This window comes from Triturus cristatus, chromosome 10 (genome assembly GCF_964204655.1).
Source record: "Triturus cristatus chromosome 10, aTriCri1.1, whole genome shotgun sequence".
In the NCBI taxonomy this organism is placed as follows: domain Eukaryota; kingdom Metazoa; phylum Chordata; class Amphibia; order Caudata; family Salamandridae; genus Triturus; species Triturus cristatus.
The window spans coordinates 142,145,262-142,289,440 of NC_140593.1; positions in this window are offsets into that span (position 1 = coordinate 142,145,262).

The window sequence follows — 144,179 nt, forward strand, 5'->3', positions numbered from 1 at the left end:
TGTTTGTGCCTTTTCAAAATGGATAGAAGCATATCCCCTAAAAGACAATACTGCCTTATCCACAGCTAAAGCCCTAGTTAAAGAAGTTTTTTCCTAGGTTCGGAATGCCAAGGATGGTATGGAGTGATAACGGGAGTGAATTTGTAAGCCGAGTGATGAAGAATGTGTGTGAGGGACTAGGCATTAAGCAAAAGTTTCACGCTGCAAATCACCCCCAATCAGCTGGATTAGTAGAGTGCTACAATGGCACCTTGAAGCTTAAATTGGCCAAAATTCAGGCGAGCTCCGGCCTTAAATGGTCTGACGCTCTGCCCTTAGCACTCCTGTCAACAAGAATGACTGTACATTCGCGAGTGGGACTTAGTCCATATGAGATAGTGTTTGGCCGTCCGGCCAATGTATGGGGAGTGCCAAGGCCGACAAAGTTCAGTGAAATCGAATATCCAGTACTGCTTGATTACCTGTATGAATTGACGGCTAAATTGCGTGTCTTACACCAACAGGTTCACGATACTCTGCCCCAGGCCTCTGAAGCTCCAGGACACCCTATTAATCCTGGAACGTGGGTGCTAGTTAAAATTTTTCAACGTGCAAAGAATGATGAGCTCCGTTGGATCGGCCCCTACCTAGTACTGCTATCAACAAGATCAGCAGTTCGAGTGAAAGGGAAAAAGAATTGGATACACGGCATACACTGTAAGAGGATCCCTTTGCCCCTACCGTATGATCGGTGGGTCCAGGAGGGGATCGCTAACTCCGAGGCTGAGACTGCGCCTCGTTTTGTGCCATTTAGCGATGCACGTGTAAAGGGGACAAATACAGAGCGAGAAAGTGACGGCATTCTGCAGGAAGCTATATCGCCATCAATTCGATTGGATACCACAAAGCCTGAACTCTTGTTTCAAGACCAGACAGTGCCTGGCAGAAATAGGTATAATTTGAGGCCAAGAACTATGGACAAATAAAAATTCTTTCTTTGATATCTTCAAAGGTGCAGCTCTATCACCTGAAAAACTTTTTGACTTTTTGTTTTTCGAACCACCATCCGGGTTCAGCTGCAGGGTCGTGGTGCCAAGACTTTGGGGTACAAGCCGAAGACGTTAGGTCAACGGTTCTGGTTGGTCTAGGGCGTTCCCTGAACTGACAGGTGTACTCCTTAGCAGAAGATACTCATCCGCCGCGAGCAGCACGATTAGAGGATGGAGTTTTTCAGGATGAAGAAGCCCGCCGAGGAAATTAATTTCAAGAGCAGAATATGTAAAATAATGAATAACAAATGTTTTGTCGTATTATGTCTGTTTGTACTCTCTAGCATAATGATGTTTTCTGTAGGTTGCGTATTATTGTCTTTCCAAGTGTCACTTTCGCCCACTGTACAGCCCACACCTCTTCCTACTGTTTCCCAACACTCTTTCCACCCTCTGCCAGAACACGAACAAGCTAGACGTGCTGAATTTGTAAACAATTTGTTCATTCAACTTCTGCACCAGCACCAACTGGTTATGAATACAACGAACTGCTGGGTGTGTGGTTTGATGCCGCACACCATTAATAAGGGCATCCCATATCTAGTACTGCCATTCAGCTATAATGGTTCATCATGGGCATTCCAGACCATGTTTCTTTTTGCGCTTGAAACCTACTCCTAGCGACCACCGCGTTCCATTAGACCTAACTCGAATAATAAAGCCTTGATGAAAGGAGTTGCAGATATGAGAAGGGATATCGATGCATATACATATATTCCCAAGGATGAGTTGCGAGCCTATGTAGGTTGGAACGCGACTGGGTATAGCATCAGCTTGGGTGAAAAACAGCACAAAAGTTCATCTCCGATTTGGGTCGTACCCCACATAGGTCGGTTCTGCCTACAAGGTAATGGTCAGAATCCAAGAGCTCAACTAGGGAAGAGTAACTGTACTGAGACATACACTTTTCCATCACAGTTTTCCCCTGCGTTTTTGGCTGCCAAGGGTACATACTTTGTCTGCAATGATCGAGCATACACATGGTTGCCCCCTGATTTCTCGGGCACATGCTATGTTGCGAATCTGCTACCGCCAACATTTACTGCCGCCTCTGATTATCACAAGACAAGAGTTGTGAGAGGCGTTGTTAGTAAGGAAGATACTGCCGGTCAGGAAGCGGGAGACTTTTTCCTGGGTTTCCTGCCGTTTTGGGGACCAATGGTCAATAGTCGGAACCTGAGACAACTGACTCGTGTAGTTGAAACCACTGTTAATGTGACGGCTGGTGCCCTTGGTAACTTGACAGCTGAGCTTCAAGCGGATCGCCTTATGACGTTACAGAACCGTATGGTTCTAGACGTCATACTTGCAGACCGTGGTGGGGTATTCAAGGTCATCCAATCAAGCTGTTGTATTTTCATACGAGATAACGCTCCGACAGTCTACCAGGCCATTTCCAAACTGCATAAGATCTCCGAATCCATTCACATAGATAAAGGAGATTGGTCACTGATGGGGTGGTTCTGGGGACTGATATCAGCTTGGGGATGGAAGATTCTAATAATCATTGGAATGATCTTAGCCATTCTTTTCCTGTTCTGTTTATGTATACAGTGTGCTCCTGTAATGTGTAGCCTCTGTGTTACATCATGTGTAAAGAAACCTATATCGAAGGACGAGCTAAGCAATCGGATGATGCTACAGCAACATCTCCATGATTTCATGAATGTAGACCTGGACTCGGATTAGTATAGTTCTTGCCTATGTAAGGGCAAAAGGAGGGTCTGTGGTACTGTAAAAATCGGAACCGTGTAGGTGGCATGGTCCCACTATGCCAAGTTTGGTATCAGCGAACCGCAAATGAGCAACGCGGTATGTATGAGTGTTTTCATCATGTTCCACTGATGAATTCACCGTGTATACGATACTACATATTGTATCCATGGGTTCCATTTTACAGTAGTAGCCATTTTGTGGTTGCCCTCACATAGGCTGCGCACTAAGGCCATTTCTAGGCCTAAAAGGCCGTACACCTTCTTTGACTTCTCTCTGACCTGTGCAAGGCGACTCCGCTGCCCGAGGTCAATCCTGTCCGGCCGGTTCCTTTCTCGCGGCCTAATGTGATTAGCATCAAGGCTCGACCCATCATAAAGCCCCTGTTCGCACACGATCCCTGACTAAGCTGTTTTCACACCTGACTCTGTTTCCTACTTTATGGCTTGTTTTACGAGCAGGACGTGCCCGTTTTATTGGGGTCTGCTGTTATCTGATGAGGGTTCTGAGCCTTGCTGGGTACAATAACTGCATGCTTAATGAACTGAAATGTGGGATTGTCATTATGACTCTGCTGTTCCTTTGAAACTAAAATATGTGAATGACCACTTGTAAAACAGGGGTGGTGTTGCCCCCAAAGCGTAATTTTGTGTATATAAGCAAAGACTGGTTTTTGGTTCGGGAGCAGTCTCCTGAGAACATACATCGTGTTGTACTTCTCGGATATCTGTGATTGGTCTGCAGCCAATAAAGACGTTCTTTGAATTCACCTAGAAGACTCTGTGTTTCTGTGGGTCTGAAACAGGAAGAATCCGAAGTCTTAGGGTGTGTTTCCCTGCACCGCTGGGTTCTAAATACCCGATACTTCACTTGATACATCAATTTGTTAATGTAGAAAAAAGGCAACTATATGATTTTTAGGGATTATCAGTGCACCTTTGATGGGGTGACAGTAGATATCTCAGAGTGAAGCCATCAAGTAGAGGGATTTTAGGGGAACTGCTCCATGCTATCAAGTGCTATTCAAGTGCATGGGTGAGAACAAAACTCGGTCAGAACTAATTCATCTCACAGAAGGTCTACACAAGCCAAAGTAGGGTGCATCTTAGCTGCCCTGTTTTATAATCTATATTCTGCAGACATGTGTTCATTTTATGTCAGTCAGAAGAATCCCCTAAAGATGGAACACAGCAAATGTACAAATCTGCTGCATGCTGATGATATCTCCTTTGGATAATATTCCTACTGGGTTACAAATCACCCTGACAGCCTTCCACAAATAAAACCAATCTACCAGGTGCTGGCTGCTTACCCAACAAAATCTAAAATGGTATGTGTTGGGCGCGAATGAAACAGGGATGCCTAATGGTTTATGAGGGTTACAGAAAACGAAAGGACTGCTTGTTAAAATTGTATGGGGTGGGGGGTGATTCTAAGGAAGATGTAGACATGCCACTAAATGTACCTAAAAACTAAATTTAGCAAATTAAGTTATGGTTTGGTGCACTTCTATGCAATCCATAAATTGTCCCCACGGTTGCTGTTATTAGGGCTCACCTGAAGTTCTCTTTCTTTTACGATTATATGACTTTCCTTGAGAAGTTAACAAAATGATGACATTTGGACCAAAGCGCAACATTTGGAGCAATTATCCAATTACCAAAAACATTGCAGGTGCAGATACACTGGAACCAGGAAACTCAGTCACTGGTCGTCTGTGGCCAGAGTCTATTGTTTTTCAGATAGGCCTGGTCCCACCAGACACGATGAAAGCATTATTTGGGGAGTTTATTGCACCACCCTAGAGAAAGACCTGAACTCATCGTCACACTTCCTTTCTGGGGGCCTGACTGAATGAAACCTCTGTATGCAAAGGAAATGGTCATAGACAGTATCTCACTTCAGACCTGGTAAAGAGACAAGTATATTTATCATCTCAAGTGACAGATAAAAATAACTTTGGTACCAAGAGGACTGACTGCAGAACCACACACCCCATGCTCTTTGAAGCATCCATGCTTAGTGTTCACTCATGTGCCATGGTCCAAATGAACAGCGCTCATGACACCAACTAGAGTTAAAAGATGTGGGTCCAAAGCACCTTCTGACCAGCTTGAGGGTCTAGCACAGCACTGGGAGTGGTGTGAGTCAGTGCACAGGCAAGAATGGTGCAGCATTGGGGAGAAAACCGACCCCGGGAGCAGTGGGTAGCCTCATGTAGACAAGAATAAAAACTTCAGCAAGCAACCTCCAAAGGGGTGCACCATTACAGCCTTTTCCAGAGAGCTGGTGGTGGCTTTGGAATCATATCTACCTGGGAAAATGTTCTAAGGTGTGTAACCCATGGCTGCTATATGAGAAGCGCCTCAGTGATGCACTTAAAAACCTTCACTTAGAAAAGAGCCGGCTCTTGAGAATCCCAGCTCTAGACATGGCATTAAAGTGCATATCCAAGGAGTTTCCTTCTAAGCCGTACCAAGCTAGATGTTCAAGAACTGCTGTTTAATAATGATTATGGCTTGGAAGAGCATTACATATGTTTGTGTGTAAATCAGCTTAGGGCTGCACTGTATTCTAGATAGTTACATGGATTTGCACATCTTGAACAACAACAAGGGTTCTTCTGCATTAATTTACAGAACATAGATATATTATGAACTAGCAACAAAGAATGCTGCAAAGGGTTCTGCTTAGAGAAACCATGATAACAGGCATATACAGTGCTTGATTTGTAAAAGATGAACTGCCGGGCCCGAAGTTTTGCTCTGAAGCCCATGGTTGGCGCTATTGAAGCTATTGGTGCTGAATCCCAAGACGGGATAGACTTAAATCCACTTAATGCCTCTTCAATCCACCACCAGACACTCCCTGCCTCTTTAACATACTCTTGCAGGTTCTTTTTAAATCCATGATTTCTCCTTTTGTTACTGTTTTCCATTGTTTTCTTTCTCTGGCTTGCTCTGGATATAAAAGTCTGTTGAGGAAAGATAAGTGCCAGCCCCCAAACCAGAGTGCTGGTGGGCTGCACCTGCAAACACCCGTTCAAATTAAGCACTGCATATAGATCACACTCGTTGTTACAAGCTGGTTATGCTGCATAGTCTGTGCCTCCCACATGACCGTGTGTGCAGGTAGCTGGAACAGTTCATGATGGCCACTTGCATATGCGCTTCTGACTTTGTGTGCAGTCAGCAGCAATACGCCCTGGTATTGGTGGCACTTGTGGGGCAGCACCTGCAGAACATGCTGGTGCTGCAGCTGTTCACTGCAGGTGCATCACAATGGTGTACAAAGGTCTTCACCTAAATCACAGCAAAATCCCCACAGAAAGTGGGGCACCAGCACATCGTTTTTCTTTCTCTGTATCTCTTCAGACACATTCAGCTATTGCTGCTTGCATTGTTCTGGTAAATAATGTCCTTTTAGACACTAGTTAGTTTTTCCAAAGAGTGTGAATGTTAGCCCATTAGCAAGGAGATGCTTGCATCTGCATTTGAAAAAACATTTCTGCACTCTCGTGCACTAGGCTATTTAACCCTTAATTGCCTACAAAAAAAGCAGAAAGTTGCAAGTCTGCCAAGTGACATATGATACCAGTGGCGGCTGCTGCACATCGAAAGTGGGATGGTGGGGATAGGAGGAGGCTGAGGGGAGGATTGGGGAATTTAGGGTAAGAATAAAATATTTGAAAAACGTACCTCTCGGTGTCCCGGCACCCACCTTTGTGTTTCACTCCCAGCAGTCTCTGGGAAGGCACAGGCTGCCCAGCCAATCCAGACGCTGCTTTCATGCTATGAGAGCAGCGCCATGATTCCATTGAGCAGCCTGGTCTGCCAATCAGACACTGCCTGGGAGCCTGCGGCTTTTCTCCAACCCAGCTGCGGAGTGTTTTTTTCACTTTTGGAGAGAAGAGTGTTTTATTTCTAGCGTTTGGAGGTAGGGGGTATTTTATTTTGAGCCATTGGAGGGAGGGGTAGTTTACTTTAAGGTTTTGGAGAAGGGGGGTTTATTTTGTATTTATGTCGAGCCTGGGCAGTTCATGCGCTGCTCTGCGAGGCATGCTGTATTCAGGTATGGGCTTAAAGCGCCGCCCACTCTCCGCCCATATTTTTCATTGCTTTGTGTCATTGTCCTTTGTAAACTGTGGCATTTTATTGCTCAATAGGCTTAGTAGTTCCTCCTTAGTACCGCCTTGTCTCATCTTGTAACCTCCCATAAAGACTGGCCCTCTTAAATGTCTTGTTACTCGGTAGGCTTTAATTACAGCCGCCACGCACTATTTTGTTAAATGTTTTCACCTACCTGCTGTTGCAGGCAAGACACGCTTGCTCCTAATGCTTTATGTTTCTTTTTTTTATAGCATGACACGCCACAGTGGCGGCCACGTCTTTGGTTTATTTTTTTTAATTTGTTCACTTTTTTTTGTTTACAAGCGCCCCATTCCACGCTTTCACGTTAATGGAGGCCGCACCCCTTTCTCTAAACGAGCCGCGTCTAAAGAAATGTCCGCGGCCGCCATTAAAGTCAAACCACAGTATGGGGAGATTCTACAAAAAAAGCACTTGTCTGTCAACTTGACAAACAAATGCTTTTTTTGTAAAAGCGCCTCATACCGCACTTTCACTTTCTTTAAGCAACGCCCTTTTCTTTAAAAGTGGCTCATCTAAAGAAAGGGGTGCGGATGCCATTAACTTGAAAGTGCGGCATGGGGCGCTTTAAAAAAAAACCAAAAAAACATTTAGGTCTTGCATTTGCGAGACTTTAAGCTATTGTGATTTACAATGCCAACAGCTCAAACTCTTGTAAATGCGCGACCTATTGCATTGCAAATGCTTGTTTTGCTAAATTGTGGGTCAGTTCACACGCCTCACCGCTTTCAAAGGGTACCAGCCGCACCTGACACATAGGCCACTTTTTTTTTTAAGCTATCTTCACTAACTAGTGCCACATATTTTCTGTCCCAGCTCGACCCTGCTAGGTAGCCATTTTAAATACTGCCTAATCTGACGTTCAGAGCCAGCGTCGCCGAGGCATCATCAGTGGCGGGAAAACCCACGTGCGGCGAGTGCTTTCGCCTCGGCCAACCCTGATGCAATGCAACCCCTGCAGCGAATGACTCGCTGCAGAAGCAGCTGCACCCGTCAAGCCCTCACACCGGCGCATCGCTTATTAGGAGAGGGAAAAAGCATATTTGTTCTGGGACGCACAACCCACAGCTCAATTACTGAACAGCGAGCAAGATGCTGCGTCAGTCTGACTGACAGGGATTTCATGACAGCGCAGGGGAATGCGGGGGGAAAGGGTGGGAGGAGCTGATTGGCTGAAACCCAACAACGCACGCTATCAGAGTTCACACAGAGAAATGTCTGCCCCACAGCACCCCCAAATCTCTTATGGAGAGCTATTGATCCATATGGTGCAGGATGTACGTGAACTCGAGCCCCATCAATCCTTCCTCAAAGATTCTGAACAATTCCACTGACTAAGTAGATGATAAAAGAAACTGAGATCCAGGACTGATTTGCTACGGAAAACGACTCTATTTAGGGCTGCTATATTGCTCCATACCAGCACCCCATGTCGTCATTTCCGGGCTTTCGGTTTTTCAAATCAGTTTTATGAAATGTGTTAGTACAATGGGTTAAATTGAAGCAAAGACTGCAAATCCCAAAATGCATCAGTTTGTTAAAGATTCGCCCATAGGGTACGCCTGACTTGGAGCGATAGGGCAACCCTGAGGACCCTGCCTCGCATCACGGTTGAATGTCTTGCGCACAGTGGTTGAAGGCTGCGGTCGTCAGTGTGCGTCATCACGTCTGTCCTCGAGGAGCATCCCTCATTAATGAGCTTACCATTATCTCTGCCAAGTATTTTTTCAGTGATCTTTAAGAAATGAACTGTGTTATTGCACTGCAGAACAAAGTGTGCTTCATCAAGCCTATTAATGTGGCCTCAGCGTCATATTCAGTGATCAATGGTACCTCTGTGGCTGTGGGTTCATGAATGAGATTCACAGGCAGAGCTGAGGCTTTGTAGATATGCAAACTAAACACTGGGGTCATATTTCTGGCTCATGTTTGTCCTTGTGATCAGTTACAATGTATGAGGACAACATGCCTGGTGCATATTGTTGGACTCTGTCGCAGCAACACTGTATCCCTGAAGGGGGGACATAGGAGCAAGCTACAACAAAGCATAGTGCCAATATCGGCAACAGTTATCACAAAGCACATAAGTACATAAGTACATAAATAAAACACACGACACTGTAATGTAAGTGGAGAAATATTGCTGCAGGTTTATTAGCATAACCAATATGCAAACAAGGTGGGTTATCTTACGGGCGATCCCAGGGCAGGCCAGCCCTATGCCGCCTGCCCGTCTGATAAGCCTAGAGTCACCATGGCAACGCCAACTGGTGTATACCAAATATTGGGAGGGTCCACCCCTCCCATCCGTGGACCACCAGTCCACTTGCTTCACACGCCCCCCCGTGATGGGTGGGCGGAGCATACATGGCAGCCCCCGGTTGCTCAGACCCACAACCGCCTGTCGGCTAACGGGGCGCCGTCGTTCTTCCAGGGGACACGCTAAAACATCCCTGGGTATCCTGGCTTAGCACCCCGCGGTGCTGCTGCATGATGTACCCCTTGGTATGTGCAGACCCTGGATCGCCCTGTAACTCCTCCTGCAACACAAAGTAAAATTGTTAGAAAAAACCTGCCCCCCCCCCCTTTGTCCCTCCGGACGCCGGGTAAGCGGAGGGGCGGGCAAGGCGAACGAGCGGACAAGAGGGCGAGGAGGGGGCGGAGACAGTATATGTACCCCTGTCTCCTCCCCGCCCTCGCCGGGAACAGCTATCTGTAGGGGTCTCCCCCGGACTAGCCCAGGGACTCGACCTCCCACCCCTGTGCCTTCCTGTGGCACTAAGGCGGCCGCCCTTCAAGGGGCGGGCCGCTGCGCAACCCCCCCCCCCGGGCAGCCTTACATAACAATGGACACAATAAGGAAGAAGTAAACGTTTCCTGCATCAAGTGATTGAATCAAGAAGGTAATATATCATTTTAGGTTCAAAGAATAAGACTGTCTTCTATCATTTAAAACAAGATATGAAGGGCAGAGCTGAGTGAGTTCCAAGCTGCTGCTCAGTTGACATCTCTTGCAACCTCATTAGTGAGTAACAAATGTTGACTCAGGAAGGGAAAAATACCACTTTTCTGAGGAATTAAAGGTGGCCTAAGTGAAGTTGCACAAGACATGGTGGGTGTGTTTGTAAGTAGGGGTGGGCGTATCTCGCGTTGTTCTGTGTAGTGTAATCACGCGGAATTAACCAAAAATGAGTACAGTAATTCCGCATCAAGCACTATTTTCTTAGCATAAAGCTCCTAAAGTACGCAATGAATGCTGGGACGGCCCGCTTTGCCGCCCAAAACAGTAATGCGCACTTTGCATGTTCTCCATGCAGGCTGCCTTGCAGCCTACGTGGAGAGCATGCCCAGGCCCCCAGTCAGCATCTGAGCGCTGAAAAACGGCACTCAGACCAATCAATTCAATTCATTTATTCTTTATTTCGGTCACACGGACCATAAAAGGGTTACAACATAAAACAACTCATGAAGATAAAATACATTTGTAATTTACAATCAATTGACCAGAATATAAAACAATCATTTGTTTGATGATGACTTAATGCATTGATTACGGCTGTGCCACATTGATGTTAAGAATTTTGCAACTGCAAATACAATTGGGGCCGACAAATCTCTTTTCAGAATCCTATAAGCAGGAAGATAGCGCCTGAAACCCAGATTTTTAAGTATTGGAACGAGCCAGTAGTTTCTTGCTCTTCTGTATGCTGGACAGAAGAATATTATGTGCAAGTCACACTCCCTCGCGTAGGCGCAGGCTGGGCATTGTAGTGAAGTCTCAAAATTTGTCCAGCGAGCAGTGTGCACTTTGAGAGGAAGGGTGCCATACCGCCATTGCATAAAAAGCTTCCTAGTAAGCGGGGGGCCAATGTTATCATATACAAGCTCCTGGAGATATGAGTCTTTTGTCCCCAAGAATTTACCCGTTAGGGACCTCTCCTCAGTGTTATTAATGTGAGTGCACAAATGATATTCATAGTAGGATTTTGATAGGGACTGTCGTGAAGTTCTAGGGCAGGTATTTTCTGGATCAGACCATAGATTCTGTCTGCCTATTGCCTCACATGTTAGTTTAATATGTCTGAGCCAAGGGAACCGTGCAGGATTACATAGTCTCATGATTTCCTGAAGCTCAGATCTGTAATTAGACAATTCTGGTACCGACCATAGTTTCCGCCAATACAATAGGGGTTTAAGGCCCAATTCTTCTGTGATTGGTCTAAGGCCTAAATCCAATCTCAGTGGTAAAAGTGGGGTACTAGGCGGAAGGCCCGTTAGTTGCCTGATAAAATTATTCTCAGTGACCTGCATGGTCTGGGTGGCAGAATGCCCCCAAAGTTCAGCTCCTTAGGTCACTGCCCCTTTTGCCTGCATTCTATAGATTTGTAAACGAGGGGGAAACGGCTGGTAAGACAATCCACGGGACATCCTTGCCAATCCTCCTGTCATTTGAGTTAATTTAAGTCTCGCCCTGGTGCGATGCGAATCCCAGGTCATAGACTCATTTGATGTTATCCCTAAGTACTCAAATGTAAAGACCCTCTCCAGCCTAGAGGGCCCAAGAGTAGGATTTGCGCGTGTTTTCGGAGGGGGGTTGAAGATCATGTACTTGGTTTTAGAAGCATTGATCTCCAACCCCCGAATCGCACAGAAATTTGCGAATCCGTCGAGGATCCGTTGGATGCCCATAGGGGACTTGGAGAGCAACAGGGTATCATCTGCAAAAAGAATAGCAGGTACCCCCGGTGCCAGCACACAACCCTGTCTAACCCCCCTGTCAACGGGGAAACGATCAGTAAGGGTGCCCCCCCTTCCAAACCTCACCCTTGCGAAATTACCCAGGTGCAATCTTCTTAAAATACCTAATATATCATTTGGGACACCACGATCGTCCAGGACGACCCACAATTTATCCCTGGGCACTAAATCAAACGCGGCACGTAAATCAACAAAAATCGTATATAGAGTGCCGCCCTCTATTAAAACGGTCTTCCAGTGAATGCAATTTAAACGAAAAATCTGGTCAATGGTAGAGACTTTTCTTCTAAAACCAGCCTGGTATGTGCTCATAATGTTCGATTCCTCGATCCAGTCTTGTAGGTGATTGAGAATGAGTCTGCCAAATAGCTTTTGGGAGACATCAATAAGACTGATTGGTCTGTAATTGGCTGGGAGCAGAGGCGAACCCTTTTTAAAAATTGGGACAATCTCTGCGCCCAGACCAATCACAATGCTGCTAAGGCAGCGTTGTGATTGGCTAACTGGAAGCCTGGGTGTGCTTCCTGTGGCTGATTCCGAGCTAGGGAAGAATTCGGAGGAGAGACGGGCGAGGAAGCGGCGAAAAGGTACCTTTTTAATTTAAACATTATTTAGTTGTTTCCCCCGGGTCCTCCCCCTCCAGCCTCCTACCTCCCACCTCACCCGTCCTCCTCCGCCCCACCCCCCTATCTCCAATCGGTGTCGGTCGCACCTGATACACAGGCTGTGCCGGATGGAGAGCTCGGACTAACCAGGAGAGTGTAACTAATGATGGGTGTAAGGTCAGAAACCTACCATGTGTTAATGGCCCTTCTGAAAAAAGAAATCTGTCATGAGCCACTGTGATCCACCAGCTTGACAAGTTAAATTATGGCTAGCAGCAAGCAAGCCACCATTAAAACAGGTCTTGATTTTGGGTTTCAGGCTGGCTGCATTTAGTTCTTCACACTGGTCTAGTATGCTCTACCAGGACTACAGCTTGTTGGTAAAGCAAAATGTGAGAGGTCTACATTTTTTGTTTAACATCTGTTTATTGAATTCAAAAAAATAGGAAATACATGTCGCAGAAAATGAAAAGCAAGGATGGGAGGGCAACAAAAGCTGGGCTACATAAAAAGTAAACAGTTCCGGGACCTTTCAAGACAGCAACCCCAACTCCATAGATTGCGAAACACAAAGGCAATGAAGGCACGATGACCTCTCAAATCCCAAGTGACAGCGTCAAGAAAGGAACCCTCGCCAGAACCAAGGGAGAGGCTACGGAAGGGACAAAAAGACAGAAGTCAAACTAGGAGTCCATTGTCCAGTAGAGGGATGACATAACATCACAGCCACATGTTAAGCCCTGTGTGTCGCATACAGTGTAGGCAGAAGGAAATGTGAATCCTCCAGAGAAAGGTTAATCAGGATTTGTCTGGAATGGCCTTAGTAGAACATGGGTAAACATTGAAATAGCAGGGAGCGTGGCCAAGATGGCGGCGAGCTAGGGCGCTGTTTCTTCGCTCCTGCCTGCCGTTGGCCCAGAATCACGATTCCTGCAGTGCAGGCCATGCACAAAGGGCCGAATCCTGTCCCCTCATGAGTCTGCAAAGGTTTGGGTGACTTTGGAGTGGCAGCATCGCCTAAATAAATTGCCTGCTGGGACACGGAGCTCCCCGGGACTCGTGCGGTCGCTGGAGCGGGCGTGGTTGCGGGCCTCTGCAACCTGAGACTCCGCAGCCTGTAAGTGCACCCTGGAGCCGATACCCGGTGTGGCGGTACCGCACGAACAAGCCCATTCGGAGTGAAGCCGAGTAGCGGAGTGGCTGAAAGCGGAGGTAGCAGTTAATGCAGGTGGGGCTGCGAGCCTGCCGGGCCTGCGCTCGGCGGCTTACACTAGCATCGGAGGGCCAGTGCTAGATTTAACAGTGCTGCACTACCGGGTCCACACAGTGCCAGAGAAGCAGGCGGCCGGGACCAGACGAAGCAAACGTGGCTGCGGGCTTATAGGGTCTGGCGGCCTACCCCAGCGGAGGTGGGCAGGAGCCCAACCTGGTAATACCACACAACTGGGCCTCGCACAGAAGGAAGCATGAGGCCCGGTGAGTGTTGGCCCCGGCAGTAACTATGACGCACTGAGAGGCGCCGCGCCGAAGGAATCTGTGGACTACTGCTGCAGGCGTGAATTGAACCCACGGAGCGAGACTGGCAGTCCTACAACCCGGCGAGCAGGTCGGATTGCACCAGGATGGGACCGGCTTGTCCCTGCATTATGAGGTGAGAGGCATAGAGTACACACAGCCGGGGCCTGTGACCCAGAGAACAGTAGTACCACGTGGCAGGGGGGTCTGCAGAGATGAAGGTGCTGATCCCTGATCCCCTCGCAGCAAGATAGAGAAGAGACCTGCCCGGCATAACGCACCAAGGGGATCGCAGAAACAGCTTGCAGTGAGGCCCCCTCTGCCGCATAGATACAGCCTGCGCAGAGCACTAGTATAAACACAAGTGGCCCTTGACAGGGGGACATCAGGCAACCCCAGGAAAGTAAGGCAATAGCCGTCCATTGGATTTATCTCGAGGGCACCAAGCATGACTCCCTGGGCTCTTGGACCCTGGGATGGCACCCTCTGAATGATGGGCCTATCGGAACTTAACCGGCTCAAGCTGTAGCGCATTATTTCCTGGGAGGGAACTGCAAAGAACGGCCCTGACAATATAATCAGTGGAGCCAAAGCGGACCTCGATGGGGGCCTGAAGTGCGACGGGCTTTGGAGGTTGGGCCCGTTGCCCTCGCATCCTAGACTTGGGTGCCCTGTGACCCGTGACGGATTGGCCTGGTCCTGATAAGGAGACCACGAGGAAGTCTTTTCTCGACAATAGCAAGCTGGGGCGTTGAGATAAACGGATACCGGGTTTAACTGGGACATACGACACCTGAGGCCAGAGCTGAACCTACTCGTGTGGGAACAAGACAAGCTGGTCTGGGATGGGACTATGACCTCCATACGAGGGAATAAGGATAAAACATTAAAATATCTGTTTGCACGCTCCCAAGGGGGATATACAATGAAACGCCCAAGCGCAGGAGACCCAACTAAAACGCAGGTGGAAAGTGTCAGGGAGGAACCGGTGACTTGCGCTTTCCTCGAGTCACTGTTCATGACCCTCCGTGAAGACCTACAAACAGTCAAACGTGACCTAACGTCAGAAATCAAAGGCATCAGGCGGAATGTTGATGCAATTGGGAAACGTGTGGCCGAGCTGGAGGATAAAGGAGATAACAGAGAACCTGAACTGGCGGCCCTACAGAAAGAAGAAATCCGCCTCCATGACCAACACATAGATCTGCAGGTTCATCTTGAGGACCTTGAAAATCGCTCATGTAGACATAACATCTGAATCAGAGGGGTGAAACCTAACTCGGAAGGAAGCGACATCTTCACTTTCTCGAGACTTGTTCAACCATATCCTTGGTAACCCCTCTGACACAGATCTCAAACTGGACAGGGCACACAGGGTGGGCCTGCCCCGTCCCGACAAAGCTCTGCTGGCGGACATACTAGTCTGTGTGCAGGACTTCCGAACAAAAGAAGAAATCCTTCGTAAAGCCAGGTCCATGCACCCCATTACCTTCAGAGATCAGACCCTAATGTTGTATCAAGATCTTGCCAAGCTTATCCTCCAAAAGCGAAGAGATTTTCAACCCATTACTGCACACCTGCGTCAGCGGGATATTTCATACTCCTGGGGCCACCCGTTCCGGGTCATCTTTCGACTGGATTTCGAACTCCATCAACTACGATCACTCTTGGAAGCAAGCCGTCTGTTGGGTGTTGAGGTTCCTGACGAGGAGGAAGGGAGGGAAAGCCCTACCTCTGGCGCTGGCGATCCAGCTCCACAATGGCAACGTCAAGGCCGTAGACAACGTCTGAAAAGACCTGTCTCAGCAGAGACCACAAAGGGGCAACATGCCGCGTTGGAGTCCATACTGATGGCCCCGGCGAAGACGCAAGCTTCGTGAGCCCGTGGCTGGATGTCACTCTCCTTTTTCATTGCATGGGACGGGTGGTGGGAGGACGGAGGTGTAGTACTTGGCCACACTATGGACCCCGTAAAGACTTGGCTGAAAGACTATTTCCTGAATTTTTACTGGTTACCTACATACATGTTTACTGCTTCACGTTACAAAAGGACCTTCTAATGAGACTCAGGGTTCCCCTAGAGACCACGACCATGACCAAACACACTGGCTTATCCCTAGGCTCTTAGCTATAAATTCTACCTTCAGACCCTTAGATGCCCCTCACTAAACCTAAGATCCTCACGTTGAACGTGAGAGGTCTCAATAACTCGATTAAACTCAGGGCGGTCTTATCATATTTGGAAAGCACCAAAGCCAACATATGCCTCCTGCAGGAGACACAACTCCTCTCACGCGACTGCCACTGGTCCTGCATGTTCTCAGTTCAATTATTCTCGTCCGGCCCTACTAAAGCTGCAGGGGAGGCTATATTGGTTTCCCGGTCCTTCCAGGCAAGGGTGGTTAAGAAAGTGGCAGAAATTAGAGGGAGGCTGCTGACTTTTCAATTTGCGGTCAGGGGTCAAACGCTAATCATAGGGTCCCTTTATGCACCTAATGAGGGCCAAGAGAGATTCTTTCATGATGCACTGACAGAGGCAACAGTTGAACACAAGATACTGCTGGGGGGGGAGACCTCAACCTGGTGCTTGATAATACCCTTGACAGATCGACGCAGCGCTTCGGTCAGACAGACATGCTCTCAACAGAAGGACTCGATAGGATGAGAGACCTGGGCTTAGTGGACCTGTGGAGATATCCCCAACTTAGAGAATACTCCTTTTTTTCATACGCTCACAAATCCTACACTAGGCTAGATTATTTGATAGGCTCCGGAGCGCTTTGTGATCTTACTTTGGAAGTTGAGATCTTAGTGGCATCCCTATCGGACCATGCCCTGGTCGTGGCCACACTGGTACTTCCACCTACACAACAGCCTGTGTGGCAGTGGTGCTTCTGGGATACGCTCCTACAACGCTCAGACGTGGTTGCACAAATCCAGCACTCCATTGACGACTACCTCCCACACAATGACAACCTGAACACACACATGTCAACATGGTGGGAGGCACTCAAAGAGGTGGTCAGGGGTGAGTAAATTGTAATCTCGGCGGCAGATAATGCTGAGCGCAGAAAGAAAAGGGATGACCTAACCCAGAGAATTAGAGAACTGGAGCAACTGCACCAGAGAACCGGGGCATCAGTTACGTACAGTCTGTGCAGAGCTGGCAGTGGCTGCACCACTCATTCTATGTCGGAGGAGACAGATGTGGGCGATTATTGGCACACATACTATGTGAGACTAGACAGGTGCAGGGAGTTCAGGAGGTGCGCGACTCAGCAGGGAGACTGGTGTCAGATGATGCAGCAATTGCTGAGACCCTCCGGGACTTCTATACCCAGTTATATTCGGGACAGGAGTTACACAGCACAGACGGGGACATCTACTTAGCGGAGGCACATCTCCCCACATTAACCCCAGAACAAGCAGAACACCTAGAGAGGGATAAGCGGGTGGAGGAGGTCATAGCAGCCATCTCACGACTTAAATTGGCTTAATCTCTCAGGCCAGATGGTTACACGGTGGCCTTTTATAAAAAGGTTTTGCCCCATGTTAGCCCCTTTACTGACCAGGGTCTTCAATACTTTTGAGACCCCAAGGGCGATTCCGATTCCAACGCTGGAGGTCACCATAGTGATCATCCCTGAACCAGGGAAGGATAGAGCCAGCTGCGGTGCATACCACCCTATTTCATTCCTAAATATCAATTTGAAACTATATACAGGGATCCTGGCGAACAGATTAGCTACACATATGCCAGGCCTATTCAATCCCGACCAGGCCGGCTTTATCTCCCAACGAAAGACCTGTGACAACACCAAGAGGGTCCTACATCTTATAGAAAAGGCCTCAAGGACCCAGGTAGACTATATGCTTCTTACAATCGATGCTGAGAAGGCCTTCGATTGGGTCTCAGAGAAAAAAAGGGGAAAAAAAGGTCCCAATCCCTAAGTAACCGTATTGTGGAGTTGAAAATAAGTGAGATATTTGCCCATAACAGTGGGAAACCCCCCGTCCCACTGGCGATAAGAGAGTTCCAAAGGGGTGTCGCCGACCGCAAGGACAGACTGCGTGCAGGCATTGTGCCCTACATTCCAACACTAGAAACAAAGGATTTTTGAACAGACAATACAGGACAAATTACGTGTCCCTCGATATTTCAGAACGGATGGCCATGTAAAGGGGCGAAACACGTGTTGGCTGTAACCGGGTGTCGCTCACCCAAGAGAAAGTCACAGCATCTCAAAAATTGTATTAAACATGTTTGCAAAGGATTAAACTGCTCTCTGAATAAAATTATTTTCCGCAAGAAATAACTAACAACTAAGATTTGCCCTGGCACCCCTTTGGAACTTCGATAGGGTCCACCGGCCATTTTTTGAGCAACTATTGTTGTGTGTTGGGTTAGGCGAGAAAATGAGGACGCAAATCTTGAATTGCTACTGCTTCCCTACAGCGTCAGGAAGGGTTAACGGATACAAGTCGACCCCCTTCCCCATAGGCAGAGGCACAATATAGAGGTGCCCTCTCTCACCTCTGCTCTTTGCATTGTATATGGAGCCCTTGGCCCAAAGAGTTAGATCGCACCCATATATCACCGGGATCCAGTTTGGAGGAGATGTGTATACTATCAGCCTGTATGCAGAAGATGTGCTGGTGAGGCTATTGGACCCAGCTACTGCTTTGGGAGCATATTTGTCAGAATTGGACTTAGTTGCGAACGCCTCAGGGTTTAAGGTTAATACAGAGAAGTCAGTCGCGCTCAATCTCTCCCTGTCACCTCAAATCCAGGCCACTTTGCAGAATCAACACCCTATACAGTGGACGAGTGACACAGTCCCATACCTGGGAATTCAGCTGCCGCCCACATTGCAAACAATAGTTTCTGTCAACTATAGCAAGCTACATATCCAAATCCGCACATAATTGTGTCGGTGGAAACATTACCCTATTTCATGGCTAAGGAGAATAGCCGCTATTAAAATGACGGTCTTGCCAAAGATATTATATTTATTTCAAACACTCCCATTGTGACCCCCTCCGACTGGCTACGTCGAATACAGACGGAGATTTCACACTTCATTTGGCAGGGCTGCAAACCATGCATGAAAAAAACCATTAGTGTCTACCACCAAGTGAGGGCAGGGCTGGGGATCCCTGACATCCAGTTCTATTATTACGCTGCGCAACTACGCCACCTATTTGAGTTGAATCGTACTGAATCAGACAGACATTGGTTGTTTCAGGATCGAACGGTGGCAGGCACGTCATTGCAGAAGATCCCCTTTGTTAAAAAAACGCATAGACCCCCCCAATCTATACTCCTCTTACATAACACAAACAACACTAGCTGCGTTGGACCAAACCAGCATTAAACATGATCTGACTACCTTCCTCTCCCCCTTACCCCACTCTTTGATAACCCAGAATTTAGCTCAGGGATGGGAGAGTCGTCTTTTGCGCATTGGCGCTCTTTGGAGTGTTGTGCCTTGGGGCATTTATTTGACGTAGAGGGGGTGCTCTCCATCCTGCAAGTCAAATCTGACTACGGAATCCCTGAATCAGAAAGGTTGCCCTATGTGCAACTTCGACACTGGGTCCTACAGCCGCACTATAGGCCACACGCACAGAGACATCTCACACCCTATGAAAAATGGCTTATAGCGAGGACATCAGACAAGGAACTAATCTCGGATCTCTATAAAATGCTACTCACAAGGCACACACATGCATACAATGCAGGCCGCGTGAGCTGGGAGAGGGACCTGGGAAGGGAACTGAGCAGTAAATTGGAGGGCGTATACCATAGTCCAATGAAACTATGGAACCCATTTAAAATTGTGACAACTGGTGAACAAAAATACAAAAGGGTTTCCAATATAGTTATAAAGTCGACCCTCCAAAAACAATGTATAGTAAGAGCGGTTCGCTTTATTGTCGTAGACGGCATTTCGACCCCTATGTGGATGGGGGGTCTCTTCAGCACCTAGCGATTTAGGGACTTCTACAATAAAAGAGGGAGAGAGTGAGGACCAAGGAACACTCCTTTAGTTTTAATAAAGAGAGGACTAGGGAGGGAATGGTACCTGGTCTAGGTTAGAATCTCTGTCATCATAGGAATAGAGGGACACCCAAAGTGAACAAAGAGAAAAACTCACATGGGACCCGGCCGGGTGCTGCACATGTGGTGGAGATAAAAATTTAGTGAGATATTGTACTTAACCATGGCTAGACTTAATAACATGAATAAGAAGAAATGTAGAACAACTTACCCCATTGAGGGGAGGAAGGATGACAGAGAGGCACTACTGTATTACATTCAGTAGGCAGGTCGATAGTTGAAACATGCGGCAATGCGCGTGTTAATATAACCTGTGTATAGAACAGTCTATTAGTGAAGCATCTATACGTGTTTCAATCAGGGCCGGCTTTAGGGCAGTGCGACTGGTGCGGCCGCACTGGGCGCTGACATGTGGTGGGGGCGCCAAACTCAAGGGGGGGCTCTGTGTTTAGCAATAACTTTGGATAGGAGATATGAGGGGCACTTATGCCCGGTGGTAGTGAGAGAATCCGAGGAGGTGGTCATGGGGTTTGGAGGCGCTAAAAAATGATTCTCGCACCGGGCGCCACCAGCGCTAAAGCCGGCCCTGGTTTCAATGCAAGGCACCAAAAAGCTGTGAATATTTACCCGTATGTAGTTTAGAGTCTGGATACATCTTCTTAGTCTTGTGACAGTAATGGATGCTGAAACCCAAAAGTGAAGCCTTTGTCAGTTTCAAGCAGAACTGCGCTTGTGGCCTCTTTAAAAGCTGCTCGTAACGAGGAGTTTCTTACCTGTCTACATGGAATGCTAAATGAATTAGCAGCGCGTGCCGCTGCTACGCACTTGGGTGACCTGCTACAGGCTGTCTCCCTCGTTGCTGTGTACATGACAGGAGCGCGGGCAGAAGCTAAATGCTTTCTTCCGCGCTGTCTGTATACGTCACGGCAGTCTACCAAGTGGAGCCCAGGCCAGGACTGGCAATGCCGGGCACCGGGCAACCCCCCCGGGAGCCTGCCAGGGGTGGGGGCCGTTTTTTTGGCCGGGGGCCGGTTGTGTTGTTGGGGCCGATTTTTTTGTACACAGTCACTAGTACAGTAGTCACTGACTCGTCACTGCTGTACTCTGCTGCGCGGCGGCGTGCGTCTGCGTGACTCTCACTCTTTCCTCGCTCCGCGCAAAAACTTAATCAATCTCTGCTGCTAATCAAATAATGCATTGGAGTGCGAGTGCCATTTTAGGGGGTGGGTCGTGCGGGCACGTGCAGCACGCAGATGTCTCCGCCCGGCGCCCGCCGCCGCGTCTGTGTGGTCTCTTAGTCTTCTTCAGTTCACCCACCTTAGGGGGGTGGGGGTGGGGCGGGCACGGCTGTTGGTGACATGCGAATTAGGGCTCGCTCAATAAAAAGTGCGCGTGAGTGACCCGCATTCCAGAGAACTAAGCCAGACGACGAGAGAGGCCCTCTCTTGGCACCGTCCCCATAATTTAATTATTTCTAGCCCTGGCCCCTGCCTGTCCCAGTGTCCCTGCTGCCGACTGTCTGCCGCCCGCAGGTGAATGTCATTTGCATTTTTGCACATTGTTTGCATTTGCAATAAGATAATATAATACACAATACCACAGCAGAAGCCAGAAGGTGCAGTAGGAGCGCGGGGTCAACGCGGGTAAATAACCGTAGGATCGAAGTACATGTAGGCAACTGCGGGAGGGGCAGAGCTGAAGTCTTAAGAGGGCCACAGTGGGGCAGGAACGAAACGTGCATTGTTTGTATTAGCTCCATTGTCATTTTTGGGGGGCAGCTTATTGGAGACATCATTTCACATCGTGTGCGTGTCTGCTCGTTTTTATTGTTTGCCTTTGTAACATTAAGTTGACATTTCATCAAGAATGCTGTTCAGGTTATGTGTGGAGTTATTAAACATAGCGCTATTTCTGTTTTCTCTTTTCTATGCGCTTTAATAAGAGTGCCTCTGTGCCCTAGTCTCTGGGGCTGCCCTGCCACTGGCACGTAACCAGCTCACATGAGCATTACCTTTACCTGTCACCAGCAGGCAGATGACAACACATGGACTATAAGGGATCGGCATCTGGAGGGTGTAGAAAAGAGGGGGGGGGGGGGGGGGTGGATAGATTCATCATGGCACTGTGGGCCGGGCCGGGATTAAACAAAAGGTTTTTCCAAGTTTTGCTTTCTGCACCTCATGAGCGAACTGACAAATCTTGCCTTTCTTGGAAATGTTGTACATTAGCTCATGTGTGATTACATTCAGACACAGGTGCACAGCTCTGATCTGGGCCTGCGCAGGCGTTCAAGCGAAGGCCCGCGGGGCTTCATCATGAACAAGGTGCCGTGCACAAGAGGAGAAGAGAACTGTATTATGCCTGTTTTCAGTTAAACTGGAAGAGTTGTATAAATTAGAACATGAGCTGAACGACAGCATAGCTCGGAAGTACGTAGGTATGATTGCTATGGCGGTATTTTTATTTTATTTTTTATTGCAGTTTTATATAGCGCGTACTCGACTCGAAGGTATGAAAGCACTTTACATGGGGAGATTAAGTGATTTACCCAGAATCACAGGATGCTTGAACGTCCAGCCACATTCAAAGCTGGTTCCCCACTGCCACAATTTCTTCCAAACTGTGCTGTGCTACCTGCAACTCATTCACTAATTCAGAGTTTCAGCGAGTTTCTGAGTCTGGTATGCTCCTTAAACAGGGCAAATACTTTCAATAACACGCACAGCGACACAATAAGCGAGGCAGCCCTCTTTATCAGCTGCTGCACTTCATAAATGTAAAAAAAGGTTCATATGTTACTGCAGAGAAACTATTCCGAATAAAAAGAGCCCTTTATGTACTTTGCAAAACAGGTGCACAAAACAATCAAAGAATGACGTTCATCCACTTGGCAGGCCCTCTAAAATGTATCATAACATCAAATTTGTTGGCACGTGTTGTTGACACTATCAGCTTCTAGATGGTATCCTATATCCTTCTGCTTCAGAGGAATTGTTCGAATGAGCAGGAAGTCGGTTACTTGTTATTTTTTTGCAACCCAAATGTATTGGAGCCCTTTACGTGAGCACCAGTCACATTACAAAGAAACACATTCATTTTTAGTAGGCACGGGGAGATGAAGTGATTTGCCCAGAATCACAGGATGTTGAGCTGACGCCGAGGCTCGAACCCGGTTCCCCAGCTCCAAAGTCGGCAACTCTGGTTGTTACGCCATATCCTCTCCTTTGACACAACAATGATAGACATCCACTGGGAAACAGCAGATTTAAAGGCGCTGTCCAGGAAATGATGTCAAGATAGGTCTCAGATCCCCATCAGACGTCAACAAACAAAATAGCATTCTAAAATGGCTACGTACGGTTGGTGCGGGTTAGTGATGCGGACTGGGTCAATAAAACCGTATTTTTTCCTCTTCTTTGGGTGGCCCGTTAAAATAGGCAAAAAAGCAGAATGGGAGTTGACCAAATGAAATGAAAGCAGATGGTGATCTGTTAACAGAGATTCTAGGCGGGAAAGGCATGTTAACACTCAATTAAGGCCCAGTCTGGGCCTTGGCCTACAACTTTTTGTTTATTCCCCAGCCCAGTTTTGTGCCGGCAGCACAGGCGCACAGCACACTAGAGCCCTGGACCCTGAGTGTGGATTTATTTGTGAGCAGGCCTGCCTGCTTTGGTTCCTCCTCCCACGGGCCGCCCGCTGCCCCCAGCAGTGCAGCACTGAATTCAAACCCTGATGAGCTCAGGTCAGATTCTGTAAAAATGGGTTTTCTTTTCGTCAGGGTCAGGTGTTGTCTGTTGTTCGTGTGTGTGTCAGACTCCGAGCAGGGCCAGGCCAGCTTAAATGTTCCGAGCCAGCAGGCAGGATACATGTCGTGTGCTCCCTTTGGTGGCGCTGTGCTGCTTGACTCTCGGGGGCTGTAACTGGAGCAAAGGTTGCGGTCAGCAAGTCTGCTTAAAATATATTTTTCAGCACAAGCCCAAACTTGGGGCTTGTGCTGAAAAATATATTTTAAGCAGACAACAGGGCTTTCTAGTGTTTTTTTTCTTTCTTTTTTACACGAGTGAGTCGTTTTGTTTTGATTTCCACTCGCCACTGGTGTTGCCGCTGGCACTTGCCGCTTAGGCTAATGTGTACATTTCTAGGAGCCCTCGGTGCGTTCCCTTGATGCTGGCTCAGTTGGTTCGTGACTTACATTTTTTTTAAATTGTTCGGATTTCAGTCCGAATTTCACAAGAAAGGAGTTTGCGCTGTTAAAATGCACACTTGTGTGTTCACTGTTCAGTGTTCACTGTTCAGTGGATGGTTCACTTCTACAAGATGCAATCGGGCCACAGTGACGGTAGCTGCAGTTCCCAGTGTGCAATCTGACAGAAGTTTTCGAAAGAGACTTGCTGTTTCATAATTCCCAATGCCTGTGTGTTCTATGATGTTTCTATTTCAATGTCTAAGGAACACAATATCCAGCTGAATAGTATTCGTGTTTTTTGGCCTCAGAAAGCTGAAAAGGCAGGGTCTGCCTTTCATTGATTCCAATCTGTAACAAATTTGCTTCACAGAGTTCTCTACAGAAGGCGCAGTGTTAGGCAAATGACATCACCAATCCTCTGATGACATCACAGAGTTGATCTCTGATCCCAGCCCAAGCCCTTCAACAGCCTCCTACTTGCTCCTAAGGGCCCAGGGGCAGCAAGGGCAAGATCAGATGTGGAAGCTAGAACTGCTACCTCACACGGTGTGAGCATGTGTCACACTATTAGCTCCCTTCACATGGTCGGCAAGAGCTGTTATCATAGTGCTAGACAAGGTGATCTGGAAACCCTTGCACAAAGCAGCCTTCCAGGTTGTGTGTGGAGGCTCTGCATTGCTGACGTCCATAAAGGGGGTTGCAACCTCCCTATGAAATTAGTGGTAGCCTCTGAAGCTTTTGCTAGAGTTTTAGGGGAGAGGCTCCTTGTTTATGCCCCCTCCTCCTCCTCTCTCTTATAGTGAAAAGTTTTTAAAGTCGCCAGGTGTGGTGCACTTCACACACTAATAGGTCCTTTAAAACCCTCCTTAGTTTCTTTTCTGCTCCTGCCTTCTCCATTAGCCCTGATGCAGGGGTAGAAACCAACAAGGGCAGTGCCACCACGAGTACCCAAGGGCACTTTACCACCACTAACCAGTGCTAAAGTGCTTGCGCTCTTTCCTTTCAAACATGGTCAAATTGGCTTACACCGAATTGGCAATTTTAATTTACTTGTAAGTCCCTAGAAATGTGGTTCTACATGTACCCAGGGACTGTACATTAAATGCTGCTAGTGAACCTGCAACACTTATTGTGTCACTCACTTAAGTAGGCTATTTAAAGATGTGTCATGTCAAGGCCAGGGCCTTTGTGTTAATTTTTCATGCTTTCTGGCCAGGGTGCCATGCCATTTGAGACATTGCCATGCCTTCTGTCAGCCTGGGTGGTTATGTGTGACATTTCCATGCTTCCTGGCCTGGGTGCTTATTTATGTGGACTATTTCCTTAGTTTCTGGCCTCAGTGACCTGGAGCTGGAGGCTCATGTGAGACATTTCCATGCGTACTGGCCTGAGTGCTTGCTCGCTACACACCATGTGGGGGGCTGGTCTCACTTTTACTTTTTTCTCTCTGATTCACTTCTTGGGTCTATTTTTGGTGCTCTCTGAAAGAATGTCTATGGGTACATATGACTGGGTGGATAACCTGGTGCTCTTTAAGGTCATCACCTACTATTTACTGTGCTTTGAAAGTTGATACAATTGAATATGTAATGATAAATGTGCTGTAAAATTCACCATTTTGATCTGTCGTTTTCCAAAATTTTCTTGGGGGGAGATAGCGGTCGGGCTCGCGTGCTGCTCGCGCTCGCTACTCGCCGGACGGGGGCTGGTCTGCCAAAATTTGCCAGGGCTGCTTTCAGTTCCTAGTCCGGCCCTGGTGGAGCCGTGCTCGTTTGAAGTGCTCTCGTTTTCGGTGCTCAGAATTAGAAATGAAAGAGGGATTGATTTCTCATTGTGTGTATGGCAAGTCTCTGATGCATAAACTTAGGTATTTGTGCTGATTTAAAAAGGGGCAGTGCACACCGTATAGATTTAAAATGAACAATTAGAGTCAATAACGCACAATACATTTTCAATTCGTACGAGGCCATCATTGAAATTAATATTGCAGTGATACGTAATATACACATCGTAACAAATAATTTACACAGCTATTGACCGATTCATTATAACTCTTATGTTCAAGGTTAATGTTTGTGAAATACGTACTTTTCAAACTGCTGACAATTAATAACACAGAGATAAATATTGATAGCTTATACCCCATACTACTTTCGACTTGGAATAAGCTGTATGGCATGGCAATAACTGTACATAATCCTGTTGTCTCATCCATGTCAATGATAGTAGAATGTCTGCGGTATATATAAACATTTAGCAATATAGTGGCAACCACATAATATTTCTTAAACCACACGATAATTTTGGATATGTGGCATGGCATTAATTGTACACTTGATGTATCACAATTGACATAGCAGTCTCTTCCTAATACCATTCCTTCTGGTATAGGGGTTGTTTACAATTAACGTAAATCACAACTACGTTCGACACGAAGTATATCAATGGGACTGGACAATACATAGGTTATTTATACTGTCATAGCCAAGGATGCCACTTGTCTTTATTTTTGATGTGATAAGATGTGATATACATGGCCCTTGCTGCCATACATCATTATTATTGGCACATAAGCTCTGCTTTAACCACTTACAGTTAGTACTTATACTCTGCCATTAATGTACCATCTCTTTAGTATCTGCATATACCACTCGTGCTTTAATTGGTCAGAGAAGCTACATAGCCTCTCCACTCTTCCGCTGAATTCAGGCCGTGGGTAATTGAGTCTGCCCTTTCAATCCAATAGCATTCAGATCTTTGCAAGATTTGACTAATATCTCCTCCTCTTTCTGGGACTGTGGCTTTTTCAATTATCTGCCACTTCATCTCATCTGGTGTATGGTTGTTTTCTGCAAAATGTGTGATTAGGGCCGGGGGGCATTAGGAACCGAGCAGCTGATGCAGCTACGGTGTTGTGCAATGCGCACCTTAATGGGTTGTTGAGTTTGGCCGATATATGGTAAGCCACAGGGGCACCATATGCAATACACCACATTTCGTGTGTTGCAATTTGAAACAAAGTCCAAGGTATGCTTCACATTGGAATGTTCAAATGTTTTTGTGTCGAAGGTGAATGCACAATTTATTTATTTATTTATTTATTTTGAAGGTTTTATATAGCGCGAACAAGACTCTTGCGAGTATCAGAGCGCTTTACAGGTCATAAGAAGGCACGATATAGTATACAAAGACACAATCAATAAAAAAAATACAATGAGTAGACAGAATTCACATGCATAGTTACGGGAAAGAAGACCTACGTTATTTGAACTTATGTGACAATTATTGAAATTAAATTATATAACATTGCATCTTTGAACATAATCAGTGGTGACAGAATTAAACGTGGTTAGAATGGCTTAGCAAGCGCAGGTGAATGTAACATTTCAACAGCAAGTGCAGAAAGCAAGTCTTAGCGTTATCATAAGACGCAAATGCATTGCAGGCCAAGTGGCCATAAGGCGACATGAAACATAAATCATACAGTATTTCATAATTTGAAACTTTTCACAAAAGCAAGTGTATACATCATTAGCATTTGATGCAGTGCGAGCGTAAGTGTAAAATAGCCATTTATATACCACAGGCTCGTTATCTAGTCATGGGTCAATCAAGGCCCTGTGGCCATGTATACGAGGTCAATTCATTGAGCAATTAAAAACATGGGTCAACATGGCGGCTACCAGGTCCAATGTACAATAAAACAAAAAAATAATAATAATCCACCTATTTACACAATCTAAAAGGACAGAAGGTGCACTTTCCACAGTGCAGACCCACCATAGGCAGTACAGTTAAAAAATATGAAAAATCACAAGGGTTGTGTGGGGAAGAAGGACTCCAGACAAGGTGGTGAGTGAGGTGAAGAGTGCAAATTAATAAAAACAAAAAAAGAGAAAAGGGGGGGGAGGGAGGTTACCAGGTGCTGAGCACATATATGTGTGCAGCATCATCATACACCAACTGACCTATCTAAACTACCATAGTCAGATACACAAGGTCAGAGGTGTAAGTAAGTCCATTGCTGTTGGTAGAATATCAAAACATCCATTGGATAGGGGTAGTACCGGAGCTGGACATGTGTACTATTATAAGAGCAAGCCAACTATACCTCAAGTGAAGTCTTTCCACTGCATATGCTACATCCAGGCTGAGAGACCTCCTCCTGGACGCAGCAAACAAAGGGAAATCAAGGAACACTCAGAAGACAAAATGAATAGACACAGGAGTACTCATCCAATGTGGACAAACAGTTCCTCATCCTCATTCAGCCAGAACGGGCTCTTGGTATCAAGGAGTATGATATACTTGGACTTCAAAATCCTCACTAGTTTCTCACGGTCACCCCCTCTGGGGTTCGCCGCCATCCTGAAAGCATACAGTAACATATGTTTTATGTGGTATGTATAGTTTATCTATGTGTATATGATCTGCATTAACCGTAACAATTCTTTACAGTATTAAATATTACGCTGTTGTAGGTATATAAATAAACAGGTCTCTCTGAGGTAAAGCTACACAATTCCCACACTTGTAATGACCTCTGACCTCTGGTATTCCCTAAGCCGCCACAATCGTGTTTGATTGTTTCTCAGTGGGTTTCTCTGTGGAGGAATGTACTAGGTGATCTTTAATGTTTCTGCTCCGCTTAAAAGCGAACATTGTTGTCTCTATGGTGGAATCAATGTTTTTAATGAAATGCCAATTATTTGTAATGAGATTTTTGACTATGTTGGTGTGTACACCGAATGTTGTGACACATATCAATCTTTGTTCTGGCGTTTTCTCCTTTGTGATAAGCAACTCTTCCCTGGGGCAGAACCAAGCTCTTTTCAGTGATTTTCTTACTATCCTGTTGGGATAACCTCTAGCGAGGAGTTTTTCTTTAAGGATCTGAGCTTCCTCTAGATAATCTTCTTTGCGTGAGCAGTTTCTACGGAGACGTAGAAACTGCCCAAAGTGCAGGCCATCTTTGAGTGCCCTAGGATGCTGACTCTTACATTCCAAGAGTGTGTTGCGCTCAGTTGGCTTCCTGTGGAGGCTTGTGTATAGTGTTCCATCATCATACTTGATCCAGAGGTCGAGGAGAGCTAGGGCTGACTTGTGTATGGTACATGTAAATGTAAGATGTTTTTGGATGTTATTGAGATAATAGACAAAGTCATGGAACTCATTTTCGGTACCTGACCATATCAAAAAGATATCGTCTATGTCTCTCTTCCAACATTTAATGTTAGAATGATGTCTGTTGTGGATGTTTAAGGCTAGTGTTTGCTCAACGCTATCCATATATATGTTTGCTAGATTGGGAGCAAAAATTGCTCCCATGCTAGTACCAGAGCATTGTTGGTAGTAGGTGCCATTTGACACAAAATAATTGTTTTGTAGAGCTACTCTAAGGAGAGAAACAAAGAATTCTGTGGGTACCAGGGTAGGTTTGGATCTGGTCTCTAGTAATTTCTCTATGGCCTGAATGCTCTCTTCTTAAGATATATTTGTGTATAGAGATGAGATGTCCAAAGTGGCCAGCCAATCTGAAGTAATGTCATAGGGCATACCATCTATGAGATTAATCATATAGCTGCTGTCCCTGACATATGTTTCCTGTAATGGCACAAAATCTCTTATAAAGAAATCAATGTAGCATCCTACAGGCTCAAGTATTGAACCGCAGCCGGAGAGGATTGGGCGTCCTGGGGGGTTAGTCACACTTTTGTGGATTTTCGGGATAGTGTATAGAACCGGAGTTCTGGGATTCTCTGCATTCAAGAACTCAAATTCTTTCTTGGTAGCAAAGCCCAATTCTTTGCCTTCAGTGGTTATTATTAGAATTTATTTCTTAATGTCAGGTAACGGATTTCTACTTAGTTTTGTGTAATGCTTCTCCTCACTAATATGTTTAGAAATTTCCATTTCATAGTCATATCTGTCCTGAATGACAATACCGCCCTTATCGGCTGGTTTGAGGATTATTGCGGTATTACTTTTCAACGTTACCAGTGCTTCTCGTTCTTGTTTGGTGATATTATAGGGTATGAAGCACGTTTTGGATTTAAGATTGTCTAAGCCACTGAGCACTATTTTCTCAAAGGTTATAAGCTCTGATGGCATCATGGAGTTCGAAGGAAAAAAGGTTGAAGGTGGTTTTAAACCTGTGACTGATTCTTTCTGCATATATTCTCTATCCTTAACAAATAGATGTAAACGTATTTTTCTAACGAATTGGAACAGTTCAGTTTTTAGATTAAAAAAGTTTGTGCGTTCTGTTATGACATGACAGCCCTTTACTGAGTAAGGAAATTTCTGCCGAGGATAGCAAATGTTCAGATAAATTGAAAATGGGTATGGTGTTACTGTCATGTATACCCTCCTCTAATAAGGCTGGGGCCCCCATTGATAGTATTTCCTCCGTGTTTGTCTCTCTCCTGGATGTTGATACCATGTTTTGGCCTTGGCTTTGCCGCCTCTGTCTAAAAAAGGTTGGCCAGGATGATTGTCAGGGCGACTAGGGTTGGGTTGTGCGTCAGAGTCCTCCGAGCCTCCAGAGGATTCTGAAAAAGTGATTGGTTGGTTTCTCCTGAATCTGCCCCAAGTAAACTGTCTATTCTGTGTCCCTGCTGTGGTGTAGTAATCCTCTCTCAAGTAGGGGTATGCTCTTTCCTTCGTAAAGTTTTTTATATCCTTGGTACCTTTATCAGCTTTCTTTTTCAGCTCAGCGGAGTTGAAATCATCAATAGTTTTGTTGAGTTTATCTAGGAGTATTCTTGCTTCAGCCACTCCGTCTCCTCCCAATGGTTCGTTTTATAATTCTTCTATTTCTTTAAGCTCAGCTTTAGCATGTTCTAGTGCCGTCTCAACACCCAACACCATCCAGTAGCGTGAGCATGTGGTAGAGATGTGGCTAAAGCTCCCTTTGAACTTTGGGTCTTCTCTGAAGATGCCTGGCACATTCCTAACCTGCATGCCTTGCAGAATAATGCCTGCTTTAAGGTATTCTGTTAACATTCGGTATTGAAGCTCCGTCCTCACATGCAGGACAAACGTGTTAGCCGATCTCAGACATCCGGTTGGGATGTAGAAAGAAAAAATATTCTGAAAATTAATAGCACCTTGATTGAAGACTACCCTGTGAATGAGAGCTTTCAGACTAGTCAGCACCGAGCAGTGTTTGGGGATATTGAATAGCAATATCGCATACCTATAGGTTGAGGAAAGGAAACTCAAAAGCAAAACAAAATGGTAAAAACTGCCTTTGGGTTCGCCTGACAGGATTAAAAGACTCCTCAGTCTCTTTTAATCCTATCTGGGGAATCCAAAAATAAAGGATCAAAATTGATGGTGAATTCCTGATGCAGTTTTAACCATATAACAGGAAACATCCATTGCAACGTAGTCATTACAACGCATTATAAGTTGCACTCACTGGAGTGGGAATAGTAATTTTTACCCCTACACTATCCAACACTTAGTAATGTTTACCCCTACACTATCCAACACTTACCCTACTGTTGTCCTAAAAGTATTATGCGTTGTAATGATATGTGTTGTAATGGTATGCGTTTTAATGGTAGTTTTAAAAAAATGCGTTGTAATGGCATGTGTTGTAACGTCATATATTCCCACATATCACTACAAACCTGATTGAGCCAAATATGGTTCAAGCGCCCCAAAAATAATTTGGACCCACCCCTGTTAAGGGCAACACAGGGAGTGTAGAAGCAGCTCGATGGTGAAGCATGCCACAAATAGTGGGCAAGGGCATTTATATCCCATAATAAGGAATTCCTTAGAGGGCAGGTTTTTTTGCTTTTGAGTTTCCTTTCATCAACCTTGAGGTGTGGGATGTTGATACCAGGGAGGATGGTTGATGAGTGAATATCGCTTGCTTCTTTTGTGTTAGCTTAGATGCTGAGTAGCAGCCTTGCTGCTGCATTTTGTATAAGATGGAATCTACAAACAAGATTTTTAGATACCCCTAGATATAAGGGATTTGAATAGTCAATTCTAGAGGTGAGTAAAGCATGAATTACTGCCTTCCTAGCATTAAAAGGCAAGAATGTATAGATGTTAGCATCCAAAGCAGATGGCAGTGACATTTTGAATTTGTTGCTTTGAAGAAAGTTCTGCGCTCCAATTGAACTGGAAGAGGAGAAAAGGCCAAGGTCGCAAAACCACCAATAGGTCGCAAAACCACCAATCACTGTTCCAGACCTGTCGGCTAAGGCCTAAGATAAGCAACTCGGTTTTGTCAGAATTAAGCTTCAGGTGGTTTTGTTTCATCCATGAGGTAACGGATGGTAGGCATTGCCTGAAACTTTGTCTGGTTTGACCATCATCAGCTACCAGTGATACAAATAATTGGGTATCTTCCACGTAGGATGATATCTCAAAGCCAGAGCCCCCAATGAGTTTGGCTAGAGGAGCCACATAGATATGAAACAAATAGGGCTCAGGGACAATGTTCCTTCTAATTTTTTTCCTCTTTGGATTTTAACTTGCATCCTTGTAGGTATTGTGGTTCGTTTGTGGGGAAAGAAGTCTCCTGTCCTGCTTCTGAACAGGTGCATTTCAGTCACTCCAGACAGGGGCAGTCCTTAAATAACATACTGTTGGAATTTAACCTTATCAATTTGCTATCCAGGGAGGCATTATTTTCGGACGGTCTAGTACCTACCTTCAAGGGTAGAGGCCATGGCACCACGATTGATTATATTACTTTGGTACCCTGTCTAATTGGATCCCGTATTGAGTTTAAATCTCTGTGGAGTGCCTGTAGTGATCACAACCCGATATGTGTTGAGTTCAGGACAGAGGAGTCAGTTGTCAAAAAACCCCAACTGCATAAGGAGCCACCTATTCAAACGGAACAGGGATGTAAACTAAGATGGGCCAATATCATCCCTGATAAATTCCTAAACTACATGATAACATTTTGCCGTACACATCTTGACCTGTTTACAGATAGCCCTGATTATGACATTTTAGATTATTGTAAGTGGCAGCTGGAAGAGGTATCATTGGAAAGAGGAGAATCACCCATTTCCAACTGTACCCTTTCCTAGTGGATCCCTACTTGGGGATTGCCGAAGGAAGGTTATCCCCTATCAGGAATCCACCCACTAGACACCGGAGGGGAGCAGCTCCTTGGGCAAGGGCTCTTTCTCCCCTCAGTATATTATGGCATATACAGTACCTCCCCCCCCCTCCCCCCCGGGAGGCAGATGGCACCCAAAAACCAGGAATTGTGGGGGGGGGGGGGGGGATGCTTATGGGTTGGGTCTGCCCTAAATAGGCATTATAATGCCCCCACCCCTCCCAAAAATACCAGCGGGGTACAGAAAGCCCACTAGGCACCAGGTATTATTGTTTGTCTTTTTTACAAAAGAGGATTGGGGGCTGTCCACAATGGGCATGCCAATGCCCCCTGCACCCCAACACAAAGGGGACAGTCGTTCTGCCCCCCAGGAGGGGCAGATGGGGGTTAGAAAACAGGAATGCTTGTTTTTGAATGCGTAAGGGTGGGGGGGTGCCCAATGTGGGCATGCCAATGCCTCCACCCCAAACATAAAAGGGACAGTCTTTCTGCTGCTGAGGGGCAGATGGGGGTTACTACCTCCGATCTGCCCTGAGGAACCATGGATTTTTCTTATAAAAGAGGGGTGGGTGCTGCCCAGAATGGGCATGCCAAAGCCCCTACCCCCCCCCCCCCCACCTCAAAAAAACAATTAGCAGTCTTTCTGCTCCCCTTGGGGCATATGACCCCACTAGGCACTATTTTCTTTTTTTTAGTGTAGGAGTGGGGTCTGCCCTGAATGGGCATGCCAATGCCCCCACCCCTCCACAAACAAGCATTGGCATAGCCATTAGGTCTCGCTTTTGGGACCTTATAAGTGTTTAGCCATGCAACAGTTGATGTTGTTGCACCAAGGATATTGTGCTGCATAACTAAATACTTATAAGGTCCCAGAAGCGAGACCTATTGGCTATGCCAATGCTTGTTTTATTTAGGATTTATAAGGATTTGTAAGGTCTGGGACCAGGTCTTTAAGGGCCGGATCTGTGTTCTGAGTAAGCTCATAGTCCACTATAAATGCTAGATAAACACCATCAGAGGTCAATAGGATCTCCTTGAATTTCGCGATGGATTGAGTATTTTACTAGTTTTCTAAGGCTTAGCTTTGTAAATGTTAATGGTTTTGCTGAGATTGACAGGACTATTAGCTAATAGACTGGGCTCAGGTGGGAAGGTGGACGGAAAACTTCTAAAAAACAAACAACGGAAGCAAACGAAAGAATGAGATCTGAGAACTATAAGGAAGAAGTTTTGGGGCCTTTCTCTGAGACTCTCACACACATGAACCAATATGTGCAAATATGGCACTTGGAAGGGGCTAAGAAAGTTTGCATATGTGAACAGGTCATCTTGGAGAGTGGCACTTTATAGTGCAAAGAAAGTACTGCTTTCATGAAATGGAACATTACACAAAATAACATGCAAATTACATCAATTGTGCCGATCTGAAAATATCGTTTGATTACGTCAACCAAAGATCTGCCAGCTGTGCTGTAACAAATTACTGCGCATTTCAGTGTTTTTTTAGCAAAATTAAAACATATATTCTGCCATTTGAACAGGTTTAAACCCTTATTAAAACAGAGAGCAGAGAAAGGTCGGGAAAACGACGAGTGAGAGAAGGAAGAAAGGCATCGACACAGAGCAAGAAGGCTGCGAGAGGGAGAGAGAAAGGTGGGGGGCAAAGGCTCAGAGTGGATGTGAGGGAGAAACTGTGGGTGTGAGAAAGAGTCTAAGACGGAGTGTGAGAGACTGGCAGGGGCACAAAAGATACTGTGTGTCAGAAAGTGAGAGGGAAAAAGGAGATATGTTTAAGTGTCAGACAATGAAAATGAGTAAGAAAGAGAGTGAAAGAGAAAGATTAAAAGCATGTGAGAGATTGAGTGGAAATGAAGAAAGCATGTGAGAGATACAGGGAGACAAAAATGAGGGTGAAGGGGAGGTGTGTGTGTGTTTGTGTATTCGTAAAATAAAGAGTGCGGCAGTCTAAGAGTGGAAATGAGCAAGGAAGTGTCTGTGTAAGAAAGGAGACGGGCATGTGTGACAGACGAGCATGCGCGCATGCGTGTGAAACAGCTAAACCCACACACTTCCCCTGTTCCCTCACTAAATACAGCTGCAGTACAGCTGAAGCATTGTTTGCCCGCTTCCTCTGGCCAGTGGTGGCATGAAAGCCGCATTCTTGGGCAGTAAATAATCAGTCTGCCTGACCCCCCAAGAACCTGTAAGTCACATTCATTTCCCCCCAGAGGGCAGCCTTCTATTGTACCCCTGCGCGGCCCGGGCCTTGCGCTAACAATGCACAATAATTGCAACTGCCATGGTAGTTGGCAGGAAAAATAAACCTGGGCCTATTTTCACAGCTTACTGCCATACCCGACCCAAAACCTAATAACCGTGCCCCCGCTCCCCCTCCTGCCCCAGAGCACGGAACAGCACAGACCTGAAATGTGTAAAACGCGCCCCTCCGAGGGCAGAAAGCAGCCGCCGGAGCCCCTCGCCTTCTATGGCTGTGAGCGCTATTCATTTCATCTCCACTTCACACATAGATGCTATTTTTGAGCTTAACTTGAGAACAGGAAGGCGATGGGGAAGTGAATGCATTTAGGCAAAGTCTATTGCTGGGGTGTCATCTCGTTCCCCAGCAGCACACGGCACAGCTCTACTAAACCGAGAAGTCACAACCATTGGGGTAATGTTTAGAACCGCCAGTCTATGCAAAGCGCATCGAGGCTGCTTCAAACCAAGTAGCGAATGAAAGCATTCAACAACCACAGAGAATGTTGTAGGCTTCTCGCTTCATCGCCTAGAGAAAGAGTCCCCACAGCCACAGGGCTCGATGAAACCAAATGTGTGACCCTGGCCAGGTACAATCATTAGTTCCACTGTCTCACATTAACACCTGAACATCATCTGAACACCCAAGGGTAAGATATTTGGGACTGAGCGAGACACAGAATACAACAGGCATTAGAAACACCATTAGGTCTGGGAGGAAACCTTTTGGCTCTGTCAATGCATGTATCATTTTTTTTCAAAACTTCATTATTGAGGAAGTTGTGCTGCTCATGTCAATCTAAAAAAGAAATACCTATTGTCTAAAAGCAAAAATAGTTTAATGGTCAAAACATCCGCTTTCCCATAGATGTCCCTGACACAGAAGAGAAGTACTTTGTGCGCATGTGTGTTTTTTCTAAAGAACTGAATGCTGTCACTCACAGCGAAGTTAGCCAATGGCTAAGGGGGTTGAGCCTTTGCCGCATGCTGTATGCAGTAGTGGGTGGAATAAAAATGTAAATGACATAACAGCAGGCCAATGAATGAAGAGGAGTGGCTGAATGCCCCTATAAGTAAGCGTATAATGTATGCACTTTTAGTAAAAACAAAAGGCATTAATAACTTACGACCTTAAAAAAATACAGCGCGAAAAGAAAATGAAAATAGATGTGCGATAGAGGAAGAAAGGGGGGGGAGCGTTCGGTAACATGAGAAAACAAGCATTGGCCGCGCGGCCGTAAAAGTAACGGCCGCGCAGCCGGGAAAGCGAAAGTGATCGCGATCAAAGCGAAAGTGATCGCGAGGACACGCTCTGTGGTAAGCACGTGTGTGGAGCGCGCGCAGCAGTGATCGCGCTGGAAGGGAGGCAGATGGCGGCTGCACGCGTGAACACAAGCGTTAGGCCAGCGAGGTCTGGTAGCACTTTGAAAACCCGTATACAAAATGTCTCGCAGAGCAGCACAGGCGCTGGCTCAGGCGAGACCTAAAAATGAGCACAGTCTTTCTGCATCCCCTGGGGGCGTATTGCGGCAATCGCCCGTGATCTGGCCCACCGGGGGGCACAAAGTTCACAAGGCTCTAGGGACTAATATTTTCCTTGTGTGAGCTGCCCTGAATAGGCATGTTGATGCTCCCACCCCTCTCCCAAAAAAATGGACACAGTCTTTCTGATCCACCTGGGGGCAGATATGGGAAACAGCCCCCGATCTGTACCCCTGACTGGGTGCAGTAAGCCCACTAGACACCAGGGACTATTTATACTTTGTGAAGGGGTGGGGCTGCCTAGAATGGACATGTTGATGCCCTCAACTTCCCCTCAAACAATGGGCACAGTCTTTCTGCCCCCAGTGACAGATGGTGGTTATTACACCCGATCTGCCTCCCTCCAAAATATGGGTGCAGTCTTTCTGCCCCCCCGGGTTTCAGATGGTGATTATTACACCCGATCTGCCCCCCCCCCAGGTGGGTCAGAAAGCCCACTAGGCACCAGGGATATGTTTGTGGGCAAATCAGGGAGCACCCCCATAGTCAGAGTCGCTCCCTTTTTTTTAGGCACATATTTTAGCCATTTCTGCCCCTCTTGAGGGCAGATCAGCAATATGTTTAGGCACATCTGCCTCCAGGGAGGCAGAAAACCACTAGATACCAGGGAATGTTTCTGTGTGTGAGCTGGAGTTCAGCTGACAGTCTGCATATACTGGTGTTTGGCTGGCTGTGTGTGTGAACTTGCGCTTGGCTGGTGGTGTGTGTGGACTAGTGCTTTGTAGAGGTGTGTATGGACTAGCGCTTGCCTGGCAGTGTGTGTGGATTGCCGCTTGGCTGGTGGTGTGCGTTGGATGGTGCTTTGCTGGCAGTAGGAGTGGATGGTACTTGCTGCGGTGTGTGTGGCCTGGCACTTGAATAGCGGTGTGGAAGGACTGTCGCTTGACTCGTGGTGTGAGTTGAGTTGGATACCCAGTGTTTTCTTACCCAGAATCCACTACAAACCTCAAATTTAGCTAAAAAGTCACAGTTTCCTCACATGTCTGTTTGGGAAAGATGAAGGACCACCACACAGGCACAAATTCCTAACCACCCAGCGTTCCTCTCAATCTCCTGATAAAAATAATACCTCACTTGTGTGGATCCTCAAAGCAGTGTCATCCTAAAAACTTATACATAAAACTGCCCTTATGGACATGCTTTGGTTCCCCTTCAGTTTTTCACTTTATAATTTTTTAAGCTGACTCTGCTTTGGGCACCCACACAAGTAAGGTATAATTTTTATCGGAAAACAGAGGGGAACGCTGGGTGGTAGGAAATTTGAGGACAATTTGATTTTTTAGCTACATTTGAAGTTTGCATGTGATTCTGGTTAAGAAAACGTTGGGGATCCACGTAAACCATACCTCCCTGGACTCCCTCGGGTGTCTAGTTTTCAGAAATGTCTGGGTTTGGTAGGTTTACCTCTACGGCCGCCAGGCCCAGGAACAACACCCAGGCGCCTGCCTATCTATCACAAAACAATGTGTTTTTGTAAAGGAGGCTCCTGCGTTTTAGTCCCGGGCTTGGGAGCCATCTAGGCAAACCTACCAAACCCAGACATTTCTGTAAACTAGATACCCAGGAAGTCCAGGGAAGTGTAGCTTGCGGGGATCCCCCAGCGTTTTCTTACCCAGAATCTCCTGCAAACATCAAATTTAACTAAAAACATTAATTTTCATTACAGGTGGTAACATAGGTACAATGGCTCTTTTTTCCAACTCAATTGCAATATTATTTTATTTCAATGGTTACTTTCTATAGGGAAGCCTTGAGGGATCTGCGCAAATGACTTCTTGCTGAATTCAGAATTTTGTCTAATTTTCTGAAATGTATCGCTTTCCAGAATCCATTATTGGTTTCACACCCATTTCTATCACTAACTGGAAGGAGGCTGAAAGCACAAAAAATAGGAAAAATAGGCTATATCCCACTACAATGCCAAAACTGTGCAGAAAATGTTGGTTTTATGACAAAAGTCTGCTTGTTACTGAAAGCTAGGAAGATTGTGATTTTAGCATGGCAATCCTCTTGTTGTTATCATTTGCAGGGAAAAAACAGATGTGTTCTTCTGCAGCACCCTTGTCCCCCCAAAAATACAAATGTACTGTATTTTGGCTATTTTCTCGGTTCCCTCTTGGGGAATCCACAAACCCTGGGTACCTTAAAAATGTCCAGGATGTTGGAAGAAAAGGATGTGAAATTGGTGCGTATGCCTTAAGTAGACAAAAAGTTATGGGCGCCAAAGCGCAAACTACGTTAAATAACTAAAATAAGGTTTAGCAAAGGGGGAAAGGGCCTAGAAGCAAAGGGGTTGAGTTTATTTGCCTGTATTTTTTAGCACACAATTATATGCAAGTCAGACACGCATTATTGTATCTTCAAATGTTAGACTTACCAACTGTCTGTTTTTATGTCTCTTGGGGGCTCGTTACAATCTTGGTCGGTTCGACACCGACGGCTCATCGGTGTAAGACCCACCAACATCTGCCCCTGCGGTCCGCCTGCCACATTACGATGCGGCGGGTGAAAGTATTAGATGAAGAGACCATCCGTCACACATCTGAAGGGCTCAAGGAGTCCGTCGGTGCATTGGAGGGTCAGTAATCCCAGCAATAAGGGCGGTGCCGGCTCAGGCACCACCACCTTTCCGCCTCCCCTGTCATGGCGTTTCACACGCCATGAAAAGGCAGGCGTAAAGTGACTTTGGGGGCCCTCTAGCAGGGTCCCCTTCTCCCCTGGCCCTCCACTATGGGACCCAGGGGGCTCAAGATCCCTGTACCATGTTTCAGGCACCGCCTGGTGCCTGCCACATGGTTCAGGGATGCTTTCAGAGTGTTTATTTTTTGGGAGGGGCGTGTGCTGCAGCCCTCAGCGCACGCCGCAATAGAAAATATACACATTGCGACTGCTGAGAAGGTGGTGCCATTGTAATCAGGGCATTGGGACCGCTGACTTCTAGTCGGGTGGTCCTGCTTCCGCTACAGTGCCAGTCGGACATCATAATCAGGCCTTTGGTTTTTATCCGGGGTGTTTCATTCGTACGTATGAAATGTTGTGCATTTACTTATTCTGGGGGACAGTTTCCTAATATTACTGCATTTGTATTTTTATGTACTTTTATGATTTGTTTTAGTCAATTCAAATAAAGACTACAGGAAATGTTACATAAGACAAAGTGGCTACAAGGTGTAGGATTCATGTCACCTATATTGATAGGCATTTTTTAAGAGTGCTAGGTCTGGGGAAGCACAAATTCAGGATTCAGAACGTAACACAGTGGTTACGGTTGGCTTTACTAATAAGAATTGATTTTTGCCCAAACAAACCCTTTTTAGCAACATTAGAACAATGAAAGACTGGAAAAAACATTACTTTCCAACCTGGACTATGTAGTTTTCATGCAGCTTTTTGATGACACTTCATAGTTTACTGTGCTAGATTAAGATTGTAATTTATGAACTGCACAATAACAAAAGGGTCTCTTTTACAAAAGCAGTAACCCGCTAAACTATGCACATTTAATACTGTTCTGTGATCTTCATGGTACACGTCCTTTGCAGCAGGCATATTAAGCCCTGTGCTACCTTAGATGAGTCAAAACTGCCCCAAGACAAAACTCTGATCTCTCTTAAGCAGGCATTTAATCACCAGAGTTATCTTGACACTTTTGTTGTTGCCTGAAAATGATGGGATATACAAGGAACTCTGCAGTGGGTGCTTTGAAAACTGCTGCACTGCTACAAAACCATCCCCCAGTAACAAATGATCAGAAATAAAAAAAAAGTGCACAATCATCTTCAAAGGCCCTTTGAAAGAAATGCAGCTAGTGGCCTGTGCAGTAGCCTCTTGCTGCTCAACTTGGGACCCTCTTTAACCCCACAGACTGCCATGCAAGTGGAATGCTTGCTTGCCCGTTGTGTTCTCCTCTTCCACCGTGGTCTCTTCCTCCAATCGAGATCGCTGCCACTGCTCCCAATGACGTTTTATGACCTGTTTATGCACACACAGGCAAACACACATGCAGGTTTACACACATGTTCTCAAATGCAGACAAACGTAAAAATACATGTGCCTACACGCAGACAACCACACACATGTGAGTGGTCAAACGTACGTACTCAAGAATACAAAAACACATGTCACATATGTACAAATGCACATTAAAGTGCAGTCACACAAACACACAACTTATGCACACGTATACAAGTACTTGTATACACATTTTGCATGCTAGCTATTGTCCCTTCTTTCTCTGGTGAATGTTACAACATGGCTTCTAAGTGGGGAAGCAAAACTTCTGCCAGTGTTAGACGTTCAGTATTTCGAAGTGTCTCTTGTGTGGGTAGAACGTTCTCCCGAGGGGGAGCATTCAGAAATCTGCTTTCGGTACAGATAAGCTGATAAAATTCCCAAGTGTTTCAGTAGCCTAGGATGATGCAGTTGCACCATCTGTGCGCAGTTTTCAAGACAACTTCCCCTGCCAATCAGTAGTAATTATAACTATGCTTTATAATCTAAACGTTCTTACGGCAATGCTAAGAGGTTGTATTTCTACCCATCTCAATGGTACTCATTTTATCAACCTTGGGCGGCTGAAAGTCTCAGTGAGCCCGTTAGATTCCAACACGTGATGCTACGTTAGATGAGTCAAAACTGCCACTAAACAAAACTCAGATCTCTCCCCAGCAGGTACATTAATCACCAGAGTTACCTTGACACTTTTATTGTTGCCTGAACACAAGGGGTTATGCAAGGAGCTCTGCAGGGGGTGATTTCAAAACTGCTGCACTGCTACAGAACCGCACCCCTGCAACAAAACTGGCCGCTATCCTTCCAGCCACCAGAGGAAACCCCGATGCCCGGTATGACCAGTCTGAGCTTGGCTGAGAGTTCCATTAAACAGAAAAACACCCTTGAACATTTTAAACATTTGAAATGTTATTTATCTCACAGAGAGCGCCCCAGTCTCGAAGCATGATCGCGCGCTTTCATGATCATGAATTAAAAAAGTTACACAATCTTCTTCGCAAGCCCTGCAGGCGCGCTTCTATTTTTGAAAGGAATGCAGTAAGTGGCAGCAGCCACTTCCTGCTCAACCTGCGACCCTCGTTAACCCCACAGACTGCCATGGAAGAGGAATGAATGCCTGCCTGCTGTTCATGTTTTACTCTTCCAGGGTGGTCACCTCCTCCGACCGAGATCGCTGCCACTGCTCCCAAGGAATACAGCAACAAGCTAATGACTGTTTTTCGTGCCGCTCAAATTTTGTAAAGCAGCGTAGTGAAACAGTCTCTCACAAAATATGCACTAAAAGTGTGTGCTTGCTTCACACAAGACAATGAGCGCTTGGGGTAACTCTGGTGCGCGCGCACTCTACAGGGAACAATGCTCAGGGCAAAGCTTTGAAGCACTTCACAATCCAGCTGGATTTGTTCTGATGAATAAGGTGGAAGCCTCACAGAATAAGACCTGTTGGTGCGAAAGATAGCAAACCATTCGAAGACAGGCCCTTCGACACCAATCTCCTCCAGCCGATGGATGAGAATTTTGTGAACTATGGTGTCAAAGGCCGCTGATAGATCAAGCAGAACGAAAGTGGTGGTACATTTCAATCTAGTATACTTTTCAAGTTTTCTGAAACAGTGAGAAGTAGGGATTCAGTACTATGGGCTGCACGTAAGCTGAATTGAAAGATATCAAGAAAATTGTAATGTTCCAGAATCTTTGTGTATAGAGAATTTATATGTTATTCCAGCATTTTGTACTGGTGCTGATAGAAGAGAAATAGGTTTAAAATTAGCTGAAAGCAACAGATCAGAGCTGGCCTTTTTCAAAATGCATACTACAGCCATTGATTTCAAATATTCAGGTAAGAATGCTGAGATGAAAGGCACATTTAATAAAGTACAGAGCATAGGAGCTCAGGTAGGGGCACCTAATTTAAAGCCAGAGAGGGCATGGATCGTTTGGCAAACCAGAAGAGCAACAATTATTCAGTCGGGTAGACATCTCTGTGTTAGAGAACAGAACATAACTTTAAAAAAAAGTTTACAGTGTTCGTCACACTTGTTTTTGGATTCACTTTACTCGGAAAGACAGTCCCGTCTCTGTGAACACATGACACCCACAAACTAAGAAAAAGAGTGCACACTCCGGAAGTATTGTGTCTAATGGTGGATCGGTGGAGGTTCCACAAACCATTAGCCCTTTCGATGCTTGTGACGGAGCGGTTCCGTCATGCGCGTCGGTCGCGCTGTGCGGATGACGGAACCGCTCCGTCATGGCCCCGCCCGCGCATGGAACCTTCAGCACGGCGTGGTAATCCGCGCCGCGCTGAAGGGGTTAAACATCAAGAAAAGAAAGAAGAGGTATGATTGGTGCTCGACCTGGCATCATTGGTGTGGGTTCCCCCTGTATTTTTAGGTCTCGCCTAGCGTTGCAGCCCCAAAGCGCTGCCATAGCTTTGCAAGGCATGCAGTATATACTGTAATGAGGAAGCTTCGTGGAAGCTGCGCCCACTTTCTGCCCATTGGCTTTTGTCTTAAATGCTGCCTTCCGATTGGTTTGCGGCTTATTAGTCCCTCCTCATTCATCATTTGTATCCTTCAACGGCTATTGGCCCCTTTACTCCTGACACTATTTTCTTTTAGGTCTCGCCTAGCGTTGCAGCGCGAATGCGTTGCCATCGCTTTGCGAGACATGCAGTATATACTGTAGTGTGGAAGCTTTGTGGAAGCTCCGCCCACTCTCTGCCCACTGGCTTTTGTCTTAAATGCTGCCTTCCGATTGATTTGAGGCTTGTTAGTCCCTCCTAATTCATCGTTAGTATCCTTCCACGGCTATTGGCCCCTTTACTCCTTACACCATTTTCTTTTAGGTCTCGCCTAGCGTTGCAGCGCGAATGCCCTGCCATCACTTTGCGAGACATTCAGTATATACTGTAGTGTGGAAGCCTCGTGGAAGCTCCGCCCACTCTCAGCCCATTGGCTTTTGTCTTAAATGCTGCCTTCCGACTGGTTTGAGGCTTGTTAGTCCCACCTCATTCATCATTTGTATCCTTTCACGGCTATTGGCCCCTTTACTCCTAACACTATTTTCTTCCCTGTCCCCCCACCCCACCACCCCCTCCCTCAGTCTGTGACTTCTCACCCTCCCCCTCCCCCCCACTCCCGTTCGTGTTTTCTTGCTAACCGGCACTTCCGTTTTCCTCTTTATTATTGCCACCTTGAAATATGCGAGTTCAAGATGCGTGCTGTACAAAAACTTCTCGTGTTTAATGAACTAGATTTTAATGTTACTCTAAATATAATAAGACTCTAGGCAACATTTGGGGTATGCATGGCAACTGACACCTCTTAGTTCACAAATGGCATTGTTTTAGGGCGGGAGGAGCGGCAGTGCTTTAACTCATGCTTAAAACGAGCACTTTTAATAACTTCCTCTCAATTCAGTGCTATAATCGTGTGTACTGAGGCGACGCGCTAAAGAAATGCACTTTTTTTAATTCTGAAGAGACATTATCGCACATTTACATCATGTTTACTGTATGATTAACATGCCAATCATTTTCACGGCTCGCCCACTGGCTCGTATACACTTGGCTCATCTCCAGCTGGCTCTACCTGTTAATTATTATATAGGCTCACGCACCTCTAACAAAGAGAGATGAATGGATACATGACAGTGAGCCCGGTAGATGGTAGAGAAATAGACTGGTGAAGACAAACAGACAAAGGCAGTCTTCATTGCCTCACGTCAGAATCATCACTTTCAATAACCTGGAAATCTGACGGCAACTCCCGCATGCCCCAACCTCATCCCCCTCACTTATTCTTAGCAGAAGCACCAGATTCTGAGCTGTGCCCTGCTGGTGCAGAGGAGCACGGCAGAGTCTGTAGAAGCGCTGGGATCCCTAGCCTCTCCGGGCGGACACCTAAGCCTTCCAGGTGCCTTCACCCAGGATAAATGAATACATTTTGTTCTGTGCTTTGGTCGCCCCTCTGTGAGCACTGTCTGGTAGATGAAGCTCTGTGTTAATAAACACATTCAGAGAGGTGGTTGTGTACAAACAAACAAGAGCCACAATACCGTACGTTTTGAACGTGTAGTTAAATACCTGCTCATCGAGTACCTCATTGGCTGATCATTCTATGGCACTACCAAAATTACATTTGGACACATTTGCTCAACTATAAAACACTCCCTTCAATGGGTCATTTAACAACTCAGGGCTTTGGGCTTAGGTAACCTACTTTGGATGCAGTGTAAAAGAGTAAATACAAAAACTAATGCAATGCAACTTAGCAACCAGTACTGTCTAAAACACTGTGAAACCTGACACGCATTCTGGCATTTAGTTTAGTTAATGTCGATTTTCTCATAGATGCGAGTAAAGTACTCTTAATATCTTAATGAAATCTGCACACTTTTAACTAATAGCACCGGGTGACCTTTGGCAACTAGGCAATGAATACATTTTCATGTACCCCCGAAGCCCCCCTGTCCCCCGCCTCTTTGGCAAACTTCATTGCCTCCCAGTGTTTGGGGGATAACCAAGACGCAGGAGAGTGAGTCAAATAGTCTAGAAAATGAAAGAGAAGCCAGGATTCAGATTCACATGCTCCAATCCCAATTGCGTTGGTTAGTCTGTAAGCACTACTTTTTTATTAGTGAGTTTCGCATTAGTAAAGCACCACAGTGTGCATGTGTGGTGACACTTCATCCACGAGGTACGTGCCAAGCAATTGTTGACACAATCCACACTTTGCGTCTTTTTCAATATATTTATTACGAAGTGCAGGACCTTTCCAAAGGGATTCTGCACACTACATACATTCACTCCAAAAATAAAACATGTGGGTAAAAAACATTGCCATTTACAATGTCAATTGCTCTAACTCACAAATGCGAGACCAATTTGCAATGCAAATGCTTGTTACCTTTGCCTCCTGTTATTCTGCTCTACGTTGGACTGCATTTTTGCCTGTCTAGATGCTTTGGGCACTTTGCCACTGCTGTTCAGTGCCAAAGTGCAAGTGCTCCCTGTAAATTGTTGTAATGGATTGGTGTTTCCATGATTGGCAAATTTGATTTACTAGTCAGTCCAGAGTACAGTACACTATGTGTGCCCAGGGCCTGTAAATCAAATGCTGCTAGTGGGCCTGCAGCACTGATTGTGCGACCCATATAAGCAGCCTGTAAATGTAACTCAGACCTGCCACTGCAGTGTCTGTACACAGTTTGGTACTGCCATGTCGACTTGGCAAGTCCATCTACTTGCCAGGTCCAAAGCTTCCCTCTTCTTAAATGTGAGTCACCCCTAAGGTAGGCCCAAGGTACCCCTGTGGGCAGGGTGCAGTGTATGTGAAAGGTAGGGCATGCCCTGATGTGTGTAGCATGTCCTGATAGTGAAATACTGCCAATTTCTTTTTTCACGTTTGAAAGGCTATCTGTCCCATACATCTTTAATAAGGGTGATTTTTAGATTCTGGGTTTGAAAATACCACTTTTAGAAAAAAGGTATTTTCTTGCTGAGCCATCCAGTGTGCCTCTGCTAGGTTGTTTATTGACTGTCTGGCTTTGGAGAGACAGGGGTTGGTATGTGCATTCTGTTCAGACAGCCACTTGGGGGGTTCCAAGTTGAGACAGGGGTGGGCTGAATGGACCTGGGCTGCATTCAGAGTATTGGGAGGAGATTTCGTTCACACCTGAATGGGCCTGGACTGCCTTAGACAATGCTGTCTCCACCTTCTGCCAGGAAGCTGCACCAGAGAGGACAAAACTGGTTTTGGCTCGGTAAAGAGCTTCTCTACCACAGAGTACAAAGGATTTTGTATTATAAGAAGAGGGGCCCAGAACCTAGACTTTTAGATCACTTCTGGGAATCAAGAGAAACCGTTGCCAAGGAGAAGAGCTGGAGAAACTGAGGAGGAGTACTGTCCCTTTGCTGTTTGATGTCTGGGGTTGGTCTGCAGTGGCTGTTTCTGCCAAGAAAAGGACAAGGTCTTTGCTGTGTGCTGTGTCCCCTGCTTGAGGAAGACCTCCAAGAGTTTTAAATAGAGCATACATCCTGTTCCGAAGTCTCAAGAACACAAAGACTACACCACCAGATCCCCATAACTTCTTTGCTGGGAGTTCTGACTTGCTAATTTGTTGATGCTGTTTTGGACCTCTGGAGGCTGTTTGCCGCTGAGAGCTGAAAAAGTAACGCAACTTTGAGAAGCATGACGCATTGCCGAAGAAAGTGACGCAGCGCCTGCCCGCGGCTCGAGAAATCGCTGCACCAAGTGCACCGATCTACAAGGGCCGAGATCACTGCACCAATTCCAACACAGGCCATGCCGTGCGGCTGCAAGAATCAACGTATCGTGGGACGGCAGCTGAAGAAACCAACGCAAGCACCTTTGCCGCATCGAGAACCAATGCATCCCCGTTCCTCAAGCATCGCGTCTCGGCGCCAAGCCGGCAAGAATACCGGGGTTGCAGTAAGAAACCAACGCATCACCTCCCCGCACAGTAAGAAACCGACGCATCACCTCCCCTTCAGTGAGGAACCGACACATCACCGCCCCTGCGTGGCAGTAAGGCACCGACGCATCACCGATCCCTGAAGTAAGGAACCAATGCATCGCCTTCCCTGGGTGTAAATAACGGACGCAGTACCTTCCTTGCGACAGTTTTTGTTTGTGTGCGCAACGCATTCAAGGTACTTTGTGTGAAAAGTGTTGCATCTGCAATCTGCTTTGAACAGAACAATTTTGACCTTTTAAAGGTCATTGTACTGTATTGTGGATTTTTATCGTTTTGGTCCTGTTTTGGTTTAGATAAAGATTACTTATTTTTCTAAACTGGTATGGTGTCTATTTGCAGTGTTTTCACTGTTTTACTGTATGTGTTCACAAATGCTTTATTCACTGCCTCTGAGATAAGCCTGTCTGCTCGTGTCAAGCTACCAAGGGGATGAGCAGGGGTTATTTTAGAATTGTACCCCTCTTACCCTGACTAGGAAGCAGGGTCCCCACTTGGACAAGGGTGCAAACCATTGCCAACTAGAGACCCCCATTTCTAACAATTGGTTACAGTCCATTTTATAGCCAAGAGTACAGTGACGGCTCCTCACGTAAGGCGGAGGAACGTCACCCCCTGCTGCAAAGCAGTGAAAGAAAGAACAAATAAAATAATAATAACTCAAGGTTATTATCATTGTACTTGTTCCTGCTGTGCAGCTTTGCGGGCGAGTGGAACTGCTCTGCTCTCAGAGCATGGGAATAGTGGTTTGCCCCCTCCAAGTGCACAATGACTGTTTGACCTCAAACAGTCATGCGCACTTCGCATGTTCTCCAAGCAGGTGGCATTACAGCCTGTGTGGAGAACATGTCAGGATCCCTATTCCCTGGCTGAGCGCCAATCCACAGTGCTCAGACCAACCACAATGCTGCATTGCAGCGTTTGATTGGCTTAGGGGAGGGAGCATCGCTGCTTCCTGTTCCAGCCCGGAGAGACTGAGACGACATGGGAGAGAGATGGAGAGCAGCGAGGAGGTTTTGTTTTTTTACATCCCCCTCCCCTCCAGATCCGTGCCAGCCACTATTGCAAGAGTAGGACATTCAAAACAGTGAAGCTGTACATATTTCAAAATAAACATGTCCAGTAGCAGCAGCAGCAGAGTCAAGACACAACGGCCCTAGAGAAACCCAGGAAGCTCCTGATCAGCAGCATGACAAAAATGTAATCTACCATAACTTCAAAACAGAGTGAGCAGCCTCTGAAGGAACCCATGACCTGGAAACTGTTTACCCATCTAAGACGTAAAAATTAAGTCAATGCCAAAAAGTTACCTACATACTTTATGATCATTTATTACAAAGAGGGCATCCAGCCGTGTACTCCTGTGGAATGACAGGGATGATTAAACATCTCAGAGCAAAGCATCTCAATCAATTCTCCCATGTGGAAGTCCAGAGAAAGTTGCATGAGCAGCAGGATGAAGAGGATTTGGTTCTAACTTACATTTCATGGCGGAACGAGCAAAAATCAGACCCACGCTTTCAGATGCCCCTAACTAACAGCATCTCATGCAAAAAGGTTGTGTGTTTAGGTGAACAAAACCAACAGGTTATCTAGATAGCATCAACACAACTGCTTAAGAAGCACTATGAAGACTTGTGTTCAAGCCTAAAACAAATATGTTACATACAAACAAGTTACCAAAAAAGATGTTTACGTTTAGATGAAAAGAAGGGCTAAAGAAAAAGGTTTGCGTTATAAAACCTACCAAAAGTATACTAACAAATTTTCATTACATAATTTATGAAAGAAGTTCTATACAAGAAGCACATTAAAAAAAATATATATATATATTGATGGTTGCTTGTCTGCAAGGGTGTGCGCTTCGGGAGTTAGCCACAAGGACTAACCAGTAGTCAAGCTCGGTGGTCTACACCTGCTGTGCATGGGGTCTTGTTAGCTGCGGATTGTTGGGCGCAGTACCTATTCGAAGGCTGTTCACTCCTTCTGTGTTTGACAGCTTGAGGCCAGTTTTGTGCAGTGACTAGTGAAAGTGCAGATCCACTGGCCAACACCCACTGCACATGGCCAGCTAAGCACAGCGAGGTTTGGGTACCCATGGAGGGTTGGGCACAGTGATTGCTGAAAGTCCAGGCATTGTGGTAAACCCCCACTATGCATGGCCAAATGCCAATGCACAGCTCGAGTAAGTTGGCCATAGGTCGGGCTGGACATCTGCTGCAGGTTGGGAGCAGGGGCCTGGCCTATAACAACCAACCCTCAATGTGTACACCACAGCAGGGATTGTCCTATTGAGGTGGGTTGGGATAGATATCCATGCATAAAATCCATAAATATAAATAAATACACACTCACAAACCAATTTTGTTGGATTCACCAGCCTTATAGTCATTGGGCAAATTTTGAAATATCCAGGGAGGCAAAATGGGGTTTTGCTTTGAGCTGCAACTCCACATTTGATATGAATAAAAGAGCATTTATAGAGCAAGCAGCTACTCAGAAAGAGTGTCCGGGCGCTGAAAAGTCTCTATCAGGCCTGCCCCTAGGGGCAGGAGACCGGGAGTTAGATATGGAAAGCTAGGTTTTAAGCATTTTCCTAAAAACGGCTATGTCGAACACTTTCCTGAGAGTCCGTGGCAGAAGGTTCCAGGCGTGGGCTCCATGGAACCGGAAGGAACGTCCGCCGGATCGGGCACGGCATATCTTGGGTATGAATACCAGGCTCAACGTGGAGGACCTCAGGGTTCTTGGTGGCATATAGCGTTGACTCTCCTTCTGAGATACTCCACCCCATTTCCATGAAGGGCCTTAAAGAATAGAACAAGAGCCTTAAAACTGAGCCTTTTTTACAGGGAGCCATTGTAAGGCCTTGAGGTGAGGACAGATATGAGTCCTGGGCTTAAGCAAAAGGATCGCTCTGGCGGCTGCATTCTGGACCACCTGTAAGCAGTTGAGCAAGTATTCAGAGAGGCCTAGGTAAAGTACGTTAACGTAGTCGAGTCTGGAAATTATCAATGCCTGGACTACGGTCTTCCTGTGTTCAAGAGGCAAGAGGGGAAGAAATTTTCTAAGCATCCGTAGAAGCCCAAAAGAGGAGCCTGCCACCAACTGGACCTGAGATCTCATCGAAAGGGTGCTGTCAATCATGACACCCAGATTTTTGACAATGGTTTGTGTGGAGGGAGGAGGTGACATATCCGATGGCCACCAGAGTTTCCACTCGTCCGCGGGTGAGGAGCCGAAAAAGATGACCTTGGATTTCTCAGAATTACATTTTAACTGGTTCTTCCTCAACCATGAGAACATCTTCGAGAGGCAGGTGCTGATCTTCTCATCTTCAAAGTCAGCTCCCTTGTCACAGGTTAACAGGAGCTGCTGGAGCAAAGTCTCCCAAGAACAACTACAGACAGACCTCGCGCTCAACCCTCCGATGAACCCCAACAACCCCGATGAAGGTGTACTCACCCTCGAACGCTGGATGAACGACTGCGCCAACACCGTCGCCCTGCTGAAAAACCCCACCAGCAGAAGAGTCAGCTGGTTCACCCCGAAACTCCTCGACTCAAAACGCACCTGCCGGAAACTGGAAAACATATGGCACAGCGACAAGACGCCAGACAGCCGCGCCGCCCACAAAGACGCCATCCGCAACCACCACCACCTCATCAGGACCGCCAAAAGGACCTCCTACTCAGACTGCCTTGACAACAACGCACACAACAGCAAGGAGCTCTTCACCATCGTGAAGGAACTCTCCAACCCCAGCTCCAACGCCAACGACATCCCACCCTCGCAAGCCCTGTGCGACTCCCTCGCCGTCTTCTTCCACCGGAAAATCACCGACATCCATGACAGCTTCAGACCCCGGACGGCCCCTGCCGACCACACCGCCTCGAACCCACCGTACCCCACCGCCCATGACACCCTGACAACCTGGGTCAACGTGAGCATCGAGGACACAATCAAGACCATGGGAACAATCCACTCCGGATCCCCGTCCGACCCTCTCCCGCACCACATCTTCAACAAAGCCAGCAAGTCCGTCGCACCCCACCTGCACAAAATCATCAACCTCTCCTTCGAGACCGCCACCTTCCCTGAGAACTGGAAGCACGCAGAGATCAACGCCCTACTGAAGAAACCCAAGGCGGATCCGAGCGACCTCAAGAACTTCCGGCCCATCTCCCTGCTTCCGTTCCCAGCAAAGGTCATCGAGAGGATAGTAAACACCCAGCTCACCCGTCATCTCGAAGACAACAACATCCTGGACCCGTCCCAATCAGGATTCCGCAGCAACCACAGAACCGAGACCGCCCTCATCGACGCCACAGACGACATCAGGATCCTGCTGGACAACGGCGAGACGGCGGCCCTCATCCTCCTGGACCTCTCCGCCGCCTTCGACACCGTCTGCCACCGCACACTACGCTCGCGCCTCCATGACGTAGGGATCAGAGACAAGGCCCTGGTCTGGACCACCTCCCTCCTCTCCGGTAGAACTCAAAGAGTCCGCCTCCCCCAGTACCGATCAGATGCCTCCAAGATCATCTGCGGCGTCCCTCAGGGATCTTCCCTCAGCCCGACGCTGTTCAACGTCTACATGGCACGCATCGCCCGACAACACGACCTCAACATAATCGCCTACGCCGACGACACTCAGCTGATCCTCCCCAACAACCCCCCTCACCGCCAAATCCAACCTCCACCTGGGAATGAAGGCCGTCGCAGACTGGATGGAGGACAGCTGCCTCAAAGTGAACACAGACAAGACGGAAATCCTCATCCTCGGGTCCAACCCCTCCGCCTGGGACGACTCCTGGTGGCCCACGTAACTAGGGTCCCCCCGGCACCCACCGACTACGCACGCAACCTGGGAGTCATCCTCGACTCGAAACTCTCCATGACCAAACAAGTCAACGCAGTCTACTCCACCTGCTTCAACACCCTCTGCATGCTTCGCAAGATCTACAGATGGATCCCGACACACACGAGGAAGACTGTCACCCAGACCCTAGTCAGCAGCAGACTCGACTACGGAAACGCCCTCTACGCCGGAGCCTCGGCCAAGCTCATCAACAGACTACAGAGAATCCAGAACGTCTCTGCACGCCTGATCCTCGATGTCCCGCGCCACGACCACATCACCCCCGACCTGAGGAACCTACACTGGCTCCCAGTCGACAAAAGAATCTTCATCAAGCTCCTCATCCACGCACACAAAGCTTTCCACAAAACCGGCCTAGCCTATCTCAACAGTCGGCTCTCCTTCTACGTACCCAACAGGAAACTCCACTCCGCTGACCATGCCCTGGCCACGGTACCACGCATCCGGAGAGCCACTTCCGGAGGCAGATCCTTCTCCCATCGAGCCGCTAGAACCTGGAACACCCTCCCCCTCTACCTGCGACAAACCGAAGACTTGCTGACCTTCAGGAGACAACTCAAGACCTGGCTCTTCGACCAATAACAGCAGCATCCCCCCCCCCCAGCGCCTTGAAACCCTCACGGGTATGTAGTGCGCTTTACAAATTATTGATTGATTGATTGATCTGTGTAAGACATAATATTAGTGCTGCACGCTTCTGCAAGTGGTGCCAGGGAGGACATATACAGGCTGAAAAGAGTAGGGCTCAGTTTCGAGCCCTGCGGAACTCCCACTTTCAGGCTGGGGATGGGGGCTGTGAAGGGGGGAGTCCAGACTTCCTGGCTCCTATCCTCTAGGAAGGCGGTAAACCATTTCGCCTATTCCACAGTCTTGTAGCTTGTTCAGGGGTCTAGTGTGCGGCACAGAATCAAAAGCCGCAGAAAGCTCTAAGAAAATCAGAATGACTTTATCCCCCCGATCCAGCTTCTCCTTAATAAGATCAGAGACTTTGAGGAGGGCAGTCTCTGTACTATAGTTGGTTCTGAAGCCCGACTGGCTCTGGTGTAGGAGATTATTTTTTCTAAGCATAGTCAGAGATCACTGAATTGACATATTTCTCTAGGTCCTTGGAGAAAAACTGTAATAGTGAGATAGGTCTGTAATTTGCTGCCACTGAGGAGTCAGCAGAGGGCTTCTTGAGTAACGTGAGAATTTAAGCCTGTTTCCAAATACCAGGCACATGGCTGGCTGTAAGGGAGGAGTTTAGTACCCTATTTACCACAGGGTTTACAGACGTGGCCACCGAGGCAACAGTTTAGCTGTGCAGGGGTCAGCAGTGGACCCTGACTTCAGACTTTTGATGATATCCAAGGATACTTACGGTTGAAGCGGAGGAAACTGTACAGGAGTCGGGCCACCGATAAAGGCGGGTTGCGCAGCCGGAACTGAATGGTCGGCACAGTCATGTCCTCTGGAGACCCCCTAGAGAAGGAGTCCTGAATAGTCACAATTTTGTCGTGAAAGAAAGACGCAAGTTGGTTAGTCCATTCGAGAGAGATGCCCTGGCAACAGATGATGGGGTGGAGAAGGCTTTCACGATTTTAAAGATCTCCTTACCTTTGTTGCAGGACGTTTCTATTTTAGCTTTCAGATAGCTCTTTTTGGCATCCAGTATTTTAAGATAATAGTCTTTCAAGGCTTGTTTGTTCACAAGTTTATCATCAGAATTAAAGTATTTATGCCACTTCCTTTCAAGGCGTTTCCAGGCGCTTTTGCTCAGTATCAGGATCTCATTAAACCAAGGAGCCGGAAATCTGGCTTTCTTGGGGGTATGAGAGGGCATAGGGGCAAGCGCATGAGTGCAGTGCTGCACCAAGTCTCGAGGTGGAGAGCATCTCTCTCAGGTTCACCAGATAGCAGAGGAGTGGAGGTTTCCAGCGCCTCACCCAAAACAGATGGAGTGACACAATGGAAAGGTCTTTGAGTGTTTACCCATTTCTTGGCGGGGTCTGGCAGCCCCTCACAGACCTAGAGACACTGAAACTGATAAGGCAGTATCAAACCACACTAAAGAAAGGGTCGGATCCAACTCGAGCTCAGAATTGGAGAAAATTTGGTCTAGTGTGTGGCCCTTATTGTGCATGGGGTAGGAAACATAAGGGAGCAGGTTGAAAACTGCAAGGGACTCAGTCAGGGAGATGACCTCAGGCTCAGTGGGTGTATCCAGATGGATATTGAGGTCACCAAAAACCAGAAAGTGACTATATCTGAGGACCTGGGGGGAGATTGCCTCGTTAATGGATTTCAGGAAGGCACCAGCGGGACCGGGGTGCCTGTATATCAGGACGCCAGCCAAGGATTGGTGATCAGATAAGGAACAGTGGAAGCCAAGACATTCTGCATCTTCCAGCTCCCCTATGGGAATAGCATTACAGGTGTATTCTTGCTTAAAGATGATAGTTACGCCCCCTCCTTTACCTACTGGGTGATCTTTCCTAAGAATCTTATATGTGGGAGGGATAGCAGTGACGATGGTGGGGTTAGAAAATTGAGTGAGCCAAGTTTCAGTGAGAAACATTAAGTCAGGGAGTGAATCTTGCACCAGGTCAAAAACCTGTAATTCGTGTTTCTGCATGGAGCGAGTGTCGAGTAGTAGTGCTTTAAACTTCCCATCCTGTTTCGCTTTAGCATCGCCTACCACATAATTAACCAACTCCGCAGGGCGGTTTAAGTCACTTCCAGTTAGCTCCCAGTTACAAAGTGCACATTTGGAGATACCGCCCTCGCCCCCAACAGTGATGGTATCACCGCAGAGAATCTCCTTACCGAGGCTAAGCAGCGTGGCTCTGACATACTGAAAGCGCTGCTCGTGATTGTTTGCAAAGCCGACAGCATGTCCGGCGCCAGCCACCTTCGGGATGCTGATGGGCGGAGACGGGCTTGCCTTAGGTGCGCCTTTGGTGCCCAAGCGATGCGTCCGCGGAGTGCCTCAGCTTTTATCTAGAGCGCGACCCTAGCAAAGATGGCAACGCTCAGTGTCCTCCCCCGAGTGGGGACTCAGTGTAAGCCCAGGAGAAAAACGGTTCCTGCCTCCCCACCGAAAACAAATTCAAAACCCCACAGTAGGTAGTTTAGTGCAATGTTTTTAAAAACCAAATATTCGTTAAAAAGCGTAATATTAAAAATACAGGCTTTGAAGTGTGTCCTGCGGTGAGGGGAAAGCAAGAACCAAGCTAGATAGAGGCCAATATTGAGGATATTGTGAAACTCTCCCTGTAAGTGGGGGGCGAAGATGAAAACATGATAAAATGGGGCTTCGCCTGATCTTGTGGAGTATTAGCGAATACAAAAACATCCAAAAAAGATTCTAGATATAAAAAAATACTATCATAAAGGAACGGTGGCTTTGAGAAGATCCTTTATGTTCATGATGTGTTCTCTGATGACTCAGATAAAGCAGAGCACAATACACTCCTTGAGGTTGTTTAGTAACATTCTGTTTCCTTCTGCAGGGAATTTGACTTCATCTTTTTGGAAAAATTCCAGACTTGTTGAAAAGGATTTTATAGTTGTACATAGATCCGATGCCATGGTCTCGAAGGTAAGCGGGAATCACTTTGTTGTCATGTATGCAAAATGTGTCAGTTTGTGTACAAAACTTATGGGACCATTTCCACTTTTGCCTCAGACAAGTCTTTGCACAGACAAAGGTTGGGAGTGGGATGGGGTGCATCAACTTCGCAATTGTTTCTTTAATTGCAAAATATTCAGCAACACCAATAATTGTGCCTTTAAGTCGTTCCCGCCACAATGTACAATCATTACGTGAGGTTGATCACATGTCGAAAAGCTTTCCACCAAAGGTAAAAGTTGATGCCATTCCATTCCATAGATACTAGTTCAAGTGCTAAGCAACTGAGGCAGTCCCGCATCCCTACCAACCCGGCTAGGTCTGGCAAAGCCTCGAGCCCAGTAAACAAAGAAGCGGGAAATCACTGGCACGTGAAGCTGCAGCTAGAGGGCTTGTCGGCCTCAAAGAATGGGCTGAAGAATGGTCTTCAACATGAAGCAGTGACTTCAATACAAAGAATCTGATTGGATACGTTATGTTTGGTGTGATTGGTTGCTTTCTCTCATGAACAACAAATAAGGAAGTTGCAACAAAGTTAGAGTGAGATGTAACCAAGAGATTGCGGCGCTCTACTGTTGGATAAAAACCGCATTAGGTTTTTCACCTTGGACACTATACAGAGCCTGGCATAATCTGTGCAATACTTGGCTCAAGCTGTTAGGTGGTACCAAGAACTAGCAAGTGCAGAGCAGGGGCGTAGCTTCAGGGGGCAAGGGGCTGTTTGTGGTGTTACACCCCCCTAGTAAATGTATTTTCTGGTAAAAAGTTGGGTACAGGTGTTTTCAGTTGAGTACGGTAGGTGTCTGTTGGATTTCACCAGGAATATTTTACATACCCACATAAATAAATGCACAGCCTCTCTCTCCCTCTCTGCTTTGAAAGTCTTAAAAATGTTGGATACTTTACAAAATATTGTGTTTTTTTCTCACTTAGTTCCCGCTAGGAATCCCCATTCCTCTCTCTTTCCACTGCCCCCTCAGCGATACGCCCTGCCCTGCTTGTCGATTAATGTGATTTAACATTATTTGCCAGCGTGACTGTTGGAAAATATGATGCTCCCCATCCCCATACCCCCCCAACCTTACTGAGCAAGCTACGCCCCTGGTGCAGAGATGCTGAAGACCAGGCTATAGAGTGAACTTTTGACCTGAATTGAAACTAGAAATATGCTCTAATCAGGTTACCTTGGAAACGGCAGTACGGTAGAACATTCTCCTGTTGGCACAGACATTATGGTTATGCCAAGTTCACCCAATGTCTGTGTTTATAACAGCAACATTAGAAATCAAATATTTAATTGGAAGTTAGACCATGGCCCAAGAGATTCATCTGAGAGTAGCAGCATTGATTGCATAATCAGGCTGAGTTCATCTCACAGGAAGGAAAGGGAGACATTTTCAGCTGAATGCGCATACCAAGGATTTCAGTACAAAACTTTCAAGACTTTCTTCACAGGGTAAGAGAATTTGCAGTTTTAGTGTCATTAACATTTTGTGAAAATAGTTTGCTCTGTTTTATTACCATATGGGATACATGATGAATTCTCATAGCTGGATGAGGTAAGAAATAAAAGAGAAGAAAGTCAAGGGAAACTGAATGATGTTTTTTCATAGAAAAGTGTGTAGTAAACTCTTGAGAAGGCTACCAGAAAAAAAACCCTGCCCACACATGCCGTTCCCTATTGCCCCAGATGGGTCCTGCACCCTGCTAGCATCCCCTACTCTGTGGAAGAAAGTGGCCTACAGGCACCCCGAGCTCTTGCTTACCTCCCTAGGATCCCACAGTGGGCACTTTCGAACTACAAAGCTGGCATCTCCGGGGATTGGTGTAGACCTACATTTTATCATCAGTATGACGCTAACTCTCTACCAATATTGGGCTTCAGGAAACTGTTAATGTTACTTCAATACTTGTGCATGAAAGTGGGACAGTTAAACACTTTCAGAGAATAAAAAGATCCCAGGGATTTAACCTTTTACTGAGAGTGGTAGGTGTAATTTTACAGCCAGAGCCGATGTTTCTGAGATGTATTCAACCATCAGGTGGGGTAGACAGGGCCACTAGAGGAAACTTCTCTGGCAGTTCCATGAAGAAAGCTCCTATAACGTCCACACATAACATCACGTAGCATGTGGGAAGATAACCACTCATTTTATTCAAATTTCAATTAAAGTACAGTAAGCTGTAGCACATGGAAGAGGTCAACTCTTCAATTGAGTGATGGTGTTTTGAACACTATGATAGGATGCTTTGCATTTGATAGAGATCAGGATACCTAAAATAGACCCACTTCCACGGATAGAGTAATTTCACAGTTACACGCACATACATTCATCATACGCTAGGGCCCATTTCACTAACATACGCTCAAATACTCTACCAGCATAAGACCTGTGGGAAGAAAACCCTGCATCTATATCTAGGACGATAGGACCTGATTATAGTGGTTATCCTTAATCATACTCTATACAATCTATACAATAATAGTCAAAATATACACAATAATTGACAAGAAAGAATATCCAACACCATGTTTAAAATTATATTGCTTTATCTAAAATTAGTCAAAGTAAATCAATTAGAATAAATCATTTCTCATAGTTACCTATTCTAACTAAGTGTCAGAACGGGTCAGGACCAGTCTCTCAGTAAAGTCTCTCAGGACAAAGTCCTCAGCACGGTCCTCCGCAACGCAGCTTCACGCAGCAAAAGTAAAATGGCAAGTGGCAAAAGGGCGGCCAAAATCCCTCCCTAAGCTAACAGTTTTTATAATGAAAAATACAATAGAAACACACATAAGGTTGGCAGGATAAACTGTATCACTGAGCAGAACGAGAAGGAAGAGATGTAACATTGCTACATCTGGAAATCTCCGCTCAGGAAAAGTCACAAGACGTGAACTACGGAACAGGAACCAAGAAACTATCAAAGTATCCAACTTGTACAACTTCCCTCGGCAGCCAGGCCACAGTTCATTGTCTGTCTCTGAAGCTCCTTTGTTTGCCAAGGACGTTCCATTTCTTTTGGAGATCCTCCAAACTGCTGATGTCCTCATGGAAAAATACAATAAGGACCACGGTCAGTTGTCTTCGACCTTATTCCAGCAGAGGTCTCCCTTGCCACATCACAGAATCTGCCACAACCAGGCTTCGAAATACTCTCAGCTCGGTTAAGGCCTTCATAGGCCACAATAGACCATCTTTAATTAAAGAGACAAAATAAACGTTACTACAGCATAATGATTAAACAGTGTTAACCCCACTAATACCCTTATGTGTATGCATTTATCTAGCTTTCGCGACATAAAAAAGCATTAATTCAGACAGCGTTTTGTGCTCAAAATAAACAGCACACAGCAACATTTAAACATGAAAACTTGCACGTTATTTTTTAGAAAACAAAAACAGCACACACATGCTAACCCTCGTGTAACTTTCTCTTGTGTTAGAACAGACGGGTTGATTAGTAAAAACACACTTGCACAAGGACAAATAATTAATTGTTGATTATTAATAAATTAATAAAACGCATAGACATGCCAGAGCTTCAAAAGCCCTAGAATTTTCTAAAAGAAAACTCTGCTCCAGCAATCCCCCCTTTGGTGATTTTATCACCAAATAAACCCCCCAAAAAAATTAGTGAAAATTTAGTCCCATTTTAGGAAAAATCAGAAATGTCTTTTCCCTTTACACAACATTAAACACTAGTCACTCTTTCATCATCTCTCTTTGTCTCTAAGTAAACACTCTCCCTCAATTCTTCTAATTCAATTTCTTGAGGTTCTCTTTTCAACTTCTTATTTTTCTTTTCTTTATTCAATTTCTTTTTCCATCCCCTGTTTTTACAACACACACACACCAATCTTATTATTAATAAAGCCACAATTATAAAAGACAAGGGAAACAATTTTCTACCTATAATAGTACTACCTATTTTTGCAATAAAATCCTTAACAGCTATCATTTTATTAGCTATTTTAGTCCACAAACTCCCAGCTTCAAGTGGTACTAATTCTTCATGCAAATCAGTAATATTTCTGATATAGACCTTCAGGTCTTTACTTTCGTCAGGAATGTAAGTACAACAATGTTGAACTTTCAAAATTCCACAAACTCCACCCTCCTTGGCCAAAAGAATATCAAGGGCAAGTCGATTTTGCATAGACATGGCACGTACTGCACTCAATTCCGTATTCACCAAAAGAAACCCTCCTGCGGTATTTGTCGATAAGCGATCAACCACTGTGGACAGTTTCCGAATTCCATAAGCATTTAAAGAAATTCCCACTGCTGGAATCAAAACCCCAAAAATATCACCCACAATTTCAGACCAAGTTTCTCTCTTAAAACGTGTTAATAGGTTAATATTTTCTACATCTTTTATTTTATCTGTATGAAAAATTTTAGGAAAAACCAGGCCCACATAACACGTGCCATACCAATGGTCAGGCAACTTGTAATAAGCCTTGTTCCCACAAACATAGTACACTCCTGGAAAAATCGTATCTTCTCCACCTCTGAAACCCCAACCTGTCGCAATGAAGTATGTATCATGGCACTCACTAGTTCCCACAAAATATGTATCATACTGGGATTTCCTTCTGGTAATGCAAAGTTTACCCTTCTGCGGTGCATCTAGAGCTAAAGTTGGACTAGCCCCCTTCTTCAACTCTTTTCCCATCTCAATGTCCCAAATTGTCTCACTCACTTCATATTTTCCCCCTTTCTCATGCATGTTCACTCTCCTTTCTTCTACCATATCCAGGAAAGCTCTCTCCTCCTCTTTCAAACTGCAAGTTAAATTATTCTTAAAAATATAATCTAATGTTAGTCCTTTTTCTTCAATAAAAATCTCACCAAAAGTGTTAGCTTCTTTAGCTGGATTCAACTCTTTGTTCATTGGCAAGTGCCCAAAAATACTATCTCTGTTAGACATCTCATAATCTATTTTCCCTAACAAATAAAAAACACTACTCAAAATACTACAAGAAATACCATATGTAGCTGGTAAATGGTGATAGGTAACACCCTCTGAGACGGATGCAGGTAATTGCATACAGACGTAGCAATCCCTTACTTCCATTGTCTTCACATATTCATATAACAGTTTAGAAAAAACATTACTAGAAAAATTATTAATTGACCTATCCTTGTGTATGTAACTACTACTTCTAATTGGAACTACTTTTTGTGAATTCTTCTCTATATTAGTCATATTCTCTATATTCATTCCAAATTCTACTCTAAAAGTAACTAATAAAACTAAAATACCCCATAGAAGCATTAATAATCCAGTACAACAGCAGCACATTCTGCACCACCTCTTAAAGAAGGCACATCTATTTCTATCATCCTCTATGTTAGCCATTTTAGTTTAGCCTCTACTACTCCACTACTGTTTGAACTTCTTCAATTTTTCAACAATTCTTCAACTTTTAGTTTATCCAAATGGTCTCCTCGTTCACTTGATCCAAGAGAATCCTTCTTTCACTCAGTTTGGATATTTGTCATTCTTCACTTCAATTTCTTCAACATCAAATTGTATCAGATCTCCAACGTCGGAATCCTCAGTACTCGACTCTTCTCCAATGTCAGTCAAGAGTACCTTCAGAATTTCACCAGTATCTTCCTCAACCACTTTTCTCAAGACCACTTCCGGATTATCTCGAGTCACTGTTTCTTCTTTTCCTTCTTCAGACAGTGTCACATAAGACCATTCCGGTGATCTGTACTTTTGGTTGGGTCTTTTAACTCTTTTTATTTCTACTGGCTCTTTTGATCTCCTCGATTCTTCTCCTTCAGCCTTTGAAGTTTGACTTGATATTTCATTCACTTGTTCAGCTTTTGATGAATTTGCTCTTATTACTCTGTATCTCACTCTTTTAACTCGGTTGTTAGGCCAACGATCTCCTTTCACAACCTTCTTCGGCCTTGATTCTTTAACACTCTTTTCTCCAATCGAAGTTCTTTTTCTCAGAACTCGACCCTCTGTTTGTTCCTCATCATCTGTTTCAAGAGCCTCTTGTTTCCGTTTCCCAGCAGTTTTTCTTTTCTCCACAGATTTTTTCACCACTGTTTGAGACTTCCCTACTTCTGTCCCTCCTCGGGTCTCCGACACGCAATCTTCTTGCTGTCTACTTGTCCCTTCACCTAGCTCCTCATCAATGTCCCCTACACCTCCTCGGGGGTCTTCCGCAATTTGTCCCTCTCTATCTTCTTCTGACCCTGTTTCTTCAAGAATAATCTCAAGTGGTTCTTCAATTTCCTCCTCTTCTGATTCAGGAGTAATCTCTGTGTGATTTCTCTTTTCTTTTCTTTTTTCCCCACTGCTACTTGAAACTTCAGGCTCTTTATCAGAATCTGATCTTCTCTCTGATACTCGCAGTGATTCTCTTGAAGCTCTCTCTGCTTCTTTTCTCACTGATTCCGTATCTTCAGGATCTTCACCATCACTGGAATCTGACTCTTTAAAATACTCCTCACCAGTTCCTTCTCTCGGACTTGGAACTCTCAGAGTATGACTTGCATGTACCCAGTGCCTCACTCCAGCACACTTTACTGCAGTCGTTGTAGTCAGAATAACTTGTCTCGGCCTTCCCCACCTTGGAATCAAGCAATTTCTTCTCCTGTGAACTTTTATCCTCACCCAGTCTCCTGGACTCAGATCATGGGCTTGCTTCTTCTCAAGTGTGGTAGCTTCTTCTCCAACCTGGTGAAACACAGAATGAACTGCGTCAGCCAGGCCTTTACAGTAATCCAAAATCATGTCATCAGTTATTGTCACCAACTTATTCACAGGCACGAATGCATGGCGCATAGCACGTCCCATGATTATTTCATGCGGGCTCAAACCAGTAGTTCTATCTGGAGTAGATATCATAGTCATCAGAACTAGAGGTAACACATCTGGCCATTTCATGCCAGTGGCTAAACACATCTTTCCAATTCTATTCTTGATTGTGCCATTGATCTGCTCAACCACACCAGAAGCCTCTGGTCGGTATGCACAATGTAGCTTCTGCTGTATTTTCAATGCTTCACAAATTAAACCTATGAGTTCATTTTGAAAGTGTCTACCTCTGTCAGACTCAACTGTAACTGGAAACCCGTACCTAGGAATCAACTCTCTCAACAGTAACTTTGCCACTGTTAATCCATCATTTCTTCTAGTCGGGTAAGCTTCCACCCGGCTTGAAAACAAACAGACTACCACTAGAACATACCTCAGTCTGTTTACTTGGGGCATCTCAATGAAATCAATCTGCATTCTTGTAAAAGGACCTCCTTCTCTACCTATTGTTCCCAGACTCACCACTGTCTTTTTCCCAGTGTTAAATTGCTGACAAATTAAACACCTTTGACAGATGCTCTCTGCAATTGTCCTAAACTTTGCATTGTACCAGGTTTGTTTAAAGGACCTTACCATCGCGTCCCTCCCCAGATGTCCCTGGCCATGATACATCCTTGCCATTGACGACAAAATTGAGTTTGGCATTACTGGTCTGCCATCTCTGTAGACCCAAACATGGTCTGTTTCTCTTGGAGCACATCCTGCCTTAACCCAATCTTGTTTCTCTTCTTCTCCTGCCTCATCTTGTAACTGCTTTACTTCATCCCACGTTTCTAGGACATTAGTAAACATCACAGAAAGAAAAGACATTTCTTCCATCCTATCCCTGTTAATCGATTGATTTGTTTTGGCACAATACTGTGCCACATCGTTGGCGTATCTGTTACCAACAGTGATAAAATCATCCCCTGAACCATGTGCAGCACATTTCACAACTGCTAACTCCTTAGGCAGCTGTATCACCTCAAGCAATTTTCCAATCAACTCAGCATTCTTTATCGGAGTTCCACCCGATGTCAAGAAACCTCTTTGTAGCCAAAGTTGGCCAAAGTCATGCACCACTCCAAATCCATATTGACTATCAGTCAACACAGTTGTTCTCAAATCTTTCCCAATCTCACAAGCTTTTGTCAATGCCACTAACTCAGCAACTTGCGCAGATTTCACTCCTTTCAATGGTGATGCTTCCATGACCTCTGAAACTTTGCACACTGCATATGCTGCACATAACACACCATTATCATTTCTCAGGCATGATCCATCCACAAACAACACATGGTCATTCTCAGGTAAGGGAAGATCCCTTATGTCTGGTCTCGGTTTTGTACAGTACTCAAGCACATCCAAACAATCATGATCATCTTCCATCTTTATACCTACATTTTCAATATCCGGCAAGAGTGTTGCTGGATTCACATTCACACATCTTTCAAGAGTCACATTTGAAGCTCCCAGAATCACTTTTTCATACTTAGTCAGCCGACTATGTGACATATGCTGAGTTCTGCTTCTCGTCAAAAGAATTGCCACATTGTGAGGTACGAATACCCTTACAGGATATCCCATTATGATTCCCTCACTTTGTTCCAGGCTTCTGCATGTTGCAGCCACAGATTTAAGACAACCTGGTAAACCCACAGCTACAGGGTCAAGTGTCGATGAGAAGTATGCAATAGGCCTTCTCAATTGTCCATGTTTCTGGATTAACACTGAAAGTGCACATCCATTTCTCTCACTGCAGTACAGTTCAAACTCTTTTTCGTAGTCAGGCATACCCAAAGCTGGGGCCTCACACATTTTATTTTTTAGCTCTTCAAATGCCGCCAATTGTTCTGCATCCAGATCTAATGGATCTGTCATTTCGCTTTTTGTCAATTTAATCAATGGCTTTGCTATCAGGGAAAAATTAATTATCCACTGACGACAATATCCCACCATACCCAGGAACATTCTCACTTCTCTCTGGGTTTTTGGAGCTTTCATTTCTCTGATTATTTTGATCCTGTCAGTAGTCACTTTTCTCAGACCTTTTTCAATATTGTGTCCAAGATAATGAACCTCTTTCTTGCAAAACTGCAATTTGGCTGGAGATACCTTTAACCCTCCATCTGCCAGATGATTCAGTAAAGCTATGGTATCCACTTCACAAGCCTCACGTGTCTTTGATGCCACAAGTAGGTCATCAATATACTGCACTAACACTGAACTTTCAGGCATGATCAGACTCTCCAACGATTTTTTCAATAACTGATTGAATATCGAAGGACTCTCCGTATACCCCTGTGGGATACGACACCATGCTAAAATACGCTGGCCAAACCTAAATGCAAAAATCGGCTGGCTATCATGATGCAATGGAATTGAAAAGAACGCATGACACAAATCAATCACTGTATACCACTCAGCATCATGTGGAATTTGATACAGAATCACTGATGGATTTGGCACAATAGGACAACATGCCACCACAATTTGATTAACTTTTCTCAGGTCTTGCACGATCCTGAACTTGCCATTGGGCTTTTTCAGTCCCATTATTGGTGAATTACACGGACTACTCAGTAGTTCTCTTAAAACTCCTTGCTGAATCATTTTCTCAATTATAGGAGTTATCCCTTCAATTATTTCTGGTGTCATTTTGTACTGAGGAATGTTAGGATATGTAATTCCCTCTTTCACTGCAATTTTCACTGGATCTACATTATTCATCAATCCCACATCCTCTCCTGTAAAATCCCAAACTGCTCTTTTCACTGTGTCTCTCAACTCTTGAGGCAAATCCTCCGGATTAAACACAGCAAATGCACCAATTAACTCACTTTCTCTATTTTCTAGAGTCATTCGGTAGAAAACATCATCATCTGGTGTCTCAAAAGCTATTCCATCTGGTGTACAAAAAATTGTGCAGTTCATTTTACACAATAAGTCCCTACCTAACAGGTTGACTGGACTCGTGTCACAGACAATAAATCTGTGCATATCTGAAAATTTCCCTATCTGCACTCTTACTGGTTCAGTAAGACGTGTTCTGATTTGTGTATTGGCTACACCAACTACTTGGATTGCTTCATCCGAGAGAGGAAGATTTCTAACATCTGTTGACCTGACAGTTGATCTTGTCGCACCTGTGTCTACCAAAAAAGTAACACTCTCCTCATTTATTTTCCCATCCACAAATGGTCCTGCCTGGTCTATTTCTAGAGTTGCACCAAGTATGCACTCTTCCTCCTCTCTTCGGCACCGTCAATAATCACCCTCAGACTCACTCCCTTCACTCTTTAACAAGTACTGCTGTACTTTGTCAGAACATCTTGGTTTGTTTACCTGCTCATCATTGTAGAATCCCGAGTCCTGATTGTACTTTTGTACCCCTCTATTCTGCGGCAAGGGCGGTTTTGGCTCTTGACTCTGCTGTCTCACAACTTTCTGTTGCTGTTGCTGCTGGTTATTCCCTTCATTCTGCACCTGTTGATTTAAGGATTTACCCTCATTATTCACTAATGGTGGATTAGGACATTCAGATCTCTAATGTCCCAGCTGGCCACAGTTGTGACACGGGAACTTCTTTTTCGCTTCCTCAAGACTTCCCTTTCCTTTTCCTGCAAATCTCGGTCTATTCCCTGTATTATTTCCTGGATTATTTGCCTGTTCCACTAACTGTGCTTCCTGTCTTTCTGCAACTTTCACCTGTGCCCACATTGCTTTCTCTTTCAGCTTTCTTTGTTTTGCTTCAATTTCATCACTGAAGTATTTTGCATGTCTCAGAATCTCATCTACGTTTTTACTCTGCCAATCCACTGTGTGTTCACGAATTCTCTCACCAATTTCAGGTCTTAAACCATATACAAATCTGTATACAAAATGACTCAAATCCTTGTCACCCAGGTGTTCGTCTCCACTGAATTGTTTAAATGCCAGTATCAGCCTTTCGTAAAAAGCATGAACCGATTCTTTTGCTTCCTGTTGTGTTCGGTCTATCTTAACCCAGTCTGTCTCCTTTGGAGGAACTTTACTCTTCAGGTATACCATCACCTGATCATACTTCCTCATCACTTCTGGATCTGGTGCCCCTGTTCTTGGATCTCTTGGATACTCCTCAGTAGGCCAACTCACAACTATTTTACACTCAGTCCACAAGTCTGCTGGAACAATTATATCAAACAGACTATTCAGGTCGACCCACAGCACTTTTGACAATTTCACAAACCTATCTACCTGCCTGTACCACTCGACGGGCTTTTCTCTCAATCGAGGGAAATCATTCGTAAATGATAAAATATCCTGTCTGGTCCATGGAACATGTACATATCCTCCTCCAGGTATTTCTCTCATGGGATAATGCTCCACTGGTTTCTCCTTTTCTCTCACTGGAAATGCTGAATAAGTTGTTCTATCTTCAGATTCCTCTCTTTTCTTATACCACCTATCCTTCCACTTTTCTACATCACCCCATCTTCGCAATAATGCTACCATTTCTTTAATTTGTCCTGTTCTACCAGAAGTATTTAAATTTTCTATGTCCTTCTCTGTAAAATCCATCCTGTAAGTTCTCTGTAAAGCTTTCACTTTATCAATGTCAACTCCTTGTTCATTTGCTATTGCTCTTAGCCTGTCATGTGTATTCCTTGCTCTCCAGGTAACACTTTTGCACATAAACAACAGCTCACCATCATGATGACTCTTCAGGATTTCTGTTGGAACTGTTCCTGTCACAAGCTCTTCTAATTCTATACGTAACCTAGCCACATCAATAACTTGTGAATCCTTATCCTTTTTCTGAAGAACCTTCATCTAATCATTCAAATCATCAACTGTTATTTCAGCAGTTTTTCTCACTGGAACCATTTTTTTCTGCGGTTCTAAAATTGGCATCCCTGAACAACCAGGTTCACTAACATCCAATAGTTCACTACATGTGTCATGTCTTGTTTGTCTCAGGTCACTTCTCCCTGTTCTTTTATCTGAATCCCCTGAAGGACCAATTGAATTTGTCAGATTATTCCCAACATATGGAATCACCAGTCCATTCTCACCTGGTCTCTGTTTGTCAAACACAGGCATAACTGGACCTATAGTTACAGGCACCGTAACAGCTTCCAGATTCTTCGTTAACTCCCTAATTTTCTCAGTCAGTTCTGTTGTTGTTTTTGCTAACTTTCTAGCATTTTCCTCACTACTTCGATTTTCTCTCTCCCTGAAAGAACTATTACTTCTTGATTCAGGTGTCATTTTTTCTTTCTCAACTGTATCTCTTATCGGAGAAACAACTGGTGTACTCTCATCTGGTTCTGGTCTATATGGAGGTGGTCTCTTGTAAATCATGTCATTTAAGACCTCATCTTCATACTCTCCATATCTTCTCATATCTGACTCAGAAACTCTTTCTGTCGAAGGAGCAGAAGCTTCAACTGTTCTCATAGGATATAATCCCTCTGTCATACTAGCATCTCGCCATCTTTTCATTCGATCATGATGTGTTTCACGATCATGTCTCCTCCCAAACATATACCTGTAATACCCTCCAGATCTTTGCTTTTCTCGGTCATGAACTTCCTCTTCCCATTCCACTAAAGCCTCGAACTGTGTAGGTCTCGGCTTCGGGTCCAAGCATAACATCTTTTCCCGTAAATTTCTCAACACGGCCAAATTAAATGAACCATGTTCTGGAAATGCTAGAACACCATCTTCTTTAGTATACCTAACCCAATTCTGCAACCATATGCAGGTATGTAATCCATATTTCGCAGCCATGAAGGATGCAGGTGTTTTCGCTGGAGGTAGCAACTCACCCTCTCTCATTTTAACCTCTTTATCTTTGCTAAACCACTTTTTAACTTTCCCAAAGAATGTTTTCTTCTTTTTCTCCTCTTGATAATACATTTTAGCGCTTACTAAAACTCTCTACTCTTTCCGTATTATAATTATACAATACAAGTCTTCAACCAATAGCAGCGCGACTCACCCTAACGCACCAATCCTGGAGCGCCTACGTCACTAATCAGCTCTTCCAATCCCTGCGCGACTCACACTAACGCACCAATCCTAGCGCGAACCCTATTCTGATTCACTATCCAATCAGTGCGCGGACCTTCTGTGACGTCAGCAGCCGCTGCAGTCTCTGTCTCCTGTCTCTGTCACTCGTCTACCCCTCCTTTACAAAAACTCTCAGTAGACTTTGTGTGTCAAAATTTCTACAAAATCTATTAGTTACAACATGAAAACATCTCCATTGTCTGCTTCGCTAACCACAGGATAGTAAAAGAGAGTCTATTTCTCAAGAATCAACAACTTTCATACATCGCATAACTGTTTCCTCTAGGACTTATCCAAAGAGTCTTACAATCAATAAATGTATATGCATTCACGCACATTCATGCAAGAAAATATAGTACATGCACACAGAATCCTGCTTCCCGAGAACAGCGCACAATCTGTCCCACTACAGAATTATAGCTCACAACAACTAAGCAGCTTACCTCTGCCCAGTTCCTCAAACAAGCTCAGAGAATACCTATTACTCCTCCCGCAATAAGCTTTAACGGCAATCCTTACGGATCCCTGGGACTTAAGACCAGAGTTTCACAGATAACCTTCACTATCATTTACACTCCTTATATACCAGAAATGTTTTCTAATAGTAACATACGACGATGTCACTGATTCCGAACCCAGACAATGTGAACGCGCTACTTCGATTGTCACACGTAATTCCTTACAATTCCGTCTTTCCCAAGAGCAGCATTTACTTCCCTCTGCCCTACTACGGAACTGCTACAACAGCTTCCAAATTCCAGAAGCACTACATATAACTCAACATGACGACTCCAACATATAGTATTAGTACATATACCAATATCATCAAAAATAAATCAATAATCAATAAGCTAATATACAAGCAATCTTATCTTATCAGATCAAGACAACCATCTATAACCATCCTCTGCTACCAGAGAAATTGATAGAGATCAGGATACCTAAAATAGACCCACTTCCACGGATAGAGTAATTTCACAGTTACACGCACATACATTCATCATACGCTAGGGCAATCTATATCTAGGACGATAGGACCTGATTATAGTGGTTATCCTTAATCATACTCTATACAATCTATACAATAATAGTCAAAATATACACAATAATTGACAAGAAAGAATATCCAACACCATGTTTAAAATTATATTGCTTTATCTAAAATTAGTCAAAGTAAATCAATTAGAATAAATCATTTCTCATAGTTACCTATTCTAACTAAGTGTCAGAACGGGTCAGGACCAGTCTCTCAGTAAAGTCTCTCAGGACAAAGTCCTCAGCACGGTCCTCCGCAACGCAGCTTCACGCAGCAAAAGTAAAATGGCAAGTGGCAAAAGGGCGGCCAAAATCCCTCCCTAAGCTAACAGTTTTTATAATGAAAAATACAATAGAAACACACATAAGGTTGGCAGGATAAACTGTATCACTGAGCAGAACGAGAAGGAAGAGATGTAACATTGCTACATCTGGAAATCTCCGCTCAGGAAAAGTCACAAGACGTGAACTACGGAACAGGAACCAAGAAACTATCAAAGTATCCAACTTGTACAACTTCCCTCGGCAGCCAGGCCACAGTTCATTGTCTGTCTCTGAAGCTCCTTTGTTTGCCAAGGACGTTCCATTTCTTTTGGAGATCCTCCAAACTGCTGATGTCCTCATGGAAAAATACAATAAGGACCACGGTCAGTTGTCTTCGACCTTATTCCAGCAGAGGTCTCCCTTGCCACATCACAGAATCTGCCACAACCAGGCTTCGAAATACTCTCAGCTCGGTTAAGGCCTTCATAGGCCACAATAGACCATCTTTAATTAAAGAGACAAAATAAACGTTACTACAGCATAATGATTAAACAGTGTTAACCCCACTAATACCCTTATGTGTATGCATTTATCTAGCTTTCGCGACATAAAAAAAGCATTAATTCAGACAGCGTTTTGTGCTCAAAATAAACAGCACACAGCAACATTTAAACATGAAAACTTGCACGTTATTTTTTAGAAAACAAAAACAGCACACACATGCTAACCCTCGTGTAACTTTCTCTTGTGTTAGAACAGACGGGTTGATTAGTAAAAACACACTTGCACAAGGACAAATAATTAATTGTTGATTATTAATAAATTAATAAAACGCATAGACATGCCAGAGCTTCAAAAGCCCTAGAATTTTCTAAAAGAAAACTCTGCTCCAGCACATTAATTCTACTTGACATTCTATCCCCTTTCTTTCTTAAGTCTCTGTCCGTCTGCCATATTTTCTGTACCCTCACCTGATACGTATGTCTCTATCTCAAATTCACTACCTTTTGTGTCACTCTCTGATTGTCTTTGCCCATCCCTGTATCTGTGACTGCTTATACTTCTCATTATCTTGCCAGTCTTCTGCACCTCAGTCCTCCGTGTTCGTCTCACATGTCTGTATTTCTATTCTCTGCAACTCACCCTTAACTTCCTTAGACTCTTTACCACACCCATCTCTCTCTTTCTGTTACTGAACCTCACTTTGATGTGTGTATCTCCTAAACCTTACTCTCGGGGCCCAATTTGTAAAATAATAAGTGTCATGGCCCTGACCAGAAGGCTACTGCAGCTTGCGCCACCCATTGCCCCGTCATCGCTGCCAATGACGGTACAAAACAACTACTAACCATCTCTGTCACCTGCAAGTGCAACAGTTCAGATTATTCCAAGTGTTGGTGCTCCCTTGCCAGACCTGTCCTCTGCCTGGGGCTCCTGTTGCTCGCCTGCTCGGGGAGCGTCTTCCACAGCCCTTCCCTTACCAAGCTGAACAATCTCCCTGCCGCCCTCCCCTGCTCCGCCTCCAAGTCTCACAACCTTCTGGCTTCTTGCAGGACTCCTGTGTCTAAGCAAAGTCAAGGGCCAGTGCACGGAAGTCCCAGGGGAGCAGTCTTGGGTACCTCAGCAGGCCCCTTTCCAGAACTGTTTCTCAGGGCCAGTGCCAATGGTCCTGAGAGACCCTTCCTAGTCCTGGGTGTAGTCAAAGCTCTTCAGCCCATCGCCTCAGTGGGGTCAGGTGGTTTCTCCTTCCAGGGTGACATTGGGTGGTCTATGACAAGACCTGGCCTGGGATCCTCGGATCCCCCCGCCCCCTAAACTGACACTGCTGCCTGATCCCTGCCCACCAAAACTGGAAACCTCCTGTGTTTGGTTCCAGAGGTATGGCTTCTCTTTCCATGGGTCAAGCATTGTTCATTGCTCTATTGTGTGGGAAGGCCTTTTATCATCATCCTGTGCATCAGAGTAATGAACCTGGCCCAGTAAAGGAAACAAAGGCCTAGAATCATCTGATTATGACAGAGCCAGGGAATTATGTCAATTCTTAAAGAGCCATAAGTAGTACAGTCATCACAAAAGTGAAAGTGGATCTGCACTCGATGTACATGTTTGTCCTAAGATTGATACCTCACTGGACCCTTTAGGCCTAAGTGGAGTGAAACTGTACTTTGTTGCAGATTTCCCCTACAATGTGTAAGTTAAGCACCACCAACTTTCGGTAAGCACTACAGACCTACACTAGAAAAGCGCACTCACATTAGAAGACCTACCCCAGGTCAGTACCAATCCTTGAAGGGTCCCTTCTGCAACAGGCTACCTGTGCGCAGATATATGGGCTGCGCACGACTGTAGTTTCACACGTGCAGCCTACACACATGTCCACTTACTTGTGTACACATGTAACCAGCCCTGAGCCTCCTACCTTAACTGCACAGCTGTGAACCTTATCTTGAAAGGAGGACCCTTATAGTTAGCACTCTCAGTCCATTTCCACAGAATTTACCGTGAGTTAGATTCAGCTGGTGAGACTCGCCCACAGTAAAAGTCCAAAAAACGGGAAGTCAAAAATCCAGGGCATTAAACCCACTTTGCTACAATGCCTCTCTCTATCCCATTGCATATATTTTATATTTCTTCTACTGTCCCACCTGTCTACATCTCTTACTTTACTTCACCACTACTTCATAATTCTACCTGTGCACCTTCCTTTTCTTCCTATCCTTGGTTCTTCTATTTTTCCAATCTCCTTAATTTACTCTTTACCTTTTCACTCTCTCCCTCATTTTCATGCATTCAACGTTTCACTCACTGGCTCCATTTGTTTTACTCAATCTCACTCACTCTACTCACTCTTTTACTCACTCCCTCCCAATCTCTCACTCATCCACCCTCTCATGCACTCCGTCCCCCTAACACCCTTTCTTCACTATCAATCGCTAATTGTTACTCACTCTCATTTTAACACATACTCTCTCACTTCCTCTCACACACACCCTCAATTTCAATTTCACTCACTTATCATTTTGCTTGCCAACTCCTTTACTTTTACTCACTTTCTCGCACTCAATCTTTACCTTACTCAGTCTCTCACTCACTTTCTCACTCATTCATTCTCTCATTGTCTGCCTCCCTCACACTTTTGCTCAGATACTCATTCACATTCAACTGCACTCTTTAGATTTCACACTCATCCCCTTATTCCCACTCATTCACTCCCATATTTTCACTCCTTCAACCTTTTACTCATTGACCATCTTACTTTTATCACCTTTTAATCCGTTTTTCACTCATTTTTTCATCGGTCTCTCTCTCATGAACTTATTTTTGCTCACACCCTCGCTCACCCTTTCTTTCACTTTCATCAGTATCTATGACTCACTATCACTCTTACTTTGACCCAACCCCACTCAGTCCCTCTTGCTCACTTCCCCCCTTTTAGACTCTCTCCCACTCACTGTCTCATGCACCCAAGGTACTCATCTTCTGCACTTTCACTCACTCTATCTCACTAATTGACAAAAGAAACATCATATATTTGCATAATTTTTAAATCATTTAAGTTTTTTCTGAAAATAACTTTTATACTTTTATAAGCAAATGCTTTTTTTGTGATTTCCATGTAAGGGAGGAAAACATAAACATTCTTAAATTTGCCATACTAGTATTTTGAAAAAAGCAAAAGGAATCAATAACTGGGATAACTGAAGAAAGAAATTATATTCTGTATATCTTTAATTTGATTCAGCTGTGCAGCCTGGTTGTGCTCACTTCAGCAGATGACTATCCCACAAATAAAACAAGGCAATCCCACTGTTTAATGACAGAATCCAAAGGCTTCCTGTTCCTTCAGTAGAATTTCTTCAATCTATCACCAGCGGCACGGATGTTGAAGATGTATCACTTCTTCCGTGTTGCTCTTTGTCTTCATTTTTTGACCAATGATATTGCTGCTGTGTCTTAGGATGCTTGTACATCAATATGGTTCAGAAGCTGCATTTTCCTTGGTTGCCCTCCTGAGCTTCTTCTCACACAATATGCAAGGTTCATAGTTAGAAGTTAATACTTTACTTTATCTCCTCTCTTCTGGATTTCTCTCCTGATCTTCTAGTTCAGAAGCCATTCTTCTTCACAGCAGAACTGTGGAGCAGCAAGAGTCCCAGTGAATCATGTCAGATACTAAGGGTGGGCGTAGTTCGCGAAGTAGCACTTCGCGAAGCTACGCAAAGTGAAGTTCGCACTACGCGAGCTACGCGTAGCACTTCGCGAACTGCGTAGTAACATGTTCGCACTGTGCAAGATGTTGTTTTCAATGATTGCACAGTGCGGACAAGCAACCGGCACTGTGCAATCATTGAAAATGACATCTTGCACAGTGCGAGCTGTAGTTTTCTGCTGCTCGAGTAGATTTTTACTCGAGCTTCAGCTTTCTCAACGCGAACTGGTAGTTTCTCATCGCGAGCGGTCGCGAGCATACGCGACCACTCGCAATGAGAAACCTGACCTCCTCGCGTTGGGAATCTCGCCGGGAGGTTTATTTTCCATGCTCGCGATCGCCAACTTGCAGTTGCTGATCGCGAACAAGGAAAAAGTCTCGCCGGGATGTCATTTTGCTTGCTCGCGGTCGCCAACTTGACGTTGAGGACCGCGAGCAAGCAAAAAATGACCGCAGCACTACGCAACACTACGCTACGCGTGTTCGCACTGTGCTACGTGCAGTTCGCGTAGCGCGAAGTAGCGCGAACTTCGCAAACTACGCGAGCGTAGCGTAGTGCTTCGCCCAGGCCTATCAGATACCCCAGAACTATTGAATGCGGATGAATATGTATCCAGGAACCACTGAAATCTCTGCATGGTCTAAGGGGCTTCCCTTACGCTCCACAAACCAGAAGAATAGGTATGGCTGGGACCAGCGTGACGTGTTCCTGGGATAGTGGGACCTAGTAATGCAAAACTTGCAGGGAAGGAAACCTACTGAAATAAAAATGGAGGCATAAGACAGTTGTTTGTATTTTGTATGTATAGCATGTGTACTTGTAAACTAGTTAAAACAATTAGTTTGCCTGTCAAACTTAACTTTTTAAAAAACCTGTAGGGTTCACTGTACTCGTTTGTGGTATCACTTTACTGGGAAAGGAAGTTCCACCTCACTGATCGTGCAGGAGCTGTGAGTCCAAAACCAGTACCGTAAACCCTTATTAGTGTAAAAAGAGCCAAAAAGAAAAACAAAGAGCACATATATCTCTTTTGCTCCTCGTATACTAGGCCTACTTTTAAAATACATCACAGAATGCATTTTTTAATCAAATTCAAAGATTTAAACAATTCACAGTACTTGTTTCTTGTACTGCTCATCCCGCAATGGAAGTCTCGCCTTCTGATATCCATATGAATAGTGAATCCTCCACCAATCCCAAGGCTCCAAAATAAGAGAAAGGGTAGACCTGATTGATTATACACTCCACACTTCCAAATAAAAAAGAGGATGGGGTCACACTGCCTCACATCCCAGCACTCAGGTTGCCCTAGTGCATCATGGTAAATGCAGTGCATGATAACACTTACTTCAGTGAAAGTCTTTAGTTTTCCACCCTTGTTGGTGCAGCCAGTGCTGTGTATCTCTAGACACATGTTTCAGGATAGTTGTATTTCTTCAGTAGAGAGCATCACATTCAAATAATAGGCTCATAGCCTGTAGAAAAAGGAGCCCATTCCTTGGAGGACACCATTTTCACTTCCTACAAAGAGATTCAGACAGGAAAGCTTCTTCTTGGTAGAGGGAAACAAAATATCTGTACAAACATTGAGCAGAGCCACCAACCATCAGTATCCTGTGAACACCAATCATCTTCAGAACAACAAGAAGAAGATAATGAGGTACAAACGCCAACCACTTCAAGTGAATCTCCACTGTGGACATTTTCACCCACCCCAAGGGAGAGAAGAAGGTTGACCTCTGAAAGGTGGCGTGCTCTTTATGTGGCTACGTCTTGTAGCAAGGTCAACTCCTGGGATATACGCATTTGGGACAACCCGAATGATCGAGCCAGGCACCCGACTGAGCACTTCCAAGCAGAAGTGGAGAGGCAGTGACAGTATGAAAGGGACGAGGAAACAGTTCGCCATAAGTTCTCCAAGTTGCAGAATCAGATACAAAGTTGCATATGTTTTCATCATGCTACAAACAATGCAAAAAAATAATTTGTTCAGGGGAAATGAACGAATCAACCCCAGGATTGTAAAAACATCATCAAAGCTTGTTTACAGGTTGAAGAAATAACAATGGTGTTTCCAAAACGTTAAAAACAACTATTCAAAAATTGACTTAAATAAGTTTGTAAAGCTAAAAAACATGAACCAAAAGAACATTTTACTGCATGAACCAAAAGAAAAACAAAACATAAAAAAAACTCAATTGATACTGATGCTGGCTGAGTGCACTGCGTTTGGGCATGACCGGCAGCCAACCCTTACAGCGCATGCAATGAAGTGGGTTGCCCACAGTGAGCAGCATACTGTCCACCTTTCATCTTACCTGTACATTAATGTTTTTTTCATTTTTGAGACGTTAGTAATTTATGGTTGATAATACATGTAGGTCTATTATGAAAATAGTTTCCATTTTTGTAGGTAGGTACCATGGGCTGCATGTACAAAGCATTTTTGCGAATTGGGCCATTTGTGGCCGCAAAAATGCTTTTTGTAATGTACAAACATCAAACTGTGATTCAGTAATTTGTTAAAGAATCGCAGTTTATGTTTGCAAACAAAAACAGCATTGCTATTAGGAAAGGGAGTGTTCAGGCCTAATCTGAATGGTAAGTACTAATGTTTTGCAACCAAAATGTGTCCGCTAAAACATTCCCACGTTACCACCAATTAAAACTTGGTTGTAACTCATTTGTAAATTGGAAGGGGTGCCATTGGGAAAGTTTGAACAAATATTTTTTAAGGGCAGGTGGTGGTCCCACGGACCACTGCCTACTCATTAAAAAATAAAAACAAAATGTTTCATAATTCTTTTGAAACACATCCCATTTTCTTTTCAGGAAAACGAGCTGTGTTTGGAAAAAAATGATTGCTTTATTTAAAAGGAATCGCAGATATGGTGGTCTACACACACCAGCAGGCCACCATTCCTGTGATGAAAACGAATCCTAGTGGGTCACAAATTGCGACCTACTCCATTAATATTCATGAGTTAGGTCTATTTGAAGCCCACTAGGAATCGGCACTTTGGAAATCAGGGCCTGATATCACTTTAGTACATCAGAAAAACCTACTACCAAATACCGATTTGCAAAAACTCACTATTTGATAATTGCTATTACTAATGGTCGTACATCTAGCCCCATATGTTTTAACAGTTCCTAGAATAAAGTGCTGCTCTTGGTTGTCTGTGCAAATGAGCTATTAAAATAATAAATAAAAATACTCGGATTAGTATAGTGCCGCTAATCACCCATGAGAGTTTCTAGGAGGTAAAGTGGTTTGCCTAGAATCACAGAATGTTGAGCTGACCCTGAGACTCGAACCTGGATCCCCAGCTCCAAAGTCGGCAGCTCTGGCTGTTACGCCACACCCTCGCACTTGGAAATAGTTGATATTAGGATCCAAACTGTAGAACATTAATCAGAACTCAATGTTGCTGCTGCACAAAATATATTTATTTTTTATATGTCCATGCCCCTATGAGTATTTTGAGTAAAAGCCCTGCCTGTAAAATGCAGTGGGTTAGAAGAACCATACTGCTAAGCAAACACACAGCAGCTGTCAGCCTTGCACATCAGGCATTTGAAGGGCCTACCTCTTAACCATTGTTCTTGTTTCACTCACAGAAATTCGCTGAGAATCCGCTCAACTCACGAGAAGCCACACAACAACAAAAAAGCCTTGGATTTAAGAGCATCAGTAATGAATATCCAATCCATAAGTTGTGCTTATAAGATACATGCTTTCAGTTCCCCTTTATTAGCGTGCAGTCATGAAGAAAACCGGAATCTGACGGCCCATTTTCGGTATGTCCTGTTCCAATTCCACAAACCTGGCCCTCTGTTTCCGCCATTTTCTTATTCCTTATTTCGACACTGTTTTAACCAGTGCCAGCTTGTACACGTGTTATTATCAAATACATTGTTCACTCTGGACTCGTTTCAATACTATCCTTCCTCAGTACGGAGATGGTAATCCATCCAAATATCAATTCCTAAACAGATTTAAAATGAAACCAACCAAAAAGTACACAATAATTTATTTATACATAATATACTTTGCTCAATATATAAAGTGCGTTAAAAAGTAACAACATATTGCAAAAACGCTGAGTGAGTGATAGGTGTGTTTAGATAAAAAGACACAAGACAATGGACTCCTGAATATTTTGTTGTCAGGGAGTCTATGTACTGCCTATAGTTGACAGGGCTAATCCTAGGTCATCATCAGGACAAGGGGCCAGTGTAGAGCAGCGTGGCCTGGAATAGATTGAAGGGGCAGTAATTTCAAATAAAATAATATATAAAGGTGCGGAGGAGGATAAGTAGGAACTAAATAAGAAAATAATTTGACATTTACTAGGGCTGTAGGGTCCCTGACAAATAAGCTTTGGATGCAGGGTGAATGATGCTACAAGACCTGCAAGGAGTTGAATGACTAAATCAATGCACTCAAGAAATGCGAAAGAAGGGTGGGGTTCAAGGTTGAGAGAAGGGAAAGGGGGGGGGGGGGGGCTTTATGAAAGCAAAGGTTACTCACCCCAGTAAAGGACCATTTAAGTCAGTCTGATCTGATAGCGTTTTGGGGTATGCTCAATGAATAATAGGAAACAAATAGTAGCAGAACTGTGTCACAGGGAAACAAGGGGTCATGATGGTAAGACAAGCACATGTTTACATTTGCATCAGTCAAATAAGGTTTTTAAATCAAGATATATTGGGAGATTAGCAATTATCCATAGGAGTGCGGGAGAGTAGCCAAGATATATTTGAGATGCATGCTACCTTCTTACGGCTTAATCTTGCACCCAGAAGGAAGGTGGGTGAAGAAACCAAAGGACCTAATGGTCCAAATGTCCAAAGGGTAAGGAGTACAGCTAAATTAATTCCAAAAGATGCCACAAATTGATAGCACAGCACTGGCTACGGCATAAGTAAGTGACCAGCATTGGGAGAAAATCCAAAAAGCAGAAAGGGCCAGGACTGAATCTGCGTCTGCTTTACTTTTGCCGCATTGCTGACATGGTGAGGTTGGCTGCATTAGCTGTGTATAACGATGTGAGCAGGGAGCGTGCCAGGAGCACGTCAAGCACATCTGTGTGAAATGCTAGACCACAGGAGGAGCTTCTACCAAGATGGAGCCAACGAAGGGACTGTGAAGCCAATTGATCCCACTCTTACTGTGAGCAGAAAAACCACAAAGAGCACCATCAATTATTCTACACAGATGACAACCATAACAAGCATTGGCATAGCCAATAGGTCTCGCCTTTGGGACCTTTTAAGTGTTTAGCCATGCAACAGTTAATGTTACTGCACCAAGGATATTGTGCTGGATAACTAAACACTTAAACGGTCCCAAAGGCGAGACCTATTGGCTATGCCAATGCATGTTAGCATTTGAGTGTGATTATAGAGGTATGGGCGAAACCGTTTAGGGCCGTTCCGTCCAGAATTTGATGGCCTGTGGTGTTGAAAGCACTGCTAGATAACAAGGGTATAAGAAGTCGGGAATGGGCACAAGTGAAGGGTATGACATGAAATTCCAAATGTCAAAATCATAAAATGTGTGATTTAAGATATGGATGTCGTTTAAGAACAAATGTGTTATTTTCTTGAAAGTTAAAAACAACCAATAACTGCATTGTAAATAGAGACACGAGTTTTCCATTTTTACTATAAATGCTTCCCTCTCTTTATTTTAAAAATCACAAAGAAGTAGAGGTTAAGGGTCTGATTTGCAAAGGGACTTACGTGTAGTAAAGGTACAAGTGTGGAGTCTCTGCACTCTGGGCAGCCTCTCTGTCCAGCGCACTGCAGTGAGTGCAGTGCGGAGATTCTGCCATGAGTGAAGAGACACGTAACTTTATTGCATATTAGTCCCTTTGTGATTTGAGCCCTAAGCCTTCATTTAAGGGTCTCACCATATGTTCAATCATGTCTGCTAGATCAAATGTTATGCATATAATCAGAAGCCCTAGTATTAAAACATGCCATCTTGTAATGTGCCATACATTGTCATTACCTTTTCTGTTTGCGAAAGGCACCAGTTATCTAAAGTAGTAAAATAAACTTTTACTAAACTCACCTTGGTGAAACTGCAACGATTGCTGCTGCTTATTGAGGAGCATAAGGGCTGGTACCCAGCTAATGCCCCGTGCGCTCTTTGAGAAAAGTGTGGGGTGACCAGCAATATCAAAGGAGAGGCAGAAAGATCTAAGAGTATGAGCATAGACAAGAACAGAGGAGAGGATAGGATAGTGGAATGAAGGGTCCCGAACACAGGAGAGGGTTGAGTAGTCGGTTACAGGACAGGCAGTCAGTGCAAAGGGAAATGCAGGGGAAACTGTTGGATGAAAGAGGCAAAGATTTGATGAAGGGAGGACGAAATGGTTACAGGGGGGTGCACAGGGTGGATTAGCTACTTTCATAAGAGGAAACGTTTGTTAGGAGGATGTTGTGTTAAATCGTAATAATGTAACTGCGCCGGGGTTGAGGCGAGTGAGGACTTGAGCACTGTGGACTAATTATAGTGTTAATCTTGGAGCAGATGTAGCAGTGTGAAGTCATGAGCAGGTAAGGATGAACAATAGAATACTGATAATTGAAGATGATGGAGAGAGTAAAGAGCTGAAGGTTTGCACAGAGCGCTTGTGGATGGTGAGGTAATGAGGTCCTGGAAATAGATAGATTTGACACCTCCTAGATCATTATGCAGTGTATGAAGGGCTTGCTTATTAACCAAGAAGTTAGCAGTGAATATGTGCTTTCGCCATTTATGTACTGCTGCCCTCATTTACTGTTATGCGCTCTTATTTCAAGTGTAATTCATGGCTGAGGCCTATCTTTGGTACAAGGTGGATAATGAAGCAGTTGTATGAGCTGTAGTGCAAGACTGAAGTGAGGTCTTTATGAAGATCACGTGGAAAGCAGTGAGAGCAGTGGGGTCCTGTTTTCTACAGCAGATGGGTACATGAGAGAGCGATCTACAAGGAGGCGAACTGATTTGCATGTGAAATGTGTGATGTCAGATGGAGCGATGATGGGTTTAGATTTGGATAAAGTGTTTGAAATTAGCATAAAATTGAGTGGCTTACCTTGCTTGTGGGTGGGATTAAGGAAGGTGTGATTTGAGGAGTGATCAGACAGAAGTGGAGACACTGCCGAAAGCATCAGTAAAATATTTTGGCAAGTTATGGTCACACCAGTGAAAGCAGAATCGTTTGGTGAAGGCAATAAATAGGTGTGTAGCATAATTTCCGCCAGCTGTAACTGAAAGCCATTACTATATAGTTACAGAGACGAATGCGTTTCCAGATGTTTGGAATGAAAGAGGCTTATGGTGCGAGTCCTAATGAGAAAACATCTTGTCATCCATAATAAAACACTGACCAAGGAGAGTAAGATCACATAGGTATGCTTTACTAAGGTAATACCTAAAACAAAACAAATGTTAGATTGGTTTTGAAATAACAGTAAAATCATGAGTCTGAGTCTTAGGACCTGGAAGGCCAGTGCAATCAGGAGTGAAATACGGACAGTATTGGAGCATGCTAGTATAAACTATGTTCAGGATCCTTTGAGACACCTTTAAAAATACATTTCAATACAAGTAAAAGGGATAGCTCCTTTCCGCTCCTAAAGCGTCTTTTTTTTAACGCAGAACAAAATGCTGTATGGTGCTCTGTAAAACACGTTGGCGCCACCTGGTGTATTTCATGCAATACGGCCCCAGAAATGTTCTGCCAAATGCAATGGATCTCCGTCACATAAATAAAGGCAATAAAAATCAAACATCAAAGCGGCGAAAGTGAAAGTAATCGTGCAGAGCATCAAAGGGCTGGGTGATAAGGGAGGGGGGAATGCAAGGGTCAAAGCGGCTAAAGTGAAAGAAAGCTATAGAGAAGGGAGGGGGAGGGGGAGTGGGAGCAGCTGTGCACGTGCATGTGATCGTGCACTCAAGGTTTAGGCCAGCCAAAAGACTGTGGGTAGCACTTTGAAAATTCCACATACAAAATGTCTCTTCGAGCCTTTGGCTCAGCGAGTCCTAAAAATTACAAGGACTTCAAAAATATAAACAGAACAATTGCATACTGTACAAGTAGTCATGGTGGTATTAAAATAAATAACAAAACGATGCAAAAAATGTTCATAATAAAGATTAAAAATAAAAAGAGGTACAGGCAACAACGATTGCCGAGGAGGGACCCTGAGGGGTGTGAACAACCAGGAAGAAAATTGGTTGAAAAGCCAGTCAATGCCAGTCAGAATGTGAGTAAAAAATCATAACGAGCACAATCAACATTCCTACTATGATGACAAACATGAAAGATACAAAAGACTTCATGGATTATACAGAGCACAAAGGCATATTGTGCAAGTAGTTATTGCAACCACTGACAAAACAATAAAAGAGGTCCAGACAAATTGACGATGAAGTAGTAAACTATAACAACAAAATTACAAGTAATGTGTACAGTGCAAAGGAATTAAAGATGAATGATATACATATATTGGTAATTAAACACAGCTAAAAGCGGTAACCATGGAGGTAAAGCCATTCAACCTGGGAGTAGGAACCAAATAGCAATACCCTGAGCGTGTAGCACCAGCTCTGAGTGAAAAATGTCACCTTAGTTAATGATAGCTGGGGCAGGAAATGGCCAGTGCTACAATTAACAAAGAGAATGCCAAATTTAGTGCAAAACCTGCTCTCATAGATATGCTTTTGTAGAATCTAACGGCAAACCAAAATAACATTTTCGAAAGGGTAATACAAAGTAAGGAACCTTTGAGGTTGGTAGGTACTTGTGTGGGTGCTGGGCTGTTGTTAAGTAGAGACTCTATCCCCTGTGTGACAGATTCTTCTGTAATACTGGTGTAAGGTGATTCAATGTCAAGAGTCACCATGGTTTTAGGTTTAAAGTCAAAATAGAAGTCTTCAACCAGGTTCATGAAATGTGTGCTAATATTCACCTAAACGTTGGTGTTGGGTACTGTGTCCTTAATGAAATAGTCAAAATATCTTCCCAGTAGTTCTAAAATAAAGCAACAACCGAGCAATATGGGCCTTCCAGCGGGATGGGATATACTCTTATGTACTTTGGGAAGTGTATAAAATGCTGTTGTTCTGGATTTGTTGTTATTTAGAAACAGAAGCTCACTCAAAAACTCCTCAAGTTTTGCCTGTTTGGTCAAATATTTTATCACAACCTGGATTTTTATAAGATTTATTTATGCTCAGGTTGTAGTATTCTGTACTGCTAGGTTGGCGGAAAGTTTCCTGCTCATATTTGCAGTTGCCTTGGATGAATATACCTACATTTTTGTCAGATAGTTTGATGACAATATTGCCATTGTACTTGAGGTCAAGGTGAGCCTTTCTTTATAAAAGACAAATGTTGTAAGGGATATGTGTATGTCCCTGTCTGAGGGCATAACATTTTTTCAAGACCAGTGTCTCATCTGTAATAACACCTGGAGGCATCAGGTCATTAGATAGATTTAATGTAGATGGAAACCAGTGGTGTTGTGATGTGTATCTGAGTCATGATCTGAAAACAATGCTTATCTTTCTAAAGAATCGGAGGAGTTGAGAATGTATATTGATAAGGCCTGTCAGTGATTATAAAAGAAAGTCCTCTACGCAGTAGAGAAATATCAGTGGAAGATAAGGTGTGCAGAGAGTGATTAAAATGGGGATCACTGATTCGCTAGGGCTTATTAGTTTTGCAGGCCACAATGTACACTGGGGCATTGGGGATTCCTCCACTCATCCATTTGCAACTTCTATTGCAGTTTTTGTGAGTGTCTGTTCAGTTTCACAACGGTAACAAGCACTGGCAATTACAATATGACTACCTTTAAAGTGTTAACATATAGCACCATGCGGTAACAGAGCTTTTTACACAGATATAATATATTAAGCCAAATAATTATGCAGTTTAGGAAGCGTGGCTGGGACAACAGCCTCACAGTGATACACACAGGGTTTTGTGCTGCAATATGAAACACAACCGCAAATAATTTGCCGGACTTACAATAAAGTCTGCAAATTAAAGCTCTGTCTGCAGGGTTTCATATTTGAGCCTTACTAGGACTCAGGGCCTAATTTACAGTTTGGCGGATGGGATGCTCCATCATATATCCCGTCTATCCTCCTACAAGTGTCATAGGCTATAATGCACTTTTAATTGCACTTGTAATACAGCAGACGGAATACCTGCCATTTTATCAGGGTCGGTCTGGCCTATCAGGCAGTGCCCGATGGGATAGTCTGACAGATCAACATGAGGGACAGTTTTATAGCAGATTGTGGGCAGTATTTTACTGTTGATTTTCCTGATATTAGCACAAACATTGCCTGCAGCAAACACATGCAATCTCACATAGCTTCCAAAATACCCACACAGCATGTCTTCACGAGTTCAAAACTGTTCAGATTTGTTAATGTGGGATATTTGATTAGCTGTCTGGTTCCCTAATGGGACCACATTTATTTCAGTGCTTGGGCCTATTTTCTGTTCCAGTCCAACCTGCATTATTTGATGGAGTATTTCATGCACCAACCTTCAAGTAAGGCCCTCATTTCTGAACTATAGCTTGCTACCACTATTTTCCATTTCAGTTAATGTTGCTTATTTTGATGGCAGTCAATGTATCGACTCCTGGAAGGTTACTGCCCAGGTTGGCCATGCCAGGATGTGACACATTGACCTACAGATTACAATGGACATCTAAAACACTGTTCAGTTCACTGGGCTATCTGACTCAAAGGCACAGGGAAAAATTGAAGACCCAAAAGAGACTTTTCAGAGTGATATCTTACCTTCTTTCAGCATTGCCTATAGAAGCAGAGGGAAGATGCTCAGCCCTCCCCTGAAGCGACTGAATGATGCATGGAGGAGTAGAAGAAACTAAGGCTGCAGAAAGGGAATGGGAAGAAGTACCCTCAGAATCAAGTGTGGGTCAGTCTTGCTCAAGAGTAGGTTTAGTGCCTTAACTGCTTCTTGGGTCACTGAATCAGGGATCTATGGTTAGTTCTCGTCCTTGCTGCTTCATGGGAGGGCGGTCTATTGAAATAAAGCATGTATCTACATTCTTAAATAAGATATTGGCATTTACAAGCTTCCAGCCCCAGTGGCTCTTAAAGTCCAATAATTTGGGAACTTTAAGTTCTGAATATTTATTGAGGAAGAACTACAAGCCACAGACTGCAAATTTAAATCGAGGCAGGATAAGTTACTCATGCATGGTCCCTCTCACAGCCAACGTCAAGCACCATTGACTCAATATTGTCTCCTATGCCGACGACACCCAGCTGATCATCTCCCTCACTAACGAACCCACAGCCACCTGTATCAACTTTCACAACAGAATGAAGGCTGTTGCTAACTGGATGAAAGACAGCTGCCTCAAGCTCAACTCGGACAAGATCGAAGTACTCATACTGGAACCCACCCTCTCAGCCTGAGATGACTCTGGTGGCCCGCTGCACTAGGAACCACTCCCACCCCTACGGACCACGCACACAACCTCTGCATCATCCTTGCTCTCAACGAACCTCCAAAGCAAACGCAGTATCCTCATCCTGTTTCCACATGCTCTGCCTGTTTCGAAAGACCTTAGATGGCTCCCCACTGAATCTAGAAAGACAGCCACACATTCATCACCAGCAGACTTGACTACTACAAAGCACTCTATACCGGCCTCACCCAAAAACAGCTCAGGAAACTACAGAACATCCAATACGCCCCAGCCAGACTGGTCCTCGACATCCCCGCCGCAGTCACATGACACTACACTTCTGACAACTCTACTGGCTCCACATCAACAAGAGAATCACCTTCAAGCTCCTCACACATGCATACAAGGATCTCCATGATGTAGGACCAGAATATCTGAACCACCGCCTCGCACTCCACACACCAGGCAGACAACTCCGCTCCGCACAACTCGCCCGGGCCTCTGTCCCACAGATCCACAAGACCAGAAGAGGAGAAAGATCCTTCTCCTACCTCAACACCAAGACCTGGAACACCCTGCCCCTCCACCTCAGGCAATCCGCGTCATTGGCCCAATTTAGGAAGGACCTCAAGACCTGGTGTTTTGTGCTGCTAGGTTGGTGGTATCGTTTAGTCATATTTGCACTTGCATTGGATGACTATACATCCATCTTTGTCAGATGGTCTGATGGCAATATCTCCATCATGCTGGAGATCTAGGTGAGCCTTTCTTTCTGCAAGACTAATGTTATAAGGGATATGTATGTCCCTGGCTGAGGGCATACCATTTTGAAGGCAGCAGACCACTAGATAGATGTAATGGTCTGATGCCAGTGGTGTTGTGATGCGTATTTGTGTCATGATCTGACAAGAATGCTTATCTTTCAAAAGAATTTGAGGAGTTGAATGTGTATATTGAATAGTTAAGGCCTGTCAGTGATTAAAAAAGAAAGTCTTCTACTCAGTAGAGAAATCTCAGAGGTTCTGTGTTTCTTAGTCCTGCCGGAGTCCACAGGTACTCACCACAGTCACCCATGCCCATCACACTAACCACAGTATGGGGTCTCACCAGCAAGCCTAACTGACTCCATCAAATTTACTTTATATTTTACTCTGCCCAGCCTCTCCCTTCTTGTGAAGAAGAGATGAGAACTAAACTAGTTGACGTGCATGAGGCAGAACACAATCTGCATTCACCTCCTATCCTCAGCCTTGTTTAAACCCTCCCTAATTGCTCGAAATAGGGCTTCTCGTGCTCAGGATGGGAAGCCTAGCATCACATCACTTCTGGGACCTGTAAGTACCTTTTCGTCCTACCACTGTATGCCTGACTGGACGATACACTGTAAAGAACCAACATGAAGCCTTGATCAGCATTTCCATCTGGTTTGCAGGCATTTGAGTAGGGTCAGGGTATTATATTGGCCCACCCCTCTTGTATTAGTGACCTTGGCATATTGTGCCCTCTTCACATAATGGTGATATTTCTCAGGTACAGTGCAATTTACTCCCATTGCATTTTGTTGCCTACCATGGGCATATTGATGTTCCTTGGGTATAGGTGCCCTTCTTGACATTATGGTGGCTGATTCCTGTCATAATGGTGGCAATGGGATATGGTAGCCTTCCTTGACATATTTGTGGCCCATCCTTGGCATTATGATGGCTGTTGAATATTGTGGTCTTCATTGAAGGTGTGTGTGGCATATTGTTTGCCTAACTTGGGATTTATGGCTCATGGCAGTCTTGAAATACTGATGACTGCACTAGCATATTGGCAGCCTAGGCATATTGTTGCCCTGCTTAACATAATAACAACCCTGCAATAAGGTGTATATCCTTGGCATAATGGTGGTTATACTTGGCATCCCTTCCGCCAAACTCTAAATTAGGCCCTGAATCTTAGTAAGGCTTAAATATGAAACCCTGTTGACAGAGCTTTAATTTGCAGACTCCAATGTAAGTCCGGCAAGTTATTTGCGGTTGTGTTTCATATTGCAGCACAAAACCCTGTGTGTATCAATGTGAAGCTGTTGTCCCAGCCTGGCTTCCTAAACTGCATAATTATTTGGCTTAATATATTATCTCAGTGTAAAAAGCTCTGTTACTGCATGGTGCTATATGTTAACACTTTAAAGGTAGGCATATTGTAATTGCCAGTGCTTGTTACCTTTGTGAAACTGAACAGACACTGACAAAAACTGCAATAGAAGTTGCAAATGGATGAGTGGAGGAATCCCAAATGCCCCAGTGTACATTGTGGCCTGCAAAACTAATAAGCCCTAGCGAATCAGTGATCCCCATTTTAATCACTCTCTGCACAACTTATCTTACACTGATATTTCTCTACTGTGTAGAGGACTTTCTTTTATAATCACTGACAAGCCTTATCTATTCAGTATACATTCTCAACTCCTCCAGTTATTTGGAAATATAAGCATTCTTTTCAGATCATGTTTATGTTTATGTTTAATGCTTGTATAGCGCTCGAATACTGAAGCATCTTGGCGCTGGGGTTTAAGGGCAAGATACGATTGTAAAGGGAGGCCTATGCGGCTGTAAAAAGCCGGGTTTTCAAACTCTTCCTGAAGAGCTGGAGATTGGGTTGAAGCCTCATGGACAGAGGGAGTTTGTTCCAAAGCTTGGCCGCACAGTGTGTTATTGCTCATCCCCCCCCCCCCCCCCCCCATCTTGCCCTTCTTATCTTCGTGGTTTTAATGAGACTTTGACTGGCCGATTTAAGAACGCGTGAAGAAACATATGATATGAAACGTTTTTGAAGGTCATCGGCAACTGCCCCCATAGATTGCCTTATGCACAAGAGTTAAAGATTTGAATTCTATACGCTGTTTGATGGGCAGCCAGTGAAGCGATCTAATTCCAGCTGAGGTTGGCTGTCCTCTATGTAAACCCAGCAGAAGTCTAGCTGCAGCGTTTTGCAGGGACTGCAGTTTTTGCAATTGGAATTTGTCAATTCCCAAGAAACAATGCATTGGAATAGTCCAATTTTGATAGAAAAAGAGCTACCATCACTGTTTTTTGTAGCTCTTGAGGTATAAAAGGAAAGATTTTTCTCAATATTTTTAAGAGAAAAAAACATGAAGAAATAAGGCTGTTCACCTGGACACCAAAATTTAGTTTGTTATCAAAAATGATCCCTAAATTTCTGACCTTCTCCACTGGGCATGACTCAGATACACATCACAACACCACTGGTTTCCATCTCCCATCTTCATTAAATCTATCTAATGACCTCATGCCTCCAGGTGTTATTACAGATGAGACAATGGTCTTGAAAAAATGTTATACCCTCAGACAGGGACATACATATATCCCTTACAACATTTGTCTTTTAGAAAGAAATCCTCACCTTGACCTCAAGTACAATGGCAATATTGTCATCAAACTATCTGACAAAAATGTAGGTACATTCATCCAAGGCAACTGCAAATATGAGCAGGAAGCTTTCCGCCATCCTAGCAGTACAGAATACTACAACCTGAGCATAAATAAATCTTATAAAAATCCAGGTTGTGATCAAATATTTGACTAAACAGGCAAACCTTAATGAGTTTTTGAGTGAGCTTCTGTTTCTAAATAACAATAAATCCAGAACAACAGCATTTTATACACTTCCCAAAGGACATAAGAGTGTATCCCATCCTGCTGGAAGGCCCGTATCACTGGGTTGTTGCTTTATTTTAGAACCACTGGAAAGATATTTCCAACGTATAGGTGAATATTAGCACACATTTCATCAACCTGGTTGAAGACTTCTATTTTGTCTTTAAACATAAAACCATGGTGACTCTTGACATTGAATCACCTTACACCAGTATTACAGAAGAATCTGTCACACAGGTGATAGAGTCTCTACTTAACAACAGCCCAGCACCCACACAAGTACCTACCAACCTCAAAGGTTCCTTACTTTGTATTACCCTTTCGAGAATGGTTTTTTGGTTTGCCGGTAGATTCTATAAAAGCATATCTATGAGAGCAGGTTTTGCACCAAATTTTGCCATTCTCTTTGTTAATTCTGTTGAAACAGCATATATATTGAATGCTGTGAACCCCTTCTTCATAAGATAAGACTATTAAAAAGATGCACCAATGACATCTTCATGATCTGGCCTGGAGATAAATAACAATGACCTATCCAAATTTATCACATGGCTAAACAACTCAAAAACTGACTTGTGCTTCACACATCACAGCATTAACACAAATATTGACTATCTGGACCTCAATGTCAACATAAATGACAACAATCTGTACACATCTCTAAATAGAATGCCCATAGAAAAAACCTGCTAGAATATCGCAGCTTGCACCCTAGACCCCCTTATGGCAATGCCTCAGTATTCGGGGGAATTGCAAATTGAAGGAAGATTTTTTCAGAGAGGCTGACATGTTGTCACTGAAGCTAGGTGAGGGGGAGTTACTGAGTTAAACTACTTAGGTGATTCATGAAATGGGCTTGATTCTCCCCTAGGCAGAGATTATTTACAACTAAGCAACCACTACCTTCTGCCCCTTATCCAACCAAATTATGAAAAGTGTGAAACAACATTGAATTGTATTGTGCTCACGTGATCTTGCCCTCGTTGTCCCCCTTTTTATACTCAAACAAGGGCTCAATATAAGTAAGTTACATATAGTTTGAGCACACAAGTTCACAGAGTAAGAATACTATTGCCTCTATTTGGGGTTTACTCCCAGTCACCGGCCATCACAAATGTGGGAACTGTGTTGTCTGCAATTCACCTCTAACATCATAGTGGTCTTTTATCAACACATAAAACATGACCTCCATTTCTTTTCCAATTGTAGCTCAACAAATGCTACATGATGCGTTAGGTGACCTTGCGCCCTATTGTACATTGGCCAGACCACTCAAAAAGTTAAGGTGTGCATCAGCCAACATAGGAGCAGGCTTAGATGCAGTAAGCAAAAACACCACACCGGTTGCAAATAGACAAATACAGACTGCAAGCTGGTGATGAATAAACATTTTCCTCTACACAAGTTAGAAAGAAAGAAAGCAGAGCCTTCAAAGGCATGTCTAAACGTCTTTATCACACTTTGCAGCTCTGAATCATCACAAAGCCGAATAAGCATGTATACAAATAAATTTATACCATCAAATTGCATATCTTTCAGGCTATTCTGTACAGGCTCTGAAAACCCAGACTAAGGCAGCCAAGCATCTCTGCGCAGTGCAACTGACTGAGCCATTGCTCTAAACATGGAATCAGTGGTGTCCATACCACATTTTATTGTGAATTTTGCCGTCTCTCGGCCATCACGCGACAACTGTAACTGTTCTCTTCTGGCTTCCTCTGGGAGAGAGGGCAGCAAACTCTCCACTGAGTCCCATAATACATGGGAAAACCTCCTGAGAATACATGTTGTATTCAAAGACTGTAATGCCGCACTAATGGAAGAGAAAATATTCCTTCCACAACTTTCTATCCATCTAGAATCAGTGCTTGATGGAAACGGAGGGAGGACATTTGGGTCCACAGAGACTGTAGCAAGTTACACAACCAGACCTTCTGCAGAAGGACTTTTTAAGAGACAATTAGGGTCCCCAATGCCGAGCCGACGCCTATGGGCTATAGCACAGTCTACAGGCATTCCCATTACCGGCCTTGTCCAAGCCCCTATCAATGTGTTGTGGAGAGACTCATTATAAGGAAGTAAGGGCTCCACTCCAGGCTTACCCTGGTGAAGAACATCCAGCAAAGGGTCTATGGACAATCCCAACAAGGGAAGCTGGCAATTTAAGACAACAGCTGCCCTCCTTAATACCTCAGCACAGGAGGAACTCACTGCTGTTACCAAACCAGGTGGAGAAAGCACGTCTGAAACTGGAGAGGACTGAAGACAACTAGCCTCATGCAGGTTAGTCAGCCAATTTGCCACCAAGGGAGGCTGGGCAGTATTGTCCAAAGGGTATTGACACCCTATAGTCTCCTCTTCGTCTTCCAAACTGTGCATTCCAAAAGGAGGAGAAAAAACAGGCTGTGTAGGAGCAGATGGAGTGAAGTCTAAAGCAGACTGCTCCATTGGCGCCGCTGTGGCGATGTCAGGAAGAGGACTTGGTGCAGAGACGATTGGTGTGGTCGACATCACGGGCTGACCCGACTCCGACGCCGAAGGTGAAGACCCCGAAGCACTGTTCACCGTCTCGAATCTGATAACAGATTCAAAGGGCCCGACGGACACCGAGGGGGAACCTGCTGGTGAGGATCCCGTAGGGGCATCTCCTTGGGCAAGAAAGTGCCCCAGAGGGGAATTGAGGCCCAAATACTTTATGCAGGGAAATGTAATAATCCTGCATTAGGGCTAGAGTGGCCCAAGCTCCAGGATAGTTAGTAAGGTGCGGGGTGGACTCCAAAGAACCCTCTACAACCAAAGGTTGGGAGACAGCATCAGAAACTGACTTATGTTTGGACCGTTGGTGCTTCAGAGCCTCTCTCGACGTCCCCTCACCCAAACAACCCCTCAACCGGACTCTGGACTTCGATGAGGACTGATAATGACGCAGTGCCTCAGACAGTTGCGCTGCCAGAAGTTTAATTCAACGCTCTCTCAGTGCCTTTGACCAAAGATGCCGACAGTAATCACAATCCTCCGAGACATGGTGGTCTCCCAGGCCCCACAAACAGATGGTATGAGGATCTGTGGCCAACATCTGTCTGTCACAAGACCCACAGGATTTAAACCCTGAAAGCATCGCAAAAAGCACACTGGTTCTCCCACAAAACTGTGGAGATAGGCCAAAAAAAGGCCCCTAACTGCTCTGGATCCCAGTGATGTAGCTAGGAATTTTGCTGCCCGTGACAATCCGTCCCTTTGCTGCCCCGCAAGGCTGCGCTGAAGAGCGGGGGGTGCTGGAGATGATATTCCCGATGTTTCCCGCCCGCCCCTCCCTCCCCCTTGCTATGCCACTGCTGGATCCATGTTGAAAGCACTGAAAAGAAGGAACTGTCATCAACGCATTGACGAGGGGGTTATTTGGACTCCGTTGATGTCATATTGCATTGAGACATCGATACGGAGTTGCACAGCGCCCTCTTCTGAAGCACGGAAGTTCTGTGGAAAAAGTTTCTCGATCTAGTCTTGCGCCTGGGGTAGAATTCTAAAGTAAGGCATCTACGGCTCGATGTCTCTATTAGATAGGTAGAATTCTACTGTCTGAGCAAGTGAAATCTTCTTAACTTCAGTTATCTTTGCTGTCTTTCAAATGGAATTGTGAGATCTTTGTACCTTATAAAATACTCACTTTGCTTTCTCTGTCTCAAAAAGTGACTACAAATCTACTTGAAGGAGATTCTATTAAAACATGAATAACAAAAGAAGCTACATACACCTTAAAAATGTCAGGAAGCCATACAATAATTTTAGCAGCTCTTGTTTTTAATTAATGTTTAGGGAAACTGTCCTGAAAAATGCATAATTTTACTATCACGTGAACATTGGCATACATGCAGAGGTTTAGATTTACTTCACACACTATGAGAGAAGTGAAATATTTTAGGAGAGTTCCTTCAGAAGCGCATGTACAATAGTTGTTTTAATCCAATTTAGTTGAAGATTTTGCTGTAAAATAACTTTTTTTACTTTTCCCCATAATGTTCTTGTGTGTAGAACCGATCTAACCCTTCTTTGGGAAATTCAGACTCGATACATTTATTTTTGCCTCTGAAACTCCATTCTGTAAAATAAAAAGTATCATTTGTTTAAAATGTTGCGGTTTGGGGGTATCTGAAGACTTTTTGTGCAACATTTAAACTCAAGAGGTTCCTAAGAGTCACAAGCTAAATTTTGTAGGTATTTCATTTATAGAATAAGGGAAAATTTCAGTTGGAATGAGTACCTAATTTAACAAGTGGATATGTTATGAATTTAAGATGATTTGATGGAGATTAACCAGAGATATTTCCATTGTTTTTCTCCAAATACCCACAGGTAATGTCCCTTTCAGTGGTGTGAGAAAAACAATGACCCTGGTAGTGGAGGCGCAATTGTGGAAAATAGTGCACCATAGTTTTTGATAGGGAGTCAGTGAATCCCCACGATCATCATTTTTAGGTCTGGCTGTAGAAAGCTTTAGATGAATGCCACAGCTCATGTCATCAACACACACAAATACTAAGAGAGTGTGATTTGGGTCTACCCTCCTTAACCATGGACCTGCCTGGGTCAGAATTCTATAGCGTTTGCCTTTTTGAAGTATCTTTCACATCTTGATTCACCCCATAGCAGTAGTTTGAAAGTTTACATTTTGCCTTGTTGTGGTGACTGGTGAAATATAATCTATTTCTTCCATCTCATCTTGAAAAAGAGATGCCCGGCTGAACTTTGAAACGGATGGCCTGTGTGAGTTCACGCCCCAGAGATCGGGGGAGTGGTCAAGAGGCTTACTGCAGGTACCTGTTCCTCTCATTCACATCCTAGTCTTTATCTCTGTCTGCCATTTCTACTTCCCAATCCTGCCTGGTCCATAGATGCACTGTGGAGCAGCAGTGAGATGCTGGATTCGGCCATGCCTTCCCTTGCTGGTCACATAGCTGGGGTAGCAACAAGCTGCTATTATCTGGCGGCAGGGTAGTGGTTGTGCTGAGTTCACACAGGTCAGAGCACCTGTGAATGTGACAAGCGAGTCACATCAGTGCATACATTTTATCAGGAAAAGGAGCACGGGTGGGATTGTAAGAGCAAAACAGAAAGTGATGATTTAAATGAAATATGGATCATAGTGCACCCACCCATGAATTTTAGTGCAATCCCAGATTTACCATTACTAGTAGACTTGCGAATGCTTCAAAATGTTACCCCTCCCCAGGTGAGGCATAACGAGGAGAAATATCTTTATTTCTCATAGAAGGAGGAAAATGCCTGAGAGAATTGTTTTTTGCAGGAAAGTGTCCCTTCCTGCAGAAAAGCAATCCTATCTACCGCGCAGGCACCCTTGCACCACGGCACAAGGGTGCCTGTGTTGGCGCTAGGCAGCACATTGTGCGCCGGTGCAAAGAAAGGACAGGATTGCCCCGTATGATGTTAAATACGGCTTATTTTTGCCCGTTCAAGCTGCGGAGCGCAGCAAGGTGGCTTGCTACGCTGCATGAAATAATGACGAATCTGCCCCTGGATGACTTGTGGTGATTTTCAGGTAAAATAAAAAACAGAGCTAACTATGCTCGAAATCTGGGAGCCTAAGGTGATCAATCAATTGATTTTGACTCAGTTTGGCTACTGGAACCGTACACGGCAATTTTCAGGACCAGCTTTCTGACACATCAGCTAATTGTTTTGTATCACTAGAGAGAGTGAGAGAAGCAAAACAGTTGCAATCTCCCAAATATATATGTTTTCACAAAGATGTTGTTATCTTTTTACACCGGTTGTCAAATCGATTACCGGAATCAATTGTTGAATTAGTCCAGATGCGTCCTATTTAACAGATATTATCCTAAGACATAAGCATTATGGATGTTTAGGGTATCCAAAGATATTGGAGGAGACGCCTGAATAGTGACATGCTTCTTCATAGGCGTCTTTCCACACCCAGGTAAGGTGGTACTACCTGGGCCGACTCAATTAAAAGATGTTATGGGAGTTCTTATATAAAAAAAATTCTGGTTATGCAGGGAACTAGTTTGATAAGAATTTAAAAATACCTACAGGTATACCCCAATATTTAACTTTATTCGTGGGGTACCTGGGGTATCAGATAAAAAACGTATGTTTTAATGGGGTTATTTTGAACTCTTTTGTTTCAAATGTACCCGCTTTTGGTTGCCAACATGTTTCGGCCCTCGCTATGAGCCCTTGCGGGTCCGGGGCCTTCTTCAGGGCTGTACTGTCTGTTCAATGGTTTCCCTGGCTCTAGTTTAATATTGTACTACATATAAACAATGATTGGAATGAGGCCTATTGCACTCACCTATCCATTTGGATTCCAGTAGATTATCTACTGATTGGTGCAACTTTGCAGTTGCACCAATCAGTAGGCGGGCGGTGAACTATTTAGGTGGAAACACGGTGACCGATCTTTGACGAATGTGTGACTACAAGACGGCACCTTAAGTCACGAGACCCGCATGGTGCAAAGTTGCACCAATCAGTACTGGTTCCCTGCATAACCAGAATTTTTTTTATATAAGAACTCCCATAACATCTTTTGGTTGAGTCCGCCCAGGTAGTACCACCTTACCTTGGTGTGGAAAGACGCCAATGATGAAGCATGTCACTATTCAGTGAGTGAGGCGTCTTCTCCAATATCTTTGGATACCCTAAACATCCAGATTGGTTATGTCTTAGGAGAACATCTGTTAAATAGGACGCATCAGGACTAATTCAACAATTGATTCCGGTAATCGATTTGACAACCGGTGTAAATAGATAACAACAGTTGCTCTTTGTGAAAACATCATCAGCTAATTGACCTGTGACCATCCCTGACATATGATTATGTTATTCAATTTGCAAATCCCATTGTAATGACAATACTAAACTTTTGGAATTGGTAACATCAAAACTTACTATAAGGTGCTCTCCGATCTTACCAACAAATAAATATGGAACATGTTCCTCTGCTTCCCAGTAGACCACACAGGTTTTATACGATCTATAAGCAAATTAAGACCTTTATTAACATCTTTACTAGAGCCACATTAGCACACTATTGTTGTCAGCAACAGTTGTCTCATTTGATCTGGTGGCTTAGTGGACTAATATGCCCCCTTTATGGGGGCTGTGTTTGACCTCATGATCAAAGGTTTAAATCTGGCGGGTCCACTCAGCCTTTCATCCCTCTAAGGTCGATAAAATAAATACCACTGAGTTGGGTAACAATTAACATCTGTTCTTCAGTGCCAAGATGCCCATGGGTGAGCGCTTTACAAATATACATTACGTTGCATGTTATTGTCGCTTACAATGTCATCCTCTGCATTCCTTTCCATGGCTTCCAGTCAGAAGAGCCCCATCTGCATTACGTAGATTAACCAGAACCTGCACATCCCATTCCCATTACAAGCTATTCTTAAAATATCATCCAACCACTGCTGGCGGAATGGGGTGCTGTTTTCCCGCCATCGTCCCAGTACATTTTGTTTCACCTGAGTGAACAAAGTTAACATCCATCTACATGCATGTTTCTTAGTTGTCCCAATCTTGGGAGCTCGTGCAGGAGAACCATCCTTCTCCCTCTTATTATTTCTGTTTTTTTCCTCTAGGTTAGAATTTAACAAGCATTGGCAAAGCAAACCGGTCTGGGTTTAATGTGCTGACGAATGCAGCAATAGCGTATTAGAGCAAGAGTGGAAAGAGAGGACTGTACTTGTAAGGAAGTCCCACATGAAGTTCAAGGCGAGTCAGTACTCAAGCAGAGGCAAAAGGGTAATTCCAAACACCTGATAGCAATAGGAGAGAGATGAATGCTCCACTGGGCTGAGCCAAGACGTGATTGACAAAGTCTCAAGTCAATGGTTGAAGAAGGCTGGTTGAAAAAAAACAGTGGCTGAAAGGGCCAAAGCCCCTCTATGTCTATCAGGGGTCTCAAACAGGTCGAACAAGAGATACCAGTAGCTCAGAGGCTGCCTCTGGGTAGCATGCACAGAATTGCCTCTCATTTGGTTTGATATTATACAGCTCTCCATCTGAGAAGGCAATTCTATTAACATTGTGTGTTGAGTTATGTGAGGCGGGAACATGAAAGTTCAGGACCCTGAAGCCTAACCTCTTCTCAAAACTTATTTCTTTATTGTTTGTTCTTTATTTCTTAACTACTTCCTTTCTATTTTCTCTCCTTTCTCTTGATTCCTCTTTCATTTTTTCCTTTTAGCTTTCCTTCTTTTCACTCATTCTTCCTCCCGCTTTCTTGCATTCTCTCTTACTTTCCTTTCTTCTTATTTCTCTTTCTCCACTTCCTTCTGTCTCCTCTTTTGTTTCTTTCTTTGCTTTACTTTCTGTCTCTTCCTTTCTTTTTCATCATAGCTATCTTTTTTCTGTATTTCCCCGTCTTGCTTTCGCCTCTTCTTTCTTTCTTCTTTTCTCTCTCCTACTGACACTTTTTTGTTCCTCTCTCTTTCTGCCCCGTTGTTTTTTTTCCTTTTTCTCTCTTTCTATCTATCTTTCAGTGATGCTTTAAAGGTGGTGGTAGAGTTACTTGACCTTTATGTATCCCTTTTGTTTGCAATATCTTTTTATTACATTTTGGATCACATAAGTATCAGTATAAACAATACCAGTTAACTTTAAACAAATAGCACAGTCCATCAAACTTGCCAAACCCGTGATACATGACCCTAAGAGCCGTATCCCTGTGCTTGTCCATGGATCCACATCTAAATAAATTTCTTGCCCCAGGTCGCTCTGGGGCATGCTTTGTGTATGTTCTATAAAGAAAGGGGCCGCTGAATATTGGATAAATTGCCACAACAGGGAAATATGACTCTTAGAAAAGATTACCTTGGCAGGGTGGATCAAACAAGTCACAGGCACATCTATAACAATTAATTCCTTAAAGTGACCACATACATATCTCAAATACACAACAACCTATTATCTGATACATTGCTTTTATTTTATTTTTTGTTTTTTATTTAATTTGATAACCATAATAACTTTTTTTTAAAACAGTTTCTACGAAAAGATATCTGTTGTCGTACTTTAATCTCTGCCACCGCGTAGGGGACAGGGCCCTACCCCTGTCTATCTTGGTATTAGCAAACCGCAAATGGTAGATGCGGTATGTACGAGTGCTTTATATATCGTTCTAGCTATGAATGCACTGTGTACACATTATTCTGCTTCACTACGCGGGTTCCATTTTGAGAGCGGTGGCCATCTTGTCATTGCCCTCACATAGGCTATAATGGAACAAATACGGGCCTCACAGTACATGTGCTTTTCCTTTGACTTCTCTGTGACCTGGGCAGCTGGCTCTGCTGCCCCGGGTTAAACTGGTCTCACGAGCTCCCCTTCCTCCGTCCACCTGTGATTAGCATCAGGGCTTGACCCATCATAAAACCCTTTCATTCTACACGAACCTCCGGCTAATCTCTTTCACACCTGCTTGTTCCTGCTTTATGACTTGTTTCCCAAAACAGGAGATGCTCATGTTTATTGGGGGGTCTATTGATATCCGATGTGGGATCTGAACCTTACTGTGTAAATCATTGTGGGCTGGCCGAACTGGAATGTGGGATGGTCATCATGACTCTGCCTTTTCTTTGTAATGTACACTTGTATATTGCCGTATCATAAAACCTAGGAATGTATGCTTGAGGCAGGGAAAACTGTATTTAAGATGAAGTCCGTTTCTATGATTTTCAGCAGTCTCCTGAGAACATACATGCTGTTGTACTTCTAGGATACCTGTAATTGGTCTGCAGCCAATAAACGATCTTTGACTTCACCCAGAAGACTCTGTATTTCTGTAGGCCTGGAACAGGGTGAACCCAGAAGTCATAGGGTGTGTGCCCCTGCACCGCTGGGTCTAAAATACCCAGTACTTCAGTTTGGCGCCCAACTCGGGACGATTTCAGCGGTACCAGTCCAAGCCAGAGGTTCGTGAGGAGCTTCGTGTGGAAATTCCGGAGGAAGGCCGCCACTTCATCGACCCCTGCATGTCGACGTGGTCCGAAAGTCTTTTCTGCGAGGTTCTCCGCGTCCCGACGGCTACGAAGGACTGCTGCCCTGATTAATCGACCTGTTTTGGACCCTTGACGAGTTTTGAGAGAGCGAAACAATCGAGAGAGTCTTCTGGTGACGCCATCGATCAGCAATATTCAGTTAAGTATAAGTGGAGCGTCTCCCATTTGTTTTGGTATCCCTCGGGATCGTTTGATTTGGTAATTTGGAGTTTGCAAACGCCAAAGCCAGAGGACTCGTGTATTCACGAGACTATCGTAATTGATAATCCTTTGACGTTTGGATCTAGACTAGTGAGCAAAGATGCCTGGTTCTAGAATATTTGGTAGAATATTTTGTTTGGGTTGTGGAAAAGATTTCCAGCTGGAGGAATCATGCCCGGTCCCTCCGGTTGGAACTCCAACTTATGAGCTCTATTTAAAACATGGCGTAGGCCCTATTGCATATAACGAAGTGTGGATCCACTACACCAGAAAAGACGGTGTTTTAAAATGGCCCCAAAATGGTAGTTTCGATACCGATATTTTAGATAATTTAGAAATTAAATTGTTCAAAAAGAAAGCCCGGCCGGCGATGTTTGACTCTTTCCGCTTATGGCGAAAGGAAGCCAAACAGAAGGAAATTAAGCTAGCGAAAAAGAATAAAAGGGAGAGAGGTATGACAGTAATGCAAGCAGCTGTACAATTTAAAGATAATGAGGAGGAGCAGATGAATGAGCAATTGCACAGGCAGCGTAAGTTAGGGATCGACAAATGTTACCCAGCCTTACCACACTCTAAGCAGAATGAGTTAGAAGAAAAGGAGAAAGATCCCCTGATGTCGCATTTGTTGAGTTCACCACCCCCGTATGCTCAAAATGCCACGGCACCTCCCCAGCTTGTGAATATGCCACCTCCAGTTAATATACTGCAAGCCTTGCCGCTACCGCCAGCTGCTGCGCAGCCGGCTCTTGTCCATATAGCGCAGCCCTCTCAAGGGCCGCCAGTTGTGTTCCCGACTGCCCCCGCGCTTCCTGCGACTTTGCCTAATTCAGCAGCTGCCTCCCCTGACACTCTTCCTTCCACCATTCCAGTACCTGTTTCTGCATCCTCTTTTCTTCCCTCTGTTTTTCCCCCTGTTTTCGCTTCAGCTTCTCCTTCAGCGCGACAGCGCTTAGCTAATGTGGTTACTACATTAATGTCGCCTCTTTTTGAGTCATCTGGTGCGACTCCTGGTTTACAGCGTAAGCAACTGCGTAGTCAATTGCCTAACCCTGATGAGAAAAAGGTAATAGATAGCATGGCGCGTAGATGGATTGTTTTGCCTTCACTGTATGATGTGGAATCAGTTGTCAACGTTTTCCATCAGTGGGATGCCCCAAAACAGAGATATGTGTTTGAGAAAATGTGCGAAACTCTCTGTGAAGAATTGGAGGATAGTGGTAAAGACCCGAGCCCGCAGGAGTTGTGTAGAGTGAGGTTTGACTTTGGAACTGGTATAATTGTGGATCGCGAGGTAGATAAAGCAGTTGCGGTTGTATTGTCCTTCAGGAATGATGATTGTCAACAGTCGTTGTTTGAACCTGATGTTTCTGTGGGAAAGAGGCTAAAAGCACGCCAATATCCGATGCGTGAGGTTCCCCCAGTTTGGAGACCCGCTGATGCAAATGCTAATCCACCTGTCGTAGCACATTTCCAGCGTATTTGGGTACATGTTCCATGGAAAAGATCTGAGGTGTTAGCACTTAAGCAGTCATTGCCTGATCCCCGTAAAAACCCTACTGGTTATTATAAGGAGATGTCACAGACTGCAGAATCTTGTGTAATGAATCTGGCTGATGTAGATATGCTGTTTGGGAATGTGGTTCCACAGCCCTTGTGGGGATCCATACGTAATACGGATCATGCTGCAGAACTAGGAGACACATGGGCTAACATCATCGCCGCTGATGCTAGACAAACGGGTGGTGCGAAACCTGAGCCTTTAGTGGCGGAACTGCTTGGTAGAATCATCACATATATGAAGACAATAATGCCCGCGATGCGCGTAAATTGGGACAAGTTATCTGCATGCAAGCAGAAGAAAGATGAGACAGTGTCAGACTTTTTTACTAGGTTTGAAGAAACGTTTGTTGACCACAGTGGGCAAGATATGAGTACTGAGGGTGGCCAACGGTTATTTGTGGATAAGTTTGTGCAGAATCTACTTCCTGACCTGTGTAAAAAGTTAAAAGATTCAGAAAGTTCTTGGGCTGTTTCCTCTTCAGCGCAAATACTGGCTACTGCACAGTATTACGAGAACAGAGATAAAGATGAAAAGGATAGAACAGAAAAGAAAACGAAGGAACTAAAGACGAAGGTCCTTTTGCAGCAGGCCTATCCGCCACGTGGAGGTCAGAATAATTATAGGCAACCCCAAGGTGTCTATCACCAACCCCAACAATTTCAGAACAATCAGCAAATGAATGGGTATTATCAACCACGTGTCCCTGTAGGTCCCAACCAATGTTCATACTGTAAAGAGGAAGGTCATTTTAAATATAGTTGCCCTAAATTAATGCAGCGGAACGGTAATGCGTATGGCGCAAGAGGTTGGGGTGGTCAGCAAGCTCCTAGAGGCAGAGGGCGTGGAAATGCTCCCCAGAACGCGCGTCCTCTGCCGCCTCAAAATACCATCAATAGTTTTGACCAGCAAGCTAACGCGACTAGTAATACGGCTCAGTATTATAATAATGATTATTATACAGAGGACGGTGATGCAGAAAGTAATGACTACTAGGATAGTCGTAGACAGAGAGAGGGAGTTGTTTCAGTGCCAGTGGATCAGAGTGGACCGTATGTTAAGGTAACTACAGCAAATGTAACGGAGCCCTTTCTGCTAGACACTGGTGCTGCAAAGAGTTCAATCATGCATTCAAAACTCCCTGGCGCACCTTTGTCTGGCGATATAAATGTTTCAGTAGGTTTTTCTGGCGCCCCGGTTAGGAACCCGATTTCTAGTCCCATGTCACTTTCTATTGGGCCTTGCGAGCTGAAAGCACCCCTGATTCTGATGACAGGTTGTGGTGAAAATTTGCTAGGATTAGATTTGTTGAAGAGATTGCACGCTACACTGTATTGTTCTCCCTCAGGAGTACAACTTACATTAGGCAAGAAAGTGATTTCCCCAATGTACTTGTCTAAAAATACAATGCCACCTGAATTGTCATCCCTTCCGGATGCCCTTTGGGCTACTGGTCCCAATGATGTGGGCCTCTTGGAGATACCGCCATACGTGGTGACTTTAAAGGCTAATGTCAGACTGCCACGTATTCCCCAGTACAAGATCTCTAATGAAGGCCAGAAAGCATTGTTAGACATTGTCAGCGACTTGATTAATAAGGGTGTAATTGAAGAGACAAGAGGCAACGTTTGCAATAGTCCGATTTTACCTGTCTTAAAACGAACGGACCATTCACAGCCACCTGTTTACAGATTTGTGATTGATCTTAGAGAAGTTAATAAGATTGTTGTGCCACAGTTTCCGGTTGTCCCTGATATAACTGCCTTGTTAACGATGATTCCAGCCTCTGCTGCATGGTTTTCAGTGATCGATTTAAAGAATGCTTTCTTTAGCATCCCAATTGCAAAGGAGAGCAGAGATATTTTTGGTTTTAGTCTGGGAGGCCGAAGCTTCCGCTTCAAACGCGCTCCCCAGGGCTACTGTGAGAGTCCATCCATATACAGTCAAGCTTTGAAAGCGCAGCTTGATGCACTTGTTTTACCTAGTGGTGCTATTCTGATTCAATACGTGGACGATTTACTAATCGCCGCGGATACTGAAAACATCTGTAAAGAAGCCACATTGTCATTGTTGCGCCATTTATCTGCTTTCCATCACAAAGTTTCTCTCTCTAAGCTGCAATATTGTCGACAAGAAGTGACCTACTTAGGTCATCTCTTATCGAAGGAGGGAAGGAAACTGACCCCAGAAAGAATTCAAGCCATTGCACAGTTGAGTGTGCCAAGAACACAGAGAGATGTACGTGCTTTCTTGGGCATTACCTCATACTGTAGGCATTGGATTCCTAATTTTTCCTTGTTGGCAAAACCTTTGTTAGCCTTAACATGCAAAGACACACCGGATCCTATCCCATGGTCTGAAGAGTGCCAGAAAAGTTTTGTGGAATTGCGCAATGCATTGTGCTCAGCTCCTGTGTTGGGTACTCCTGACTACAGCAAACCTTTTACGTTGTATGTTCACGAGAAAGATGGATGTGCGTTGTCAGTGTTAACACAGCCCTTTGGCGACAGACCGCGCCCATGCGCATATTTTTCATCCACCTTGGACCCTGTAGCGAGGGCATTGCCAAGCTGTCTGAGAGCGACAGCTGCTGCAGCGATGTCTATCCGACAATCTGCTGGTTTGGTAATGGACAACACATTGATCGTTATGGTTCCACATGCTGTAGACACATTATTAAATAGGACCAAGACACAACACTTGACTAGTGCGCGATTATCAGGCTATGAGCTTACACTGTTAGCAAATCACATACACATAAAGAGATGCAGTACGCTGAATCCAGCTACGTTATTGCCAATTCCAGCAGACTCAGATGAGATTGAGCAACATGACTGTCTGTTCAGAACAGAAGAAGAGACGAAAGGGAGAGTAGATCTAAAAGATACTCCCCTGACTGAGTGTGATGGCACTTTATGGGTGGATGGTTCGTGTTTCAAGCTCCCTAATGGTGATACGACTGCTGCATATGCTATCACGACTTTACACACGGTCGTGGAAACTGCACGAGTGCCACATAATTCGGCCCAAGCAGCAGAATTAATCGCCCTCACGAGAGCGTGCGTGTTGTCTGAAGGAATGAGAGTGAATATTTACACAGATAGCCAGTACGCCTTTGGCGTGGCTCATAATTTTGGGCGACTGTGGAAAGAGCGTGGGTTTCTGAAGTCGCATGGAGCTAAAATTCAGAATGGCAAGTTGGTGAATGATCTCCTTGAGTCACTGACCCTACCGTTGCAAGTTGCGATCATGAAATGCAGTGCGCACAGGAAAATCACAGATGATGTTGGACGTGGGAATGCGTTTGCTGATGAGACCGCGAAAGAAACAGCACAGAATGTGAAGACTAGAATGTATGTTGCAGGTCCCGCAAGATGGGTTGATGATGTTGGAATGTGTGAGAACACAATAGACAGTGTGAAGTCGCTTCAAGCTGAGGCCACAGAGAAAGAGCTAAGCAAGTGGAGAGAAAGTATGGGTAAGTTGGATGAAAATGGTTGTTGGGTTGATCTGACAGAACATAGGCGATGGTTGTTACCTGACGCATATGTGCTCCCAGTGGTTACTATGGCACATGGAATGGCACATATCAGTACGAAAGGAATTTGTAAGTTGTTGGCCCCAGTATGGCAGAATGCTGGAATTCCCAAGTGTGCAGAGAATGTGGTCAAGAATTGCATGGTATGCTTGAAATACAACCCTGGTAGGGGAACCCCAACTCCAGCTGGTCACTTTGCACCCCCATCATGTCCATTCGAAGTTTTGCAGCTGGACTTTATTCACATGGAAAGATGCAACAACCTGAAATATGTACTGGTGGTTGTTTGTGCTTTCTCAAAATGGATAGAGGCTTATCCTCTGAAAGATAACACTGCCCTATCCACAGCCAAAGCCCTTGTGAAAGAATTTTTCCCCAGGTTTGGAATGCCGAGAATGGTGTGGTGTGATAATGGAAGTGAGTTCGTGGGTAAAGTGATGAAGAATGTATGCGAAGGTTTAGGCATAAAGCAAAAGTTCCACGCTGCAAATCACCCCCAATCAGCTGGACTAGTAGAGCGCTACAATGGAGCCTTAAAGCTCAAGCTGGCCAAAATTCAGGCGAGCACCGGTCTTAAATGGCCTGATGCTCTGCCTTTAGCACTCCTGTCCACCAGAATGACCATACACTCACGAGTGGGACTTAGTCCTTACGAAGTGGTTTTTGGCCGCCCGGCCAACGTATGGGGTGTACCGAGGCCTACGAAATTTAGTGAGATTGAGCATCCAGTACTACTCGATTACCTGTATGATTTGACTGTTAAACTGCGTGTTTTGCACCAACAGGTACATGATACTCTTCCCCAAGCTTCTGAACCTCCTGGACACCCTATCAACCCTGGCTCGTGGGTCCTGGTCCGAAACTTCCAGCGCAAGAGCAACGACGAGCCTCGCTGGATCGGCCCTCACCTTGTGCTTTTATCAACGAGATCAGTGGTGCGAGTAAAAGGGAAGAAGCACTGGATCCATGGCACCCACTGCAAAGTAGTCCCCTTGCCTTTGCCATATGACCGGTGGGTCCAGGAGGGTATTGCCGACTCTGAGGCAGACATTGTACCTCGTTTTGTACCATTCAGTAACGCACGCATAAGAGACACAGCTTCAGACCAAGAGAGTGACAATATTCTGCAAGAAGCTGTGCCACCATCAAATCGACTGGACACCACTGAGCCTGAACTTTTGTTCCAAGACCAAACAGCACCTGGCCGTCTCCGCTATAATTTGAGACCAAGGCCCATGGACAAATAAAGATTTCTTTACTATTCCCTTTTTGACATTTTTTGCTCTCCCATCTGAAGGACTTTCTTGATTTTTGTTTTTCGAACCACCATCCGGGTTCAGCCGCAGGGTCGCGGTGCCAAGACTTTGGGGTACAGGCCGAAGACATTAGGTCAACGGTTCTGGTTGGTCTAGGGCGTTTCCCTGGACTGACAGGCGTACTCCTTAGCAGAAGAAACTCATCCGCCGCGAGCGGCCCGTTTAGAGGATGGAGTTTTTTAAGATGGAGAGACCCGTTGAGGAAATGAACTTTAAAGCAAGGATGTGTAGAATTGTAAAAAGTAAATGTTTTGTATTTCTGTGCCTATTTACGCTCTGTAGTATAATAATGTTCATCGTAGGATTCGTGTTTTTCTCTTCTCAAAAGACCATTGCGCCCACTGTACAGCCTATACCTCTTTCTACTGCCTCCTCTCACTCTTTTCACCCTTTGCCTGAGCACGAACAGACCAGACGATCAGAGTTTGTAAATAACTCGTTTATCCAGCTTTTGCACCAGCACCAACTAGTAATGAATACGACCAATTGCTGGGTGTGTGGGTTAATGCCACATACCATTAACAAGGGTATTCCTTATTTGGTGCTGCCATTTAGTTACAATGGATCGTCATGGGCATTCCAGACCATGTTTCTCTATGCTCTAGATTCGTACTCCCCTCGCCAACCGCGTTCCATCAGACCTATCACCAATAATAAGGCTTTGATGAAAGGAGTTGCCGATATGAGTAGGGATATCGATGCATACTCATCCATTCCCAAGGAAGAATTGAGACCTTATGTAGGATGGAACGCGACGGGGTATAGTATTAGTTTGGGTGAAAGACAGCGAAAAATCTCATCCCCAATCTGGGTCGTACCCCACATGGGTCGGTTCTGCTTACAGGGTAATGGTCAGAATCCTAGAGCTCAACTGGGAAGAAGTGACTGTACTGAAACGTACACCTTCCCGTCACAGTTCTCCCCTGCATTTTTGGCTGCCAAGGGCACATATTTCATCTGTAATGACCGAGCATATACATGGTTGCCCCCTGATTTCTCGGGCACATGTTATATTGCGAATTTGCTACCGCCTACATTTACTGCTGCCTCTGATTATCACAAGACCAGAGTTGTGAGAGGTGTGATTAGTAAGGAGGATACTGCCGGTCAGGAAGCAGGAGACTTCTTTTTGGGCTTCCTGCCGTTTTGGGGACCTATGGTGAATAGTAGGAACCTGAGACAACTGACACGTGTGGTTGAATCCACTGTAAATGTAACGGCTGGTGCCCTTGGTAATCTGACCGCTGAGCTCCAAGCGGATCGCCTTATGACTTTGCAGAACCGCATGGTTCTAGACGTTATTCTTGCAGACCGCGGTGGGGTATGTAAGGTTATCCAATCTAGTTGCTGCATTTTCATACCAGATAACGCTCCAACAGTCTATCAAGCCATCTCCAAACTCCATAAAATATCTGAATCCATACACGTGGATAAGGGAGACTGGTCACTGGTGGGGTGGTTCTGGGAATTGATATCTGCCTGGGGTTGGAAAGTTCTGATGGTCATTGGAATGATCTTAGCCATTCTTTTCCTGTTCTGTCTGTGCATACAGTGTGCTCCTGCGATATGTGGCCTCTGCGCTACCTTATGTGTAAGGAAACCTGTATCGAGGGACGAGCTAAGTAATAGGATGATGCTACAGCAACATCTCCATGACTTTGTGAACATTGACCTGGACTCGGATTAAGATGAGTATAGTGATTGCCTATGTAAGGGCAAAAGGAGGGTCTGTCGTACTTTAATCTCTGCCACCGCGTAGGGGACAGGGCCCTACCCCTGTCTATCTTGGTATTAGCAAACCGCAAATGGTAGATGCGGTATGTACGAGTGCTTTATATATCGTTCTAGCTATGAATGCACTGTGTACACATTATTCTGCTTCACTACGCGGGTTCCATTTTGAGAGCGGTGGCCATCTTGTCATTGCCCTCACATAGGCTATAATGGAACAAATACGGGCCTCACAGTACATGTGCTTTTCCTTTGACTTCTCTGTGACCTGGGCAGCTGGCTCTGCTGCCCCGGGTTAAACTGGTCTCACGAGCTCCCCTTCCTCCGTCCACCTGTGATTAGCATCAGGGCTTGACCCATCATAAAACCCTTTCATTCTACACGAACCTCCGGCTAATCTCTTTCACACCTGCTTGTTCCTGCTTTATGACTTGTTTCCCAAAACAGGAGATGCTCATGTTTATTGGGGGGTCTATTGATATCCGATGTGGGATCTGAACCTTACTGTGTAAATCATTGTGGGCTGGCCGAACTGGAATGTGGGATGGTCATCATGACTCTCCTGAGAACATACACGCTGTTGTACTTCTAGGATACCTGTAATTGGTCTGCAGCCAATAAATGATCTTTGACTTCACCCAGAAGACTCTGTGTTTCTGTAGGTCTGGAACAGGGTGAACCCAGAAGTCATAGGGTGTGTGCCCCTGCACCGCTGGGTCTAAAATACCCAGTACTTCACTGTTCAAGACAATTTTCTTTTAAAAGAGGGTTGTTTTAGTGTACATACATTTGATGCTAATAATTACTCTCACATTTCTCAATTTTATCTGTACAAGTGATTTAATTATTTATAAAAGAACAATTCAACATGTTCATTTCATTTCACCCTGCTTTGCACCATGGCAGTGGCGTCACTAGGGGGCTGCGGACCGCACGTCACCATGAGTTACCGCACTGGGTGACACCAACCCTAGTGACGCCGCTGCCTTGGCGATAAGAGTTGTTAAATGACATCCCCTTCGTTATAGGTGCTCGCTTGTTGCTCGGCCGTTTAGCTCAGGTTTTGGGCCTTTAACAACTGTTATGGCCCCGGCAGCAGGCTAAAATGCTCAAGAACACCCTCAGAACAAAAAGCTCACTCGGAGTCCCCCTTTGTAGACGAAATGAGCATCGTGCCTTCAGACATCTAAAGATCACCTGGCAACAACTGAAGATCTTAATGTGCAAACTGCAGAGGCCACCTAAGTACCAAACCGCGTCTCTTTTGTAGGCAGGTTTGGTAGCATCACCCTCACCTGCGCACCAGCTCAAGCTGTACACGTAGGAAATACCGGCTTTGGATCAGGTGGCTTCCAGAATGGAAACCCTGGCGGACTTTAGCGACTGTAAATTACTGATCCCGGGAATATCGATTCAGCATCGCGGCTGTTCTAATGGGCCCTTTCACTTCTTCTGAAAGGACAGCGGGGTCCCTTCATCGGAGGCAGGAGCCGGTAGGCGCTGCTGTAATGAAACACCTCGCCCTCTGCGCAGCGCGCGCGCGACATTTCTCGCGCGCCACAAAACCGGGGAGAGGCAATTAGATGAACGCAGGATACAGACATGAGAAACTGATATAGCAAATGGTAAAAGATGAACAGGGCATATTATTAAATTCAAATCCCTTTATCGCTTCCGCTGTACACCAGATCTTATTAGAGTGTTACCTTTCTAAGAAGGCTCCAGGGCATGATTGTTTTAAAAAGTGACATTTGCATTGACGTTCTTTTTACTGATAAAAATAATACAGCAGAAACTTGGAAATTTGAGGTACAAAGATTTATGTGCAGAACTGCGGAACTGGCGTCATTGCTTTCCACAGAGAATTACCGTGCCACCCTGGGGTCTTGCCCAGTGACGCAGCAAGGGAGCCACAGGCCTCAATACATGTAAGGGAATCGCCCTCTCCCTCCCCCCTTCCCTAGATGGGTATAAGGCCCCAATTCGAGTTCAATTGAACTCCCCCGCCCCCGGACCTCCTGCTTTTTTGGTAGCCCCGCCCTTGGCCTTGCTTCTCTATCTGTCTCCTTCTTTACTCCTGCTGTTCCCGTCAAACGGGCTCCATTTTGTTCAGCACAGCTCTCCCAGGTAATAACATTGCCAGTATTTGTAAAGCGCAAGTTCACCCAAGGGTATCTCTTGGCGCTGAATAACAGATGTTTATTGTTACCCAATTAAATGGTACTCATTTATGGACCTCACAAGGATGAAAGGCTGGGTGGACCCACCGGGATGTGACAAGGAGGTTGAACACAAGCCCTTACAGAGGACTGTTAGTCCACCACACCACCAGACCCAGCATTGGAGTGGGAAGGGCAACATTTCTTTATGATAACCCTCCCTGGCCGCTGAGCATGGCCAGAGAAGCAGGCAGCCACACCTCCTGAGCGGGCAAGGACGCGTTGAAGGGTTCATGATGGCCAGCCCTTACAGAAACACGTGCTTCCACCGCTTAGACTACAGTGGGCGCACTCATATTGCACCTGTGGAGGTCTGCATCACCCCGCCAGGGTGGGCTCCTGGGCTCTACATTTTGTAAATCTCGTATCCAGCACTGTGTTTGACCCAAGCCTTGGCATACCGAACAACAGTGAGGTGGCCAGTAGTGTAGTCAGATAAAGAGGACTGGACACTAAGCTGTCACTGGTTACATCACTCAGTGTACACTTGTTTCGCTTTGAACGCCGGAACGTCGTCAGCCGTAGCCAAAGCCGTGGTGGAAGCAAGCTCCTGCTTTGCTCTCGAGCCCAAGCCCGAACCTTGGATTTGGGAGAACCAGGCTATCAGTAGATGCTCTTCTCCCACGGAGGCGACCCAGTGTGGTGGAGACCAGGTGTGGCTTGTGGTTTGTGGGAGTGTCTGTTACGGCGATCCAGACCTGGGCAGTGAGGAGGTGATAGCCTTGACTAACCTCAATTTCGCCTCAGCCCGTAATCTCGGCGGTTTGTGAATCAGGAGGACCCAGAAGGACCCAGAGGTCTACCCTCTGAGGAGGGAGAGACAGGGCTATGAGGTGATTTGGGTGGTATCTCGCCTTGGAGGTTTCACCACCCCATCTCTGGCACGAATAGAGACCTGAATCTCATCTTTGGAAACACAGTGAGGAGGCAATCGTCATTGTCCAATATAGAGTTTTTTCTCAGCGCCTACGTGCCAAATTTTAAGGAAATTCCCTTTATCAGGAGGGGCGTGAGAAGTCGGAGTACATTTTTTTATTTGGCTGGGTTTAACCGTAAATCATCCATAAAGTGACTGGCACTGTGGGCTCAAGAATCTTTAAAATCTGTTGTGTTTAACTGTAAAACATTCATAATTTGACTGGCTCCGTGAGACAAATAACATCCATAAAGTGACTGGCACCGTGAGCCAAATAACATCCATAAAGTGACTGGCACCGTGAGCCAAATAACATCCATAAAGTGACTGGCACCGTGAGTCTTATAACTGTAGGACCATGAGATCTGGTCTCCTGAGTGGAGCAGCGCTTCAACAGCATATCAGGCAAAGAACAAAGAGAATGAGCAAAGATGAGCATTAGGTGGAGGGCCAGCCTTACAAATTGGAGAAAAGACAAATTCATCAACAATAATTGTGGCCTGTCCCACAAACGCTTGTCCTTAAAATGTCACTGAGGAGTATCATGCAAAGAAAAACGATGAGGCTCTCAGTCCACAGGGGAAATAAAAGGAAGGAAAGTGTCTCCTGGCATACAAAAAAAAATGGCCAAAGACACAATAACGACGGAAATAAGTAGTAAAAATCAGACACAATATCATCTTATTGTATGCACTTCCCAGGGGAAGAATTGGTGAATAACAATATGGCAGCTGCTGGCATCAGTCCACACAAACCATGAAGGGTAAAACAAAATATGGCATCTAATCAAGTGCTGGGCACTCATTCCTTGGTCGTAAAAGCTCAAGCTCAAGGTTCCTTGCTCTACAACTATATTCACCAAGTCTAGTGGCACAAATAATGGGACTGGGAAAAAACAGTACTTGAGGCTATTGATGGATCTGAGAAAGGCTAAAAAAATGATGAGAAAGATGGTATAACACCAGATGGAGAAGCTTTGGACATTTGTCTGAAAGAAGATAATATGGTGATTAGTATATCATCAGGCATAGAGTCAAATTCAACTGATGATGTATTTCTACTCTCACTCAATCACCAAGAAAGCTAGCCTTACCCAATTATAATAGGGACCACATCTGTCTTAATATGAGTCCGGAAGATATCTTAAGCCCTCATAGCCAGAAAAATAGAATAGAATTAGATACTTTTAGTATAGTATCAACAACAGAGATAAAATCCTGATTTGAAAACCGGCATTGATCCCCGAGGTGATAGATATTAAGTGTGCACATTTGTCAAATAAATCGAAGAATGCCGACTCTATGAATAACCCTCTTAATTCAGCTGATCCATCTTTACTGGCAAAATATGGTACAAACTTCTCTGTGGGAAGAAGAACAGACAAGGATCATACAGAGCTTCAATCAGGAATATGGGGCAGCTTGCTTGATACTATGAATATCGTAACCAACGCCCTGAATTACCATTCGGATAAACTGAATATTCAGGTGGATTTATGGAACACTCTTGCCCTCTATGTAGCAGGGATAGACTCCAAACTACTAAATTTAACAAACTTGGTAGTAAGAGCACTAGCAGATAGGGATAACCAAATGATCACCTGTACGTGTGCAAATATTATAGATAAAATATCAAGCTTACAGAGTATAGTTGGTTCTCTTGAGGATGAAGTAAGACTAATGTCAACGCAGAATAAAACAGAGCCAGTAATAAGAAATATTAATGATCACAGTTTTGGCAAAGACATTAAAGTACCAACTGCCCAAACATGCAAACAGATTAAGTATGGAAGAACAAGTAAGGCAGGAGATGGAAACAAGGGGGTTAATAACAACAAATCACAAAATGATTCAGATCTGGAATTACAATCCATCAATGAGGATGAAACAAAACCCATCAGTATAATTGTGCAAGTGAGCATACAAGTCTCATGCATGGTTTTTAGTGGTAATAAAGCCAAGCACCAAAAAAAAGCTCAAATCAGAAAGGTCACCCAAGTATCAAATACTCTACAATCACCTTCTAACTCAAAATCAGCAGGTCTCACCAAAAGAGCAAGGAAAAACTAAGGAAAGCACATAACAAAATAAAAAGGAAAAATAAATTAACTAATACAAGGTTCTTTCATGCTCCAAAGGAAGTTTATCCGATTTTTAAAATATTTGAAAAATTATCTTGTAATGTAATAGATGGAAATAAAGGGGATAAAGGACTGACCTAAAACTTAGGAAGTGTAGGCAAGTCTCCTTCTTTTGAAAATGTCCAGATTAGGATAATACCCCCTCAAAGTGGTGAAGTTTTTAATAGCTATGTGGCTCAACAAGTCTCTACGCTAAGTTTGTCACCAGTAAACAGAGCCTCTCAGATTCCCATACAGGACAAAAATAAAGAAAGTCGAAGTAATCTTTCAGCCACTATGGAGGAAAAACAACTGTTATGTACAAAATCATTGTCTTCTTCTCCCTTTGGTAAAAAGAAAATTCTTCTGCAATCCCATGAAGCCGTACCAGGACACAATTGCGAACTTAGACAAACTGTTTCTATAGAAGATAGTCGGAGAGTTTTGATGACACAAGGTACAGGTCTAAACCCTACTTTATCATTTTCCAATCATTGATTTAAAAAGAATTCAACATCAATTGGGGATAGCTGTGCCGTTTCTTCTTTTATTCCATTGTATGTTTCAAGGGGCCTGCACAACATCTTAAATCCTGGTAATATATTCAAGCTATTAGTTTCAAATCCAGAGCTTATTAAATTAACATCAGATGTTTTAGAATCAGTTCAATTCAAACAGGATTCTGATAACCCCCAACATGAAGTAACTTGTACTGCATGGCAAAGTGAGCAGATAATAAATAGAATTTTGGAATATACTTCACAATTTGAGAAAAGGGGAATCAAATTAAGGAAATGCAAAGACAGCTTGTATCCAACCCTGTTGATTCCCAAAGCAGAGAAAAAGGGTCATTTTCAAACCAAAATCAATTACAAAGGGATTGCATGAGGGAAACATCAATACTCTGAAAGGGGCAAAAGGCCCGCTACTCAATCCTGAACTATCCTCTGGCATCAAGATCGCATGTAGCAGTTTGGGCTCACAAATTTGTGAAGAAACTCAAAAACATCCAGCCCTAATGGATGATTGGGCTTGGATCCCAAAAAATACTTAGTAAAGGGCAACTCAGTGAGAATGAATGAAGGCGGAGCAGTTTGCACAGAAAGAAAGAATTTACCAATATTAATATTTGCTCATGAAACGTATATGGCCTTACTAGGATACTAGAAGATCGCAACACAATACATTTAATTCAGAATTTTAAAATCTCTATGTTCCAGGAACCATGGAAAAGGTTCAATGAGCCCGTTATCGAGTTTCAAGAATATGGCATCTTTGCAACTCGCTCATTTGCTGATGGCCAAACAAAAGGTGAGCTTTTGACTTTTGAGTCTCTGGATTTAGATGTTACCCATCGTGTAATTGATTTTCAACTGACCTGGTTATTATGCATCAAAATAGATTTTGAATCACCAATTATATTTTTAAATGTTTATTTAAGTGTAAAGAGAGCAATTAAAATGACTCAGTTTTCAGTATTATGGGAATTAATTAAAATGTTATTGCAGCAGTATCCGGCAACTAGCCTCCATATTTTGGGAGATCTTAATATGCACCTGTTCACTAAGAACATTGGGAACTTAAAGAGGACAGGCAAAGCTATTACCAAGATGTTTTGCTCCCAATTACAGAAATGCAAGCTTATGCTGCTACAGGATACACAACACTATACGACAGGTGTTCCAACTTTTAAAAATTCTTGACATTATTCTACTATTGACTATTCCAATTTATCGAATAAATTGTCGAATAGTCTTCTTGGGTTTCAAGGGGTCCCCAGAGCAGAAAGTGACCATAACCCACACTTGATTACATTATCACTGGTAGTTAACTACTTACCAAAGTTAAGAGTTCCTGATTCAGGGTCAGTTGCTTAAAATCTGAAAAGGCTGGCGTGGCACTCAGCAAAACAAGAGAAGATTTTTGCCTTTTTAGTCCCTACAATAGATTTAGCACTAAATGAGGGCCATCAAGGGATATCAATAGCGGAAATTTGGCCCAGTCTCTGTTCTTCATTAGTTCAATCAATCAATCAACATTTGTAAAGCGCACTAATCACCCGTGAGGGTCTCAAGGCGCTGGGGGGGGGGGGAGGGGGTGCAGCTACTGCTCGAACAGCCAGGTCTTGAGGTGTCTCCTGAAGGTCAGCAGGTCCTGGGTCTGTCGCAGGTGGGTGGGGAGGGCGTTCAATGTCTTGGCGGTGAGGTAGGAGAAAGATCTGCCGCCGGTGGTCGTCCTGTGGATGCGTGGCAAGGGCGAGGTCAGCGGAGTGAAGCTGGCGGTTCGGGGTGTAGAGGGTGAGTCGTTTGTTGAGGTATGCTGGTCCGCGTTGCGGAGTGCTTTGTGGGTGTGGGTGAGGAGCTTGAAGGTGATCCTCTAGTTCACGGTTACTCATAGTACGGCCCGCGGGCCGCCAGCGGCCCGGCACGCCTTCCTTGGCGGCCCGCGGACCCTGCAGACATCCTACCTGTGTTTAAAAAAAATAAAATTAAATAGTGTTAGCAAACACTGCCGGGTGCAGCAGCCCAGACTCTGAGACTCTGCTCTGTGGGGGCCGGGGGATTCCAGTGATTGTCAAAGTCAAGTAACATGTAAATGGTCTTTTAAAGACCTGTGAAGTACTCGGTTGCGGCTGTGTGTGCGCAATGGAAAGCTGTCTCAGCCCGGACTGAGGGCTGACACACACAGGGTGAGATGACAGAGGGCGGAGGGAGGGAGAGGGAGACAGAGGGGGAGGGAGACAGAGGTTGACAGAGGGTGACAGAGAGAGGGAGACAGAGAGAGGGAGACAGAGAGACGCAGTCTGGGGGAGACAGAGGGAGGGAGACAGAGGGAGAGGGAGGGAGGCAGAGGGAGGGAGAGGAAGGGAGACAGAGAGACAGAGAGAGGGAGGCAGAGAGGGAGGCAGAGAGGGAGACGGAGGGAGGGAGACGGAGGGTGGCAGAGGGAAGAAGGGGAGGAAGGGAGAGGGAGACAGAGGGAGAGACACAGAGGGAGGGAGACAGAGGGAGAGAGACAGAGGGAGGGAGGGACAGAGGGAGGGAGGGCGACAGAGAGGGAGACAGAGAGGGAGACAGAGGGCGAGAGACAGAGGGAGAGAGACAGAGGGAGAGGGAGGGAGACAGGGAGAGGGAGGGAGACAGAGGGAGGGAGACAGAGAGGGAGACAGAGAGGGAGGAGGGAGACAGAGGGAGGAGTGCGAAGGAGGGAGGGCGACGGAGGGAGGGCGACGGAGGGAGGGCGACGGAGGGAGGGCGACGGAGGAAGTGAGACAGAGGGAGGGAGACAGAGGGAGGGAGACAGAGGGAGAGGGAGGGAGACAGGGAGAGGGAGGGAGAGAGACAGGGAGAGATAGAGGGAGGGAGACAGAGAGAGACGGAGGGAGGGAGACCGAGGGAGGGAGGGAGACAGAGGGAGGGAGACAGAGGGAGGGAGACAGAGGGAGGGAGACGGAGGGAGGGAGATGGCGGGAGACAGAGGGAGGGAGGGAGATGGAGGGAGACAGAGGGAGGGAGGAGGAGGGAAGAAGGGAGACGGAGGGAGACAGGGAGGGAGGGAGGGAGGGAGACGGAGGGAGACAGGGAGGGAGACAGAGGAAGACGGAGGGAGGGAGACGGAGGGAGAGGGAGACAGAGGGAGTGAGACAGAGGGAGAGAGATGAAGGGAGAGAGACAGAGGGAGAGAGACAGAGGGAGAGGGAGGGAGAGAGACAGAGGGAGAGGGAGGGAGAGAGAGGGAGAGAGACAGAGGGAGAGTGAGGGAGACAGAGGGAGGGAGAGAGACAGCGAGACAGAGGGAGGGAGAGAGAGAGGGAGACAGAGAGGGAGACAGAGAGGGAGGAGGAAGACAGAGTGAGGAGGGAGACAGAGGGAGGAGGCTGACGGATGGAGGGAGAGGGAGGGGGAGACAGGGAGAGGGAGGGAGAGGGAGGGGGAGAGAGGGAGGGAGAGGGGGGAGGGAGAGAGAGAGAGAGAGATGTGTGTATGTTGGGTCTGGTGGTTCAGTGGAATAAGGCGTCTGCTGCAGGGACCTGTGTTCAACCTCATGGTCCCAATTTTTTTTTGCTTTAGCCCCGCCCCTCCCCCTCTGACCCCGCCCCCACCAGTGCGGCCCTCGGCCACAAACCACACTGTAAATTTGGCCCCCGAGAGAAAGTTTGTGAGTACCCATGCTCTAGTTGAACACTTTTTGGCAAAACCAGACTTCAGGGGAAACACTATTAGGCCAAAAAGAAATATGTGGTATTCACATAGGTTACACCAAAAAAAGGCTCTTAATAAAGCATCTCAGGCCATTTGCAATATACCACATGGAGCAATCAAATTTACCAAATTGTGCTTACTAAAGAATTTGAGAAGATCTTATAAAAACGAAATTTAGAAAGCAAAAAGAGAATATCACGAAGGACTGTGGGTAAAATTGTACCATGCGAGCAAGACAAACAACCTGAGAACTTTTTAGGGAATAATTAACACCCTTGAGCATGGCAATATAAGAGTTAACAGTGCCAACATCCCGCATCAGCTTGGGAGCTCTTCATCCCCATTCTGTATGGGACCTCTAAAGCAAATGTGTTCTATTCCAACATAGATGTATGTATGCCATCTTCGATAATCAAAATATACAGCGAGAATAAAGGGAATGAAAATTCCTATGATGATCAATTATTAATATTTGAGTCATCGCATGAGGATATGGTAAAAGGTAATGATAAGTAGAATTAAATCAAACGATGCGCCAGGCCCAAATAGAATCCCCAATGCTGTCTTTAAAGCTAGAATGGACTTATGGCCAAAATGTCTTTGTCAAATGTTTAAAGACATTGTAAAACCCAAATTGGTCCCGGAACCCTGGCAAGGCAGCATAATACATCCGATTTATAAAAGTGGCCCACCTGACAATACAGCGAATTATAGGCGAATTGCCTTAACGGATGTAGAGGCAAAAATGTTTGCAACATTACTACTTAAAGATCTAGAGGAATGAGCAATAACAAGGAAAGTTATTACAATTTGTCAAACCGGATTCCGCAGGGGACAGTCAGCAATTATGAACCTGCTGTTACTTACTGTGTTGGCAGAGAGAGCAAAATACAAAAAACAAAAGCTTTATATTTTCTATGCAGATCTAAATGCCACTTTCGACTCTGTTCACTGTAAATTACTTTGGGCAAATTTATCAGCATGGGGCATACCAAGAAAATTGCTGGATATGGTTTTATTGTTGTATTCAAACATGTGGGTGCAGGTCAAATTGGGGGACGGAGGTTGTACTACTCGTCGCCTTGAAACACATAGTGGCCTTAAACAGGGCTGCATACTTGCCCCATGTCTTTTTAACCTTTTTATGGCAGACATCATTTATAAAATGTTAATGAGCACTCTCCAATTCTTGAAGGCCAAAGTATAAAATATTTGCAATATGCAGATGACACCATATTATTAAGTAACACGCAAATAGGGTTTCAAAGACTGACAGAGTCATTTAATCAATATATCTTAGTGAATGGTGTACAAATAATGCAAACAAAACTTTGGTAATATGATCAACAAAATCAGAATAGAAACTATGGAAAATTAATGGACTATTTATCAAAACAGTAAAGCAGAATAAATATTCAGGAGTTACGCTTGATGATAGAAAGACTTATAAACACCATTTTGATAACTCAAAGGCCAAAGCAACTTCATTGTCTTTTGCTTTTACAATATAGCGAGATAAGCTATTATGCCCAAATTACAAGTCTTAATTGAAGGTAATGAAGGCGAAACTGATTCCTTCGCTCACATATGGGTCAATAGTTTTCCAGGGCAAAGACAGTAAACCTTTGGACAAATTACAAATAAAAGTCTTTAAATCAATTTTCAGGGTCCCAAGAAACATTGGCCACGCTAACGTTAGATTAGAGTTTGGTTTATTAAACCAAACGTTGGTGAAGCAAACTGCATTTCTAAAATGTGTATTTACATTATATTTATTGGACCCAGAGTCCCTTGCATATATGTGCTGACAAGAAATAAATAAAGCGTACACTAGGTCATGGAGATTATATTTAAGGGAGAGTTTGAATACATTCAAGCTCCCATCCTTTGACCATTTGGATAGAAATGACTGTCTTAAAACAGATTTTAAATCAATCAACTAATTTATCATCATTTTTATTGGATCAGGAGATGATTGCAAAAAAATACATGCCTGGTCGGTTATTAACTCGTGTATTAAAACCGAGCCCCCAATGTTATTTATCCTCCTATTTAAACCCGGCGGTAAGAGATAGATTCCTTTAGTTAATATTTGTCCACTATCCAACAACATTGTAGATTATGTGGTTGCATCAATGAAACATTATTGCACATTGTATGTATTTGACCCAGATTGCGTCAAGAGAGGCTAACACTGTTAAAACCGATATTTAAGGAATTAGAAGTGAGTACGTGCCGCCAAGCGATTATATTGTGCCTTCAAGGTCATAATACTAATTTAACAGTTTATTTTGCTAAGTTTGTCCTCATAGCTGGGAAAATATGGACTCAGGATGATGCTTTGGTCGTGTTATGGGAATAGAAAGTGGCTATGTTATTAACCATGTTGACTTATCTATATAGATATTGTAACTAGCAAACATTTCACTACATCTATTATCATTGATAATGTAAGATCCGAGGCATAAAGATATCTTAAAAAGCACAAATGCACTTTATACATTGAGTTACCAATGATTATTATTGGACACATCATGTGTCTGTTTTATGTATAGTTTGTTCCATGGGACTGCACAAAGATATTTTAATCATTGGGTTGAGAGAGGCTGCAAAGATTGAGTGTGTGGATGGTTTTACCAATATATAGAGACATGGTGATCAATAATGAAATGAAATGTTCTTACTGGGCTATGAATGAAATATTGCTTTATGATATTTTATGCAATTTCAATGGTTTATTATGATATGTTATTTCTACCACAATATTTGTAATGAACTTATTTATTGACTTCTTCTATGAAATCTGTTCGTTTTATTTTCTATGATTATGATGATTTTTATTAACAGGAGAATAAAGAATAATAATAATACAAATATTTTGATTGCAGTACGTAAACCTTGATGACGTTAACTCTACATCTAGCTACCATATTAGTAAATCATTATGAATGTATACTCCATTGATTGATGTCAGAAGGATGAAATGCTGAACTGACGGTTCAAGGATTCAAACCTACGATTGCATGAACTAAACCTACTGGGCTATATTAAAAACTTTTATGTATTTTTGCAACCCTAAAATCTGAAAGAAAGACACAAAAAGAAAAACCTGCTTATAAGTGGTTTATGCTTACTGCTGCCCTGGTAACCCAACACAATGCTGATGGTGAGTACACATGACCTGATTATGTAGAAACATCTCCCCCTGCACTGGGAGATTAACTCTCACACATGGTAGAGTTACATATTTCAGGAATGCACAAAGCTTTCCAAGAGGATGCGTGGAAACTTGTAACAGACACAGGTTTGCAGGATGGCATACTCCTGCAAAAACGTTGTGAATTTCTTCTTATGACTTTACGGAGACTTTTTTGCACAGTTGTCCAACTGAGAATGGGGGAACCTGTCAAAAAGTCCTTCCCACTCCGCTTTTTATTTTCATCCTGGTCCTACCTTAAGGAGAAATTTACTTCTGCCCATGACAAGATTAAATCTGTGACTTTGTTCGGTGTGGAAAATTGTTAAAATAAATTGTGAATATCCACAAAATAAGTGCCCACAAACCTTCCACGCCATCTCTGCTATGGAATGCCAACACTCCATGTGCAGAAAAAGATCGTCTCGTCATCGTACAGTATTTTACCATTGTGTGGTTCTGTTGTGCAGAAATACATTTATTTATGAATGCAAGGTCCCCGCTTGTGGTTCAAGCCATTGCGGCCCACATATTACGAGGCTCATATCAAAGGTCTCATTTTAAAATGGCACGTTTATTAAAATGAAATAGCAATTGTTCAAACAGTGCAATGTGCTTTTTCAAGAAAAACACATATTTTACACTTTTCAAGACCTGATACGACTTATTTTAAAGTGTCTCCTTGTGAAATACTTCCATATAAAGTAGACTGCTTCGATGTGATGATATGTTTCTTATTAAAAGTAATTAGCAGGATCCCAAGAGTGTGAAAACAAAGTGCATCTAACTAGGGCCTCCAGGAGAGGCTTAGAAAACATTGTTGGAATTGTCAAAGGGAAAATGAGCACCTTTTATGCTGAATAGTCTGTAGTGCACTGCCATTTCTACCATTTATCTGGCCCTGCAGTGCTTAGACCTCGCCCATCTTTTGGTTTATTTTTGCATACGAGTGGATAACTGTGCTACGCTCAAGCTGTTGACGCTGTGTGCATGTCTGCTCTGAGCAATAATTGCAAACAGCATCTTGCACAGTGCAAGTTCTGATAGAATAAGTATCTGTCTCTATATACTAAAAGGCATATAGTCATTTCACAAAAGTAAAAATGAAAGCAAGCAGTGAGAGAGGTGATGATTTTGGGATCCTCTCTAACCTAGGGAGAGAACCAATCAGATGCCTTGAAAACAAAAAAACACATCTTATTGAACGATTCGGTGGTGGTCCCATCTTCTTAGGACCACCCCAAGCACAGTTATTGGCAAAAAATACGATCCCAACCAAAGGCCCTGCAAAGCATTATGGGACGAGATTAGCAGTGTGCAGTGAATATTATAGTATCCAATATCAAAATAATTCCACAAAGAGCTGCAGTTCAACTAGTCGTTACTAGATGACCCTCACGAATCAAATGCAAAAGCATTGAAATTATTATTACATCAAGCTGAAGTTCCACTAGTCGTTACTAGATGTCCCTCACAAGTCAAATGCAAAAGCTTCATGAAAGGGTTTCAATGCTTTTGCATTTGATGGATTTGTAAAGCATTGTCTTACCTTGAACGCAGACACACAGAAGTAGGAACATGTCATCAGATGTCCCCTGACTCAAGGGAGAGGCAGAAAGCACTTGAACATCCACTCACGGTTTCTCGTGAATTTTGGGATTTCAGTACATACAACATAACATATTACATTGAGCTTCCTTGACCCATCCCCGGCTCCACAAAATCTACCCCACTGCATCATCAGATTGCCCCCTCTGTCATGCCCCCCAGGCAGAAATTATCCACATGTTCTGAAACTGCTCATTATAGACCTTTTGGACCGAATTCTGCATAATCCTCACATGGCCGGCTGGCTGCCACAACTTAACTTGCGTTGAGAGTTACTTACCGGGGCTATATAAGCGCCGTAAGACTAAAGGAGTGATCAGCAGCTTCCTTGACCTGGCCCCGTTGCTGACAAGGCACATGATTTCAATGGCCTGGCACTTTGGGCTGGACTGTTCCCATGGGTAGCAGGGTCAAGACTGATTTGCATATGGCTGGGTCCAAACTGGGGTGGCGTGGTGAGCAAAAGAACGACGGATTAAACCCAGATCTGTGACTGGGGGTGAGTGTTTGAAAAGTTTCAGCCCGTCCATCATATTGTTGTGACTGTTGACATGATTACAATGCACTGGAAAGCCCTGTCCCTGCCTGAAGTCACACAGTGGCGTTCCACGGTTGTACGTTGCGTAGAGGCGGAGTCTGGGTCTCTCCACCAAGCGGAGGTGCAAATCTTCTGCAGGAGCCCCATTACAGTTTTAGGGTATGACCTGCTCCTACAGTTTCAAAGTGAGGCCAATGATGGTACCAGACCGCCCTAGACTGGCCTATATTGTGCACTACACTGCCACTGACCACTTCTCAATGGGCGACTCCCAATATACCACCCCGAGCGGAGGCCAGCGATTAAGGGGTGAACGCCCCACTGAAGAATACACTCGACCCCGACACTGCCACTCTCTACCATTAGGATGCATCACTCAGGATCAGGTTTACTACGGTATTGTATTTTGGTTTAAATTCTCTTTTCATTTTATATTGTTGTGCTTCATTGTATTCCCGCCTCCTGCACTCGTCAATGCCCTGACATCCACATATTGTCCTATTTTGTAATGTTGTTTGTGACCTGTTGAACAGAAAAAAAATCAATAAAGCTGGTCTAAAAAAAATCATCCTTCTTTGAATATAAGTTTGTGTGTGCCGCGTGAAGGGTGGTCCAGGCCGAACTGCCAGCCCAGATCCTCTCAGGAAGTGAAGCTCCCTTCACTGATCCGGCCAACAGGGCAATAACCGGTCTTAGACTGTTTGTCTTCTGGGGACATGGCCTGGACCCAGAATGATTTGTATATAGCTGTAATGACACGGACAAGCTAAAAAATAACGGAATGGAATGCAGCCACAAATTACAAGTAGCTGTGTAAGATACATTTTGCGTCCAGCTGGAGAGACATCTTTTCAATAAGGACAGAGCCTGGGCACATGGCACTGATAGTTCATTGAAAAGATGGATGGTGTCATCAGTCTGTTACAACTGGAGCCTAGAATTCCAGGCTATGTCTTTTTGCATTTCATCTGAAATTGAAAAGACAGACAGCTTTCCCAAAGAAGGCATTTCCAGTGAACTGGAAACTGAAAATGCCTAAAAGCTTGTCATATAAAATTCAGAAGTGGAGCTATAAACACTTCCCTTGGCTCGGGACTGGCATCCTCAAGAGTATTTCTGCAGTTAACCTCCTCCCCCCCTTCCCCAATGACCAGGGCCTTGCACAATTAATGGATGAGACAAGCAGAGTGAGGTGTAAATATTCTGATGCCTGTTAAGAATCACAAGAAGTGAGACAATACGAGAACACAAGCCAGAGATATGTTAAATGTAATAAAACATTCATTTTAAAGACCTGTGTCTTATCCACAGCTGCCAAATTACCTCCTGCCATTTTTCATAGACTACAATATTGCTATGTGGCTAATAATAACATTACCCAATTTTAAGAGCTCATCACACATTGAGATGCCTGAGGGAGTTCTTCTCGAATCTTTTTAAATGTACTAATAGAACTTATCAATTTCATTACATGCAACTAAATATAGTCTCTAGCACTGAACTGGAACACTTTCCAATATTAAAAAGTGCATCATATCTAAATTTTAAAGTCTTGTAATTTTACATTTTCATCTAGATGACTTTCATCATTCTTTTGATGACTCGGCTCAAAATTAAGCTCTAAAAGCCTAGCCGACCCCTTACCTGGTCTAACTCAAATTATGTTTATGTTTTTGCTAGCTTGACTACCTCTATTTATGTATGGCATGGGAATGCTTGGTGTATAAATGTCATCGTTATATATTTTTCTTTCTGTGTTTAATTTTACAATTTGCATATTTTTCAGATATTTCGTTTTTGGTTATTTTGTTTCATTAGCAAAACTTGTTTAACTATCCCATATTGAAATCCGCACTCTCTGCTAGTTGTGTTTGCCGTATGTAAATAAGATCTAAAATAATGCCAAGGAGAATGTGGCCAAGATGGTTGGGAGATAAGACGCTCAGTGGAAACTCTCCTCGTCATCCCAAAAGAACGACCGTAGGAGAAGCCCGTGACTGGGGTGTGATGGTTCCTCATGGCGTCAGGAACCTGGGGGACTGTCAGAAACTCCTGAAAGAATCAAGGCAAAAAGTTATCGGGGCGTGACCCCTAGCCACCGGTGGGGAACGAGGAAGTAAGATGCTGACCACCAGGCAAGGGGGCCATGCAATCAGGGGCGACTAGGACTCGCACGAGGATAGCCGGTGGCTCTGGCCCGAGAGGAGGGTGTGGACACAGTGGGAGCTGCAGAGTGATGTAGCCAGGTGCTCACTAGGGAATAAGGCCGGACTGTGATGAAAAACAGCGCACTGGGTCCTGGGAGTGGTACTTGGCCCACAGCAGCCGCATAGCAACAGACTGCAGCAGGGGCCCAGAACAGCAGAAAAAGAAAATAAATCTGGTGCTGGAACCATAGAGAGAGTAAGAAAAAGGCCTTGGATAGTGGCTTGGGTGGGAGTGGCTGGACGCCTAGATCTAATTGCAAAGAGCGCTGACGGGCTCCCAAGCCGCATCCAATCCAAGCCAAAGAGGGCGTCCAAGTTTTGGCGACAATTGTGAGTACCTGATGAGCCATTGATGATAGCCCGCTTGCTATAGTGACAGCAGGCAGTATTGGGGGTGAAAGAGTAAGAAGCAGAAAAGCCACAAGAGGAACAAGATCCACGGAAAACAGAAACTGCAAACTGCAGCTAGCGCCTAAAAGAAATCTTACAGCATTCAGCCTGGCAACACAGAGGAGGAGCTAAGAGCTACGGGCACTGATGTTCCTGGCAGTGACAAGGCGGGGAGCAGGACTAAGAGAGAGTAAACAGTGAAATGCTTTTTAGGTTTCGCATACGCAGCGCGCAAGCGCTACTTTGGAGTGACCTCTTGGAATCACTCCGTACTTCTTGGGAAACTCGTGCATGTACTGCACTGTTTTCAAAGAGTACTCTGCATGTACAGCGCTTACCTTGCAGGTGCGAGCAGTGGCGCCATCTGTTTGCAGTTATCATGCCTGCCGCTGCTCGCTACCTCAAGGTAAACGCTGTACATGGACTTCCGACCGCGCTCCACTGAAACCCCTTTGAGTTGTGCCCTCAGCGTCTACAGGCATCCAGTAAGTGCCCGCCGCTGCTCGCTCCCGCAAGGTAAACGCTGCACGTTGCTTTAACTTTCGCGGCCACGGGCCACGCTTGTCGTTCAGCGCTTGTTCTTAATGGAAGGTAATGTTGGAACAGCAGAGCGAGTAGTCTGCTCCTTATTGAAAATTGGATGCTGTTCAGTGTCTGTGACACGGGCGGTTGGCAGAGGGTTCCGAGGCCTTGGTTCCAGTACAGCAGTTCTCCTTTCACCTCCGTTTATTTATCTGCAACTATGTTTACTAGGAGATTGGCCAGGCGGGATCAGGAGGTATTGGTTGAGAGGCACTTACTGAAGTGATGCGTCACTTTTTTTTTCAAAGCCTTGTGGTTAGTGTAGCATGTTTGGAAATAGATGCTGCTTAGCAGAAGTCAGTTTAGACATTTGAATGCTTTTATAAAACACAGAATAAAACGAAATGTTTATTGCTCTGTTTTATAATCTGAATAACATATGAAAGTGTTTCCTAGAGCATCAAGTGGTCCTTTTCTGTTTGAAGAGGTGAATGGGGGGGCCTTGTTTCCTGTCTTTTTCTGTTTCTGTTTTTATTAATGTTATTATTTTTTAACTAATCATATGATGCTGAACGTGTTTCTTGCACTTTCGACAGTCTTTGGAAACAGAGGAATGTTTCCAATGCGCTTTGTTTATCTTGGTTTGTGGCTTATTTGTAAGCACGTTATGTAATTCAGACGCAAAAGAAACACTGTAGCTGCTAATCCTGAGAGTGCTGTGAGTATATTACAAGTGCCTGAAGGCTGCTGGCTGTGTTTTAGCCAAAGAATTGCTCACAGTGCCTATGGGGCTTTGATTCTATCGGACGACGGATTTTTGAAGTTCAGTATGCGAACAGATTACAGTGTTTATTTTCAGTGTATTTAGGCTTATGTTAACCCAGTGCGTTAATTGGGCCATACAGTAAAGTCGTTGTTGTCACCCTTTGTTGAATGATCAACGAAATACACTCTAAATAACCCCTTATTTTGGAGAGCGACTGGCCAATACAAGTTTTGGAAATACTTTTACGTGCCCTGCCGATGACTTCGCTAAGCATTCCACACAGCATGTTTTGTAGAAGTGCTTTGGCTTTGGAAGAGGTCTTTTACCTTGTGTATTTTTTGCTTCTGTGTTTGACTTGCACCATCGTTTGCAGAGTAAATGAAAGCTGGCTCCATGCCATGTTGACAGCAGAGGCAGTGACAAAGATCTACGTCTCCTCTGTGTTCATTCATTCGTCTCTAGCAACCATTTTATGTCTCGCCTATGCAGCGCAACATGCGCTGCGTAGGAAAAAGACCTGTAGCAATTGCTTTGGTTTTTATCCCAAAAACATGCACACGTTGCATTACCTTTAATGACAACGCGTGCACGTTTGGCGATTCCCTTGCGGGAGCGAGCTTGACACCATATGTTTGTAATTAACTTGCAAACACCTGGTGCCCGTGGCTCGCTCCCGCAAGGGAAACGCTTTGTGTGCTCAAGGGAAACAGGCGCCGGCCCCCTCCTCTCTCCCCTCCCCCTACTGCCATTGCGAGGCGCGCGCGCTTGTTTCTGAGGCTACGTGCGTGCGGCAGACCTCCCATTGTGGCCTGAGTCCGTCTCTTAACCTACAATCCTAGCATTACTACTGATCCATTAGCTCTTCAATGAAGACAAACTACATCATTGTGTTATCCTTCAATTGACCAATAAAAAGTGACAATATTCAAATTCCATTTGAGCAGACATTAAAACACTATCGTTACGCGATCTCACCCTAACAATTCTAGCGCATGCGCATTGCTACATACACAGCTCTCATCAACACCGCACGTGTCCATGTATGGAGCTTGGGCTAGTGACATTGACATACAGGCTTTCAGCAGAAGAACTGCCCCTTAGCTAGTGTTAGCCATCAAGCATCCAATGAGCGATGTGGGAGCGTAGATTTGCGCATTAAAATTGAACTCCTGTACTTCCTTCCTCAACACAGCGTCCATCACCGACATAGAAGAGGGACTAGCATGATACATGGAGTGATAGAGTGCCTAGAGCGACAGGCGAGAAGTAGGGGAAATATAGAGCGACCAAAAATATAGTAACGTATTTGTCAGCTATTGACCATATCTAGGGCATGCAAACACTTATTTTATAAATTTTGTCATCTGCAAACGGTGTTACTACACTTTTAAGTCATATCAACAAAGCGTGGAGTTTTGTGTTCCTTGGAGGAAAATGAAATTCTAGATCCTATCGTACCTTGGTCATTAATTAGACTAACAGCGTGAATTGAAATCTGACTCCGCTCTGGTGAGCAGATTTATGTTATTTACTGAAAGTTGTACTTTTGTTTTACTGAAGGCTCAGTGCACTGAAAGCAATTTGCTCCTCTAGTTTAAATCCAACTTTTCCAATATAGCCATTCTACAACGTGGACCATGATTGGGTCTGAGGCTAGGCATAAGTGATAGGCTGAACGTCATAGCTTCATTTACATATCGGGAGTTCAAAGCTATTATTGTTTTTGATGGTGAAACCCATCAATTTGCGAATTGGCAGAGTGCGTTTTTACATTGTATGTCACACCAACCTAGCACCACCTCAGCATCAGCGCAGCACCAGTCAGCATCACACAGCACCACTTCTACATCACTCAGCAGCACCACTGCAGCATCACCTGAGCTTCAGTCGTCAGCACCTGAGCACCACCACAACACCACCTCAGCATCACATAGACCCAGCGCAGCACCATCTCAGTACCAGTGCAGTACCATCTGAGCACCCCCTCGCCACACGTGCAGCACCAGCTCTGCACCAGTGCAGCACCACCTCACTACCAGCACTGTTTATGTTCCCCCACAAAAAAGCTATAACAAACAAGTATTAAAACAGGCAGGAAGAATTTGAAAGTTTTGCAAAAACAAAAAAACTAGAAGACATTTTTTATGTTAATTCTTTTTTAAATAGGGTCCTTCAGTTGTACATAATATCTGCTTGGTTATATATAGGATAACAAAAATACTTACAACACTTTTTTTATTATAACTTTTCAACATGCTGCACAGCAGCCACACTGCTCCACACCTCAGTTTAAACATATTTAACAAAGTAAATAGCTCAGGCTAAACAATTATACGGTCCCAAAGGCGAGACCTATTGGCTATGCCAAAGCTTGCTTGTACTGTAGTAACTATTTAGAAGTTAGACTGAGTGACATTTTTAAACATCCAAGTGCATATTTCCTTAATTAACAAGCCTACTTCCTATCTGATAGACCTGCCTTTCCCAGCTGAGGAGTGGGTCAATATTGTCCTAAAACCAACAGTTGATAGGCGAGCAGGAAAGAAACGTCCATGTTGGTACACAGTTAACTAATAGCACTATTCACACCGCGAATGCAGAGCCTGGAATGTGGGGACTGTTAGTTTAGGCGAAGGCTTGAAGGCGCTGAAAAGATTGTAGGACTAGGAAGAATTTGGCAACAGCACTTATTATTTTAAAGATTTTTTATTTTTGAACTTTTGTATAGCACGGACCACATAATTTTCGACAAAGCACTTCACATCGAAGAAGACATAATTATTTTAAAAACACTTATTAGAATCAAGAGATAAGACTATAGCAAAGCAGTGGGAGGGAGTTACCTCCTCTGTGAAACTTGGTCCTTACAGCCAGGTTAGGTACCTTAGTGAGCAATTTGTTTGGGAGGGCATACTTGGACACTGTTCAGTCTGTCCTGTCCAGGAAACAGTGGTTTCAATGCGGGTGTTACCACGCAGGTAGTTAACAACGCGGTCATCACAACGACCGCATTGTTACCACGCATGGCTTTACATTGCAAGTCGTTTCTACGACTTGCGCTAGGTGGCGTGCAACACCAGGGAATGTGTTGGATTTTAAATCCAACACATTCCCTGCTGTTGCGCTAAGTGGAGTAGGAATAGCAATTTATACTATTCCTAAGTCCAGCGCTCCATCTAGCACAAGTTGCAGAAACGACTTGCGATGTAAAGCCATGCGTTGTAACAACGCTGTTGTTGTAACGACCGCGTTGTTACCTACCACGTGGTAACACCACGCGTTGTAAAGAGACATATTCGTTCTGTCCTCCACCCCTCCCTTCTTTGTACATAATAAGTCAACATATAAACACAATGAGCAGAGTAAAAGTCAATGAACAACAAATACAATTATTTAGTGACAACATATCCCCAACCAAAGGAGGAAATTAGAATCTCAGGTTTTTCGTGGTGTTATTTTTCAATACAGGTAACTCAAATAAAATCTCGTCTTTCGGGTAGGTAAGGTTGTGCTCAAATTGAGAGAGTATTTTCCTTATTGTTGAGTGTACTATCTAGAAAGAACTTTCATCCCATACGAAGGGGTTGTTTGGAGTACTGAGAGAGCAGCATTTCAGATTGTTAATGCAGCCCCTGAATTGGATTGGTTCACTTTTATTGATTCTTTAATTTAGTGATTTGTAAATGAGTGTTTGTTCTTTGAATTTGTTTTTCCCCTAGAGCTTTCATATCCAGTGCCACGTATGACAGAGAATTATATTAACGTGCTTTATAGGTGATGAATATTGTTCTAAAATGTATATTCAGGCCATTGGAAGCCCATTACGAGATTAAACCTTAGAAATCTGATTACTCGCGCTCATCATGCTAACATACTTCCTGTTGAATAATGCACCCTTCTTGTAAAAAGAAGTTTATTTATATTTCTATGCGTTTGAAACATTCTAGTAAATAATTAAGGATTAACATCTGTGTCTGTAATTTTGTAGTATTTGCCTTATGTTATTGTATGAGCCCAGTCTGGCTAAGACCTCTGTGTACTCTCTTCTCTGTTGGTTTATTATCATCATCATAATGTTTATTCAGCAGATACTGGCATATAAGTGGACACATGGAGAAAGTTCACATACAAACAATAAAATCAATAAGAATCCTTAAAACCTTATTAAAATCATGGAATCATTACTCGTGTAACAACTCGAAAAATCATCATCAGTCATAGTGTTTCGCAGTATGGCCAGAGCCATTGACTTATATGTTTGAGTTCCAGTTGGTTTATCTGTTCATAGGTCTCTACATGTAGCTTGAAAGGCAAAAACCTTTTTCATCGATGGTATGAGAGTATCACCATGGATGGAATAAAGAAGGTCTCATAATCAGGAAAAAGAAACGTCATTTCTTTTGACTAAAATCTGGGAAATCTGATGGTGCATTTATGATGCACAGTTTTATTGCATACAGCAAACCGATGACTTGGCAGAACTCAGTGAATCCACCCCTCAGATCCGGTTTCTCTTGCAATTGATCTAAAGCAAGTGTTATTGAAATAGCTGAGGACAGTGGAGTGCAAGTGGTGATACTGAGGCATACAACTGGTTGGCCAGTTAAAGTCTGTGGCAATACAGAACAAGCATCGGCATAGCCAATAGGTCTCACTTTTGGGACCTTATCCGGTGGGGTTCCTAGGGCAAGGTTACAGGCAAATTTCCAATAGAGAGAAGGGTGCGCCAGGGTTGTGTAATGGCACCCACACTAATTTCATTGTTTATCAATGGTATAGTTGACTGCATGACATTTGTGAATATTGATGCCCCAAATTTAGCTGGTGAAAAAATCCCCATTTTAATATTCACGGACAATACATTGATCATTTCGAAGACACCGAGCGGGCTACAGCGAGGCTTGGTTTATATTTGAAGAGTTTTGCTCCGCGCATTGCCTAGAAGTCAATGTGTCGAAAACTAAATGTATGACGTTTAACAAACATAGAGCTTTTAAAGGTAACATTTTAATGAACAATCGTCCTTTGGAACAAGTAAAATCATTTGTATACTTGGGAGTAAATATACAGAATGACCTAAAGTGGAACCAGCAAATTGACTTAGCCACACTCAAGCACCAGCAATTGTGGAGAGCATTACAATTGGAGCACAAAAAGTATTTTACAAAACCAATTAGACCAGTGGTCCAAGTTTATGATATGAAAGTAGTTAGCTCTGCCCTCTATGGTGTAGAACTATAGGGGTTTGAGAATATGTCCAAACTCATTGTATCCGAAAAAAGGTTCTCACGTAGCATCTCCAATCTCCCCCAAAGCACGCCATTGTGCCCTCTATTATATGACCTTGGTAGGAAATCTTTGACTGATGTTGCAAAGCTACGTCCAATGTCACATTGCTTTTTGGATGTGATAAAATCCGAGACCTTCAGCATGATTGGCTGGCTTTGTGGAATTAGAGATGTTTTGGTCGAAATTGGTATGAAAGTACTTTGGGAGGATCCAGCCAATGCTTGCTTCCCTTCAAAAAAGATTCTTAAAGAGAAATACTGGGAGACGGGCACATATAATACTCTGAGATCTAGTGAATCATCTTCACTTACAGGTATCTTTCTCCTAGTTTGGAAGCATATTGGGACGCAATATCTAAACCACTCAATAGGAAATTGTATTTTCAGTTGAGGGTGGGTTCTCTGCCCATTAGATCCTTTACACCAAGGTGGTCTAAAACATGTGATAAAAAGTGTCCTAACTGCATGGCCTACACAGAATCTATTGCGCACATGCTATTTGTTTGCCCAGCTTATGTGGACCCCAAAGAGTATGACTGAGGCCCATATGCAAGCTACTGGGCACTAGCAAGTGTGCGGAAGCGGAAAGAATTATACGCACCAGTACGCTACTTCCTATTTCCAGTAGCAAAACTCTTAGGGTGGGTGTGGGCAATAAGATAGAAAGCTATACCTCTATGAAATGCGTATACTAATTGTATACAGCTAGTTTTTCGTCCAAGTGACGTAGATATAGAGATCCTCATAAACATCTTCAGTTTTCTGTTTAGCCCTAGGTCAAATTACCCAAGTCATAATCTGTTTTACTGTGTTCCTCTGCTCGTTAATCTAGAAGAAATATTGATATTGTAGATACTGAGTTTATCTTTTATTGGAAATTAATTCATTATTAGTATGTAATTAGGCTTACCAAACAGGTTATTTTTAATTATGTATGATAAAATGTTCTAATGTTGAGTGCTTTTATGACGACTGTCAAATAAAGCTTGTTTGGATTGGGACCTTATAAGTATTTAGTTATGCAGCACAATATCCTTTGTGCAACAACATCAACTGTTGTATCGCTAAACACATATAAGGTCCCAAAGGCGAGACCTATTGGCTATGCCAATGCTTGTTACTGAAGCATTGTTAGCATAGCAGCACAGCGACTGAGCACATCCTCACGCTAAAGCACTTTTTGGAAAGCTTTGGGGAGCATAGGACCTCGCATCATCACGTAATAATACTGGGTGGTTTTGATGTGCATTTATGCCAAAAAGGTTGTATCTTTGCAAAAGGGACGCTAGAAGTAACCCCTGTGGTAACCCACTTTAAACATTCAGAGCAATGTGATTTGCTGGAGGACATCCTGACGAGCAGTAACTTGCATTGTCTGGTACAGACAGGGGAGGGTGAAGTAATTTCTTCTTTGGTGGGTAGGGGTTGTTCATCCACTATTGATTTTATCATTTTATCCGCTCCCTGTGCTTCTTTAGTCAAATCCCTGTGAGCAACCTGGCGTAACTTCAGTGATCACAATCCCATAGTGTTTGGATCTGGTCTGGGTATTCGATGGGGATGGTACGATGAAAAAATGTCTGCCTAATAGTCATCTTAGCACTAAGAACCAGGCCAGGAGATTGAGGTGGGATAGGGTGACCCCTGAGAAAACCTTGATACTGTAAATGCAGGGGATTTTGCCCTATGTTTAGAGAGTGGTATGCAGGATGAAGTAGTCCTTGATGCCTTTAACAGATTATGTGAGAAGATTGCAGCGGATCTTCTGTCCCGTGGCAAAAATATTTATCACAAGGAGGACAAGTGTTCTGATGGTAATTGTTCCAGAACTCACAGGAATCTGATGGCTGCCCTGAAGCTGAGGCCCAGAGATGAGGATAAGAGCTGGGCCTGTAGGAAGGCGTACAAACTGGTGACGTTTTTGCAGGAAAAGGAATCAAGGAGCAAGCTTGGTTGGATTTATTGCAGCCTTGTGTGATAGCCGAGAGTGCCAAATTCTGGAAGATCGTAAATATACAATTTGTCTCGGTTTCTGTAAATTCAAGGGTGGATTGTAACCGCTCCTGACAGGTGGGTCACCCATTTTGAGGGAATATAGAGTGGGGGTGTAGAGGATTCTGATACCCTATGGAAGCCAGGGAGTGACACTCCACCCCTGACTTTTAGTGTGGAAGAAGTGTGTAACGCTATCTCTGCCACGGCTACAGGGAAAGCGCAGGGCCTGGATGGGGTATCCCCAGATCTTTATAAAGCTGACCCCCCTAACTTGGGCAAAGATATTCCTCCATGTTTTTAATTCAGCCTGTAAATGTGGTCTCCCCTCCTCCTGGTCTAAAACAATCATTCTCCCCAACTTTAAAAGGGGGCGAGGTATGATCCTCAATGTTACCGCTCCATTTCCCTTTTAGACCAAGCTGCAAAAATCATGGGAAGAGTTGTTCTGGAGCGATTCATTTCCTGGCTTGATAATACCAGCGTAATATCTGAGCTACTATATGGCATTTGGCAGGGGAGAGGGACACTGGACCAGTGTATTAACCTGCAGTTGATTGTTGGCAAATACACAATACCCAAGGGGGGGTTGCTTACATATGGCGTTTATGTATCTTACCCCGGCTTTCAGCCGGGTGAATAGATCCAAGCTCTGGCCCCTTCTCCTGGATCTGGGAATAGAGGTTAAGTTAGTAGCTTTTCCACATAGTCACTGTTAGACCTGGCATCATTGGCGTGGGTTCCCCCTGTATTTTTGTCATTACCTCCTGTATTTCTGCTGTGTGTTGGACTTGTTTTGCTAGTCTCGATGCTTTGGGCACTTTGCCACTGCTGTTCAGTGCCAAAGTGCAAGACAAGTGCTCCTTTTGTCAGTTGTTGTTATGGATTGGTATTTCCATGATTGGCTATTTGATTTACTAGTCAGTCCCTAGTCCAGTGCACTGAGTGTGCCCAGGGCTTGTAAATCAAATGATGCCAGTGGGCTTGCAGCACTGGTTGTGCCGCCCACACAAGCAGCCTCTCGAAGGTAACTCAGACTGTCAAGGAAGGCACTCACCTGTTCTCCTTGCTTTAGCTGACGATGATCGAACCCCAGTCCTCCCGGAAACTCCAGAGCGCCAGAAATAAGAACCGACTCTGGTACTCTGAGAGGACCCAAGTGGAAAGGGGGATAGGAATGAGAGAGAGAAAAATGTAGACTCTTCCTGGTGTGGTGCGATACCTCTGTGATTTCTGAACCGCTTTGTTCAACAGGAGTTGAATAGGAAGGCTCGTTCTCCAGAACGCAGGGAGATTTCTTGTGATGTTCTAATTCAAAAAACAATATATATACAGTAATATCGGCAGGGAATTATTCAACTGTAATGTCAAGTATTATTTTCAAAAGAATAATTTCGATACCTAGAATAACATTTGTTCTCCTGAATACTCTCTCAGGTATGTATCTTTTAGTTTAGACAACTGTATTAATGTTCAGTTGTTTCAGTCCGCAAGCACAAAACAAACAATAAGAAAATAGCCCTGGGGCATGTTACATCTGACTGAATAAGAAAGCAAATGATCAGTTTGTCTCAGTCATAAACTGCTATACCTTTCAGAATATTTTGTATCAGTTATAAAATGTCCCATAACAATTTTTTGAGTTCTTAACAAGTTCCTGTGATTACTTGTTTGAAAGTTTAATCGAAGAGTTCCTTTTTTTAAGTGTTTTCTCCTAGGATAAATGTCTTCAAAAACAAAGTAATTCAAGCGTCTTTATATTGTCTTTTCTTGGATAACCTTCTCCAAAAAATAATTAGTTCAAGCGTCTTTCAGGAATTCTTTCATTTAAATCAGTTTTTGTTACAGAAATATAAACATAATAACTCACCGGTAGTTTGTATCTATTTGTGTGGAAATTTAACTTATCCGTTTTTATTTTCTTCTTTTTCAGATTCTAACACCGGAAGACCTCCAGGGGAAGAGGAAGATCCGGTTCACAGTGGGAAGAGCGTCGGATGAATGAGGGAGGATCGCCAAAGATGACAGGAGGCTCTGGAGCGGGTCGAGAACGACCGCCGGAGATCGCGGCGCAGAACCAGAGGGTGTCACCAAAGACCACAGTGCTGGAAAGGAGAATCAGGTAAGTGCTGATGCTGCCACTAACGAGACCAAACGTGTTCTGAAGGTGCGAGCGGTTTAAATACCCTTTGTTGCTCGCACTTGTTTCTGTTGGCTCGTGTTCCACATTATTTTCCGTTAACACGTGGAATATTAATCACTGATGCTCAGAAGTATCGTTCACGTGTCTTTTCTGCTTTTTGGTCTTGAAGCTTGATGCGTGAGGCAAAACGTGCTGCAAACTTAAGTGCCTTCACGTGCAAACTTTACATAACATGTCATAATGTTTTAGCACGTTGCAATCTCAAGAACTCTTATATAAGCATGGGAACTTTTACTAAAAGAGGAAGTCAATGTTCACATCTTCTGAGCCAAAGTAACATAAATAAAGCACTGAACAACAGCCGCTCCAGCAGCATGTTACAATTAGTTTACAGTATGAAATGTATACTGTTATATAAATTACCACAATCATAATAAGGGATAAAAAATAGTTTAATACTTAAACACTTCAGGACTTTAAGATGGTCTAGCATGAGTGAGAACCTTGGGGTTTTGGTTAAGGGCTTGGGTGATCATGACAGTTCTCCCCCGCAACGATCGTCCTACTGGACTTGGTTTAGTGGGATGAAGGGAGTGAAAGATTCTAATCAACATAGGAGCGTTCACATGCGAAGCTGGTTCCCAGGATCGTTCAGTAACATCATACCCCTTCCAGTCAATTAGATAATATAACTTTTTATTTATTCTTTTGCAATCAATAATCCGATTGACTTCATATTCAAGATGGTCATTTATGATTATCGGAGGGGGAGGTGTATCTTTTCTCGTTCATGGATAGTGAGGTTTTAATAGGGAAAATGGAATACTGGATGGATTTGATACTCAGCAGGTAATTTTAAGTGCATGGTAACCGGATTCACAATTTTCTGAATGGGACATGGCGCGGTTGTAGTTTTCTTGGACCATCTAGCTGAATGTTGCAAGCGCACAACCATACTAAATCCCCTACTTGATATGGAGGTACAGGAGATCGATGTTTGTCAGCCTGTGTTTTGATTCTAATTTTGTTCTGAGCCAAAAACTTCCTAGCTTTGTCTTGAATCAATTGTAATTCTTTTATTTTTTCTGATACAGATGGTGCTACAGCCTGGGTGTTAGGTGATTGTGTAGGAATGCTACGAGGATGGTAACCAGTGATGAAATAAAATGGGGAACACCCCAGGGCAGAATGAATACTATTATTATAAGAAAATTCAGCTAGGGGGAGAGCTTTATCCCATTGGGAGGTTAGAGTTGTTGTAAAACATCGTAAGGTTTGTTCTACATATTGGTTCACTTTTTCAGTTTGCCTGTCTGTCTGGGGGTGAAAGGCTGATGATAAAGCTACTTCTCTTCGTAATTGATTACAAAAATTCTTCCAAAACTTTGAAACGAATTGAGGGCCTCTGTCTGAAACAATTTTACCAGGCAATCCATGTAGTCTAACAATTTGTTGTATAAATATGTCACAGAATTCGGTTGCATTGGGTATCATTTTTAGTGGGATAAAGTGACCCATCTTGGATAATAAATCAACAAAAACTACTATGTTAGTAAAGGTATTAGAGACAGGAAGGTTGGTTATAAAGCCAACACTGACAGTATGCCAGGGAACCAATGGAATTGGTAATGGCTGCAAGAGCCCAGCTGAAGCTATGTGGTGAGATTTATTACGGGCACAGATAGGGCACTTTTTGACATATTCTTGAATATCTTTTCTTATACCATGCCACCAGAAATTCCGTTCACACAATTTCTGAGTTTTTTGAATACCTGGGTGTCCTGCTAAACCTGAATCATGATGCCACTTCATGATTTGCTCCCTTTTTTCTTTTGAAGGAATGAATAATTTGTTTTTGTGGAACAGAAACCCATCCCGTATTGAATTGTGTGCATTACACTTCCAATCATTCTGATGGACCTTTTGAGATTCTTTTTTGACTTCTGTTAGGAAAGTATCAGACTGAATCACTGTCACTATGCATTCGGCTGGTATGATATTTTGGACATGAATTCTAGGGTCTCTTGAATCCTTCTCATTCAGTCATGATAAGGTGTCCGATAATACTTGTTTCTGTCCAGGTCGATAGGTAATAAGAAAATCAAATTTGCTGCAGAAGTGTAACCACCTCATTTGTCTTGCTTTGACTGATGTAAAGAATTTTACCGTTTTATGCTCTGAATAATGGTTATTGTATGTTTGGCCCCCAACAAGTGATGTCTCCATTCAAAGAAGACATTCTTTCTCGCCAGCAGTTCACGTTTAGCAATAGTGTAATTTTGTTCTGCTGGAAGAAGTTTACGCAAGTAGTAAGCCAATGGATGGAGGTAACCTGTCTTTGGATCTTTTTGCATCAAAACTTCCCCTACCGCCGTTTGTGAGGCATCTGCTTCTATAAAAAATGGTTGGTCAGGGTTGGGATGAAAAAGTACAGTAGCTGTAGTTCAAACCTTTTTGAGTGTTGGAAATGCAGTGTTAGCTTCATCAGTCCAATGAAAGGCTTATCCCTTTTTTAATAATTGTGTAACAGGGGTTACAATTCTGGAAAAGTTTGCAATAAAGCATCGATAAAAATTAGCAAAACCTAAGACTTTTTGCATATCTTTAACTAAGTAGGGGTGGGCAAATTAACCTTAGCGTCGACCTTCTTGGGGTCCATGGTCACACCATTGGGTGAAAGAATGTAGCCCAAGAATTCTACTGAATGGGCATGGAATACACATTTTTCGGGTTTAGCATAAAGAGAATTTTCTCTTAGCCTCTGCAGTACAGTTCTCACATGGATCACATGATGTTCTTCATTCTTTGAAAAAATCAGTATATTGTCTATGTAGACAATAACACAGACGTCGAGGAGGTCATGAAAACTTTTGTTTATAAAATACTGAAATGCTGCCGGAGCATTGCATAATTCGAACGGCATGACAGTATATTCAAATAATCCAAATTTTGTACGAAAGACTGTCTTCCATTTGTCTCCTTCCTTGACTCGTATCAAATGATACGCGCCCGAAGATCTAATTTCATGTAGATTGTTGAACCCTAACCTGATCTAAAAGAATAAGAATAAGAGGAAGCTGGTAGTGATTCTTAATTGTGGCTTTGTTGACTACGCGATAATCAATACACGCTCTAAGATCTCCAGATTTTTTAGCTACAAAGAAGAGTGGAGATGACACGGGAGATGTAGAGTGACGAATAAACCCCTTTTCCAGGAGTTCATCTAGATAACTTCGCAAATACTGGGTCTCAGGTTCTGTAAGGGCATATATGCGACTACAGGGCAAAGGGACTCCTGGTATTAAATCAATCCTGCAGTTGTACACCCTATGTGGAGGAAGTTTGGTTGCCTGAACTGGGTCAAAAACATCTGCATAATCTCTATAGTCAATAGGTAAGGTGTCTGGTTCCACTTGTGTACTATCACAGTGTAAAGGATAAATGGGATCCTGAGCTTCCTGATAACAATGGGTCCGACAAAAGGTCGAATCAAGACTCACAGTTCTTTGGACCCAATCTATGCTAGGGTTATGTTTTTCTAACCAAGGTATTCCTAGAATGATTCCAAATATTGGGGTATCAATCAAATCAAAATCTGTTCCGTGTGACCATTCTCACTTACAATGGTCAAGGGTATAGTATGAAAGCAAATTAGTCATGAAGATAGAGCGGAGCCAACTATAGCCCTCACAGGCTCTGGTTCAGGTTTAGGTACTGGTGGAATTCCTAGTTTTTCGCTAACCGGATATCAAAGATATTTCCTGTTAGACCAGAGTCCAATTAAATGTACAGGATGTGTCTTTACTGAACTGTGATTATGACTGTCATTAAAAGCATCATATCCCTTGGTATGTTTTTACTAATGTTTATTACTTGTTTTGAGATCTTTTCAGTTCTTTCTCTCGAAGAGATGACCTCTTCTTTCAGTTAGTTTCCCGAAGCAGATTGTTCTGGTTTCAATAATGCTACTGTTTTCTTGCTTTGAGGTTTTGCAGTACATTCTTTGGCAAAATGCCCTGCCTTACCGTAATACAGACACAATTTTTCTTTACGTCTCCTTTCTTTCTCCTCAAGTGACAATGGGCCTCTGATGCCACCTATTTGCATAGGTTCTGGGTCACTACCTTTAGTTTCTTTATCTTTCCTTTCTGGCTTTAGTAAAAAGGGGCGAAAGTCAGTGTTGCTTTTTTCGTCCTTTGTTTCACTTAAACGGTGATCTAATTTAACAACAAGATCAACAAATTCTCCATAATCATCAGGTAATTCTACTATGTGTGCCAGGGAGTCCTTTAAATCATCTTTTAGACCCCTATAAAACAAAGAGATACGTTTCTCCTCTGGCCAACGTGTTTCAGCAAGAAGACGGTTAAACGTAGTGATATATGTGAGAAGGTCTTTGGTTCCTTGATGAAGATTTAAAAGCTCATTGTCACTGGATTGTACAAATCATGACGAGCAAATAAACGCGTCATTGTTTCTTTGAAGTTATCAAAATTTTGTAAAAGGAGGTCATTAGAATCTACCAAAGGAATAGCCCAATTGGCCGCTACTCCACCTAAGTATGAAATCTCGAACCCTGTTTTTGCAGTGTCTGAATTAAACACTTGGAGTTTAGAAAAAAGTGGAGTTGACATTGGCTCATAAAAGCCACAAACCGGGAGCTATCTCCTGTAAACCGTTCTGGGTTTGCTAAAGGAACTGGAGTAGGTGACGCAACTGTAACTTGTATAGGTTGATCAGACTGTTGTGAATCAGTGTTAGAAGAATGTGGAATAAACATAGGGTGTGTCAAGATAGGAATGTATCTGCACCTTTTGGTTCTTTCCATTGCGTGAACCCTGTCCTGCTCTTAGTTAACTCGTCTCGGAGAACTTGGTTCTTATGTTTTAATTGTTGCATCTCGACTTGTCGTTCCTTAATAACCTCAGTGAGTTGTGAGAGTTGTGACCTCTCCTCAGAGAATTCCATTCCATTCCTCGTCAGCAAGAGGATAGTGAGGCTTGCCTGTTCTCCTTGCTCTAGCTGACGATGACCGAACCCCAGTCCTCCCGGAAACTCCCAGAGCACCAGAAATAAGAAAATACTCTGGTACTCTGAGAGGCCCCAAAGGGAAAGGGGGAATGGGAATGAGAGAGAGAAAAATGTAGACTCTTCCTGGTGTGGTGCGATACCTCTGTGATTTCTGAACCGCTCTCTTCAACAGGAGTTGAATCGGAAGGATCGTTCTCCAGAATGCAGGAAGATTTCTTGTGATGTTCTAATTCAAAAAACAATATATATACAGTAATATCACCAGGGAATTATTCAACTGTAATGTCAAGTATTATTTTCAAAATAATAATTTCAATATCTAGAATAACATTTGTTCTCCTGAATACTCTCTCAGGTATGTATCTTTTAGTTTAGACAACTGTATTAATCTTCAGTTGTTTCATTCTGCAAGCACAAAACAAACCATAAGAAAATAGCCCTGGTGCATGTTACATCTAGCTGAATAATAAAGCAAAGGATCGGTTTGTCTCTGTCATAAATTGCTATACCTTTCAGAATATTTTGTATCACTTATAAAATGTCCCATAACAATTTCTTGTGATTACTTGTTTGACAGAGTTCCATTTTTTATGTGTTTTCTCCTAGGATAAATGTCTTCAAGAACAAAGTAATTCAAGCGTCTTTATATTGTCTTTTCTTGGATAAACTTCTCCCAAAAATAATTAGTTCAAGCGTCTTTCATGAATTCTTTCGATTAAATCAGCTTTTGTTACAGAAATGTAAACGTAATAACTCACCGGTAGTTTGTATCTATTTGCGTGGGAATGTAACTTATCTGTTTCTGTTTTCTTCTTTTTCAGATTCGTGACACCGAAATATCTCCAGGGGAAGCGTAAGATCCGGTTCACAGAGGGAAGAGCGGTTGACGCCGGAAACAACACCGAAGACCGTCGGATGAATGAGGGAGGATCGCCAAAGATGACAGGAGGCTCTGGAGGGGGCTGAGAACGCCGGCGGAGATCGCAGCACAGAACCAGAGGGCGTCGCCGAAGACCACAGCGCTGGAAAGGAGAATCGGGTAAGTGCTGACGCTGCCACTGACGAGACCAAGCGCATTCTGAAGGTGCGAGCGGTTTAAATACCCTTCGCGCTCGCACTTGTTTCTGCTGGCTCGTGTTCCATGTTTTTTCCGTTAACACGTTGTTGGAAACCGGGCAACCGGGTTAGCAGTCACCAGGTTCCCAGCACAAGGGTAGCTTGGCTCGAGCGGTCGGGGGTCAGGCACCGTGTTAAGCGTACGTCACACCCTCACAATAATCATGCGTTCATCCGTTCCAAAAACGACACTACACCGTAAAAATTATGAAAGAAAGTAGTTTGTCTTTATCTTATTTTCTCTTAGTTGCAGGTTTCAAAACATACATACAATACCATCAGACTTTTCTTGAAAATAGCAGGTCAAATAAATAATACCACAGTGGGGTTTCAATAAATAGGATCAGGTCATGAATAAACACGGAATAAATATAGGTGCAATAAATACAGAGGGCAAATAAATACTGTCAGACAATAAATACAATGCAGGAATAAATACAGTCAGACAATAAATAAAACGCCTTCAATAAATAATATAAGCAATCAATAACAATTGCAAATCAGATCACATTTATGAGGTAGTTTGGTTTTACTATGCCCAAGTACAGCTTGTGGTCACTGGGGTGGCCTGGGGATGTCCCACCTAGAGTGGTCAAGGCTGGGGCCTAAGCTGAGGTAGAATGAGGGTAACCTAAGGTTCTGGCTCTCCCAACTACACAGTCCCTCACACAGGTCCCTGCACCAGTCTCAGTTCACCCCCTAGCACTCCCAGGCTGGTCCTAACACCCCTCTAGCCCCTAGAATGGTCTTTTAGGGCTCCACAGGGCCTCAGATGCCCTTTCTACCACTTACTGTCCCTTCTGCGAATATCGGCTCCGCTGGCGCCGAGTCGACGCCGTGAGACGGTTCCGGTTCGATGTCGCGTCGATCTGTTCCACTTGACGCCGGGTCGATGCCGTCTGGCGGTTCCGGTTCGATGTCGCTGGGCGGCCTCGGTTCGATGTCGCGTCGATCTGCTTTACCTGACGCCGGGTCAGTGCCGTGAGGCGGCTCCGGATCGATGTCGCTGGGTGGCCTTGGCTCGATGTCGTGTTCCGGCGTCACAGGGTCACGGTCTCCCCGCTTCCGGGTGTCTCCGGAGTGCGATCTCCACTCCCGACCTCCTGCGCGCTTCACCTCGACCTCAGGCGACTCCGGAGTGCGACCTCCACTCCCGACCTCCTGCGCGCTTCACCTTGGTTTCCGGCGACTCCGGAGGGCGGACTTCACTCCCCCGTCGACGCCTCACCTCGACCTCAGGTGACTTCCTACTCGACCTCCGGTGACTCTCCACGACCTCCGTCGGCGCCCTCTCTCGACCTCTGGCGGCTCTGGGTACGACGTCTGCTTTCTGTCAGCGCCGCTTCTCCACCTCGGGCTCCAGGTCTCCAGGCTTCTCGACGTCAGGACTCCAGGAGGACACTGCTGTACAGGTCAGGAACTTGCTGTTCTTCCTTTGTAAGGCCTGTTCCAAATGTTCAGGTCCTTAAGATGGTTTTTCTGGTCTTGGTCCCACACAGGGCTCTAGGCTGGGCTTGGTCAGTAGGGACTAGCATCAAGGGTGGGTTTCTGGACCCCACTCCAAGCACTGGTTTACACCCCTGCTGCCTCACTCCTTCCTCCTTCTGAATCTCTGTCCTCTCTCCTCTCCAGTCAGCTGCCAACTGCCAACTGCCAACTGCCTCCCTGAGATGGCTTCCCAACATTCTAAACTGCCTCCCTCTGTCCCAGGGTTCTAGAATGTTGGAGAAGGTTCTAGTAGGTTCCAGTGAGTTCTGGCTATTTCTCAGGTGACAATGGGTGGCCACCATTTTGTGTCTCAGGCCCACAGACAGAAGTTCCAGGGGTAGGGAAAATGGCTCCCTGACCCTGCATCAACACTAAAATGTCTGGTGGTTCCCAAAAAGGAAAAATTACAACAGGGTTTGAGGCAAAAGTGGGACAAAATAAATAATGATGAGGAGGGAACACCCAAAGGGCTGACAGGTCTAACACGCGTCCCCCCCAGCTGAAAGTGGGGAGAGCTACCCAACCCCTTGGGAGTTCTCATCACTAAGGCGGAAATACCTTGAGAGACCGTCTGCATTGGCGTGGTCCACTCCAGGCCGATGTTCCACCTGAAAGTCCATTCCC